This window comes from Malaclemys terrapin, chromosome 10 (genome assembly GCF_027887155.1).
Source record: "Malaclemys terrapin pileata isolate rMalTer1 chromosome 10, rMalTer1.hap1, whole genome shotgun sequence".
Taxonomy (NCBI): Eukaryota; Metazoa; Chordata; order Testudines; family Emydidae; genus Malaclemys; species Malaclemys terrapin.
The window spans coordinates 81,059,489-81,178,789 of record NC_071514.1 but is presented as its reverse complement, the minus strand read 5'-3'; the positions used below and the strand labels follow the sequence as shown (position 1 = coordinate 81,178,789).

At 55.5% G+C, this 119,301-nt stretch overlaps 3 protein-coding genes across 5 annotated transcripts; 1 reads left to right on the top strand and 2 right to left on the bottom strand.

Annotated features, from left to right (window-relative positions):
* Positions 1 to 1,437: 1,437 nt before the first annotated feature.
* On the bottom strand, positions 1,438 to 11,451 carry MIEF2 (mitochondrial elongation factor 2). Of its 3 annotated transcripts, none has more exons than XM_054042066.1 (4): positions 11,259 to 11,451; positions 7,538 to 7,691; positions 5,350 to 5,530; positions 1,438 to 3,888 (listed from the first exon to the last, which is right to left on the bottom strand). In XM_054042066.1, exons 2-4 carry the CDS (start codon positions 7,682 to 7,684, stop codon positions 2,819 to 2,821), a joined length of 1,398 nt encoding a protein of 465 aa, XP_053898041.1. In that variant the 5' UTR covers positions 7,685 to 7,691; positions 11,259 to 11,451; the 3' UTR covers positions 1,438 to 2,818. The 3 variants fall into 3 exon arrangements, with proteins under 3 accessions (XP_053898041.1, XP_053898042.1, XP_053898040.1); XM_054042067.1 differs by lacking the exon at positions 11,259 to 11,451 and adding an exon at positions 10,879 to 11,025; XM_054042065.1 differs by lacking the exon at positions 11,259 to 11,451 and adding an exon at positions 9,465 to 9,632.
* Positions 11,452 to 13,077: 1,626 nt separating this feature from the next.
* On the top strand, positions 13,078 to 40,552 carry FLII (FLII actin remodeling protein). Its single transcript, XM_054041800.1, has 30 exons — positions 13,078 to 13,187; positions 15,817 to 15,927; positions 17,992 to 18,063; positions 19,657 to 19,737; positions 21,598 to 21,683; positions 22,368 to 22,529; positions 23,437 to 23,540; positions 24,321 to 24,496; positions 24,982 to 25,139; positions 26,007 to 26,091; positions 27,126 to 27,273; positions 27,567 to 27,703; positions 28,228 to 28,440; positions 29,008 to 29,187; positions 29,461 to 29,543; positions 30,080 to 30,154; positions 30,846 to 30,929; positions 31,474 to 31,645; positions 31,780 to 31,884; positions 32,510 to 32,701; positions 32,953 to 33,141; positions 33,566 to 33,705; positions 33,924 to 34,170; positions 36,089 to 36,243; positions 36,373 to 36,433; positions 37,386 to 37,514; positions 37,780 to 37,886; positions 38,277 to 38,382; positions 38,709 to 38,774; positions 39,201 to 40,552. The coding sequence occupies exons 1-30, from the start codon at positions 13,125 to 13,127 to the stop codon at positions 39,333 to 39,335; spliced, it is 3,822 nt and encodes a 1,273-aa protein (XP_053897775.1). The 5' UTR covers positions 13,078 to 13,124; the 3' UTR covers positions 39,336 to 40,552.
* Positions 40,553 to 43,289: 2,737 nt separating this feature from the next.
* LLGL1 (LLGL scribble cell polarity complex component 1) lies at positions 43,290 to 107,189 on the bottom strand. The gene is made up of 23 exons (XM_054042032.1): positions 106,979 to 107,189; positions 93,719 to 93,816; positions 72,181 to 72,262; positions 71,531 to 71,661; positions 66,725 to 66,883; positions 65,682 to 65,844; positions 65,004 to 65,139; positions 63,791 to 63,845; positions 61,614 to 61,768; positions 61,301 to 61,518; positions 60,923 to 60,990; positions 58,572 to 58,725; positions 57,840 to 57,944; positions 56,671 to 56,963; positions 55,018 to 55,171; positions 54,239 to 54,392; positions 53,170 to 53,453; positions 52,250 to 52,514; positions 51,778 to 51,892; positions 51,339 to 51,433; positions 50,407 to 50,527; positions 49,193 to 49,272; positions 43,290 to 46,594 (listed from the first exon to the last, which is right to left on the bottom strand). Exons 1-22 carry the CDS (start codon positions 107,057 to 107,059, stop codon positions 49,194 to 49,196), a joined length of 3,165 nt encoding a protein of 1,054 aa, XP_053898007.1. The 5' UTR covers positions 107,060 to 107,189; the 3' UTR covers positions 43,290 to 46,594; position 49,193.
* Positions 107,190 to 119,301: the final 12,112 nt, after the last annotated feature.

Here is a 119,301-nt window from a genome sequence, read left to right as displayed (position 1 = left end):
GTTAAGTTTATTAGTCTGTACATGATCACCTGCAAAACAAGAGTTGACTTGATATTGCTCAGGAAAGAGGAAGAGTTCAGGCTGCCTTTATACATCACAGCAGAAGAGGGCATACAAGCTTAGTTTAAAGTCCTTTGGCATTCAACATGCAGCTTGCCTGTACCTCTGAAAACTCCCCCTCCCCCTGGGTAGCTAGTGGAGCTGTTTCAAAGACAACCTTGACTTCCCTTTCCTTAGCAGGCACTGCAAATAAAGCTCTAGAAATACACAAACAGGAATCCCTTTGTTAGTACAGAGAAGAGGCTGAAGGTTCAGCAGCCAGAGGGAAAGAAGCAAAAATGTGTGCTAGATGGGACTTTAGTCCAAGAAGCTGATCTGATCAGCTATAGGTAGTCCTGGTCACATGTTACTCCCCAGTTCCTGGGGTGAGCACATCTCAGTTCTTCCCCAGAGAGCCAGTCCCATTTTAAAATGCTCAAGGATGAGGGCATGGGAAGTATCCTTCCTCAAACTGAATTACAGCAGCTTCCCCCCCTTCAGATGATGTTGCAGTAATCCTCCTGGGATCAGGACAAAATACAAAGTAAGGTTAACAGAAATACTACGTCACATGTTCCATTTTACTTCTCTGTCCTTCACTCCTACTGGTAGGAGCAGCTGTGACCTAAAAATACATCCTGGCCCTGCTGGCTAAAATCGAAGGATTGAGAGGCTTTGTAGGGCAAGCACTGAGCTGGCTGAATACTGGAGCAGAACTTTAGTCAGCACTATTAGAACTACAGTGGCAGTAAACTGGCTGCAGCCTATTCAACCCACAGAAGCAAGGCCCTCCTGCTTACTGCCACACAGCTAAAACATTAGCAGCATGATCTCCTATCGCTTTCACCGCACAACAAAGAGTGTGGTTTAAAAGTAGCGTCCCTATTTGGCCAGTTGAGTACTTCAATTGTCAAGCACTGTTTTGAAACTCTAGTAGCACGTACAGGAATCTTGTTCTCCAGGAAAACGAAGGCAGCAAGAAATGCCTTTTACGCTATAGCTGATCGTGAAATAGAATTAAAGGCCTGAGCCCCTCAACTCACGAACTGCCATTTCCTGAGTGAAATCTCCCCTCAGTGTGAAAGTTGTGTAGGGGCTGGAGGAAAGTGAGAGACTTGTACTATCTTTAAAGCAACGGGGAGTCATCATCTGGTAGCGAGGGCCATAAGTACCTGGATAGGCAGAGCAAATGCAGTTATCCAAACACAAGAGACCCATTCCGCAGTGAGATTTTATTCTTGTCACTAACATTTGGAACATGGTTTAGTGCCTACAGATCAAGTAGTCTTCAGATTGAGGGAATCACAGTGCACAGAGAAATAGATTATTCTTCCCCCCCCCCACCCACCCAAACACAAAATACCATCTCCGCAAAGAAAACTAAACACCAGTCGCTACTCACATTAAAAGGCTGCAGGTTTATTTTCCACCCATCGTGTGCAAAATAGGCATGGTTCTTAATTCATGAGAACAGTCAGAAAACATATTTCTAGTATCTGAACTAGAGCTGGTACCAAAGTAAATCTCTCAGCAGCACTATAAAACCAACTCATTCTTAACAGGAAGACAAACATAAAATCACTTCAGCTCTTGCTAACAGAAGCCTTCGGATTAAAGCATTGTCCCCATCCTGCCCCTTTCTGGGGGTAAGCAGTCTTATTGATTACCGAGAAGGGGCAGGATATCTAGATAGAAGCAACACATGCATAAAACACTTGAATCTGAAAAGCTGGAGTGGGGACTGTCAACATGATTCATTTTAAAGCAGAGGGGGACGTGGGTACGACAGCAGTAGGTCCAGCACTGTTCTACCTTGCAGCCATGCGACAGTCTTTTGTGTGTCCACAGCTGTAGGACCCATCTCTCTCCCTCAGTCACCACCACCCTTAATCCCGCCGTGGAGCCCCCGCTGAAGTGCATAAGGAGGGAGAGTTAAAACATAAAAAAAGACTCCCAATCGGGTACTGAACCCCTAGTATTAGAGCTCACATTAACAGAACGAGCAACACCGGTTAGATTCAGCTTGTCCTGTTGGGAGCTAAATTAGTAACACTGAAAGTGCGTCAGGAAAAAGCAGATGGGATTTGATTGGCTATGGCAATATCCTGTGGTGCATAATCAGTTTCAACTGATCCTCTCCTCAGCCCTGTCCCTTCATGCTGCCAAAATCCTGGGTTTGCAAATTCATACCAGGTTCCAACACCACCCTCTTATAAGTTTAGAGTCTGACACTTGAAGAGTGGATTTTGTGCTTGTGTAAGGGGCTGGATTGAGAGCCCTGAAGACAAGTCCAGTTTATACACAGCCCAGGTACAGTACAAGCAGCGGCAGTGTAAGGTTCCCCACACTCACCAGTGAGGGTCTGGTCTGGAGGGACTACCTCCAGGAACAAGGGGAAGTTCAGTTTCCAGGCCCATTCAATCCTGGGCTGCCTCATGCTATCGTTCCAACCGTGACGGCAGTTTGGTAGGGACAGGACGGAGACCAAACTCACTTCAACCAGGCCTCACCACTCAATAGATGATACCCGACTTCTCGTGACTACAGCCATGGGCTGGATTGGAAGTGGCGAGACCTGGTGGTGATGGGCTCCAGATCCCATTTCCCATCCCTTTACTCAGGCACCTTGTGTCGAAAAAGTGACTACTTTGTTCACTAAGTGCAAGGATTTCACCTGGTAGCAACTAGGAAGTGAGAAGCTTTGCAATCCACTCAGTTTAGAGAAGTGGATGCAGAGACGCGCAAAAAACCTACAATCAGGAACTCCCAGGCTAGCAATTCATTTATCCGCCTGTTGCAGGAACAAGAGGTCTGGCTGAGACACAGCACTGTAGAGTGCATACCCCATCTCATCTATCTCCTCCTCCAGCAGCTCGCAGAACAAGTTAATCTGACTGTTGAAATAGCAGGGGAGGAAGCCTGTCTCCAGGTAGCCAACCAACGCTTCAAGCACATGCTGGAACCTCGCAGCCAGGGCTTCCTCTGCCCAGTCTGATTCAGTTTCACTCAGGTGGAGGAGGACATGAGTCAGGTGGCTGCCAGTCAGTTTGCTCAAGAAGGGATGATATTTACAGACGCCTTTTAGGATTTTGAGGCAGCATTGCCTGGCTCCAGAGTCTGCAGCATCCAGATCTTTAAGCTTGGAGACCTCGGACCTATAAAAGCTTTGTCGCCAGAGGTTTTCCACTAGTCCTTTTGGAGGCTTGGCAAGAAGAACCTTATCCCCAGCTTCTGTCACTGGGCAGAGGGTTATGTTCAGCTGGGTCTCGTAATGCGTAACCTCCAACTTCAGCTCCTCAGAAGCCATCATGGGTCGGATGAGGCACTCCAACATGCTGCCTATGGCAGGCCAGTTGACAGAGGCCACCAGCATTTTATGGAGCGCCTCATTGATCACGTTGGAGGAGAGGTACCTGCCCACTATGAACCTGTCCCAAGGGCTGCTCCCGCGAGGGAAGTACTCCAGGTCAGTCCGCCTGATCATCCAGAACTGGGGGTCTTTTACAATGGTGTCCTCCCCTGGGATGAGGTTCCAGAGCGTGGTTTCAAATACCAAGGGCAGCATGAAGCAGACATGGTCGGCAGCAACAACCTGGAGGTCATCGCAGAGGGAACCACTGAGGAACATGCTGCCGAAAGGCAGTTCTGGGCACTTGTTTTGCAGGAAGCTCTGCAGTTCAATGCAGATGTCCTTTGCCAGCTGCTTACCAAGGACCACGTCTGATTCCGGGATGGTGACGTGGTTTCTGTAGTAAGAGAGGAGTTTCTCCTGGAATGTGAGACAAAGCAGAGTCCTGGATTCTACTTGGGGAGTCTCCAGGGAGGTGGGATGGCCATGAGTCTCGGCAGCTGGGAAGGAAATAGAGATACATTAGAGTCAGTGCTTCCAGAGGGGGCATTGCAAGTACAAAAAATAACCATCATCATCATCAGAGCTGGAGACCAAATCTGTACTCAGAACAGCAGCAGCACGAGCAGTGGCTGTGCCAGCTTCCCCCATGCAAGCCGCATCGGACCCTGACCTGGAAGGATCCTCAAGACTTCAGCTTGATATCCAGGGTCATCCAATCCTTGGCCTCTCAGCGGAGATGGCCAGCAAAGCATCAGTGAATGTTTTCACTCGAAGATCACAACTAAGCCCTACAATCGTGCTGGGACAGGGATTACCCTCACAGGTCAGACTGAAAAGCCACAGTAGGAAAGACTTCGTGACTTGCCCTGGGTCATCAATTCAGTGCCAAAGCTGGAAATGAGACCCAGGTCTCCTGACCCAATCCAGTCCTTTAGAGACTCAGGGTACGCCTGCCTGCCATAAGAGACGCGCAGCTGGCTTGGCTCGCTGGGCTCAGGCTACGTGCAGCGTAGACGCTTGGGGGACGGGGACGGACGGTCTCTGAGCCCGAACCTCTACTCTGCAATTTGCTAGCCCTGTGAGCCTGGGTCAGCCTGCCTGTTGGTCTTTTATCACAGCACAGACGTCTCCTCACCGTCACAATGAGGGTGCTCTACCCTGGTGGCTTTGATTGAGGCACACCCCATTATAAACTGGACTAAAACCACCACACAAGCTCTTGGGGGCAGTCACTGACTGTTCTGTGTTTGTACAGCACCCAGACAAGGGGCTGTGATGGGGCTCCTCCAGGCTACACTGCTATGAGTAATCGATGGAAGCCAATGCCGACGCGGAAGCAGTGACTTGCAATCACTGCCAGTCGGGCTGGCTTTGAACAGGCACCTAGATGAGAAGAGCTCCGCGTTCCAGGACCTTGATACAGCAGAGTATCTTAATCTCTACCCTGACTACCTGGCTGATGTTCCAAGCAGTCTAGACCAGCCTCCCACAATCCAGCCAGCTTTCCCATTTCTGGATTAAAATACGCCCTACCTGGTCTAGATGGCAAGGAGACTCAGGAGTGAGTGTAACCATCTCTGCCCGCTAAAGTGATGTGGAACCAGCTGTGAACTGTCTCATCAGCTACCCACTAGCCAGCCAGCCGTGTGGAACAGAGTGGGCCAAATTAACACTGGTGTAACACCCTGATGCCAAGCAAGGAGCCCACAGAGACAAGCTATGGCTAGTTGGAAAGGGCAGGCAAGGACTGGTCCCACAACAGGAGACAGAATGAGTTCCCCAGGAGCCAGAAGATGGAGGACTTCTCATATGGTCGTGTAGCATAGCGTTACATAGGGAACAATGAAAACAAGAGGTTGCCCGATGGCAGCAACACGCAGCCAACACCTGGGACAGGCGTTTTAACCCTGTCTAGAACTTGGACACTAGGAGGAAGACGACGCAGCATAGATCCTGACCTTGGGCGGGAAGGGTCGCAGATGGGGACAGCAGAGACTCGCTGAGGTCTGCCCGGCTTTGCTTCTTTGGAGGCTTCGGCACTGCCTTGATCAAGCTCAGATCTTGCCAGCTCTCCTCGATGGACTTCTGCTCTGCCTTAGTGTCGTCCTCGTCAGGCGAGCTGGTGGCTCGGTCTATCAGCTGTGGGAGCAAATGGAAGAACAAAGGTTCACAACTGCATCACTGCTCTTACCAGCTATGATCTCCGACTGACTCACCCCAGCTCTGCTGCCAAAGCATCCACCCACCCACCCAGAAGTGGATTGCTCTGTCACCGTTGTATTTAGTTTTCATGTAAGTTTTTACTGCTCATGAAAGACTCTCAGCTGCCAGCACTACAAAGAATACAGCCGACAAGCAGCACTGCAGTCCCGGCACACTGCCCCACGTCGGATGTGGAGGGAGCACGTCTAGACGTGCAGAGGGTAACATGAGGACAGGTACCATAGATTAATGGGTTCTGCAGACTGATGGGCTTGTTTCAGAGCTGCATCCACAGATCAGCTTTTCTTCCCCCTTGTGACTGTTACAAGGGATTTGCCGGGTCTTAGTCTAACTATAAGAAATTAGAATTTCCACGCCAGACGAACAGAGACTCTAGACAAATCACAGAGCGTTTCTGTCAAGGGTGAACATGGAGATACAGCACCGTCTTTCCTCTCCCTTTGATTCCTTGCTCCTTATCCTCAATCAGGAGGGATTAAAAAAAGGGATTAAAAAAAAAAAGATTTTCCTTATTTTAAATGAAAACGAGGATGATTTTTTAAAAAATAAATCGATTTAAAATTGGCAACCTATGTTAAGGCCTAAACTTCTTGTAAGCATTTAAATTAAATACCATTAATAATATTAAGCAGTACACATTTGCTGCCAAGTTTTAAAAAACGTCAGTTCACTGCACTGATGGAAGTCTCTGGCCTAGAACCTAGAGCCAGAGTTTAATGAAGTGCTTAAGTGCTTTTGACAGCAGTAGCCTCTTCTACAGACTCAGAGAAAATATTTTCTTTATTTCAGTTTATTCAACTAGTTCAGTTCAATGATTAGTTCATTCAAAGATAAAACACCAATTGGAGCTGAAAAACCAGGAGAGCTTCAATCTATGGGCGAAAACTAGCTGTGAGAGGACCTAAAATCTTGAAGGATGCAGTGGCCAGAAATAATCAGTTCAAGTCACTAACTATAGTTAATACTTCTTTTGTTTAATACATCAGTTCATTTTAAACGCAAAATATGTAGCCAGCACATTTAAGGTAGTTTTAGTTAATAAAAAATTTAAATGCTGGTTTTGTGCATTTTAATTGAATTTGAATGTCCAAATGGGATTTGAATTTGATCCAAATAACAAGATGAATGCATCAGTCACCACTTTCTAACATAAAAAAATGTAAGTTATACCATATAATTGCATAAATAAATGTTTAGACACAATGTATCCTCCTGGTTAGCAAAAAAAGAATCACCAACTATACCTAAACTGTAACAGCTATATTTAATTTCAAATCAACGTAAGAACATCCAGTTACCAGTCAATGAAAACCAACCTTTCTTTAGGGAAATAACTAGATAGTACAAATGCAAAACAATTAGAATCAGTCATTTAAATCTCCTTGATTGAAAACAATTCACCTTGTTCTAAATGAGAAAATCTTGCACTCTGTTTTTTTTGGTTGAGGAAACCAAAAGGTTCTTTTCCTTTTAACAGAAAGCCAAATCACCTTCATAGGCAGAGTTCAGGGATATTTCAGTGTCCCAGGCTGGGAAGAATGATGGAGACAAGTCGTTATCTCTCCCTTTCCCCCTATAGTAATGCTCCTCCCTCAAAAAATACACTCAACAAGTTTTGTGATCTTTGATCACATGGGTATCACATGCAGGGCTTCTACTGGCCCAGATCACAGACTCTACTTAGAGGAGGCCAAGGACTGTTTGGAAAGAGACGCGTATGGAAAGTCTGCTGCACTGGTATGGCTAGGGTGGTTTTGGGAAGGATGCATTGCTAGGTCTTATTCCTGTGCAATCTGGAAGTAGCGCTCTTTTGTTAATAAGGGACAGTTACTTCAGTTCCTGAAGTCCCAATGCACAAGTCACAGCTTGACGGTGAAAAGGACATTAGTCACGAGTCATGTTCCAGAGGGAACCCAGGCTTACCCGTTTCACCACCAGAGTTGCGATGGCCAGCACAGCAGCACCCCCCAACCCAAGCACCAGCCTGGCATTGGCCAACAGGAAGTCAACAGCACCGCCCAGCCCGTTGTCATCCTGCCTCTTCCCCCTTTTATGAACCAGGTCAGCCATGTTCAACCTGCAGAAGAGAAAGAAATACGCAAGGTGAGGAGCCCGGGCTGGGGTCCAAAGTGGCTTTGTGGAACCATTTGAGGATACTGAAAATCAGGGAAATTTTTCACACTACTAATTTGTGGAACAGCCTCCCCAGGGAAGGGATGAATTAGGGTTGGAAGAGACCTCGGGACGTCATCTAGTCCAACCCCCTGCTCAAATCAGGACCAACCCCAACTAAATCATCCCAGCCAGGGCTGTGTCAAACCGGGCCTTAAAAACCTCTACGGATGGAGATTCCACCACCTCCCTAGGGAACCTATTCCAGTGCTTCACCACCCTCCTAGTGAAAGTTTTTCCTAATATCCAACCTAAATCTCCCCCACTGCAACTTGAGACCATTACTCCTTGTTCTGTCATCTGCCACCACTGAGAACAGCCGAGCTCCATCCTCTTTGGAACTCCCCGCATCCTTTCAGGTAGTTGAAGGCAGCTATTAAATCCCCCACTCACTCTTCTCTTCTGCAGACTAAATAAGCCCAGTTCCCTCAGCCTCTCATAAGTCGTGTGCCCCAGCCCCCTAATCATTTTCATTGCCTTCTGCTGGACTCTCCAATTTGTCCACATCCTTTCTGTAGCGGGGGAGAGGGAGCAAAACTGGACACAATACTCCAGATGTGGCCTCACCAGTGCCAAATAGAGGGGAATAATCACTTCCCTTGATCTGCTGGCAATGCTCCTACTAATACAACCCAATATGCCGTTAGCCTTCTTGGCAACAAGGGCACACTGTTCACTCCTAGCCAGCTTCTCGTCCACTGTGCAGCCAAATCTAGACTAGACAAAGCAAGGAACAGACCCAATAGATCTCTTTGGTCTTTGATAGCTTCTTCATACTCGCCTTCCTGGGTCTACATAATCGCACCTCCATCTCCCCTCTAAGTTCCTCTTGCCCCCTGTCCTCGTCAACACCTTCTTACCACTGTCAGCTCCATGCCCTCCCCCCGCCAAACCTGGAATTGCCTCCAAGTTGCTAGAACAGCCCCAATAACCAGCACTTGGTGATCAGAGGAGAAGTTCTCCATTTAACACGTTTCTGCTACAGTGAGAACATTGAGTCCTCCATAGGTTACTGAACCCAGTCCTGGAAACGTGACAGGGACGGGAGAGAGATCATTAAACAAAGATGGATGCTAACGGATGCCCTCCCCTGTTTCGCTTACACTGAGAAAGGGAATTATTTGGTGCAACAGGATTTTCAGACTCTTGTAATGGAAAATTAACTGAGACCGAGACGGGCTCAAATTCAGTTTCTAGACCAGATCTTTGTTCTGAGACGGTAATTAGAGCAGGGGGCTAGGACAGGAGTCCAGCCCACTAGTGACTCATTGCAGTACCACGATCCCAGGACCTCTGTAACTCGGTTTACCCAGAGGTATGTTGTCAAGGGCTTTTAGCGCTCCAGCCGAAGGGAAGCAGGCAATTACAGAGTATCATTATAAAGCAGTGGCCAAAGCCTAGACAGGACTCCCTTAAAGATACAGTGCAGGGAGATTGTCTAAGATTGCTCAAGCCGCTCAAAGTCCATTCAAGATAAAGGCACCTCACGCTGCCCTTTACATGGAGATTCTGCTTCCTTCAGCCAGTGAACAAAACAAGGGCGTGAGCTCCTCTGGCAGCACCAGCCATCAAGCAGTTGCCTTGTCCTATTTCCACCAGGCCCTATAGCCATGCCCTTCGTTTCACGTTGCAATCCTCCCCTTGCCAAGCTGCAGGACCACAGGGGCATTCTTCTCACCCCACAGAGGAGACCACCGCACACATCTCTTCACAGGCCAAACACGACTTCTTTCCTACTGCTGCTTTGAAGCAGAAACGGGCCGCGACCGAATGATTAGATCCTGCAACACTGGGAGTGTACAAATCTGCCTAGGCCTCCCCTCCCCTCGAGTCTGAAACCCACACAGCATCTGTGTCCATTCCTCACAGGGCAGGCACAGCTCATGAATAATGATCCCAATATGGCTCAGTTTCACTATGGGAACAGGAGATGCAAATCAACAGTTTATCAGGGGCTAGGATCTCAGGCTATTAAGAGCTCAAAATCTAGTTCCTGTTTCAGAACACAGGCACCACAGGGCAGCCTGCCCATCGCTTGGCGTTCTGGTGCCAAGCCACTCACTTTAGTACGCACCACCCACACGAGCAGGCAGTCACTGAATGCCAAGCGGGGCTGTGCTGGGAGCTGGTCTGTAAGTTCAAGCTCTCAGGTTTTTCCAATGAGTAATGGAATGGTTTTAAAGGGGCCCAACAGGGCAAACTCTAGATCAAGGAATCAACAAGGCTATGGACATGTAGCAGGCTCACCGAGGTAACGGTTAAAGAGTAGAACTGAGTCTATTAGTCCCTCGGACATACGGCATTTATGGAAGCGGGCAGCACGTCCCTGAATATGCTGGAGATTGTTTTCTACAGACAAGAAACAACAACGTTGTCCTATGCCTAAGGCCCAGAATGTCTCCCTCTCTGTTTGGAGATGATCGATCACAAGCTACACATGTCTGCACTGAAGCGTTAACATGCAATTAACTCGCACTCTCCATGCAAAACAAATGTAATATTAAACCCCAGCACCACTCCAGCAGGCAAGTACCTCCCCCCCCCGCTCTCCCAATCTGTCTACAGATTAAACAGGCACAGCTGTGGCTCAAATGGACACAACCACCTTCCTGCTCTAACCACTAGACTACACTTCCGCTGGGAACAGCACAACCCACAGCAAACCCTGGTGGGTGGCTCCCCACAGCGGGACTGACAAGCGCAGAAGGTTTAAGACACCAGAGCAGGGGTCTCCAGGCGGGGCACGCCACCTCTGCTAGCTCGCAGCCCCAGAGACACTTGAGCATGGCCGCTGTCACTCTGCTTGGCTGCCATTTTCAGCCAGACCAGCTCCCCATTCACACCCTGGGGTGCAGAGACCTACACAGGGGAGGGGTGAAAGGGTCACACCGCATTCCCTGGCCCCACTACACAGCAGGAGGCAGAGTCACCCCCACAACACCCACCCTGTAAGGCCCGATTCGGGTTGGCCCCACAGCTGTGGGCTCCTGTCCCCGCAGGGTGGGGGGAGAGCGGGCAGCGTGGCTAGAAGCCAAAGTTGCCCCAGTCGGAGAGCGCTGGCTCAGCGGCAAAGCCAGGCTGGAAATGCTCACCCAGGGGGATCGGCCCGGCCTGAGAGCCAACGGGGCTCAACACCAGGTCCCAGGCGGGCCCGGATGCATGCTACAAAAACACAGCCCGGGCGGACGGGAAGCAGGAAAGCGCCCCCCTCTCCCCTGCGGTAACCGGACGCACCCGGACCCCTACATCGGCCCGACCTACGCAGCTGCAGAGTGGGGACTGTGCTCCCGCCCCCACGTACCCCCCCTTGCTGTGTAAACCAACGGGTAGCGCGCACACAGCGGTCTAGATCACGCCCCCCCCCCCCCGCGTCTCCTCCCCAGGTCCAGATCACGGGGCCCCCGCTCTAGATCCACACACCCCACAGGCCTCCTTGAGCCCGGCCCGGGGGCTGGAACACGACCGCGCTCACCTTGCGCAGCGAGCCCCGCTAGGTCAGGGCATGTCGAGGCGGATCCCGGCAGGGCCCGGGCCCCGGGGGCTGGAACACGCCTCGGCCGGTTCTTCTGCAGCCGCCCCGCAGCGAACGTTGGCGACCGTGAGATTCTGTCGGGCCGCGGCAGCCAATGGGAGCGCCCGCCCGTTGTCTCAGCGTTCCGAAATGGAACGACCGGTTGGGTTGCCAATCGCACCCCGCCCCTGCTGCCGGCTCGTCACACGTGGGCGGAACCTTGGCAGCTCTTCGCCTTAAAGACACAGCGGGGCCAGGGCAGGGGTTGGGGACATGGGGCCGGGGGGGCTCAGTTCTAGCACAAGCAGATGGTCATAGTCCTACATACCGAGCTGACAGAGATTCTGGGGGGAAATGCTGAGAACCCGCCCCGAGAGAGCCCCCCCCACACACACACTAGCATCCCTCATTCCTAAATTAGGGTTGCCACCTATTCAGGTTTTCCCAGGATCGTCCCTTTTTTGAGGTGGCTGTCCAGGGAGTGGGAGATCTGTAAGGGCGTTCAGTACACACTGCTCAGAGGTGGCAACCGTAGCTTGCCCCAGTCATAGCCCAGGGGGAGCCCACTGTGCTGGGCGTGGTACAAACAGAACCAAAAGAGGGTCTCTGCCCCACAGGATCTGCAGATGAGACAAGATGCAGCAAGTGAATACAGACAGAAGGGGTGGAGGGAGCACAATGAGACAATTAGCATTGTTTTATGAATTAATATTTGTTAGTTATGGTTAATAACCTGCCTCCTTTTGCCCACAAAGACAGCCAGTGTGTGGTGCAGACAATGAAATACATTGAAATCAATTAAAACAACGGGGAGTCCGGTGGCACCTTAAAGACGAACAGATTTATTTGGTCATAAGCTTTCATGGGTAAAAAAACCACTTCATGAGCAGAGCCTAAGGCAGACCTTAAAGGCTGAGGCCCTACCTGCTCCATGTTGCTGTTGAAGAGAGGCCTAGAGTGGACTAGGATTCTGCAGACTTAGGTTCTAGTCCCAGCTGGGTGACTTTGGGACAGCATCTTGCCTCAGTTACCCCTTCTGTGAAATGGGGCTAATGCTGCTGACCTTGTTTGTAAAGCACTTTGAGATCTGCTTGGTATTATTTTCCTAGCAGTAGATGTTCGTCCCAGCGTCCTTCACAAATACATCCCCTCTCGTTCACCGATTGCTGCCCTTCACCCCAGAAATGGCTGCATTTCAGTAGTTTGGGGGGCGGTGGGGATCTTTCCCGAGAACGGGAGCTATAATAAAAATGAACAAAGCACCTCTAATGACTGCAAACAACATGTATGAACAATAAGGCTGTAGTGCTAGTAGTGTGTCATTAAAACATTCCACATCACACATGAAAACAGTGAGGTTGCATCACTAGCGTTCTCTTCTCACCATCACTGTTACGGGGGGAGGGGGGGCTCTGCTGGGATACAGGAGGGTATGAGAAGCTATCTAAAAACCGTGCTCGGAGCAGCACGGCTAGAAGACTTCTCAGCTGTAGCCGAGAATGAACCGCAAAGGAGAATGGGGACAGATGTCCCCCCAGGGACCAAATAAAGGGAGATTTGCACCAATGTGTGTGTCTGCACAAGACAGGCAGCTGCAATCACTTCTCCCCCGGGGTCGGGGGGAGGTTAAAAGCAAGCATCCTCTGAGCCTGGGAAATTCGTTAGCACCCCTGTCAATGAAGGGGTTAAAAGAGGGAGAGCCCGGCCTCCATCAAGCTTGGCTGTAGTGTGCGAAGGGCCGGCCCCTGCTTCCTCTAGGGCTGTGTCAATGTAACACACCCTGCCAGCAGGAACAGCCAGCCCCACCGGCTGCAGCTGAGAGGAGTAATGGCTGCTACTGGAGTGCTCCCCTTTATCAGGGGGGTGGATCTGAGTGGGAATGACTTCAAGGTAACTTAGGGCCCCCCTTCAACTGGGCTGGGTGGGGGGAGGGGAGTTTAATTCTGGGGCTGGGCTGTGGGCAAAGCCCAGGGCTGGGAGACAGACAGGGAGGTGGCCGGGCAGCTCCCAGAGTCTAGGCCCTGCCTGTTTCCTGCCTGGCTAATTTTAGACAGTTGCTCACCCCTGTGGCTGCACCAAAGGGCTTTGAGCTACTGCGGTGGACTTTTATCCTCCAGAGGCCCCCCCAGGGATCTGAGCGGTGCCTGCCTCTGTTGAGCTGATATTTGAGAGAGGAGGAGAGATGGTGTTTAGTTGCCAGAGACGCCTGGCAATTTCCGAGCCCCTTTGTGCGGCCGTGGAGGGAGAGCTGAATGGCTCCCACGGTAGGCCTGTGTCATGTTGGTTCTGGTCCATGCTGTTATTAATGGCTACAGCAATGAGATTTGGCGTTTGTCTAGCGTTTTTAATCCAGGGCGCCATGCACTGAAACTAATCATGATCCCTGTAAAGGGGACAAGTGTGTAAAACAGGGGTTCTCAACTGGGGGCCTGAGCAGGTTCCAGGGGGTTTGCCAAGCAGGGCCGGCATTAGACTTGCTGTGGCTCAAGCCAAAGCCCCACCGTATGGAGATGAAGCCCAGGTCCTTGAGCCCCGACTTAGCTTCACGGGGGCCCTCCAGGCAACTGCCCTGCTTGCTACCCCCTAACACCGGCCCTTTATGTGCAGAAAACCAGTTGTTGTGACACAGCTGGGCCGTGGCGTTTTTACAGCCTGTTGTGGGAGTCTGGGGCTCAGAACCTCTGATGCATCGCAGAGAGATGAAATGACTTGCCCACGCTGGCAGAATTGGGACTAGAACCCAGGCGCTGTTGTTCCCAGTCCCCTGCTCTAACCCCGCAGTCGTGTTTCCTCCTTGGTAATGCTGCTCTTCGGAGTTCTGTTTCCCCAACCGAAGCTCCGACCAGGGGTTGAAATGCTGCTGGGGGCTGGTAGTCCTTTGGCCATGCTCGCAGGTCACCCCTGTTTCCCTGGGCCCATTACTTGCCCTGGGTCACAAGTGATTTTGCTTGTGTATGTCAGACATAAGTGACTCGCCCAGCTTTGTCCCGTGGTGTGACATGACTGATATTTTGTGCCTGCATAATCTGACTATACTACTAAGAAGCTTGGCCCCTGGGATGACCCAATGTGCTACATTTATACTGATTCCTACCAGGCATGAAACTGTAACCAGGCCTGGCAGATAATGAGCTCACGCTGGCCCATGCCGGTCGCTGCATTTGAGGAGCAGGATTGCAGCTCTGCCGGCCCTTGATGCGGCCCACAGAGATTTTATCTCCTCTGAGGTTAAAATTCAGGTTTTTCCTTTGCGATTACCCCCCACCCCCACCCAACAACTGAGCCCTCCCATTCCAGTGTTGGCATACCTGACCTGGAAGGTAGTTAAACAAAATAATAGCCACTTAGGCCCTGGTCGTGCCAGCAGTTCCGTGCAGGTGGGCCCCCGTTAGTATGATTGGGGACGGGCGCAGGGGTCTGTCTTGTGAAGTGGCTGGCAGGGTTGTGGCCTCCGCCTGTCGCTGGGACCCTACTGCTAAGCAGGCCCTTAAAACGCAGTTGCACAATCTGGGTTAAGCGGTTTGCACATTAGAAAGGCCTTTTGTTGCGGGCGCATGCATCTGCCCCTCCTCTCCCAGGACGGGGCTCTGGAGGCTGGGTTGGTTTTTAGAAAAGAAATCGGCTTCCTAACAGAGGTGGCAACATGCCTGCTAAGGCCGTGATCCTGCAATGACCGAAACTCGTGCATGACGTCACTCATGGGAGCAGCTCCCTTGAAGCCCGTGAGCAGACGCTTGTGAATGAAGTTACACGTATGCTTGGGCCTCTGCAGAATCAGGGCCAGCTGGTGTCAGTTCGTGTGATGTATGCTGCCTCCAAGCCCCCTAATCTTGCGTAACCTGCCTGACCATTGCTCCATTTATACTCTGCTATGGAGATGTTCTCCTCCCCTATGTCAATTCCCAGGGCCGATCCTAGCTGGGCATGTGTGCACTGGGATAGTTTATCTAAAACCTGTAGACAAGGCACCTGCCGCCACCTGTATTCTAAGCTAAGAGGGCAGCCGTGATCCTTGACCGCATAAGCGGGGAAATAAATCATAAGCAGGGTGGGGGAGGGGAGGGCTCGAAAGCCACACAGGCGGGACAACAGGGGGCTGCTGTTGGGATGGAAGGTCCCAGGGTAAGAATCCCATGTGGGAGCTGCAGGATGTTTGGGGGGTGGGAGTCAGGGGCTGAGAACCGTTGGGGTGGGGGCGGCGGGGTGCTGCTCAGAGTCCTGTCTGGCTGTCTCTGCGCTGATCCGATGCGTCAGCCTCATGGGAACTGCGACATCTGAGTGCATTTCATTGGGAGTTTGTTACAATAAGTCCTACCCTGTCAGAACGGCCTGTCGCCTTGGTATGTTTGGCAGGGATCTTGGGAAAGTGACCTTGGTTGGTTTCACACCTGGGGTGTGGTGGAGGATGTTAAGAGCACAGGATCTGTTTCATCTCAGGTGGATGAGAAACCTGGCAATGCCCATTTCTGTGCCCATCGGATGCCGTAAAATGCCTCTTTCTCTCCCCCTCTCCTCTCAGGGTGGCTATTTTCCTGACCACGTGAAGTCCATGACCAGTTTGCGATGGCTGAAGCTCAACAGGACGGGCCTGTGCTACCTGCCGGAGGAGCTCTCTTCCCTCCAGAAACTGGTAAGAGCTGTGCAGAGACCTGCCAGCCCTCGCTGCCGCATGGACGCTCCTCTTGGGAAGCTGGGCTTTGGGAGGGTGTGTGAGTTGTAATGCAGGTGATCGCATGGAGCCGTGGAGCGCCAGTGAACAGAGCTGGCAGGCTTCAAACAGAAAGCGTCGTGGGCAGGCAGACCCACCTGAAAGCTTCCCCTACAATCATCACCCTCATAATACCTAGTTTTTAACTAGTGCTTTTCATCCATACAGTCTCAAAGAGCTTTGCAAAGGAGGTCAGTGTGATTATCCCCATTTCATAGCTGGGGAAACTGAGGCACGGGGAGGTGCTGTGACTTGCCCAAGCTCACCCAGCAGGCCAGTGGCCAAGCCAGAAATAAAACCCTTGTGGCTTGGTCCGGTGCTCTATCTGCTAGGCCATACTATCTCCCCTGCTGTGCATTCCAGGGTGTGTGTGTACACACCCTCTTTAAGGGTGACCTGCAAAGGATCTTTAAAAACTGGGCTTGGGTCTTTTCTTTAGCCAAAGTGCTCATTAGATGTTGGAATGAAACCAAGAATGGAGTCTCCCCTGTGCGAGGCGCTGCACGGTCTTTCTCTCCCGCCGCTGCTTGGCTTTCACTGTCTTGTGATAAGAGGAATGTGGTGGATTCACCATCACTTGAAGTCTTTTAAGTCCAGACTGGGCGTCTTTGTAAAATATCTCTCGTCGCTCAATCAGAAGTGATGGCTTGATGCGGGAACTGCTCTGTGGTTTTGTGTCGCCTGTGTTCTAACTAGGTAATTCCAAGGCCTTGGAATCTGTGCATCTGTGTCATAACTTCACTAGTTCTCCACAGAGCCTTCCTTCGTAGACAAGATCTGACTATCTAGTGGGGTGGGCAAACGCACCTCCTTTCCGGCCTGCTTTCTACATTATAAAGAAGCAAAAATGGGCTCCAATCCCAATTTTGTTTAGTTTTTCTTTTCAGATTCTCTTTAATGGAATCCCGTCAGGTTAAAACTCTTGCTTATAACCATGCCCCCAGGAACTCCCATGATCTGTGTGACTGATGCTGTCCTAGATGTCAGTCTAGCGGCTGCGTGCCTGCCTGACCTCACTCACGTGAATGGTCTCAGGGATGTCAGTGCGATGATACACAGGGGTCAAGTTAAATTTGCTCATAAGTGTTTGTGAGAGGGAAGCTTTTGCTGATTAGAGTGGAGTGAACGTCTTTAAACCGGATTCACCAGTCGTTTGATTTCTGTTTGTAACCAAACAAAAATAGTTCAGTCAATTTCACTTCTGTTCTTTGCCTATTCGGTTTGTAGTCAGTTTCACTGAGAGGTTCCCCTGTGATCTCTCTATACCTAGTTTTTAAATAGTGCTTTTCATCCATAGATCTCAAAGAGCTTTACAAAGGAGGTTCTTCTCCATTCAAGGCATTTATCTTAGCCCCCACCCCACAGTCTTTTCATGTAGTTATCCTCCCAACACCACTGGTGGTAGGGAATGTGGTAAATTGAGGCACAGAGACTGTGGTGTGCCCAAGACTACTCAGGAAGTCTGTGGAATCGCAGGGAATTGAAAGACCCTGGGTCTCCTGAGTCCTATCGAGGCCACCCTGCCGCTCAACAAAATGCTGCGATGTTTGGGCTGCAGCAGGGCGAATATTTAGAAAATAAATTCCAGTTTCCGTTGGAATGAGAAAAAGCAAACGCTGGGGAACTCTTCTCTAGCATCCACCTGCCGAGGGGTGTCTAGGGCCTATAAAAACAATGTTTGGCAAGACAAGCCGGAGTGTTGGGGACTTGACTGAAGGAGTCTGTCTGTGTTCGGAGCATGGTTTGATGCTCCAGCTCCTGGCGGGATGACGAAACCAGGATGATCCTTTATTTCCCTACACCAAGACGCTAGGTCAGTAGTAGCCAGTCCCTGCCCCAAAGAGCTGGCCAGTCTAAGGAGACAAGGCACCACAAGCTGGGGGAAGGGGCAGAAGGGTCCAGCAGAGTCCAAACGGCCTGGCGGTGCCCCGATTTCTTTTCATTGTGTTTTATAACCAGGCGTTTTGTTCTTCGCTTTCCAAACAGGAGCACCTGTCTGTGAGTCACAACCACCTCACCACGCTCCACGGAGAGCTCTCCGGCCTGCCGTGCCTCCGGGTGAGTAACCCGCGCCGCGTCCCTCTGCGCCAGGAGAGAGCGTTTCTCTGCAGACGCTCAGCAGCCAGCCTCTAACGGCTGGCCTCTCCTCTCCCGCTGGTCGACATGAACCCGCCCCGGACGCATCAATTGGACAGATCCCAGATTGGAAGCCCAGGCTCCCTTGCCAAGGCCCAGCTGGGCCAATGGACGAGCTCGGAGAGCTCCCCGGTGCTGTCAAGTGGCACCCATCTGAACAGGGCCAGCGAGCTCTTCGATGTGGCCTTAGAAACTCGCCCCGCTCTAGAGGTTGACTCCTCTAGCTGCGTGGAAATGCTCCGGGGCTGCCTTGGCGCGGGGGTTGGTCTTGTCTGCAGTTACCGCACGCAGGCATCCTGCGCTGCTTCTCCTTTTGCACTTCCAAGGGCGAGTGCCAGTGCCTCCCCTGGGCCTGTGCGTGGCCGCTGGCGCCGGTCCGTCTCGCGCAGGGGAGGAGGGATTGGCTGCTCTGGAGCCGGATTCTCCCCACGCTCTGCTCGGGGAATGGTTTGGATCTGCTGCAAACCCTGAAGGAGGGCTTAGTCCACAAAGATCCAACCCCCCTTTCCCCCCCACACCGCCCCATGCTTTGGTAACTTCCTGAACCGCTTGCTGTTCTGTAACCCGACCGGCTTCCTGGCTGCCGCTCCTTCAAGGGGCTGGCACCCTGGGTCGCTCTCAGGCAGAGGCCTGGCTGCCGGGCCTGTGTGTCTTTTTTTTAAAGCGTCTCGTTGCCGGGATCAGCAGAGCGATGGTGGGGCTGAATGGTTATCCCCCCACCAGGGGAGAGGGGCTCTGCCTTCTGGGGCTCCCCGCCTGCGGAGGTCCCTCTCGGTGCACCTGTGCCCATGTCGATGCTGTCAGCATATTTAAGGCTTTAACCTCCAGACAGGGGTGTCACGATGCACTTGGAAACCCCTGTTGGAAAGTGGCGATGGGATGGCTCACTTGATGGTTACCTGCTCTGTTCATTCCCTCTGGGGCACCTGGCACTGGCCACTGTCAGAAAACCGGAGACTGGGCTAGATAGACCTTTGGTCTGACCCAATATGGCCGTTCTTATGTGGCCCAGCATGGAGCAACTGTGGAGATGCAGCCTGGGGCTCTTCCCTGGTGGGGGTGGGTGCTGGTGCCTTTCTCTGGGGGGTGGGGGAGGCTGGATGCCCTTAACAGCCATTGGCACTGCTGGGAGCTGAGAGGATTGGGCCCTTGGTCTGGCTGAAGTTATGTTTGGTGGTGGGTCGGAGGAGATCCCTGAATGTAGCACTGTGGCTGAGAGGCTGAACGGGTCGGTATCCACCCCCTCCCCCAACCCAGGGCTTCCCTTCCGTATGGCAGGAGCTTTTCTGTTCTCTCCTCTGATCCCACCCAGCTTCTCCTCTGTCCCCGTTAGCCCTCCCTTCCACATGCTGCCTCCCTCTGCTAATCCTCCTCCTCTGGGCCCAGCGGGACCTGCTCACGTCTGGTCAGTCTTTGTCCCTGCTCTGATGTAGGTGCTGAGTCAGGGGCTTGCGAAGGCCTGGGCCGTGCCTGGCTCCAGAGCTGTGACTATAAATCTCTCTTTCCCCTTTTAAGGCAATTGTGGCTCGAGCGAACAGCCTGAAGAATTCAGGAGTTCCTGATGACATTTTCCAGCTCGATGACCTCTCGGTGCTGGTATGTGCTGCCTGTTCGCTCCGGGTCCCTCCTTGCTCTCCTAACCCAATCAGTGTAGTGAAACTAAAGAAGCAGAGAGATTCCAACAGCATCAGTGGGGAGGGGAAGGGAATCCTAAACCAACATGTTCAATCAACCCAAAAGAGAGGCAGCATTGTCTAGTAATTAGAGCAAAGGGTGCGAGCCCAGACTCCAGGGTTCAATTCCTGCCTCTGCCACTGACTTGCTGTGTGACCTCTGCCAAGTCTCTTTGCCTGTCTGTGACACTTTTTAAAATGGGGATCGTACCCATCTTTCTGAATTGCTTTGAGTCAGGGCACGTTCATGAATGGTTTAATGCTATACAGGCTCAGTAAATCCGGGTTTTAATAAATGGCTCCTCGGTTGTTGAAGTCTAATAGCACCAAAGGTTGCTTATAAACTAGAGCTTAGAACGATCTCTAACCCCACCTACTGCTGTGCTTATCCCCACCTATAGCTAGGCGAAGCAGCATGTCATTTATTTATTTTTAATTTGACAATTTCAGTGAAAAATAATCAACGTTTATTTTAGGCATTTTTTAGATTTGTATCAATTTAAATTGTCTCAATTGTGTGAAATTATGGGAGGGGGTCAGACAGAAATTAGTCAATGACGGTAGATGTTGAGATTCAAAAGGTTAAAGCTTTATAACTGTGAAAACACAAATTGTCAACATCCCAGGTCAATATTTATACAAAGTAAATTTCCTTCGATCAAACTCCTAAGTTCTCAAGCAGCATTTTTCTGACATTGCCTATCTGTACATTTTGACGGTTGGAAATATTTTTCTGGTGGTTAGAGTGTGGGTGTGGTGAAATCCACGTTTCCAGTAAAATTGAATCCTTCCAAGCCTACCCAATACCACATTCTACCTGATTGTTTGCAACATGCTTATCACATCTATTAATCCTTGATTGACCCTTTACAAATGTACGCGTGCCGCAAGGTGTGACTGTCCTGTTTACCGAGGGTGAGCCTGTTAAAAAGCGCCTAACGCCCATTGGCTTTCCATGGGAATTGGGAGTGTAACTTTCTTCGGCAGGTTTGACCGTCCCGGCTCTTATTAATAAAACCTGGCTGTTGTCAATAAGGCTCACCAAAGAACCCAGCTACGGACAGTATAATGGCTTAATTCTTGGATTCCCTTTTTAAAGAGACAGGCTGTTAACTCTGGGCAGGGTTCTTCTTATGTGTCTGTACAACAATGGAGCCCAGATCCTGATTGGGACCTGAGGTTATCATTGTGTGTATTATGGTAACGCCCAGTTTGACCTCTGCTCAGGACCTTAGGGCATCATGGTAATACACTTTACCATAATACACGTCATAACCTGCTTGCCCTCTAAATTAGTCTCCATTTTAGTCTGCTCAGGAATAACCTTGGGGATTTCTAATCTTTCTTTCATAAACACGATGATCTAGCTGAGAAATAAGTAAAGGTCCAATAAGCAGCCACCGTTTTGGTGTGAGACACCAAAACCCCAATGTGCTTGAGCTCCCCACGGGTAGCTGGCAGTGGCTGACTCCATGAGTGGCGCCAATGCCCCTCTGAAGGGAATCGACGAAGGACAGCTGTATTGGAAATGGCACAATACGTGGCGTCCTTGTGACCTGCTGGGCAGGTAGCACAAACCACGGCTAAGGCCAAATGACTGGAGGCCGAGTCCTGGCTTTGGATATATGCACCGATCTATCAGCAGTGTGGCCCTGAAGATCCTTGCGGTGGCAGGAGGGGGCTGATTTCAGCCATGGGAGGGGGGCTGTTGCTGGGCGGGCCACTCCGTGCCAGCTGGGATGGAGGGGTTCTCCTGACAGCTCTCTTGCTTCCCCTCCCCCAGGACCTGAGCTACAACCAGCTCACAGAGTGTCCCCGGGAGCTGGAGAATGCCAAGAACATGCTGGTGCTCAACCTCGGCCACAACAGGTGGGTCTGGTTGCTCCGGGGTTCCAGCCAAGGCTGCATGCAGGGGGTTCCTGGCTGGGCAGGCAGGCGTGGATTTCCCTGTCAAACAAACCCCCTCTCCGGATCTAGGGGAGGCCTGCGCCTCTGGGGGCTGGTGACGGGTGAGAGAAGGGAGGCAGAACTGACGCAAGGGGCACTTGAGAGCCGCTGGTGAAGATCACTGGGTGCTTGTCCCGTGCTGCCCGGTTCCTCTATGTAAATGCCTTCCCTCCCTGGGCCGGGGAAGCCCGTGTCCCTGTCGGAACCCGGGAGAGCCCCAGTCTTTGCCTCGCTGCCAGGATCGTGCCCCTGGCTGTGCAGGGTAGCTAAGCTGGGTCACCTCCCTGCTGCCCTGTTGGGGCTGCCCGAGAGCCTGGGCGTGTGTCTGCACCCAGTTGGGGGGCAGGGGGACTGCTGCACGTGGAGACCTGAGTTAGCGCCAATAACCACGGCAGTGAAGCTGCAGTGGCCCAGGTTGTATGACCCTGGCCCGTGCGGCTTCACTGGCCAAAGATCAAAGCCAGCCCGGGGACGTCTCCTCATGCTGCGGACACGTCGGATTGCCGTGTAGACTCTTGGCACGTGCAGCGCGGCCCTGGGAAGCGCCCTCCGTCCCTCCCCCTCTCCCGGCTGGTAAACCGAGCGTGGCTCGTCTTTCTCCTCCAGCATTGATAACATCCCCAACCAGCTGTTCATCAACCTGACGGACCTGCTGTACCTGGACCTGAGCGAGAACAAGCTGGAGAGCCTGCCGCCGCAGATGAGGCGCCTGGTGCACCTGCAGACCCTGATCCTGAACAACAACCCGCTGCTGCACGCCCAGCTCAGGTAGAGGGGTATCCTGCTGCTCCGCCGGGGTGGTGCGGGCTGCCGGCGCTCAGGAGAGGTGCCCTCGGGCTGGGCTCTCTTCTAGCCGCTCTCCTGGGAAGAGACGTGTCCGGCCAGGGATCCGGTTTCTTGATGGGTTTCTGGTTGCATGGGGCCGCTGACAGACAACCAGACAGGCCTTCTCCCCAATAAACGCCCGAGAACCCAGCCTGGGGGGCCCCTTCGCTCCTCTCCAACGAGCCCTTTTGGAAGGGACATGGCCAGCCTCTTGGGGCCTGATCCAGAGCCCCCCGTGACATCAATGGAACCCCCCCCCCCTTTTCCCCCTACTGACCTTCTGAAGCTTGGGATCCGGCCCTTAAGTCTTTAAATAAGACCAGTTTCTTGGACCTCATGGTGCCGGCCAAGCCCTAAAGACTGGTCGTCTCTCTCTGCCTAGCTCTGGCAGGCACAGGTCCTTTCCCCAGGCCCCCACCAGCAGCACGACCTCTAGGAAGGAAGGGCTGATCCGGCTCCCACGGCCCAGTCCACCCTTGGCCTCCAGCCGGGTGCAGGGATGGCTCTTGTGGAATGGGCTCATGTCCCTGGGGAGCTGGGCGGAAACCCAGCAAAGCTGAGACCAGGTTTAAACCAGTCCTGGCGTGGACGTGCTGCATCCCGCCTCCTCTTATAGATTCATAGACTCTAGGACTGGAAGGGACCTCGAGAGGTCATCAAGTCCAGTCCCCTGCCCGCATGGCAGGACCAAATACTGTCTAGACCATCCCTGATAGACCTTTATCTAACCTATTATTGAACCAGAGCTTGGGATCCTGCTCTCCTCTGGTCCGGGATCTCCCCGCCAGTCCCTAGCTCGGCCCAGCGGTGGAGCTCCCCTCACTGCTTCTCTCTCTCTTTCCACATAAAGGCAGCTCCCTGCAATGACCGCTCTGCAGACCCTGCACCTGAGGAACACGCAGCGCACTCAGAGCAATCTGCCCACCAGCCTGGAGGGCCTGAGCAACCTCGCAGGTGAGCCGCCCATGGAGTCGGGGGCTGAGGGGGCACATGTGGGGAAACGGCACCTCTCCGGGCCTCCTTCCGACTGCTGCCGGGCAACAGGGCCGGTCCAGCGAGGAGGCCCGGCACTAGGAGAAAGGTGTCCCGCTCCCGGCGAGCCATTGGCTGAGCTCACGCCACCCGCATGGCAGCTCGTGTCCACACACCGTGACTGTCCCCAGCGCTGAGGACAAAGCTGGCTGGGTGCATCTCCCAGGACCAGACCTGGCTCATCCTGTCATCCACAGCGGCATCTTCCCTGGTCCAGCCGCTCCTCCTCCCTCCATCCCACAATGCAGTACCTTGTGTCTGAGGAAATTACCCAGAAGCCCCTGCTCCCAGTACCAGCGTGGGCAGCCCATGGCATAGCTACTCCTGCAGTCCCAGAGCGCACTGGGACAGCCACCTGGTTGAGCCGCATGGCTGGGTGGGGCAAGCTGTTGCAAGGATGATGCCCCTGAAATGATCCTGTTGCTTCTGGCCCCGTCCTGAGCCCGCTGGCCAAGCTCCTATTGGTGGAGCTGGTCCAGGCTCTGACGCTGGGAAGAGTGCGGCTGTTAGATGGGCTGCCTGCCCCGTCCCTGTGAAAGTGGATGCGTTCAGGCCAGGACCTGCTAGATTATCCTGGCATCACGTCTGCGCACTCACAATTGCTGTGTAACTCAGCCAGAGACCTGGGTTCTCCGTGCCTCTCTGCTGACCTGGGCCCAGTCCGGTTGGTGGCTTCACATCCCTTCTGCTCTTCTTCCCCAGACGTGGACCTGGCCTGCAACGAGCTGAGCCGGGTCCCCGAGTGCCTCTACACCCTCTCCAGCCTGCGCCGTCTCAACCTGAGCAGCAACCAGATCTCCGAGCTCTCCCTCTGCATCGACCAGTGGACCCAACTGGAGACCCTCAATCTGTCACGGAACCAGCTCACCTCACTGCCCGTACGTAGCGATCTCCCCTGAGATGACATCCGGGAGCTGGCTGGCTTCCCACGGCCAAGCTTAGGGCAAGGTCTCATTGGGACAGGCCTGGTGGCTTTCTCTGGAGCTTGGCCCTTGGCTTGTGAAGCTGTGAATGCCACAGCGGCATCACAGACCCGAGGGGCTGGTCCCCTCCCCCCCCCCAATCCCGCTGGCTCCCCATCCTCTGACTCAACAGGCCTGGGCTTTCCTCGCTGATTCAGGCTGAGCTAAGAGCTCCTGGGCCCCCCTTACCATAGCATCAGCGCCCCTCACGGTTTGTAATGGGTTTAGCCTCACCGAACCCCTGGGAGGCAGACGGTGCCGTTATCCCCATGGTACAGTTGGGGAAACTGAGGCACAGAGCGGCTAAGTGACTTGTCCAAGCAGCTGGCAGGATGCAGAGCCCAGTGGCCCAGGCTATCGGCTCTCCCTGATCTGTGGCACGTGTCTCGTTCTCTCCCCAGTCTGCCATCTGCAAGCTGACCAAGCTGAAGAAGCTCTACTTGAACTCTAACAAGCTGGATTTCGACGGCATTCCCTCTGGCATTGGCAAACTCGCCAGCCTGGAGGAGTTCATGGCAGCCAACAACAACCTGGAGCTGATCCCCGAGAGCCTGTGCAGGTGAGCGACCCGCCGGCCGCCCTGGCCTGTCCGAGTTGGGTTGGGTCCGGGAGGACAGAAGTGGGATCCTCCCCGCAGCCTGGGGCAGAGTCTCCCCCAGGTGGCTGCTGTGTGGGGATAGGGAAGGAAGCCGTTCGCTCGCTTTGGATTTGAGCGGCAAGGCCGACTGGTCCTCTCCATCCCTGTGCGCCTTCTGGCTGCCGGTTATCCACCCCGAACACCTGCAAAGGGCGGGACTGGCACCCGCCGCCGTCGCTGGCCTGGGTGGGGACTCGGCACCTCCGATATCAGCCCTGCTATGTGTTGAGCTCAGGTACCGCTGACGACGTCCGCAGCCTGGCGGCGAAAGCCCCCGCCCCACCCCCTGTGAGCTCACAGCCCCCTCTGAAACCCAGCGGGGGTGGATGACGACTCAGTCTGACTTCTCCAGGGCAGATCCGCTTGGTGCAGATCTCTGAGCTGCCAGGGAGGGGGGCGGCATGTCTGGGGCGGAGGGGAGGGAGGAGCAGGTGGGTGCGTTCTGCAGAGGGGAAGGAAGGGCTTTGCGTTTCTTGCAGGCGAAGCTGGGCCTGAGCGTAGAGCAGCGTCCGGGTGGGACGGGGCAGATGGACGACGTACGGAGCAGGGAAAATCTAAGGACTCGGCCCAGGCCGAGCCGGCTTCCCAGCCCCCTTCCATGAAGAGCTGAGCTGGCTTGTGATGGCTCCCCCAGCTCCTTCCTCTGGGTGGCGCTGTCCCCTCTGCCCCCTGTGTCCCTCCTTCCTCCCCTTCTGGGATCCCCCTGCCCTGCCCTGCGGCTCCGCATCAGCCCAGCGCGTTTCGGGAGCGGGGGCCAGGCTTCTCCTAGCGTGTCTTCTGCCCCTCCAGGTGCACGAAGCTGAAGAAGCTGGTGCTGAACAAGAACCGCCTGGTCACCCTGCCGGAGGCTGTTCATTTCCTGACGGACGTCGAGGTGAGGGACCCTCCGTGCTTCTCCGGCGCCTGCCGGGCAGACATCCCAGGCCCCGGGCTGCCATGGAAGCCGGGCCCTGGGGAGGATCCAGGCATCCCGGGGGAGTGCGGGCTGGTGTGTGAGCATAGGGCACGGCTCCGCTCTTGACCCCTCTGCGGAGGGTAACCCCACCTGCAGCGCCAGCCTGTGCTCCCCACTCCCAATGGGCTGGGCAGGGGGGAGGCTCTCTGCACCCCTTGCCAGCCATGGGGTGGCCTGAGTTCATGTACTGGGTCGGGATAATCCCATTGCACAGCGGTAGGAAACTGGGAGCCTAACGCCATCCCGGATGTGGGCCTGAGGCTCTAAGGGTTAAGACCTGCGGCCAGGCAGCAAGGCACTGGGAGTACAACGAAGGGACTGGGGGGCTCTAGCCCCAGGCCCAGTCCTACTGATCATGCTGCCCACGCCCCTGGGCAGGAGCTGCTCCGATGGAGCCGTCTGAGAGCCCTTTGCGCCCTCTGCCGCCCAGCCAGGCCTAGCGAGCTGGTGCCATGCTGAAGTGGGTTATGCCATGCAGCACGAGTGAGTGGGGAGACCCTGGATCACCCCTGCTGGGCCTTGCCTGGTGTAGGATCCCTGCCCGCCGGGCCTGCACTGGAGGGGGTGGAGAGGCCCCCTGCCGACGACCAGTGTTTTTCGGCGAGGGGCCTGTTTCCGGGGTCATCTGATCTGTTCTAAATGGCGTTTGCCTGGCTGTGGGCCCTCCTGCCTTGGTGAAGCCCGGGCCCCTGTGCGCCCGGTGCTGGACGTGGGTCTCGTGTTGGCAGGGGAGGGCGTGGCATCCCAGCGCCTGGGAAACGAGTCTCGTTCGCCCTGCCCGACTGTAGCCTTGCACCGTCAGACACTGACCCTAAACCCTGATGGGGCACAGGAGGATCCCCTCCCCCGGCCAATGCCCCTGGGGCTCTCTGGGGCAGAGCGAGAACCAGCTGGTGCCCAGGTCTCTCTTGTGGCTGCCGTTTGGGTCACCTCTCTGTCCCGTGCCTCTGCAGATCCTGGACGTCCGGGAGAACCCCAACCTGGTGATGCCCCCCAAGCCGGTGGACAAAACCTCTGAGTGGTACAACATCGACTTCTCCCTGCAGAACCAGCTGCGCCTGGCTGGTGCCTCGCCCGCCACCGTCGCAGCGGCTGCAGCAGGTGAACCACGGGGCAACGGGGGGGACGTCACCTCCAGCTGAAGCTTGGCTCCTGAGGAGTCAGGAGGACTGGGAATCCCCGAAGCTGGGAGCAGGGTACAGAACCAGAGGGCTCCTGGCCATGCTGTGGCATGTCTCTCCTGTCGTGGCACCAGCAGTGCCAAACGATTCCCGCCTTGGCCTGAGAGCGCCCCACGGTGCAGGGTCCCTCACCCAGCCTGGGGTCTTGAGTAGGTGTCGGTGATTTCTGGGCTGTGATCTGCCAGAGCTCACCCATATTGCCCGTGTTCCCAGGGAGCGGCACGAAGGACCCCACGGCCCGCAAGATGCGGCTTCGCCGGCGCAAGGACTCGGCAGCGCAGGACGATCAGGCCAAGCAGGTGCTGAAGGGGATGTCGGACGTGGCTCAAGAGAAGAACAAGAAACTGGAGGTAGGAAGGGGTGGGGCGGGGCGATGAGTGCTGTTTGTCTGTCAGTCTCTCTCTCTCCACCTCGGCTACCTCCCTTCCACAGCCCACATGCGTCCACCCTCGTCCTGAGGCCAATGCAACCTGCAGGTGCTCTGTGCCTCTGTCTGCTCGGCCCTAGCTCTCTCCCATTGGACACCCAGGCCCTCCGGGCAGCTGGGCTCAGGACTGTCCCGACACAGCTGCTCCCTGGGTGTCTGAGTCACAGCTGCTGGCGTCACTCCCGTGAGCCCTGGTGGAACCGACGCAGCTCGTGGCCGGCCAAGCTCCAGGGAGGAGCCTCGATTGCTGGGGTCAGCTCCAGAGGCCTGGCATGAAAGTCTGGTCCCAGCTCCAGTTTGCCCCTAGGAAGATGCTCAGCATCTGGGGCACTGTGGGGTCAAACACGGCCCAAGGTCTAGGCCTAGGGCTGTGAGTGGAGAGAAGCCAGGTGGCACCTCACCACCCTCTTTTCCTCCTCCTCCTCCCCCCCGCCCCCAATCCGACAGGAGAACGGGGACATGAAATACACAGACCCAAAGACGCGCCGCTGGGACCAGAGCCTGGAGAAGCCCCAGCTCAACTATTCGGAGTTCTTCACGGAGGACGTGGGGCAGATCCCTGGTGTCTCCGTCTGGCAGATCGAGAACTTCGTGCCCACCCTGGTGGACGAGGCCTTCAACGGGAAGTTCTACGAAGCTGACTGCTACATTGTGCTGAAGGTACCGGCGCTGCTGTGCCCTGCGGGGTGCCTGGAGCGTGGCCCAGGGCCCTGAGCCCCCAATCCCCTGGGGAAAGTGAGCATGGAGCAGCGCAGTGACTCGTCTGAGGCCAGGCAGGGCCGAACTGGGAATGGAGTCCAGGGGTCCCGGCTCACAGCCCCCCTGCTCTAGCCACTAGGCTACGCTCCTTCCCAGCTGCAGATAGAACCCAGGGGTCCTGGCTCCCTCCCTAGGTTCAAAGGGTTTAATCCTCTGGGCGGGAGATAAGACACAAAATAAAATCCGAGGTCCCACCCTCCCCGGGCTCCCCCGAGGCGAGTGACAGTCTGCAGGGAATGGCTCCCTCATCCCAGTCGCCCCTACGTCAGCTCCAGCTTCTCCCATGCAGTGGGCCCCATGCTGTGCCAGGCTGCAGGGAGCGTCCCAGGGCCGTGTGGGTATTCGGGGCTTCTGTGGGTGGCCTAGAGAGCAGGGAAACGCCGTCCGCCCCCCACCCTTCCCCCGCAGCGACCCACTCAGCTTCCTCCAGCCCCACCGACTGCTCTGTCCGTTGGCCTCTCCCCGCAGACGTTCCTGGACGACAGTGGCTCCTTGACCTGGGAGATCTACTACTGGATCGGGCACGAAGCCACGCTGGACAAGAAGGCCAGCGCGGCCATCCACGCCGTCAACCTGCGCAACTACCTGGGGGCCCAGTGCCGCACCATCCGGGAGGAGATGGGGGATGAGAGCGAGGAGTTCATCCAGGTACCTCCCCCCTCGACCGCCCCGACCACCCTCCCTCCCTGCCTTCCTCCTCTGCCCACACCCCCACCCTCTCTACAGCTGCCAGTTCCTCCACACAACCCCATACAGACCAATCCACCCCTGTACAGACCCCCGCTTCCTTCCCCAGCTGTCCCAGGGCTGGAGAACTGGGCAGTCCCCTGCAGCCAGTCCTCACCCTGCCAGGAGGGAAGCAGAGAAGCCTTTTGCTGCGAGCCGGCCGGCTCCTAGCTGATCCCTTGTCCCCACCCCTAGGTGTTCGACCACGAGATCTCCTACATTGAGGGGGGCTCGGCCAGCGGCTTCTACACCGTCGAGGACGCACAGTACATCACCAGGTAGGGCGCCGTGGAGGGACCGGGGGGGTGCACTACTGGCCACAGCCACCCTCTGCGGTGCCGCGATTACATAGCATGCAGGCACAGGGAAGCCGCCTGACCAGAGCAGGGCCACAGCCCATCAGGGCTCTGGGCCCAGTCCGTCTCCGCACCCATCCACGGGAGCCCGTCCATTGTCCTCAGTGGGAGCTGGTTTGGGCACTCCGGTCCTGGACACATGTCCACAGGACGAGCTTCTCCAGGCCCTCTCTGTTCCTCTAGAGCAGGAGGCCTCGTGAATAAAGCGGCTGTCACCACGGGTGCCCGTGACCCACGGAATGTAAACCCGGCTGGAATCCGACAGAGCGCTTGGGGTGTTCTGTTATCCTGTGGCAGTGAGTTCCAGAGGCCAGGCCACCCCTCGATCCATTCTGAGACTGTTCCTGCCCAGTCCTGTGGGGCGCAGTGTCCCCCTCATGCCCCTGTGGGGGCAGGTTCTCCTCAGACGGTGGGCTCTCTCGTGACCCTCTCCCCCCACATACTACGTGTCCTTGCAGGCTGTATCGCATCTATGGGAAGAAGAATATTAAGCTGGAGCCCGTGACACTTAAGGCTGCTTCGCTGGACCCCCGGTGAGTGCGGAGGGGGATTGGGACGCTCTGCAGACACACGGCACCCAAGTCTGTGCCTCTCGTGCGGTGGGGCAGGGGGACTGGCCTGCCGGGATAGGCGTGGGGACCTGCAGACCCCCGTCCGGCAGCGGAAGCTTCAGGGATCGTAGTGATTCAGCTTGTCTGGACCGGTGCCTGCAGTGTTAACGCCGGGGCGGCAGGTGGGAACGCCACGTCGGGCCCCGCGCGTGTCGGCAGAGGCTCTCGTCACCGCCCCGGGTTGGGACTCTGGATATTCGGCTCCGTTCCCTGCTCTGAACAGGCTCCCCGGGCAACTGGGGTGAGGAACGGGGCCTGTCCCGTCTGAGCAGTGGGGCTGCGAGCCCTGCCCTGTCTCCCGCGGGCTCAGGGTTAAACGCCTTCATTGCCACGAGGGGCTCAGGTGCCGCGATGATGGCGCAGACCCCTCCAGAGCTCGAATTGCCCGCCCCTGCCGGCAAACCAAGCCATTGCTGTGCGTGTTGGCAGCCACCGGGCCAGTAGCTCTCTCCTGGTCCCGCTCCCCCAAGCAGCTACCAGCTGTGTGTGTGTGTGGGGGGGGGAGTGTCTCTGCCACTGAGTTCCCATCACAGCTCTTGGATTCAGCCGTGCTTGGGCTCCCACGGTTCACCACGCTGACCCCTCTTCTCTGCCCACCCCACCCCGGCTTCAGGTTTGTCTTCCTCCTGGACAACGGCCTTGAGATCTCCGTGTGGAGGGGGAGCCAGGCCACGTTGAGCAGCACCACCAAAGCCAGGTAGCGTCCGCAGAGGGGCAGCCGGGAGGGGGCATGGCAGGGCCGGAGCCAGCGGGCACCAACACTAGGGGGCGCCGAGTGCGCTCTGCCCCCTTCCGCTGGTCGCGCTCCAGCAGCACCCGTTGGGGAGCAGGGTGATTGCCGCGCTCGCCAGGCCCGCCGGGTAAAGCCTGCTCCAGAACCCGGGAGGACGTGTGAGAGGCATCCGCTGCCGCTCTGCCATCACAGGGCCTGGCGACCCCTGGCCACCTGCCCTCCCTTTTGCCCTCATGGGCCGGGCGACCCCCATGCCACTTCCTGCAGGGCAGGGCATCCCTCCCCCCCCCGGCCTCCCACCTGCCATCACAGGGCACGGCGACCCCCTGCCACCTTCCCTTCCTCCTACCATTGTGGGTCGGGTGGCCCTTCCCCCACACACTCACCTGCTGACGCAGGCCCGGCCTGGTGCCTCCTACTGTTCTGCCGGCCCCAGCAGCGCCCCAGGCCTGGGATCTAACTGGAGTCTCTCTCGGGCCCCCTCCCATCCCCCAATCGTCCCGCGCAGGCTATTCGCTGAGAAGATCAACAAGAACGAGCGGAAGGGGAAGGCGGAGATCACGCTCCTGAACCAGGGCCAGGAGCCGCCCGAGTTCTGGGAGGTGCTGGGGGGCCAGCCCGAGGAGATCAAGGCCAACGTCCCGGACGACTTCCAGCCAGCCAAGCCCAAGCTCTATAAGGTAGAGACCCCTTCCCGCTCCGTGTGCCCCCAGGGGCAGCCTCTCTGTGGCAGAGGGGTGCCCGTGCCCTGTGACTGGGCTCTGCCTCGTCTCTGGCCGCCCCCCCTCATCCCTCTCCTCTCTCCTCGTCTCAGGTCGGCCTGGGGCTGGGCTACCTGGAGCTGCCCCAGATCAACTACAAGCTCTCGGTGGAGCACCAGAAGCGACCCAAGGTGGACCTGCTGCCGGAGATGCGACTGGTATGGCGGGGTGGGGCAGGCCGGAGACTGAGGGGTCCATTCCACCAGGCTGTGTGCCACAGGCCGTGCCCGGCCAGGGTGGAGCTGTGCCCGCTGAGGCAATGGGGGCTGGGTATGTGGATGGATGATCTGAGATTTGCCGGCCCTCTACCGCCTCCTCCCCCTGCCCCTGTTCCCGCCAGGCACTGGAGCAGGAAATGGCCTGGAGTTCAGGCCCTGCTCGCAAACGTCTCCCTATCGCTTCAGGAGTGGATGGTGCCCCCGAGCGGGAGAGCCGGTCCCTGGGGTGGGGCCCCCGTCTCCATCTCCAGCCCAGTGGGAGGTGGGGACTGTCAGGAAACTCCCTTCTTTTCGGAGCGGGGCGGGGGGCATCAGGGTGGGGATCTGAGCTCGGGCCCTGCTCCCAGCTGAGGATGCTGCCAGGGCCTGGCCCTGAGGCAGGGCGAGGGGCCGGGCGCCTCTTGCTGTGCAGGAGAGTTATCTGAGGTGCTGGGCTGGCAGCCTGTACGGCTCCCTCCCCCTCCTGCTTAGCCCCCAGGTCCTGCTCTGGGAGTGGGGGGGGGGGATCCCTGCATGGGGCAGCCCCCCCGCCCGCTCCATTCCTCCTCTCCCGGTTGCTCCGCAGCTCCAGAGCCTGCTCAACACCAAGGCCGTGTACATCCTCGACTGCTGGTCCGACGTCTTCATCTGGGTGGGCAGGAAGTCCCCGCGCCTGGTGCGGGCGGCGGCCCTCAAGCTGGGGCAGGAGCTGTGCAGCATGCTGCACCGGCCCAAGCACGCCATGGTCATCCGCAACCTGGAGGGCACCGAGTGCCAGGTACGGGGGCGCTGGGGCCCGGGCTCGCCTTGCCCCTCGGGAGCGGCCAGTGACGCTGTGCTGGGCCTGGCTGGGGAATCCGGGTCTGGCCAGCTGCCGCCCTGGGGTGGCCCGACCGGTCTGCGGGGTGGGAGACGGTGTCCGTCACGCTTCCCTTCTAGCCATGCCGGGAGCTGCCCTGCGGGGAGGGAGCCCCCCGGGAGAGGCTGAAGCGCCCCGTGCCGGCGTGTCTCTCCTCCCCCCCGCTGCAGGTGTTCAAGTCCAAGTTCAAGAACTGGGACGACGTGCTGAAGGTGGACTACACCCGCAACGCAGAGAGTGTGCTGCAGGCCAAGGGGCTGGCCGGCAAGGTGAAGAAAGACGCCGAGAAGAAGGATCAGATGAAGGCTGACCTGACGGCGCTGTTCCTGCCCCGCCAGCCCCCCATGGCCCTGACGGAGGTACGACGCGGGGGTGGGGGGGTAAACGAAAGACCCTCGGGGGAGTCATCTGGGCCCTTCCTGGTAGGGATGGGCTGGGACCTTCTCTGCCAACGCCGCTGCCCTAGGCTCCCACTCCTGAGTCCTTGGGCACCAGCATTGTGGCCCTCCAGCTGGCCATGGGGCAGCCAAGGCTGGGGTGGGAGAGAGAGAGGGGGTGGGCTGGGGCTCTGGCTATGCCCTGGATCTCTCCTTATTTGGGAGAGGGTGTGGGGAAAAGGCCATTGCAAGCCCCCCTCTTTCCCCCCCCCCGCCCCGTTCTCAGGACCAGGACTGGCCCGAGGGTCCCCTAGGCTGCCATGCAGAGCGCTAACTGCTAGGCCAGCTTGCCGCCCATTGCAACGTCCTCCTCCTAAGTGTGCGCGTCTCTCCGCGTGCGGCACAGGCGGAGCAGCTGATGGAGGAGTGGAACGAGGACCTGGACGGCATGGAGGGCTTTGTCCTGGAGGGCAAGAAATTTGCTCGCCTGCCTGAAGAGGAGTTCGGACACTTCCACACACAGGATTGCTACGTCTTCCTGTGCAGGTAACACCCGCCCCTACCTTCTCTGGGCAGTTCTCGCCCCCTCCTCCCGCCGCCCCCGTCCCTCAGGCTGATCCTCTGCCAGCGCCCCCCCCCCAGCCCCCGAGTGAGCGTGGCATGGGGCTGCTGGGTTGGGGAGGCCAGGAGAGCTCTGGGATATGGTGGGACTGGGGCTGCCCTCCCCCCCACGTCACTGGGATCCCCGCCCCCTATGCTGACAGGTACTGGGTGCCAGTGGAGTACGAGGACGAGGCGGAGAAGAAGAAGAAGAAGAGCGGTGACAAAGGGGATGGAGAGAGAGGGGAGGAGGACGAGGAGGAAGAGGAGGAGGAGGAGAAGCAGCCGGAGGAAGACTTCCAGTGCATCGTGTACTTCTGGCAGGGGCGTGAGGCCTCCAACATGGGCTGGCTCACCTTCACCTTCAGCCTGCAGAAGAAGTTCGAGAGTCTCTTCCCTGGCAAGCTGGAGGTGAGCTGGGAGCCTGATTTTCCCCCCGCCCCCAAGGGCCACACCATGAGCTGGGAGCCTGAGCACCTCCCCCTCCCCCCCCACCTCAGCTCTCAGGACCCAGACTAGGAGTCCCACGGCCCCTGCCCTATATATGCCCTCCCCTGGGCTGGGAGCACCCCTTCCATACAGCCCCATGGGCCATACCACGAGCTGGGCTGTAGAAGGTGAAATCCCATTCCCCAAGGCCATCTAATCTCTGCTGTCTGGGGCGGGACAGGACATTACCCGCCCGTCTCCCAGCTGCAGGGCTCAGCCTTGGTGCCAGCTCCCAGAACCCTCTGGGGGCTGCTGCCCACCCCGGGGGGGGGAGGGGGGAGAGCTTCGAGCTGCCCTGAGGTAGGTGTGACACTCAGGTGCTCCCGTTGGGTGGGGCAGGCGCTGCCGACCTGCCCTGGCTAACAGCCGAGGATCCAGGAGCCCGTGAGGGTGACGCAGGCCCAGCCCCATCCGGCTGGTGGCTCAGCCAGGTGGCTGGAGCATACGGCTGAGTCTTCCTGAGGTCAGGCGTGTTCCTGCGCTCGCCTGCAGGGGGCAGCCTGCTCCTCGGGTGGCTGCATCCCAGAAGGCAGCTGGGGCAGGGTCTCATTTGCATGTAGGTACAGTAGCTCCTCGCTTAACGCTGTCGTTCTGTTCCTGAAAAATGCGACTTTAAGTGAAATGATGTTAAGCGAATCCAATTTCCCCATAAGAATTAATGTAAATGGGGAGGGGGGGGGGTAGGTTCCAGGGAAATTTTTTTTTTTTTTTTCACCCGACAAAAAACTATACACACACCGTCTAAGTTTTAAACAAACAATTGAATACTGTACACAGCAATGATGATTGTGAAGCGTGGTTGAGGTGGAGGAGTCAGAGGGTGGGATATTTCCCAGGGAATCCCTTGCTGCTCAGTGATGAACTAGCACTCGCTGAGTCCTCCAGAGTTAACCCATTGTTGTTAATGTAGCCTCACCCGCTACAAGGCAGCAGGAATGGAGGGAGGGGAGACAGCATGGCAGAGAGAGACAGACACACACCCTGTGTGTGTGTGTGAGAGAGAGAGATGCGCATTGCCCCTTTAAGTACGCTGACACCACACTCTAAATACATTGCCTTTAAAAAGATCAGGAAGTTGAGACAGCAACTGTGGCCAGCTCTCTCCGTCCTGAGCCCTGTTGTCTCCCCCCTGCTCTATATGGAGAAGGGGTAAGTGGCGGGGGGGAGGGGGACACCCTGACATTAGCCCCCCTCTGGCCCCCCCTGCACAGCAAGCAGGAGGCTCCCGGGAGCAGCTCCAAGGCAGAGGACAGGAGCAGCACATGGCAGTGGGGGGAGGGACAGCTGAACTGCCAGCAATTGGTAGCCTGCTGGGCGGCTGCCGCACAGGGAACTTAGGGGAGTGGGGACCTGATGGGGGGGCTGCCGGCCCACGCTGGTTCCATGCCCCCCCCCAGCCAACTCCAACGGGCTGCTCTTCCCAGGGCTGCCCAGAGGGGGGGGGCAAGTGGGGCAATTTGCCCCGTGCCCCACAGGGGCCCCCACGAGAATATAGTATTGCAACTTTTCTTTATGGAAGGGGCCCCCGAAATCGCTTTGCCCCGGGCCCCCTGAATCCTCTGGGCAGCCCTGGCTCTTCCTGCAAGCCGTGGACAAGGCAGGCGACTGACAAACAAGGTTATAAGGGAGCATTGCGCAACTTGAAACGAGCATGTTCCCTAATTGATCAGCAACGTAACAACGTTAACCAGGACGACTTTAAGTGAGGCGTTACTGTACCCAGCATGCTTTGCTAGCCGATGGCTCTGTCACTTGACGGGTCGGCACACGTCCCAGGGTCCCCTCCGAGTGTGAGTGTCCCCGGCCCTGGACACCTCTAACGCCATCCCCTGGCACCCAGGTTGTGCGCATGACCCAGCAGCAGGAGAACCCCAAGTTCCTGTCTCACTTCAAGAGGAAGTTCATTATCCACAAGGGCAAGAGGAAGTCCAAGGACAACAGCCTGCAGCCCAGCCTGTACCACGTCCGCACCAACGGCAGCGCCCTCTGCACCCGGTGAGAGCCAGGGGAGCTGCTCTGCTAACTGGAGCCTCCTCCCTGGAGGGGTTGAATGGGCCGGCCGGGCTGGGGTAGGTGGGGATCCAGGCTGGGGCTGAGAACTCCTCCTCCTCTCGTCCCTTGCAGGTGCATCCAGATCAACACCGACTCCTGCCTGCTGAACTCCGAGTTCTGCTTCATCCTGAAGGTGAGCAGGCCTGGGGCTAGTGTGCTGGCCCTGGCGCTCTGCTGTGGGCTCCGAGGGCTAGCACACTCTCCGACTGGACCCGCTGCAGCGACAGCTCACGCCGCGGCCCCGGGTCCACACGGAGCGAGGACAAGGCGCCAGAACCTTTGTAGAAGTTGGGTGGCCAAGGCCTAAGTGCTCTCTTCCCTCCCCTGCAGCTGGCTGCTCCAGTCGTGAACCCGCTACCCTTTCTTCGGGAACCACAGCAGCCCCTGGTGGGCAAAAAGTGTAATTGCGGTGCCTCCCCAGCAGAATGGATTGTTCGGCGAGGGGTGGGGGTGAAATCTGTGGGGGACATGAATTCTGTGCTTTGTTTCTTTGGTTTAAAAAGTGGGGGCGGGCATGACCCCCCCGCCCCGGCCTCCCCCCAGTTCCAGCGCCGGTGAGCAAAGAGGATGAGGTGGAGTCCTTTGAAGCTTCCTGCTGCCACCCTCCTCGTCTTGACCTTGCTCCAGCACATGCCGCTCGTGGGCATCCTTCTCGTGGCTGGTCCTAGGAGGTGCCATGCATCTATGGCTGCCCTTGAAGGTGCTGGTTGCCTGCCATGTCCTCCCCACAGATTATGGGCAAGGAGCATCTAAGGGAGAAGAGGAATGGAAGCCTCGAGCTTGGGGGAGGAGGGTGTGGGGCAGGATCAGGACCCTGCATAGACTGGCCGGCAGAAGAACCTGGTCCGTGTCCGTGAAGCCACGTTGGGGGGTGACCGTGGGAGCATCAAGCTGCTCTAAACTCCTGGTTTAAGCCAAAGCACCACATCCCTCCACCTGTAGCCTCCTTCTGCCCTTCTCTCAGCGTGATTCCCCTGTGGACGGGGACTTCATCTGGTCCCATGTCTCCTCTCCTTATGCCCGGGCTTCCCATCCAGCCCAAGGGCTCTGCTCCTGTCCCCCTGACCCATGCTCCACTCCCCTAGGTACCGTTCGAGAGCACCGATAACCAAGGCATCGTCTACACCTGGGTGGGCCGGGCCGCCGATCCCGAGGAGGCCAAGCTAGCCGAGGAAATCATGAACCACATGTTCGACGACTCGTACAGCAAGCAGGTGAGGCAGGACGGAGCCTCTGTGGTCGTGGTCTGGTGGCTGGTTCTCAGTGGCGCTCTATGCCAGATGGGCAAGGCTGTTCTAGCTACGCTGGTCTAGCCAGCTTCGGCCAGCCACTGCTCCCTCTGGGGTGCAGCCATGGAGAGCGGAGCCAGGGAGAGCTCGGTCCTCTCCCTGCCTCTGCTCCCAGAACTCTAGAGCAGGAAGTGACTCGGGATTCGACTGAACCCCTCCAGCCCCCTGACCCCTCCGCTCTGTGTGCCAGGTGATAAACGAAGGGGAGGAGCCGGAGAACTTCTTCTGGGTTGGCATCGGGGGCCAGAAGGCCTACGACGAAGACGCCGACTACATGAAGTACTCACGGCTGTTCAGGTGCGTGCCAGCAGCTGCTGTCCCCGGAGCCCACGGGCAGAGCAGCCGCTGGGTAGACAGGTCCTTGGCTGGTCAGGGCTCCTGACATCCGTTCGCTGGGTGCCTGTTCGAAACACGGGCTCGCACATCTCCTCCCCAGCCCTGCTCAGCCTGCTCCTTAAGCCACCAGGGTAGTCTCTGCCTATTTGGGCTGGCCCTGGGGGGAGGAGACCCTAGGCACTGTGACCTGCTGGCCACTGGACTGGTAGAGCTCAGGAAAATGTTCCCCAGGGCTCAGCTGAGATCTGACAAACTCATGGCCACTGGTGCCCAGGATTTGCCCTGGACAGCCAGGCTGGCCCAAGGCAGGGCACGCCCCCTCGCTAACGGTGGCTTGGCTCTCCGCTGCAGGTGCTCCAACGAGAAGGGCTATTTCTCCGTGTCGGAGAAGTGCTCCGATTTCTGCCAGGATGACCTGGCGGACGACGACATCATGCTGCTGGACAACGGCCGGGAGGTGAGTTCCCAGGGCCTGGCGCCCCCGGTGCAGAGTGAGCTGTAGCCACGTCATTGTCCTCGGTAACTCTTCTGCATCCTGCAGCCGGGTCTAGGCTCCCTTGTAGGGAACCTCTCGCTGCAACCCCAGAGAACCCAGTCTCTCCCCCAGGACCTTCCTGGGCCCAGATCCTCCCACTTCTAGTGGGGGTTCGATGCCGCGTGAGGCCCTGCCTATGTGCGGCAGGGGATGAGCCAGGCCTGGGTGGGCTGCAGCAGATCTGCTCTTCCCGTCTCGCGCTCTGACCAGCGCCGCCTTAACCCTGCTGTCTCTGCTGTTCCCTGCAGGTTTACATGTGGGTGGGAACCCAGACAAGCCAGGTGGAAATCAAGCTGAGCTTGAAAGCTTGCCAGGTAAGGGCATCTCGAGAAGCTTCCCTGGTTCTGACTGACTGAAAGCTGCTGTGGAGGGAGACACTCCTCCAGCCTCTGACAGGCCCCTGGGGGTGGAGGGAGTCTACTGCCCTGGCACATGGTTCCTGGGGGGTGGGTCCAGCAGCTTGGCCCCTTCCCCTTGAGATGCTGCAGCATCTGGCACTAGCTCAGCCCTGACACCCGCTGGGGCCTGCGGCACGGGGCTGCGCCTCCACCAGCCCCTGGGGACAGAGCTCAGCCCCTGCGGGCGCAGCGGAAGGCCTGTTTTGAGGTTCCAAAGCCCCTGGCTGGGAGCACAGCAGCCCTGGCTCCCTGGGGCCTCCTCCTGGTTTGTGCAATAGGAACGGAGCAGGATCTGGCCTTGGGGGGGCCAGTGCCTGAGGCCACCCCTTCCCCTCCTTTCAGGTGTACATCCAGCACATGCGCTCGAAGGCGGCCGAGCACCCCCGGAAGCTGCGCCTGGTGCGGAAAGGCAATGAGCCCCATCCCTTCACCCGCTGCTTCCACGCCTGGGGCGTCTTCCGCAAGCCGCCCGCCTAAGGAGCCGCGGGGGAGCACCTGCCCTGCCGGAGCGGCTGGAGCCGGCAGCCAGCCTGTAGGTCCTCTGCAGCGTGACGCTTCCCCAAGGGGAGGCACAGAACCTGCCTCTGCCCTCTAGGGCCGTCTGCCCCCCTCACCTCCCCCCGCTGCTTTGCTGCTGTTGCTGTCTCTCGCGCAGGGGCTGGTTCCTAGCAGAGGGCTTGGCCCGGAGCTGCCCTTCTCCCGGAGAGACACCCCAAGGGGCGTGGGGAGCAGCCCCCGGTGCTGAAGCTATGTGACTAAAACTTCCCAGCCTGGCCTGTTACATGCTGCACCTCACCTGCCCTAAGGGGACAAGGCCCAGCCCCTCTGCTCTGGTACCAGCTCCTGGCGCTGAAGAGGGGCTCAGGGCTGGATCAGGCTGGGGCCCATGGCTGTATTGGGCTGATAAGGTTATTTCTTCCCCTGCCAATGTGCTTCTGGTCTGACCCCAGCAGGTAGGGGTGAGAGCAGGGTGCAGGGCCTGTAGGGACAGGAGCCAAGCCGGGGTAGAGGAGGGACCTCGGCTCCAGGCAGGAGAGGCTGGGTGCGGCTATCTGGCTCAGTGGTGCTGGAGAATGGCTGCAGCTTCCTGCTGAGGGAATGCAGGTCAGCGGTGGGCCAGAGCCAGCTCAGACAGCGGGGAGGGGAGCACTACGGCCAGGCAGGGGGAGCAGTGGGTGTGAAACTGGGGGGGTGGTATCAGCCACCAGGCTACACAAGCGCCAGGAACCTCCTGCTCTCCAGGGGGAGGCTGTGGCTGTGTTTAAAATCCCTGAAGCAGCAGCCCGGTGCCAGCCTGCACCTCACGCTTTGTCAGTCCCCACCCAGCCGGGTGCTGCCAGCAGCAGCCTGGCTCTTTACCCTCATGCGAGCAGGCTCTGGGCTCTGCCTGGCAAAGGCACAATCCACCGTTTCCTATCAGCTTCCAGGGGCAGTAGGTGCCTTTCCTCTCCCTTCCCTTGCCCCTGTGCTCTACGACCTACGTGCCCATGGCTATGCTGCTGGGCCCAGCCCCTGTGAGACTGCGGATCAGGGGGGAGCCCCTTCTCCTACCAGCCTGGGGAGGGTTAGAGACAGGCGGGGGCTTTGCTGCGGTCTGTTATACAGCAAGAAGTCACACAGCCAGAGCGGGGAGTGTAACCAGCAAGGATGTGCAGACATGATCCACCCAGGCCAGCACCAGCTGTGCCAGGCAGCCATGCCCTTGAAGCCTGCTATGGTGGTGAGCCATGGTGTGGCCAGTGTCGGCCACTAGGGGGCACTATAACACCACCCTGGGCACTGGGGTTTTAGCCCAGACTTTCTCCTGCACGCTGCAGCTAGGGGAATCAGCTGGCTGGACCCCCCCGGCCCTGTGCTAGGACAGCGCTGCTTGCAGAGCCGCAGGAGAGGGGTTAAATTCCCGCCCCCCCCCTCCCCGTTGGCGCACAAGGTCGAGAAGCACTTTTTGCACTCCGAGCCCCCCTCGCCGTGACTGTAAGTGCCAGCTCCGTGCCTGGCTGGTGCGTTCTGTATCATATCAATAAAGATTGCACTTCCCCGAGCCCGGCCCCACACGCTCCGGTTTAACGGGTGGCTTCTCTGTAACTTGAAGTCTTTACACGATGTGCTGAGCGGTCAGTAACTCAGCCAGAGGTTAGGGGACTGTTACAGGAATGGGATCACGGTGCAGCAGGTCACACGCGAGCAGGGGTGGGGAGTGGGGTCTGGGGCTTGCCCCACGCCAGGCTGGGAGCAATGTTGGGGGCTGCTCTGTGTGGCTCCCAGAAGCAGTGGCATATCCCCCTCCAGCTCCTATGCATAGGGGCAGCCAGGGGGCTCTGTTCTGCTCACAGCCCCCCACCCCATGCACCACCCCCAGTGGCCAGGAACCAATGGGAGCTGCAGGGGCAGACGGGTGAGCACGGAGCAGAGTTGCCTGGCTGTGCCTCCACGTAGGAGCCGGAGAGGGGAACGTGCCACTGCTTCCAGGAGCTGCTTGACGTAAGTGCCACCTGCAGCCCTGATTGTCCTCTGCACTACTCAGTCCCAGCCCAGAGCACCTCCTGCACCCCCCAGCCAGAGCCCTCATCCTCCATGTCCCAACTCCAATCCTTCTCCCACCCCCAGCTCAGCACACCCTCCTACACCCCAAATCCCTCACCCCCAGAGCCCACGCCCCCAGCCAGAGCCCTCACCCAGCCCTGCACCCCTTCCCAGCCCAGAGCCCCCTCATCTCCTAATTTCTGGTCTCACCCTAGAGCCTGCACACCAACCCAACTCCCTGAGCATTCATAGCCCACCATACCATTTCTATACGCAGATGTGGCCCTCAGGCCAAAAAGTTTGCTCCCCCCCAACACTAGACAGTCCCGGCTGCTCTCAGAGGCTGTGCACGCGGGTAGTTGCAGCCCAGGGAGCTAGGCTGGCGCATGAAGCTTTGAATGGAAACAGTCGGTTTTGAAGTGCATTGGAGCTAGTTTCCAGACTCCCCCTTAGCCCCAGGCCACCTTGCCCGTGTGTGTGTGTGTGTGTGTGTGTGGGGGGGTCGTCATATAGCACTGGCCCAGTTCAAAAGACGGGGGAGGAGAGGGGTGCTATGGGCATGGGAACAAACCAAACAGGAACCTGCTCCTCTGGTCTGTCCCCTGGAACCCAACGCCCGAGGAAGAACAAGGCTCTCTGCACAGACGGGTCCTGCTGGAGTCTCCCTCCCTGACCGTGGAGGTTTTTCTACCCCAGCTGCTCTCAGGCTTGGTTCTGGGCCATGCTCTGACCAGTTACACACAGCCCATGAGGTGAGCACAAGGGTCCCACCCAGCTTTGGTCTCGGGGACCATTGGCATTGCAATAAAATGCCCTGTGGCAGCCAGGCTGTGAGGCTAGATCACGTGCCTCTGGTTCCCAGGGCTCTGGCCACAGGGCTACGGCTTGCAGCGCAGGCTATGGGCCTTGGGCTGGAGCCCTCAGAGTGGGGGAGCATGGAGGGGCTCAGAGCCCAGGCTCCAGCCCAAAGGTCTGCACTGCAGTTAGTTGAAGGCTAGATTTAGCCAGGCCCAGCTGGTCTTCCTAACCCGTGAGGAGCTGAAGTGGGGGTGGGGGCGGCTTGCTCTTCGACCACTTCCCTTTCTCTGCAGCACAGGGGGGCGGGAGGGTTTGGCCACAAACAAAGGCTGCTGCTTACCTGGGAATGTGGTTTTCCTTTTCAAGCTGGGGGGTGTGCAGCACTGGGGGCTGCACAGGGCCCTGCCTCCTCTTCCGCCGAGTGCGAACAGCAGCCGCGTGCTGGGCGGTGGAAAGGGCCACGAATGCAGGCTTGGGTTGGGAGCCACCCCAGCCCCACGAGCTGCATCTCCCAGGTGTTCTAGCTTTAGCCAAGCCAGACTAACCCCTTCTCTTCCCCGCCCCCATGAAAGCAGCTGGTTTCCCCACTAGCCCGCACGGCACCCAGCATGGAGGGGGCGGTGTATTAACTTCGCCCCAGGGCTGCCACAATGGCCAGGCCTCTGGCACACAGGTTAGGGACTGTTCAGAGCAGGAAGGTGGAGCCCAGTGCACAGCCAGGACCAGGCTGGTGTGAGCAGGGACCAACACCCAGGTGCTAGGGCTGGTAGGGACAGAGGGGAAGGGGAGGAAGCAGCTCCCTGCCCCAGTGACTCAGACACTGCTGTGTGCAAGACAGTGCCAGCTCCCTCCTACCCGCGTGAATTTTGCCTCGGAGACCAGGCACAGTTTAACTCTCTGCTCCCCTCACTCCAGCAGTGGGTACCTTGTGCTCCCAGGCACGGCTGCTGCTGGCGCCCTGCTCCCTGGGCGGATCCCAGCCACCTGGCCGGAGTGCGGCCACCCTTGAACACAGGGCTTCGGATGCCCGACCCCCCCACCGCCAGCCCCCACTTGCAGAGGGAGAGAAATGCTCCGATGGGTGGGAGCAGGGACAGGCACCGCCACAGCTAAGATATTAAATGCTTTATTTTCAATATTAAAAACCAGTATTTCATAACTAGACAATGCTAAATTCATCTTACCAAAAAGACACGGGGGGGATGGGACATTCTACCGGGGCCACTAGAACCCCACAGGGCTGGGTTAGACTGTAGGGGACCCCATGGCAACTACATTTCTCCCCTCCCCCCACAGATCTAGTACCAAAATAGCCACACACAGTATTGGTTCCGGCGGCAAAGGTCGGGTGTAGAAAAATACTATCAGCAAACAGAACCGGGAGGGGTCCAGAGAGTTTGTGCAGTTCAAATTCCTCCTCTGCCCCAGCCCCGGCTCAGCCAGTTCCTTCAAAGACTCAAAGTATCGGCCACTGACTAACCGAGCCCCGCACCTTACCCCCGACACGCTTCCGATCTCCGGTACCAGGCTCAGATTCGGGGACATGCTCTGCCATGCACCTCCCGATCAAAGAGCCGCAGAGAGAACCGGCGTCGGCCCACAGCTGGTTTGGCACAAGGGGCCATGTGACAAGGCAGCCAGGGGCCATGTCCGGGCCAGCCGAGAGGAGATGGGCGTTTGCTTGTGCTAGTAAGAGGTGGGGCTGATGCCCCATAAAGGCATGGTGAGGGGGCTGCAGGCAAATGCCCCCATTCCAGCCCTTGTAACTCCTACAACAGCTCAGGTACTGGGGCTTTCAGGGCCCAGCATGCCCTTTGGCACTTTGGCAAGAGGAAAGCAGCCTGGATCAGGCACTGAGGGGGTACGGCGTTCACTTGATCCCAGGCCTGCCCTCCAGCTCCAGGCCCCCAGCCCTTGCAACGGGGGGGAAAAACACTGCCTGCCCGGCAGCACTGGGAGCGGGTGCGCACCCTGTGAAGGGGCCTCCCGGAGACGAGGGAGAACACCGCGGGGGCTAAAGCTTGGGATGAAGGAACAAGAGCTGACCCGGCTGCGAGATTCCCCCCTCCCCGTGGGAAGAACAGAGCGGAGCAGGGGCCGTTTCCCAGCCCCAGCGCTGATCAGGCAAGAATGGAGAGCTCAAAGCAGAGGGATGGCAGAGATCGCTGTGGAAGCCGGGCCAGGCTTGATCCATTCAGCTTTCTCCTTCCCAACCCCGAGGGGAGAGGCTCTGCCATAACGCTCCTCGGGCCCAGGAGAGCCCAAGCCAGCTGGCGCCTTCGGGCCCAGAAGTCACCTTCCAATCCAGTTTAGAGACAGGAATCCCCAGCGGCCACCGGGCCTGGCTCTACGCGCCAGCTCAGAGCAACTAAGGAAACTGATCCTGCTAGAAACGGGGCCTACCGCTCGACAGCGGCTCAGGCTACGTTCTTCAGTGCTGCCAGCGGGGCCCCCCCAGCTGAATTTTAAAGTGTGACCAAGTCAAAACAAACCATCTTCAACATTCACCGAGCGCGCCCCCCACCCCCCATCCAAAAGCCTCATCCCACCTGTGCAAAGAGCTCAAGCGGCACTGAAGGAAAACCAGGATCCTAAGGAAATGGATTAAAATATCCCCGCTGAAACTGACCGGTCTGCCAGCAACAAGCCTTTCGATCAACAGGCCTCTGCATTGCCGCTGCCTGGGAATGAACTTCCCTGACCAGCAGCCACCTGTCAGCCCAGTGGCCGGGGAAGTTTCAAATGCCACAGGGGGTTAAAAGTGTAACTCGGGCCAGGGGCTGGCGGGTGGCCCATGCTAAAAGCAGGCTGCGCGGAAAGCCAGTTCAGCGGCTGCTTTGCCCTGAAGCAGCAGGAGTTGGCTGGGCCCCCGTCTGATTGCAAAGCCCGGCCGAAACGCGAGGAAGGGCACCTCCTCCAGCAGAACTCGGGCCCCGTCTCACACCTGGCTGAGGCTGCGAGCAGCCCGTGAAGTCACAACTGCACGTAAACGGTCTTGGTGCAGGCAGGCAAACATCTGGGGCCGTTTTCATACAGAGGCATTGGCACCCAGTGAGTAATCGCCAGGGACTGGTTTCCAGGGAAGCCGGGCATTTGCAACAACTGGTGAGACCAAGAGGCATCTGCTCAGCATCTTGGAGGGGGAGGGGGAAGAGGAGAAGAGTCTACAGCCCCTTGTTTTGGCATTAACGCTTAGGCACGCCTGTTTGAAGGCACTGGCCTTGGGTCACCCACGCCTGGATCAGCATGGCAGGGTCCCATCTTGGGCGAGCGGTGCCTGGTGCTGACTGACTCTGCCCTGGTCTCCTTCATCCAAAGGTGTTCCAAGAGGTGTGTGTGTGTGGGGGGGGAACCCAGCTGTGAAGATGGAAGATGAAGGCCCCTAGAGGCAACCAGCCCCCAAACAAAAGGCTGCTAAACCAGAGCAGGAACTTGGCTCTCCTGCCCCCCAGGAGGAGGGAAAGGTGCTGAGAAAGGAGCTGGACCCTAGCGTGGCTATTTCACCTCCAGTGCCAGTGAGACGCTCTGGAGTTGTGCTATGGGTCACAGCGATCACCCGCCCGCTACACGACGGAGCGGCTGGCACCAGCCCTCCGCCCCCGCCAGCTTCCCCGGTCCTCCTAGCACTTTACAGCGAGAGCCAATGGGTCCCCAGAGGGTGAACCCTGCTCCTTGAGACAAGTGGAGATCATTCCCCACAGGCCTTGAAGGGGGCCGGGGGGGAATGCCGTCAACACCACTGAGAAATCAATCCAGTATTGAGCGAGAGGGCCCCCTAGTGGCAGACGGGTGTTAAGGCGAGTCCAGCCAGCCCTCCCGGACTTACCATCTGCGGCAGGCAGGCAGTTCCGTGGAAAGTAGAAGTATTCAAAGAGCTGCTCGAGTGAGGAGTAAACATGTAAACACTCCCCCCCCAGGCAAAGCAATGTCCCTATGCCCCCTGGCCCAGATCAGAGTCCTTCTGGGAGCTCAGCAGAGGGGGAGGGGAGAAAAACCCAAACCAGAGACTAACTGTATAAAACCCTCCCCCCCAGATGTCCGTGTGATGCTGTGCCCCGGCAATGGGGTCCAGGGAGATGGATGCAGTCCCTCCCGGTCTAGGCCGGGCGGAAGCAGTGATTCCACCCCGCTGCCCCGGGTCCGGATTTTGCTTTGAGGGGGGGCAGAGCTGTAGTGTTGCAGTGCACTAGGCCCGCTGGCGGAAGGCGGCTCGGCTCGGCGGAGAGAGAGAACCTTCGAACCGGGGCAGAGCTGGGGGGGGCAGCGTCACGCTCCAGCTTCCCGGCCGGATGTTAAAGAGAAGAGGCGAGTCTAAGTTACGCGGAGGGTCTCTGGGGAGAAGCGGAGCCGACAGCCTGGCTCAGTCAAGTCTTGTGTCCAGGGAATCCAGGCACGGAGACAGGTCGGCACGGTCCCTGCAGAGAGCACAGGCAGTCCTGTCAATTACATTACTAGCCCAGGTGCAGCTGGGGGGGTGGGCAGGGGATAAGAGATGCCCCCCCCCCCACAGGGTTATAGACAGCTTTCAAGCAGTCACACCCACCCTCCGTTTATGATTGGGGGCGGGGGGATCCCAGAGCGTGTTGTACTATGGGGTGGCAGCGTGGAAAGATAGAAACTGCCTAGCCTTGAGCAGAGAGTTTAAAATCAGGCAGCGTCAAACCGCAAAACAATTGCGCGAAACCCAGGCTCCTCTCCAGGGTTGTTGTTTAGCGGTGGTCTGCCAGCTCTTGCTCTTTGTTCTTCATTTAGAAGGGGAACGGGGAAAGCTTTTATTGATTTATTTTTTAAACTGGCAGAAAGTCGGGGAAGTTATCCAAAAGGGCCACTTCGAACCTTGTGAAGGGAAAGGCAAATTAAAACACCCCAAAGTTTCCCCAGCTCTACTCATGAAGCGGCTAATGCAGGACGCTGCCCTCTGCTGGCTACCATCAGAATTGGGTCATAAGCCCCGTACTGTGGCAGCTAATGGAGATTCTTTTGCCCCATGGCAGCAGCTCTGCTCTCAGTTTGGTTAGGTAGCAAGCAGCAGAGAGTCGTGTAACCCCCCCCAGCTTAGCACTCTGCCCCTCTCTAATAGTGGCTGGGCCACGGAGGCGATGAGCCTCCTCTAGGCATGGCTGATAGAGCTGGGGATTTTTAAACTCAGGCTTTAAGATTCACGGTTCAATCCCCACTGCAGACAACCCTCCCCTGGGCACAGGAACAGAAAAAGGACCGTGCTGTCTTGTACTGCACTAGTACAGTACAAGACTCTCCAGCTGAGCCCCGCCTTGCAGAGGTGCACAGAACCCCCCCAGAGCGCACCATCCCCCTCCCTGCAGGACCACGTGCTGCCAGTTATTAAACCTAGAAGGTCCCCCGGGGGCCAGCCATTAAATGAACACGCTGCCCAGCGGCCTTTATGAAACGAGGGAATGATGCAAGACAACTGCAGCAGCTTCCGGAACGACATTAAGGCCTTAAGTGGAGCATTTCAAACCATTTCACAGCGGGGGAAACAGGGCCGAAGCTCGGCCAGGGCCAGGACCCAGGAATCCGGATTCCAAGCCACTAGCCTGGAGCAGCCTGGAGGGTTTAAACACGCAGGAGGGCTTCAGCCAGGGAAGCTCACACCAGGGCGACATCAGCCAGCACACACCGATCCACACGGGATCTGGCTGGGTGGTGCCGGAGTGGCAGCTGGCCAGGGCCCCGGAATGCAGGGCAGCTGCAGGTACCTGTCTGTAGGAGGCGCTCCCCCCGAGAGGAGCCATTCCCCACTCTTGCGTGGTGGGGAGTTGGGGAAGGCTGGGGGCCCCCCGCCCCATGGCAAGGACCTCTGCATCGGAATAGCGCTCCCCATGTGCTGAACAGAGCAGGATGTCAGCTCGGAGCGGCGACTGGGTGATCTGGAGCACAGGACTACCAGAGTGGAGCAGAGGCACCGGCCCTCTGGCCCCGGGGCCCTGTCTGACAGCAGCGTCAGGCAGATGAGGGGTAACCTGCCCCCAACCCTCCATAGGCTGCACCAGAAGTCAGCCCTCACCCGACTAACAAGACTGCAGGGGGAACAAACCCACGGCCCTTACACGGACATTAGCCGACCCCTCACCTCTCCCTCGCTGAGGGCCGTAACCATGATCCCCATTTTAGAGGGGGGAAACCGAGGCAGGGCAGTTTAACAATTGGCTCCAGGGTACAGAAGGAGTCTGAGTGTGGACTGGGAAGCAGGAGTTGCAGCCCAGCCTTGTGCTCAGGCCACACCTCTAAGTATTGTGGTGTGTGTGGGGGGATGCTGCCCTCTGCTGGATGGAATCAGGAGTGCTCAGCTAGTGGTCACAGTCCCTATACTGACAGATTCTCCCTTAGCCGAGGTGGCTGGAGCCTCCAGTTCCTTGCCACTGCCTTGCTGCTCCCTCCAGCAGTTTGGGGCCTGCAGGTTTTAAGGGCGGCCTCCAGCCCATCCAGAGCCCAGTGCAGCCCAGTTCCATCATTCAGCTGCTGGGATCCGGCGCAGCCTTGCTCTGCCGGGGGGGGGGGGGGGGGGGAGGGGAAGGAGTCTCCCAGCCACCACCGCCTGGCACAGATTGGCAGGCAGCTCTCCCGCTGGCAGGCCACGCCGGGCACACAACAGAGCCATCCACCGCGCTCGCAGGGCACCAGGCTGGCGACACGGTCTCTGCTCCCGTGTCAGTCGTCTGGGTAGGAGCTTCCCTCGCTGCAGCGCAGACGCTGGGACCATGCTTCCTACAGGGGGTTCCCGCGCTGGGCAGCACCATGTGCCCAGCTAACAGGGCCCCGCACCTCAAGGCAGATCCAGCATGGCTGATTCCCAGGGGCATCCGCACAGCCTCACCCAAAGGCAGCCAGGTGCCACAGCGAGCAGAACAAGCCAGGCGCTGGGCTCCAGCGGCCCGGTGAACAGGCACCACCAGCAGAGTGGCACCAGGGCACGGGACAGCGTGGCACCAGGGACCACTGCACCAAGCTCTGCCTCACCCGCAGGGCAAGAAACCCCCTGCCCCGCACACCTCATTTAATCAGGATCCCCGGAGAGCGGGCCTCCTCCTCGCTCACATTCCTCAGGTTCCTCTCCGCTTCCTCCGAGGAGCTGGAAGACAGACACGCCGACACTGAGACGGCAGCCGGGAACTGGGCCAGAGACGCCCTCCCACAGCCGCTGGGCCGGCACGGCCGAGCTAGGAGCTCCTGGGCTCCGGACACCCCCCAGCCTCCCGGATGTTAAGGGCAAGCCAAGACAGTTGGCAGGGGATGCGTGTGCCCCACCAGAGCAGGACAACGCAGGCCCGCGTCCGAGGCCAGACGCGGGACGCGCCAAGCGGCTTCCCCACTAATGGAGACACCTGGTCTGGGGACAGAGTCCAGCTCCTAGGGAAGGTGCCCGCCCCACAGAACCATCCCCGCCCCCCAGTCGCTCCCGTGGACGCCCGCTGGAGAGGCCGACTGGGCAGGATCGCTGACCTGCCTGCAGAGACGAGCTCTCCGGGGCTTGGCTGCGCACTGAAGCCTCATCTTAAGGAGCGAGGCATGGCCTGAAGACAGCGAACTAGCTCAGGAGCAGGCCCACGTCCGGGGCTGATTCCAGGCCGTGCTACACACGGAGCGACCCCGGCTGGGGCAGGAGGCCGTCCAGCACGGCACAAGCCCAGCCCCATGGGGGGATGTGCACAGACGTGCAGGGAGCCCCTGGACCGGCCTTATCTCAGTCTCTCCGTGCGCCCGGCCAAGGGGCTCCCAGCAGAGAGGCTGCATTGTCCGTACAGCAAGGTCCTTCTAGCTAGGGACGGGCCCTGAGGGAAGAGACCAGGGTGAAAATCCTCTGCCCCCCTCAAGGCGCAGTATGGCTAGTGGGGTTTCACCACCTCTCCCCTCTAACACTGCAGAGAGCTCTGGCCTCAGGTGGGCAGCTCTGTGCATGCACAGCGCCCCCCGGAGGAGCGCAGGTGACACCTCACCGGATTCCAGTCACAAGACGTTTGCAGTAATCAAGTGCGCGCGTCGATCCCTAGGCACGGCCGGGCAAGGCTGCGTGCGGGGAGGGTGAACAAAGCCCCTGGAGCCTGGGAGACGGGGAACTCCTCGGTCTTGTAAACATCCCCCAGGCCACATGCTGACTATGCCCAGGGAGCAACGGCGCAGCTGATGCTGCTAGGCCCCAGAGCGGAGCCCCCCAGCCGAGAACGCTCACTTGTTGCACCAGTGACTCCCCAGAGCCCGAACTTACGCCAGGAAATCTTTCACTTCCTCCACGGTGATGTCCCCGGTGGTGTCCAGGGGGCTCTCCGGGCTGCTCGGCGAGTCGGTGGGCGCCGGGGAGAAGGCAGCCTGGGGTTCCTCAGGCGTCCCTGGAGGAGAACACAGGCAGCACTGGGCTTGGTTCCAGGTCACACCTCAGGGTGCTAGTCCTGCTAGAGGGCAGGCCGGGCGCCAGCAGAGCAAGGAGCTGGCGGCTCCCCCGGACAACACCCCCTGCCCTCAAAGACAGCACATCCGGAGCTGTGCCAATGACTCCTGTGCCTCTTCCTATGCCAGGAGCGTCCTGACTGCCGCACCCATGGGACGAGCCTTCCCGTGAGACCCAAACTGTCCCAGCAGCTGTTCGGGCCAGGGGCAGAGAGGTCCCCAAGCCACAAGACTGGGTGTGCTTTGGGAACCGCCTGGGGCGCTGCGGGGGCCGCACAGGACAGTCACTCTGCCAGGCTGCACTCCAGCCTGCTGGCTCTCAGTAGGGTGCCCAGGTGCCAGCCGGTCGGCGGGGCCCGCTTTGGCATAGGGCCTTTCGGCTGGAGATGCTGCGTGCACCGGAGAGGGAGAGAGATTCGCCACCCAGCAGCACTTCATCCCACCACAGGCCCGCGACAGACCCCCGTCCCCTTAGGCAGCACACATCAAGGATTGCCAGTGCAGCTAGAGTCCACCGTCTTCCCATGGGCTTTGCCGAGGGAGGAGACCAGCAGCCTTGCAGCAAAAAGCACAAGGACCCTCCTCTGCCATGATCCCCACAGATCTTAGCCGAGTCCCAGCCCCCCCCCGTGCCTCGGTTTCCCATCTGTATCACTGGGCAGCTGTGAAGCCCAGCTCGGTCAGCGCCCGCAGCACACCGAGCCCCTCGGCGGAAGGGCAGAGCGGTTCAGAGAGTCAGAGCCGTTTCCTTACGGGTGCTGTCGCTGGGGGAGCCGTTCGCCTCCGAGCCCTGCAGCACGTGAGTCCCGTTGGCCTGGGTCAGTTTCGGTGTCCCGGTGAAATTGGGGCTGATGAGCAAGAAGAGAGAGTTATTTCCGTTCCCGCCAGCTCCCAGCCTGCGCAGAGGGAAGGGCAGCGAAGGGGGGATAGGGGCACTTTGCTGCAGGGGACCGAACTGCTAGCGGGCCCATGGTCACCCCCAGCTTCTGCGTCACCGCACTGGACAGAGGGCAGGGCTTTGGGATCTAGGGGCAGTTACCCGGCCCCGTCAGGGCAGAGGGACTCAGGGGCCATGACGCAGGGCAGCAGCCAGTTTGCTTCGGCCCAACAGCGTAGGGAGGCTGCTCACGCCCTACAGCCCCAGCATTCCCCACCAGGGACACAGTTCCTGCAGCCCGGGCGGCCAGCCTACCTGTGACAGGCGGTACCGCGAAGCCGGACGAGCTCCAGCGAGCACAGCGGCTCTGTGATGTTCCGGGCGCTCAGGGAGAATCGCTCGAACTCGGAAGGCGAGATCAGGTAGAAGCCTGGGGAGAGGGAGGCCAGAGAGACTCAACAGCGGGCACCCACTCGGCCAGATTAACCAGGGTGGCTTACGCTCCCCTGGAGTCTCAATGCACCAGCAGGATCTCAGTGCACCAGCTCCCCCAAGAACTGCTCCCCAAAGCTGCCCCCTTGGTGGCCCAGCTCAGCAGGGAGGAGATCAAGGCCCCACTGCACAGATGGAGAGGGGAGGTCCTAGGTCCCAGCCCAGCGCTCTACCCACCGTGCAGCACCGTCTCCCACACCGTGGTAGCCTGGAGCCAAGCGAATGGCGCTGAAGGAGCCCAAGCCAGGAATCCATGTCCCGGCCCCCGCCAGTCCCACCGGCGCGGTGCGCTCACCTTGCCCGTGCTTGGTGAAGACGCAGGAGGCGATGCCGCTGATGTCCTCCTTGCGGATGCAGTCGTAGTGCACCTGCGGCCGCAGGCCGGGCACCGTGAAGATGTGGATGTCCCCCAGGTTGGTGAGGCACGCCAGGCAATTCTCCGTGTAGTCCTCGCACGCCAGGCTGGTGAAGCTCACCAGCGCCACCTTCCGCACCCGGCAACCCTCGTGGGCCGTCAGCTTGAACTTGGTCTTGGCACTGACTTTTGGCAGCGTGAACACCTGGGTCAAGGCGGGGAGCAAGCCGGCTGGAGAGCGGAGACCTGGTCCTGCCTCCCCACCCCACTGCTATGGGGCAAGGGACCCATGTTGTCCATGGCTACAAGCTCCATAGAGGCTCCATCTGCTGGCCAGCTGAGTCTTACCGGCAAGGATCGAGGCCTTCTGGTGTAACAGGGCTCTAGCCAGCAGCGGCAGCAGACTCGTGCAGCCATGTCCACGCCCTTCACTAGCCCACGGCCACCAGCCTAGAAAGCCCACGGCTGGCTTAAAGGGATGATTCTCCCAGGGTGGGAGCCGCTGCCCTGCTGGGTTAGGGAGCGTGTTCCCGAGAGCCAGGCCCAGCTCCAAGGGAGGTGTGGCCTGTGGAAAGGCACAGGGCCTGGACACCCACTTTTTAAGAGCGGAAATGCCCTGCACCCAAGCCGGGGCATTTCATTTCTAAAGAAATCACAGCAGAGACCCTGGCTCCTGCCACAACGTGGTTCCACCCAAGCCAGAGTTTGCCGTGTCCGCCCCCCTGCCAGATGCCCCTATCCCTTGGGAATGGGAACGTCCCCCCCCGGCATGAGAAAGCGTCTCCCACCACCTACGTCGTCAGGGTAACGGCGGCAAAAGGCAGCAAGAGACACAGCCATCGGCCCCTCCCCTCTCTTACCTTGAACTGCTCCTCCGAGGCGATGAGCACAGAATGGCTGCCCTGCATGTCAGGGGCTTTGGCCAGGTCCCGGGACACCTCGTAGGGCTCCGGGAGAGGGTTCCCTCGCCCGTCCAGGACCGCGATCGACACCACCGGCGCCCTGTGCATCAGCTGGATCTCCTTGCCCAGCACCGCTTCCACCGAGCGCTCCGAGAACTTCTCCTGGGACGGGACCTCCAGGGCGTAGGCGAACACGGAGCCCGAGTTGGTCCCAGCCCACATGGTGGGCCCGTGGTGTGCGGCTGAGGAGCCGGGGGAAAGCAGCAGCATTAGCAGGGCTGCGCAGAGGTTCTGGGGGGGCCTGCCCCCCCCCCCACAAAAGGCAGACCACGGAGGGGTGGCCCCAAGGCGAGGAAGTATTGGAGTCACCTCACCCCACAGCAGTGTTTTCTATCCCACAGGGCTGGGCCCAGATCCCCATTCTGGACATTGCAATCAGGCGAACGGGGTCACAGCGCCACTCGGGTTTGTGCCAGGCCACTCTGTTTGGGGGCCCTCGCAAATGGGGGCCTCTGGGGCCAACTGCCTCCCCCCAGGCAGCCCTGAGTATTAGCACAGCATCAACCCACACCAGAGCCCCAGAGGCAACCCAAGTCAAGCGGCACTTTCTGAGCTTGGGGTCTTTAGCACTGGATAGTCTACCGCCCAAGGCAGTGCTAGCCTGGGGAACTCCCTGCCACATGGTTTTACTGAAGTAAGCAGGGTTTAAAGATTAGACCTTTCTATGGAGTAGAAACTCTCTCGGCAGCGCTACTAGACAGCATAGCTAGAAACTATATTAATCCTCATGCCTCAGGGCATCAGGTGAGCACCAGACGAGGTCAGGAAGAAACTGCCCCTGCTTCTCAGTACGGGGCTGTACCAGCTGGGGATCAGGGGTGAACAACGCCTGTCTCTTGGGCAGCTTGTATTCAGGGCAGGTGCAGACATGGGGTCCGGCCAGGGGAGCTGTGGGTCCGGCCCAGCGCGGGATCCCCTCCTTGCCTGCACAGTCGTATTCCCTCTCAGAGCTGCGGCCAGGCCTTACCGTCTCGGAGGAAGGTATCGGCGAAGTACAGGCAGCGCACCACCCCTGAGAGCGAGTCGTCGGCTGACCGGGGCTCGATCCGCCGCTGCACGGGGGTCATCTCCACGTCAGTGGGGCCGGCCTGCTCGGCCAGCTGGGCATTGGCTTCCTGCACCTGGGGGACGAGACAACAGTCCTGTGAACAGCCTGGATTCCAGGGGTCAACTTCTTCCCTCCCTCAGCTAGGGAGCAGCCCCCCAGGACAGCCCCTCCTGGGGTCCCTGAGAGAGAGCAGGGACCTTTCAGGTGTTGGGAGTTAGAGCTCAGCTATGAGGGAGGGCAGGATGGTCAGGGCACTAGTCAGAAATATGGGAGGTTCAATTCTCTCCTCTGCCAAACTTCCTGTGGGAACTTGGGCAAGTCACTTAGCCACTCCCGGCCTCAGTTTCCCTTTGCCCAGAAGACGTGTGTCAAAGAAAAGCAGGAGCAGGGATTCTGCTTGATTTAGACATCAGAAACTCAGGCCCCACCGGCCCTGGGGGACTCTACTGAGTGGAGGCGGCTCGGAAGCAGCTGCAAGGGACGGGGAAGGGGCAGTTTTGTTTTTAAACGGTCTGACAAACCCCCTGCTCCGGTCACATTTCACTCCAGTGCGTCGAACGCACGCGGGACAAAGGATGTCCGTGTTAAAGAGCCAACACGCCGCCCCGGCAGTCTAGGTGCGAGAGGTCACAACCCCCCACCCCAGGGGGCAGGCTCAGGATGGGACGGTCCCCCACTGTGCCCCGCCCCGCGGTTACCTTGCTGGAGGAGCTGTTGGCACCAACTCTCTTCTTGCCGGAGACTCGGCTTTTGCGGATCCTGCGGAAGGACTGGCGCAGGGACTTCTTCAGCGACTTCACTCGGGAGAGGGGCCCCTCCATGGCCAGGGAGTCGTTGGGGTGGAGCGTGCACCTGGGACGGCACAAACAGCTGCTCAGTGCCAGCCTGGGGGGCAGGAGCGGGGACCCTCCAGGATTCGCCGTGTTCACAGAGGGGAGACTCGTCCCCAGCCTTCTCCCTAACCATGCCTATGCCTAGCTCCGCCCTGGCAGCTCGGCAGGGCCTGGCATGTAGACGCCCCCCCATGCCACTTGGAACAGGCGGTTATCAGGTGACCCACAAACACGGGGGACTGGGACTAGACCCCTCCCACCTCAGCAAGGCCCCTCTGCGGGCTGCAGCCACCAGAGGGCGCCCCTCAGCCACCCCACGACAGTAGGATCAGGCGTCCCAGGGGAGCCCCTTTCATCCCAGAGCACTCGCTGTAGGGGGGCTGAGCGCCAAGCAGTCTGGGTTCAGCTAGGACACGGTGTCTGGAACATGCTCCGCAAGCGTTCGAGCGGCCAAGCCCGTCAGGACGCCCAGGTCGGCACCTGCTGCCCCCCAATCAAGGAACTGCTCCATCGAGGGACCCTCTTCCTGGCCACGCTCCCACAACACGTCCCACTGCCCCATGCGGCGCTCTGCCCCCTGGCTGCAGCGGGAGAAGGAACAGCCCTCCCAGTGCCGTCTGGAGAGGTTCCCAACGCAAGGATGGAGCAGCTGCTGCCGGGCCGGGGGAGATGGACAACTCTTCCCTGGGCAGGGACAACGGGGGGCGTGGGCCCTTCTGCAGAGTCACCCATTCCCCCCCTAAGCAAGCCCAGGCAGCCCCACCGGCTCCGTGGGAGGCCGGAGATCGGCAGCAGAGGGGGTGAAACCCCCGGGGCGTCTGCTGCTCTGTTCCAAGCCTCCTCAGCACTGTCACGGGGTCGGGAGATTCCTCAGCCACAGCCTCGCGTCAGGATACCGGGGCTCCCTATTGGCAAGCAGGGACACCGCTCGCCTACCCAACCCCCCTTCATTCCGCAGCCGCTGTAAGGAGCCCGGAACGGCTCCGAAGGCAGGAGATCGGCACGTGCCGAGCACTGGGCTACTGCTGGGGATCATCGGCGGCACATGGACTGCAGCATTGCATGGGACCGTCTACTGGCAAGCTACGGCACCCACTTCTCCGAGCCGACCCCCTAGGACTTAGCCGCACATGGGAAAGGGATCAGCCACACAACATTTAAACCTCCCTCTGCCCCACTCATGGGTCACCGGGCCCCCCGCCAGCTCATTATCTCAGCTTCTCCCAGCACAGCACCAGGCTGTGGCCACCACCCACAGAATCCTTGGCACTGCTCCTTCCAGCAGGGGGGTAGAGGGCTGCTGTGGGACAGGACAGTGCCCCTTCCCGAGCACAGGGGCGAGAGGAGCCGAACCTCCCTAGAGCCCGGCCCTGCCCGTCTGCCAGGGGAAGGATCAATAGCAACAGGGTTTGTTGTGCTCGTTCACCGCTCAGCTCCGCATCCCAGTGCCAGCGCCGAGCTGGCCGTGATGTGCTCCGTGGCTGGAGCCGGTCCCCAGGGAGGAGAGAGGACAGCTACCTGGCCAGCACTGCGTTGCGTCGGTAATAGTCAAAGAGCCCGAAGCCGTGGCTGGTGCCGAAGGCCACCAGGTTCCACTCGGAGTGCAGCGTGACGGCGGTGACGGCGGCCGGCGGCATGCACTGCACCAGCACACTGGGTTGGAAGCCTGGGCTGAAGGTGATGGAGCCATTCTTGGGGGTGAGCCGGTCGTGCCCCTTCCAAGTGAAGCCCTCCCGGTCCTGCAGCAGGTCCACCATGGCCACACTGATCATGTGATGCGACTTCTCGTCACTCAGCTCCATGACGAGCACCTGGCGAGAGGGAGACAGGGCACTGAGGGCCAGTCCCACCGAGGCATCTGTACACTATTGGTGCATGCAGCTCAGGGGAGAGCTCCTGGACTCCAGCTGGGAGCCTGGTGCCCATGATGGCCAGGCACCCACAGCACTGGGACTGGTAGATAAGTGCAGGCTTCAGGTGCTAACAAAGCGCCCCTCAGTCGCAGCACCCGCCGTTATCCCAGGGCCGACACCCGCCCCAGCGCCAATGCTCAGTGCCCCCGCCCTCCCTACCCAGTCCTGCCAAAGCCAGATGGGGGTTGCAATGAGGGCAGAGGTTCAAGCCATGGAGTCTCATGTGACAGCTGGGCCGGGGGAACCTCTCCTCTAGGAAGCCACTGGTACATTCCTGCTGCCATCAGCACTGGCGGGCCAGTGGGGCAGCGTGACGGCCCAGGGGCAGCTGGTCACGAACAAAGGGGTTTATCCCTGCTCGGACTGACGCCTTGCAGCTGGACGGCTCCCCAGAAGCAGGAGACAGAGCAGACGTTGCACAGCTGATTGGAAACGTACGAAGCTTCCCCAGCCAAGTCAAACCCACCCCCAGCAAGGCTGCCAAGCCCTGGGGTAGATCCCACCAGCCAAAGGGTGCTGCCCTTCACCCTACAGGCCAGGTCACTAGGACGGCTGGGAAACACGCCCTGGCATCAGCTCTCCAGCCCCTTTTAAGAGGCAGAGCGAGAGCATGGTCTGAGAATCCCACCCTCCGCACCAAATACTTGGGCTCTGCCCCTGGCCCCCACACTACCTTTCCCTTCCCCAACTTTGCCTGTAAGGAAAACCCGGCAACAGAACGAGGCTGGCTGGCCGTTCCCTTGGAGCGTCACCCCCCCCCCCCCGCCACCCTACCTGCCCAGCAGTCCCAGCCACCACCATCCGGGCCGTGTATTTACACAGCGCAATCTTCTGGATGCCCAGCCGGGGGTCGTCGCTGTACGGATCAAAGCAGCCAACCTGGACAATGGAGACAGGGGGTCAGGGGCGCAAGAGAGCAGGACACAGCTGGTGTTCGGGGCTCCGGCAAGCCATTGCACACACTGACTCCCCCCAGTGCAGGCACCCCCCTCTGCCCCCTCCCTTTAATGGTCTCAGATCCTACCTTAACCCCCTGCCAGGACCGGCCCTCGCCAGGGGCCCCTGATCTGGGACACTGGGCTGCATTATTAGACAGCTCCCTTCTATTTGCATTAGAGATGGGCCTGGACAGACACCCTAGGACCAATGCTCCCCACACAGCCTGCCCTGGCCCTGCTCAAAAGGACAAAGCAGTTTATGGCCCACAGCCTGGCCTCTCTCCAGAGGCAGCCAAAGGGTCCCCTGGGGTGGGTGATGTGCAGAGCGAGTCTGGCTCTCTGGGCACCCCATCAGCTGGCAGCATCTTGTCACCCACTACGGCCCCGGGCTGGCAGCGAGCCACCCTGCATGGGGGAGCTTATCTGATCCACGGGCATCCCGGGAACCTTCAGCCAGCTGGGGCCGGCCTGTGACACGGCAGCACAGGGACACGCCTGGAGAGGCCCAATGGCTCCTGTGAAGGCCCCACACGGAGTTGCCAGGATAAGGACGGGCCGAGGGCGGTACCTTGCGGAAGGGAGGCCACTCCTCCTCGCTGGCCGGGTTGAGGCAGTCGCTGTGCTCGCAGTCCGTCTGGAAGATGTTGGCCGTGCCCAGTTTGTACAGCGGCCGCAGCGACACCCCTGAGGCGTCCCAGAAGCGGACAGTGCCGTCCTCGTGCCTGGGGAAGGGAGAGAGAGACATGGCGCTCGGTGAGGAGAAGCTGTGTCTGTCCCTTGCCCGGGGCCCTGACTCCCCACGTACGGCCAGCGAAGCTGCTCCATCCAGGCCACCCCGTAGCCTTACAGCCCGCTGCAATGCCCTGGCCTGCCCACTTCTGCAAGGGAGAGGCAGAAGAAGGGAACAGACTCTCCATTGCCTCTGGTAGCGTGGAACTAGTTTTGACTCCTGTCCAGTGGCTCTGCCGCTCCAGTGCCATGGCATGCCACCTCCCCACCCCACAGCCATCAGGGCCGATCTCCGCGTGCTCGGACTGCGGTCCCTCCTCCCTCCCCCAGCCCAGAAGCTTAGGGAGCCGGTGGGAATGAGCTCAGGGGACCAGCATTCACGCCCAGCTGGCTCAGGAGGGTGGCGAGGCGAGGCAGAGATCTCCTTGGTGCACAGCAGGTCTGGATTCTGGACTAGTCACTGGGCCACGGACCAGGCGATCTGCCGCAGTGGTGATGCCCTCAGGGCGGCGCCGTCACAGAGCTGGACGGCTCCATCAGGCAGGGGTCAGGAGGGAGGGATGTGGTTGCACAGCTGGCCCCTACTTGGCTTAAGCCAGCAGCGCCTCGGTGGCAGTAGACCGTCCCACGGTGGCGAAGGGAAGCAGTTCCTCGGCAACAACGGGCCAAGCTGACGTTTCCCTGCCGACGTCGGGGCTAGAAGCCACCCAGCAACGCCGTACTTCACAACGGCTCGAGGTGAGCAAGCACAAGCCATAAACACAGGTTGCTACGCCCTGGGAAGAGCGAGGGGCGTTCTGCGGTCAGCTGCCCATGTCAGCCCCTGGCCGCTTCTGGTTCTGCGCTCCGGGCACAGCGCAGCGATCGGAGCCAGCTCCCCGAGCACACCAGCCGCCACTACCCAGGCGTGGCTCCTCTGTAACATATCGGCCCCCCCCGGCAGCAGGCAGAGCAGCTTGAGTGCTGTCAGCCGCACCGGATCAGGTCTCTGGCCAGGGCTGCCCCAGGAAACGAGCCACCCAGGAGCCCCCAGGCAGGCGTGCGTCTCAGCGGGACAGCAGGCTCCGCCCAGCATGACGACGTTCGTTTCGAATTTTCCTTCGCCCCCACCTCCCCCGCTCCAGCCTGAGCGTCTGCGGCCGCTAACAAGCCCTGCCTGCGTGTTCGGAGGAGCCGGTGCAGCGCTCAGCCAGCGACGCCTCTGGCAACACGGCGCCAACTCGGAGCCAAGATAAAACCACCACCAAGAGCGAGGAGAAGGGAAAATAAACAGAGTGACACATCCTTACCAGGCTCAACAGGGAGGACAGTTAGCAGCCCACCCAACGACTGAGGAGGGGCTTCCCCCACCTCTCCCCTGGCATCCGTCCACCCCCACACCTCTCGCCTGGCCTCCTGGCGTTACACTCCTCTTCCCTTCCCCACTCTGGAGAAGCAACATCCCCCACCCTGCAATTCAGCAGCATCGAACCCAGGTCTCCCAGCCCCCTGCTCTAGTCACGACACACTGCTACCCTCCTGCAGTGGCAGAGAACGCCCTTCAGGACAGTCTTTGGCCCTGACTTACGGTCAGCCAGGACGAGGCCCCCTCGCCCCCCGGCCCTCCAAGATGCGGCTTTCTCCGCTGGAGGAGGGCTGGCAGAATCACTCGCTGGCTGCCTCTAGGGCATGACGCAAGCCCCAGCCATTCCAGCACGTTTTAGCCTCGCCCATTGTACGTCCCTGCCCTAGTCCCTACGCTGCCCCTACTGGGCCCTCTATTGGAGGGGTGGCTGCCAGACGGCCATGGGGCCAGCACCTGCCAGAGAGTTGGATTCAGATTGGGTGGTTCTGGGTTTCCCCACTTTGTGTCAGTGCTTTTATACCTCACGTACATCCACGCTGCGATTAAAACCCCATGTCTGGCCCATGCCAGCTGACTCGGGCGAAGGGGCAGGTTCATTGCCATGTAGACGTTCAGGCTAGGGCCAGAGCCCAGGCTCTAGGACCCTGCAAGGGGGGGGAGGTCGTTAAACCGCCCCTTGGCCCGAGCCCGCTGGCATGGGTCAGCCGTGAGATTTTAACCACAGTGTAGACGTACCCTTCGATACCCCACACACTGCTCCCTGGGACACCCGATGAAAACCCCAGCACTGGCCAGCTAGGGAAAAGATTAGCCAGTCGAACGGGTGGTGGCCGACCCGTACTTACCCCGTGAGAAGAAGGCCTCTCTGGGTGGGTTCTTGGGCTAAGTTTTTCCCTCCGCTGATCGGCCAGTTCTAGAAGACAGATCCCACCCACGCAGGGTGGGGGGAAACATTAAGCAACAGCTCATTCCACAGGCCCATTGGGGCCTCATCCACGTGCACCCCTCCCGCCCTGCTGTTGGCATCCGAGCAAATCGAGATGGGTTTGTGCAGCCCAATTGGACGCTGCTCGCTGAGCCAGGAGGTCAGCGTGACAACTCCCCACAGGGGCTCCACGTGTCATCAGGCTCACTGTGCCAGGCGCTGTATGGACCCCACCCACCTCCTGGCAAGACCCAGTGGCAGCTCAGTGGCTTTTCTCCAGCAGGGGGCGTTCCCTTACCACAGACGAATGCCGGGGGCTCTGCTGCTCTCCAGCGCTGATGATCCGCTCCCACAGCTTCAGGGGGACGTTGGAGATGTGATAGGAGCAGGTGATGGCGGAGGAATGGAGGGGCGCCAGGTAGGGGGCAGGAACCGTAGGCCAGCCGGGCGTCTTCAGGTCGAGGACCACCAGCTCCTCTTCCACCAGGACCACCAGGGCACTTGGGTTATCGAACTCTAGAAGGCAGAGCAGTGAGACGTCAGTCGCCAGACATCAGGCTGGGGGGGAGGGAGACCGAGACGTGCTCGGTTCTGAAGAACGGGCCGCCTACCCTCCTCCGGCTCTGTGTGGTGCACGGTGAAGAAGTCGATCACGCGCGACGTGAAGTCCAGGGTGACCAGGCTCTGGCCCTGCAGGATGCTGACGCAGTGCCGGTCCCCGTAGCTGGCGCGGGGCATGCCCCCGCTGAAGATGATGAAGTGATTTCTGCAGGCAGGGGAGAAGTAACTGGCTATCGGCAAGTTTGCTGCTAGAATTTCCCTCCACCTCACAGGCCCCACTGAAATGTGATGGGAGTGGGGTGCCCAATCCCCTCAGGAAATCCCCAGCCAGACCCACTTCTGAGGACAATAACCCAAGGCTCTATGGGCCTGGCAGGACACCACTGGCAGGGTAGCAGGGCGCCTCGGCCAGCCCTGGGACACCAACGCACTCCGTTCTCCCGACAGCTCGTGTGACGCCCAAACATTAGCTGCCTGCGTGGTACAAAGGGCGTCGCCCCCCCAGGGAGAGTTTTGCTTGAAAGTGTTTGCTGGTAGCATTTTGAATGGGGAGCTGCGCCCGGGAGGGCATGGGTTAGGCATCCTGTGTCCCTAGAAGGGGCCATTCAGAGAAAGGACGACTGCTGGGGTTGGGGCACTAACCTTGGCATGGGGAGAGCCGGGTTTAATTCCCTGCTCTACCCCAGGCTTCCTGTGCCATCTTGGGCAAGTCACTTGGTCTCTGGGACTCAGTCGACTAGCTGTACAATGGGGACATCAGCCCTGCCCTGCCTCCCAGGAATGAGGGGGACCCCACATGAAAGAGCGTGAGGCCCTCAGACGTTATGGTGATGGGGCCACAAGCAGAGAGGTTGCATAAAGCTAACACGCCCCCGCTTCCCCCAGATGAAGTCATTTACCCCAAGCCCAGAGCCATTCCTCACACAAGCTTCCTACTGGTGAAGGCACCACTCATGCGCTACTCCCCCCCACTCTGTAGAGCGGCTTGGCCAGTTCTGCAGAGACCCCCTACATGCCCCCCGCCCTCCACACAGGCTGGGAGGAGCTATATGAATGCAGCAAATGCAGGACACGGGCCATGCTGCCCCGAGGAAGAGGCAAAACAGAGAGGCTGGTCGAATGGACGTTTCTCCAGAGAGAGAGAGAACGCCTGGATTAATGGAGACATTACGAATGGAACAACGATGCTCGCTCTAAGTCTGCGGTCCCTACCCATATCCCTCCCCCACCCACTCAGCAAGGCTGAGATACCGGCATTGTACATGCCATGGCTACCTGGGCTGGATGTACAGTTTATGTGGATTTGGGTTCAAGACAGTCGGAGGGCAGGGGGATAGCTCAGTGGTTTGGCCTGCTAAACCCAGGGTTGTGAGTTCAATCCTTGAGGGGGCCACTTAGGGATCTGGGGCAAAATCAGTCCTTGGTCCTGCTAGTGAAGGCAGGGGGCTGGACTCAATGACCTTTCAAGGTCCCTTCCAGTTCTAGGAGATGGGATATCTCCATTCATTTATTTATTTTTATTTATAATTTATTTAGGAGCTGGACTTCCCTGCGTTGGAGTCCAGGGTTTTTAATCCCCTCGGCAAAACTTCAGACCCAGGTTTGGATCCCATGAGCTCCGGCTTGCTTAGATCTGGGCTTTGGTTTAGGGCCCCCCAGCTCCACCTTTCAAAACCTTCCCCCTATTTTGGTCCTAACCCTTGAGGCCTCATCACAGCCAAGCAGCCTGTCCCTGACCAGAGTGACGGCAGCTGAACTACACCAGTAGCTTCCCCAGGGCCATGTGCTCTACGTACTGGCCATTAACTTCCGCTCCTGGGCAGCGCTCCCATTACAGGGGACTTGGGTGGACTGAGCACCCCCTTCCTACTTTTAGGGGCTACCCCTCTTGGTCTTATTCAAGGGCGCCAGGGGGCCACATTTTAGCTAGTTCACAAGTTTACTTGCCAGCGCTGAAAATGTGATTTGCCAGGTACTGTCAGTTGTATTAAAAAGTGTTTAAAACCGGAACTTGGGCGCCTGTCCTGAAAATAAAGTCTCCAGCTTCCATTAAAGGGGCCCTCTAGTCCCCCCCACATTAATTCGAGCACACCTCCGCAGCCCGGTGGGACAGCCCCCCACGGACACAGCCCTTTGCTGCAGGAGCCGTGGCAGAGACGAGCACCGCGATCAGAACCAAGGGCCACCTCCCCAGCGGTCTGACAACATTCGCCTGCAGGGGACATACCCAGAGTCACAGGTTCTCCGCAGGATTTTGTTGATGGCTTTACAGGGAAATGGACCTGGAATGAAGAAGGAGCCGCCACATTAAAGCCAGCCTCTCTGCTCAACACCAGCTCCTAGGAGGGGGCTCTGTCTTAGCCCCCGGAAATCAACCCACTCCCATTTCTTGGTATCACAGCAGCTCCCCCAGCAGGCTTAAGAGTACATTTTCTCTCCTATCCACCTCAGCTGGAGCCCGGTTTAAGCTCCCAGATATTCCCTTCTGTATCAAGATAGATGCTCAGCACAGCACTCTGTGCGGACATACACAGCATCTGTCCGTCCGTCTCCCCCCCCCCCCCCCAATAGAGCAGCCTTCCTGGCCCGACTTGGACAAAGGACACAACTGTTATGAGCCGCCCCGGGGTAGTCTTTAACGTAGCATTAAATCGAAAGTTCCCAGTGATTCCTGAACAGCACTTCCAGCAGCCTCTACATCACCCTTCCCTAGCCTGCTAGGGTCCGCAAGGGATCCAAACTTGGGCCTCCCTCCCCACCTGCATGCCACGCAGACGTGACAGGGTTCTGCCCACAGAAGGAGCTTCTGGGGAAACACCCCACTAGCAGCAAGTCGCTGGTCCGGGCTTGGTCATGCAGGCTTGCTCCATCCATCCACATAACGGGACAATGGTCACCTCCAGAAGGAAGCTAGAGAGCAGAGTCATCCTAAGTGACTCCATCTTGCACCACATATGAAGCAATAGGTTTAGCCTCACGTTCCCATCTCCAAGGGCCCAGAGGGGAGACTCCATTGCCCTCTGTAGGTGGGCTCTTTTGGGGAACTCAACGCTTCTGGGGTCCTCAAGGTGTAGAAGATGTAGCTATAGGATCCACTGAGGTCAGAGCCCTAGCAGCTAAGACAACATTTGCTGGCAAGCCAGGTCTGCAGCAGTTGTACGACACTTCCAGTGTCCCTCTCCCAAGCCCTAGGCCATCAGTGGTCAGTTTCCCAGAGCACCCTGTCGAGAACAGCACAACTGACCACATGAGTTAATGGCTCAGTCCAGAGGCTCCTTGTGGCCCCATATCTCCCTCCCGCTCCAATAAGGCGTTGGGGGCAAGCGTGAAGTCAGAAGTGGTGTAATGACAACCCCTCTTAGAAGGTAAAACGGCGCTTGGGGCCGTTGCGAGAAGGCAGAGGAACAAGGCGGGTGGGTCATGAGGCAAAGCAAACTCACCATAGGGGATAGTTGACATGAGTGGCTGCAGCGTCTTATGGCAGCTACTGTTGATGGACCACACCATGTAACCTCCATCGCTGTGCGAACTCACCACCGTCCTGCCGCTCCGTTCCCAGGCAAGGCTCTCCAGCTGCTGCAAGGAACAGAGGTGGCCAATAAACCCAAGATGGAGAGAGACAGGGGGCTACAGGAGGCAGCGGTGCCGTCTCGTCCCCTCTATGCATACGCAGCCTGGGCAGAATCTGGTTTTGCCACAGGGACATGGGGAGCAAGGCCCAGCACTTCAGAGTGGAGATGGAAGAGGAGGTCAGCAATGGAGGTTTGGGGACCACTGCAATATCACGGGTGCAGCTGTAAGTTAGAAGAGTTAAGTCAAATGCATCAAGTTCAGTTTGGCCACAGATCATTGCCTGCGAACCCTCCTGTCTCCCTGACCCCGAAAGGAGGGAGCCTGGTTAAGCGTAGCCTCGTTGACGAGGCCTGCAGCATTCTTCGAACTCCAGGCCATCAGCTTCCAGCAGGCGAGCCACCAGGTATGGCAAAGCAAGGGAAGCCACAGAAACTCATCTGGCGCAGATGGCTTGGCCAAAGCTCCCGTGTTCCGTGCTAAATGGGACACCCCCCGGCCAGAGCGCGCGGTGTTCTCGGCTCTCCATGAAACCCCATTCAAGGTACCTGATTGCCCAGGAAGAGGTGGTGGACGTTTCTGGTGCTCTGGTCCCACACGATCACCAGCCCCCTGCTATAGCCAATCAGGATCTTGGAGAAGTCTTGAGGGTGTTCCTGCAACGACTCCACTGGCCCAAGAGCCTTCCCACAGCGGTAGTCGTCTGGCACGCTAGCATGGAAGCAGAGAGGTTGGGAACACCAGGCTGGTTAACAGCCATGCAGCCTAGTCCCTCGCTTTCTCCTCGCTAATCCCTCCCCGGCGCTGCGGGCGAGACAGCGCAGCCCAGCTGTTCCGTAACGGGCAGGAGGAAGATGCTCCTCTCTCAGCCCTGGATCAGGCTATTTACGTCCCCGACAGCCAGCGAGGACACAGACGGACCAGCCAGGGCAGCCTCGTCACACAGGGCACAGACTCCGTAGCTCATCCCTCTGATGGGCCAGGAGGAACGCAAGCACAGACAAGTGTGTTAGGGAGCCCCTTGAATCAAGGGACTGACTTGAAACTGAATTTGAACTTCATTGATCATCTGCGCTGCACAAGGATACGCCCAGCACTGCCAGTCCCGAGTCCTGCCCCAGCGGGACTAGGCTCCACATAAGACCTGGGATGGATTCTCTGGTGGCAGTACCCGCTTTGGTCTTTCCCAAGTCCTGCTCGGGAATCTGGGAGAGGATAGGGTATTGTAAAGGTGGAGAGGTACTAGATCACCACTAGGTGACCTACGTAGATGCTACCCATCAGTCATGGGGCTGGGTCATCTCCAGAAACATCTCAGAGGGAGCAGCTTCCAGGCATCCCAGATCCACCTTAAGAAGCTGCTCAACACAGCCCCCTGAAGAGTTGCAGACTCTCTACACTTGCCCGCCAGCATCCCAACTTTACAGCAAACATTTCACAGGTGCAGCTGCAGCCAGTGCAACCCTGGGTCGGATGGCTCTTTCCGCAGACCCTGCCAGCAACCCACCCCGTCTGCCGTGTACCTTGGTGCCCACAACCATGAGCTGATCTCCACTGGCACCAGTTCACGGAGCTCCCCAGGCCAGCTCACCTCTGCATGATCTCCTCTTGATACAGGGTTTTATCCTCCAGCAGCGTTAAGCCAGAGAGCTCCAGGAAGTACACGCCACCCCCTTCTGTGCCCAGGCAGGCCACATCGCAGGCAGATTTCAGCAGGATCACCGTCACCCGGGTAATGCTGGGAGGAGAGCTACCAGGAAGACAAGATTCAGACAATGAGAGCCAAGCCGGTTTACAGGCTGGATGTTTACACGCAAAGTTGCAATGGCTCATTTTGAGAGGACTTCCCGTGGCCTCCAGGAGATGCACAGGTTGCACCCTGGGTCAAAGAGGAGCATGGGCTGGTTTCCTTCGGCCAATATTGGGTCGGCAAAAGTCCCTCCCTTTTATGGACCCCCAGGGTACGAGACACCAGAGGGGCCTGAAGGAGGAGCAGACTGGTTAGAAGGAGAAGCTTGTCCACAAGAATCTACCAAGCAGAGCCACGTCCGTGGGCCCAAGCCTAGAAATGCTGAGCTCCCTCAACTCCTACTGACTTTGGCTTCCGTTCCTGCCATCAGCACATCCTCCAATGATTCAGACCTGCCCCAGCAAGAAGGTAACAGACCCTAGACTGTGCGTAGACATTCCACTGCAGTGGAGATGGACGGTGATGCACAGGAGTCGGAGGAAACGAAGCCAGGGAGACCTCGTACCCATGGGTTTATAACCGGCTTTAGACCCAATGTGGACTACTGTAGGCCAAAGAGAAGCAAGCAGCTCTGTCTATACACGATTATTAAGCGGTTTAGGACAGGTAAGAGACACACCCGGGAGAGGATCGCTACAGCCCCTGACACCAATCGCTTGTCACTTAGATTCTAGCTTGCACGCTCTTTAAGCTCCTGTGCATGATGAAAGGAGAAGCAGACGAAGCTTCCCCGCTGTGCCAGGCTGAGAACCGCCTGTCAAGCCGGCACAGGCAACAAGGAGGGGAAGGAGTCACGAAACCCAGCAAAAGCAGCCACCACAGGGAGGCATTGGAGGGTCAAACAGAATCTCAGCGTTGGGGCAATTCTCGCCGGGTGCCTGCCATGCCCGGCCCCCAGCAGCCTCTGGAGTAAGTCAGAAGGTGCAGTTCTCCCCAGCCCACCCTCCATCATTGACGCTTTGCCAAGCAGCCTCTTGCTCTCTATTAACACAAGCCCTGCATGGGCACGAGGGTATTTTAAAAGGGGGGTTTGGTCTTTGGCTTCTAGCACTGGGCCTGATTTTAAGAGGGGAATTCAATGCACAGCAGCTGCGGCAGTGGCATGCAGAGAGAGATTCCAGCAATAAAATGACACGCTCCAACGGAGGGCATGGGTCTGCATATCAGTTAGTCCCAAAGACCCCTCCGCTGCCATCAACAGGATTGCTCTGGGCCCTCGTGAGAGCTGCTGGACGCAAGGGCAGCAGGGGGCAGCGTTGCCTAGCATGGAAGGAAGCCAATAGGCGAGTCTAGCCAAGCCCCATCAGTATCTGGGCTGACACAGTTTATTGGGGATTTGGCATGCCATGTGGTGTGGAATCCCCGCCTCCCTCCACAGCAGCACATGGCCGTCAGGGATGTCTCCTACCCCTGGCCTAGAGCTCAAGCGGGGCTTGGGACTTCCTTAACCTCGTTCAGTCTCACGTTGCCTTTTGCTGTCATCTTCCATAGCGGGCGAGCAGCATCTCTGACCTGGGATTTGTAACCCTACAGATCCCACCTCATGGTCCTCTTCAACCGGCCACCGCAGCAGCTGGTTCTCTGACTGCAACGCTTCACCCCCTCCTCACCCCCAAACCGGCTTCCCTGTGGGCTTTGGAACCAGGAATTCAGTTACCTCCAAGGAGCCCACGCAGCTCACTGGAAACGGGAATGAGACAGGTCTACTGCCAAGATCAGTCATTCCACGTTGCGGATTAGCTTCCTGAATTGCTATACAAGCATTATCAATAGCTGGGCCAATGTCTATTCCCTGCTACTAAGCAGGGCCGGCTCTAGGGTTTTGGCCGCCCCAAGCAGCCAAAAAAAAGCCGCAATCGCGATCTGCAGCGGCAATTTGGCGGGAAGTCCTTCGCTCCGAGGCGGAGAGAGGGACCATCCGCCAAATTGCTGCCGAATACCTGGACGTGCCGCCCCTCTCCGGAGCGACCACCCCCAGCACCTGCTTGACAAGCTGGTGCCTGGAGCCGGCCCTGCTACTAAGTCTGTGGGGTCACTTGTACCGCTCTCCTTAGGAGATCTCATTGTCTAGGTAAGTGATCAGATAACCTGTGCGCCGAGTTTGTCTTGTTCTCGAAAGTCTGAGATCCAAATAAAGATGGCCCCAGGCAATGATCCAGGCAGTCTCTCTTTGTAAACCCAGATGCTGCACTGGCAGGTTATGGAAGTACTGAGAGGTAAATAGGAACAAGCAGGTATTTGTAGGTACACTAGAATCTTGGAAGAGCTACGGCTGTAAAGCGACTCACGCTCCTTTCGCGTGCTGCACGTTTCCACAGCCCCTTCACAGGGCTTTCCACCAGAGAATGAAGAATGCCACTGCCTACGCTCCATGGTGCAAACGGCCCAAGAACAAAGCCTTCATTTAAAGAGACTGCTACACAGGAAGAGGATCTTGCATCTTCCAGAGCTAGCCAGCGTCAAAGGGACACAGAGTTTACCCCTTGATTTTTAATACTGCGATCCCCTCAGATGAGTGGCTGTAGATGCAAAACGCATCATTTGAGCATGCAATTGTGGCAACCGAATGCTCAAACGAGTAACTCTGGGCCCTGAGCATCTGCGCAAGCGGCACACAAAGGGATTACTTTCAGAGAGGCTAAGCATCTACGTCCTCTGCTATCAGTTTCAACTGGAATTCTGGGTATCCAGCACTTCTGAAAATCAGGCCGAAAGGCGTCGGGAGTCCTGGCACCAGGTGGTTTTAAGAAAACATCTTTCTTTGCTGGCGTTCTAATTTTAGAAATTAAAAAAATGTCAACATTGTTTGAAATTTTACCCTTCAATTTTTGCTCTTCTTCATTTAGTGCCCAGAAACAAATGGGCTAACGAATTCGACTCGGGTTATCACAGGCTGTGCAGCAACTCGAGGCTTGCTGAAGTTTGGGAAAATGGCTTCCATTATCTTTCCAAAAAGATCGCAGAAGCATATCCATCAACAGTAGGCGCTGCAAAGTTTAACTCCCGACAGCGTCCATTTAATGAGTGCTACCTCCCTAGAAGAGTTAGTACCAAGTTTAACAGAGTTTATTTGGGCTACATTCAGAACCGAAGAGCAAGATCTGCAGGCGGAAGAGTCCTTAAAATGAACTCAAACCATGTTTGGTTTATACGGATGATTGGCCAAAGAGATCCATCCCATCTCTTGAGAATTAGGCTCGTTTGGTCATTCCCCACCCTTGTAAGTAAAAAGAGGCCAAGCAGATTTAGATCATTTTTAAAAAGAATAAACGTTTGCATCTGGCAACACTGGAGCCAAATTTCCCCCCAGCACAGAGACTTGAGGATAAACTCTGGCAGACCTTTCGCAAGAGCTCTGCTCAATCCTTGCTGCTCGTTCGGGAGGGTTTTTGTTTAAATGTAAAGACAAGAACGTGCAGAGTCCAGCAAGAGCTGAAACTCAGACATCAATTCATTGCCCTGTCAGTTACTCATCCATGCTTCCTTTCCCCATTTATAAGCCGAGGTGTCTGCAAAGCCTACGCTAATCTCAGCCTAGCAGGCTGTCTATTTTCTCCACCAGTGCAACCATTCCCATGGTAACTGATTGATAGGCAAACTGTACAGCTGGGTACAAAAGGGACAGCTTTGGAAACCACAGAGCCAGGATAGAGATTCCCAGAGGGGAGTAGGAATGAAACTGCATCTTGGGCAAAGTGATTGAACCAGATGGATAAAATTAAACTGGGGGGGGAGGGGGTCGGCCTTTTAAATACCCTTTGGCTGTTTCCACGGAGTGGCACGTACAGGGCACAGACTGGAATTTCAATTCAGTTCAAATAGCCCAAGACCTTTTACGCTGAAATCTGGGCTGCTTGGACAGCCTCCCAAGGCAGAGCCATTAAAGATTTCACGGCTGGCGTTCCAAGCCCCGTAACGAGCGCTTTAAAGCAGGGCTCCGTGGTGAACAGTGGCTCTAACACCTGCCTCATGTCCCAAAATGAGCAAGGCCCAGTCAGTGGCTACTGCCTCACGTTACTCCTGGGTAAGTTGGCTCAGTCTGCCCTGCAGCGGGTGAGTTACTGGCTCTGCAAACGCAACCTAGGATCTGCGAGGCCCATGCCGAGCTCTTTCTGATTTGCACATCACCACCAGCAAGACTGGCAGGCCCGTGGTCTCCCCAATGCATGTGAGGTTAAAAGGGGGCGCTGGTGCTGGTACTCCCTAGGAGGGGTTTTTTTTGGGGGGGGAGAAGAGGGCGTTTGGATGATGCACAAAGCAGAACACAGCCCAGCTCCCTCAGAACTGCGCTGACTCCGCAGCACAGCCAGCGGCAAGGGGCCGTAATTGTCCCTGTGAACAGGACCCAGGTCTGGCAACGCTGGGGGCGGAGCTGCACAAAGCAGCCTGGGTCCTGCGCCGGCTCTAAGCACCACCTCCGGACAGGCCCTATCTGAGCCATGGCCGGGCCCGGATGGATTGCCGGGTCAGCGAATCAGGGGAAGAGCCATGGCAGGGCCCGGATGGATTGCCGGGTCAGCGAATCAGGGCAATGCACAATTAAATCCTAGGAGCTCTCGGTACCCAGCAGAGCCCAGGAGCAGCCCCTGCTACAGTTAAGCCTGAACTCCCCAGACCAGCGGGAAAGAGGAAGGCAGACGTGAGTACTTCGTGCTGTCGAATCCTGGTCGGCCCGGGAGGATGAAGCTGCGGGTCTCCTCCAAGCGCGAATAGCCATCCTTCTGGTCGATGTCCCACAGGTGCAGGGTGTTGTCATCCAGCAAGGACAGCAGCCGACCCTGGGAGAGAGACCGACGCGGAAGGAAACAAAGGATGTCACAGGATTACGATTAAAGTCTCCCCCCTCCGAAACAAGGCCCCTGCTGCGGCAGTGAGCAGGCTGGACTTGGCCACACCAGCCCATGCATCTCAATCAGGACATTGGATGCCATTGGGATGGTGTGTAAAGGTACCTGCACCCCACTTCCTGGCCTGTTGGCCGTACCCACCCACCCACCCCTAAGCAGTTGCTAAAAAGTCTTCCCAGGCCCTGCCCAGCAGAGCTATCAGAAAGGGGCAGAGGTTTTTATAAGACAGGAGGCCCCAGTAAAGGGATCAGCAGGCCAGGAGTCGTCCACGGGGGTTGGAGACATTAGCCTGCCGCCTTCCTTGCCAGAGAATGACCAGGAGTCTGGCTAGGTCAGAGGATGGGCTGCTACACCCTGGTGACAGCGGGACATGGGTTACTCTCCCCCAGAGGCACCGGCACCTGCCTGAAGGGAGACGCGAGGTGACGAGAACTGGAAGCAGCAACGTACCTGTCCAGGCAAAAAGTGTATCTGCGTGACGGCAGCAGTCTCCTTGTGCAAGCCAGTGAACTCTACTCCTGGAGCGCCGTATCTGGCATGGGCGGAGTGTCAAGGAGGCAACGAGGGGACAGAGACAGCCCTGAACGGACCCCCCTGCCCTCCACTCCAAAACCAACTCTGCCAGCACCTGGGGAACTCTGCCTTTTAGCACACCAGCAAGTAAGACCAAGGCTAAGAACTGGGGACTAAACACTTAAGACCCAGCTATGTCCATTTTGGTGGCATCTTGCTTGCCACCCAGGTATCCACGCTGGTACCTCGCCAAGAGATTTTAAAAGCCTGGCATTGCCATTCTGCAGCCAGGCATTCCGCCGGACTGCTCAGCAAGAAGCCAACCTCCCCCAAAGCACCTGAATGAGGCATCAAGGTTTATGTGGTCCTCAGACACCTCCAGAGAGTTTCACACCATCGTCTGCCTGCCCGGTCTAGGCACACCTACTCCTGCCTCAGCCCAGCGCAGCTGGACTGCACAACACACACCAGGGGTGGCACCCACTGGAAGACAGGTCCCAGCAACTCTTGTGTTTGGGAGCTCAACGGGCAGCAGGAGAGGGACTGGTTATTCCACTATACCCAGCAGCGGATGTACTTGGGTGGGGGGAGAGGGGTTTAGGAACTACCTGCGCTTTCCACACCTGGGTTGTGTAGAGCAATACAGGACAGGGTTAGACTTGTGAAAGCAACACACCAGCTCCCACAGCTGATCCACTCCAGTGCCTCGGTCCAGGACGCTCAGAAAGAACTCTAGGGTCTGTCTACACTGCAATTAGACATCTGCGGCTGGCCCGTGCCGACTGGCTCAGGCTCGCAGGGGCTGTTTAACAGTGGTGGTGATGTTTGGGGTCAGGCTGGAGCCCAGGCTCTGGGACCCCACAAGATGGGAGGGTCCCAGAGCTCAGATTGTAGCCCGAGCCCAAACATCTACATAGAGGTGTCTAACTGCATGTCGGGGGGTGGGGTGGGGAGAGCACAGAGTGGCTGCAGTAAGAGCATGTGGGTGGGATGCGAGGCCCCCCCGCACCCTGCCTGTTTAGCCGCGACACAGCAATGAAGCCAAAGGTGGTCATTCTTTCGGCAGCATTAGAATGCAGCAATTCTTGAGCCCTACGCACAAAGCCCCCTGGTTAGACCGGCTCAAGCAAAGTCCCATACCGCAGCTGACGGCCTATGGCGTCCATATTGGCCCTGTGAGCACACAGCAGACCCAGCCTTCTGCAGGGAGTCAGGCTGGCAGGAGCGGGTTCTTGGGGCAACAGATCAAGGTCTGCAGACAACAGCTGATGCAGTCTGGCAAGGTGGCAGTTCCACCCCACTGTCCTGGTCATGGCTAGGCGGGGCAGGGGCTGCCCACCCCCCCCCCCACCCCACCAGGGAGCATGTTTGCCTGCTGCAGACAGGCAGAATAGGGCTGCCCAAGGACAGGGGTTCATGCTCCGAGTTGGTCTGGGCAGGGTGAGTCTAGACAGCACTGTCATGCCCCAGACACCCCGCACTTTGGCACAGCCAGCAGCTGTTCTGGCAGCTTGCCAGGCACCCCAGGGCTGTTCGTCATTTGCATAAGGCAGAGCTGGTTTCCCCAGCCCTGATCTATAGAGAGGCTGCTCACGTCAAGGCCTGCAGCCTTCCCAGGGGCCCCTCTCCAGAGCAGGAGGGCCGCCAAGGTCTGCACTGGAGAGCTCTGCTTTCCACAGACAGCCATCTGCAGAGGTTGAGTTCACACACGAGTCTGACTGTAGAGGTGCACGACTGTTTGCATCCTGCACCCTCAGCCCCACTGCTTCAGAGCAGCCAGCACAAGCGCTCTACCTTTCTCCTCCGGGATCTGCACCTGCTAGAACAGTACCTTAATTTGTCTCACTGCAGCCAAGGGAGGAAGCTCCTTTAACATCCCTGGGGACGACAGGCATCTGGAACTCAACGAGCGCTCCTTAGAGGGCTCACTAGCTCAAAAGCCAGCGTGCTGGGGAACTGTACATATCCAGGTGGGATGGGGTTGGGGCAGATGCCTCCGCAGACACAGGTTTGTCATCAGTCTGCCAGGGAGGACCCACCCGGCTCGGTCTCTGCACCTTGCGAGAGGTTAATAGGGTGGAGATCAGCTCATGGGCCCACAGCGCTGCATTCTCCATCCTCAAGTGTTTATTCTTGCAACATCCAACTTGCTAGTAAAATCCACCCAGCTGGCAACTCGGGAGACCAGAGTTGGCCAGCCCCAGAGCAGGCACCAGGACTGGAAGCAATGCCAGATAGGCCATGCTGCCCTGGTATGCCTCTAGACGGACCAGCTCTCTGGACAAGTGAGTATTTCAGCCTTTAGGTCCATTCAGTCCTTACCCGCACTGCCAACAAAGTGCCAGCTGCCAGACAGTCACAGACCCGCCCGCTCACTGGGGTGAGTTTGGATAAGTCGACCCCTGCCTCAGGTAGGCTAAGACGGAGTCTCTCGGGGAGACTGTCCCATTGCTCACAATGGATCTCCCAGGAGCACTGCAAGTGGCTTAGGGATAGAGAAAGTTGCATTGAGAATGTGCTCCCCCCTCCCCCTTCTAACGAAGGCTAAGTGCACTGGCAGAGCCCCAGGACACCTGGGTTCTGCTGGTCTCCATCACATTCTTCTGGAGCCCCCCGTCACAGCTGGCTGAGTGCCACAATCCCACCAAGACGTTTCCTGGGTCTCGCCAGTACCTCAGCTCCTGGAAAGGAACAGGCTGCCCCCTCGCTACCCAGCAAGAAGCAGGACCGGGAGCCATCGCTGTGCTTTGTCTTCATGACAAGACACCAGGCTGCGAGGACAAACGTCCACCCTCCCGGCGGGCAGGGAGGAGCGTAGGGGTTAGCAAGAATTCTGCACTGCAGCCGGGGGCAGGACTGGGAATGGAACCCAGACGGCTCAGCCCCACGCGGCCAAACCTTTCTCCTCGTCTGCAAAATCGGCTTCCAGCCTCATTGCCGGGGGGCTACTGGCAGGGTTATTTCATAGTTAAGCTGGGGCCCTGTTGAACCATGGCCTGCTGCAGGAGGCAGTGGCCTCCAGGCTGTTTTCCTGGACGGATAGTTCGTGTGAAAGCACCTCCCAGGCGGTGCAGTCAGTCCTTCAGGGGAGACCTTCCACTGAGTCCTCTCCTGCGCCATTGGGGATTGGCGGGAGGAGGCAGCAGCGGGAAAGCCGCGCAGGTGAGTTAGCGCACACAAGCAAACCTGGAGAATCCATGCGACTGGGATGCCCGATTCACAAGCCCTGCTCCCCCCGTCGCTGCCGCTCTTCCTAGCAGGCAGGCATCGCGCCGAGCCTCTGTTTTTCAAGTAAATAATTCACAGATCCCAGAAAGACATCCACCCTTGATTTAAAAGTTGCCTGTGATGGAGAATCCATCCTGACCGCTGGAAAATTCATTCCAATGGTTAATTACCCGTCGTTAAAAATTTACATCTTATTTCCAGGCTGAATTTGTCTAGCTTCAACTTCCCTCCATTGGAGCACGTTATACCTTTCTCAGCTAGACTGACAAGCCTATTGGCAAATATTTTCCTCCCCTATCAAGTCACCCCTTAACCTTCTCTTTGTTAAGCTAACCAGACCGAACTCCTTGAGGCTATCACCGTAAGACATGCTTTCTAACCCATTAATCATGCCCACAGCTCTTCTCTGAACAACGCATCAGCATCAGTCTTGAATTGCAGGCACCAGAACTGGACACAGGATTCCAGCCGCAGCTGCGCCAGTGCCCAATACAGAGGTAAAATAACCTCTTCTCCGACTCGAGATTCCCGTTTACACATCCAAGAATCGCACTGGCCCCTTTTTGCCCCAGCGTCGCACTGGGAGCTCCCGTTCAGCTGATTATCCACCACGACCCCCAAATCTTTCAGTCACTGCTTCCCAGAACAGAGCCCCCCGTCCACATCCTGTAAGCACGACCTACATTCTTTGTTCCTAGATGTACACATTTAGCCCTATTTAAATGCATAGTTTGTTTGTGCCCATCTTAACAAGTCATCTGGATTGCTATCAGCAGTCTGGCCTCTTCCTTCTTTACCATTCCACCAATTTTGGTGTCATCCGAAAATCATCACTGATAAAGTTTGATGTTTTCTTTCAGATCACGGATAAGTGTTAAATAGCGTAGGGTCAAGTGCCAATGCCCGCAGGACCCCACTAGAAACAACCTCTCAATGATGAGTCCCCATTTAGAGTTAGATTTTGAGACCTATCAGCCAGCTTTTAACCCATTTAAAATGTGCCATGGTAATTTTACATCATTTTCGTTTTTAATCAAAATATCATGCAGTACCAGGTCAAATGCCTTACAGAAGTAGATTACAGTGTTACCTTTATCAACCAAACTTGTAATCGAAAAAAATAATTATAATTATAAATATATATATATATATATATATATATATATATATATATATAAAAATCTATATCTATCTATCATCAAGCTAATGTAACAATTTATTTTCTGTAAACTCATGTTAATTGTTATATTTTCCTCTAATTCTTTATTGAGTTCCATATCAGCCACTCCATTATCTTGCCCAGGTTTGATGTCAGACTGTCACACCTATAATTACCTGGATCATACCATTTACCCTTTTTAAATACTGACAACTTGAGCTTTCTTCTAGTTTTCCCCAAGTTCCAACACTTACTGAAAGTCATTAATGGTCCTGCAAGCTCCTCGGCCCGCTCTTTTAAATCTCATGGATGCAAGTTATTTAGACCTGATGATTTAAAAATATCTAATTTTCATAGCTGCTGTTTAACATCCTCAAGATGATACTAGTGGAAAGGAAAGTGTTATATTATAGGACTACATCATCTGTGTTTGGGGAAAAACAGAACAGAAATATTTATTAAAACACTTCTGCCTTTTCTACATAATTGCTAATTCTACCATTTTCATCTAGTAATTGACAAATACCATAGTTAGGATTCTTTTTTGTTCCCAATATACTTTAAAAACTCCTCCTTATTGTCCTTAACTCTGCTGGCCATAGATTACTCCTTGTGTCCCTTTGCTTCCCTTATCAATTTTCTACAATTCCTTGCTTCTGATTTATATTCATTGCTATCAACTCTCCCTTTCTTCCCCTCTAAACCAGGTCAGGTTTTTATTTATTTTATCCTTGAAGAGGAGATATACACACACACACACACACACACACACACACACACACACCCCAGTACAGTCTTCTTCCTCAATTGTGAGATTAAAGAAGCTATTGACTAAGTAGCCAGAAGAAAGACTGCTATTCCATTCACTGCAATGAGCCTGTAGAAGTCGGTCTTGGGTATTTAGACTGCGAGCTCTTTGGGGCAGGCACTCACTATGTATGTGCAGCGCCCAACACAACGAGGTCCCGTTTTCAATTGGGCCAGAGATACAAACAGATCAGTACCTACGGGAGCCATTACAAGGAGTACTATGCTAATAGAGCGAGCCTACAGTTTGCAGCAGGGACACTCCAGGGTTTATTACCAAATGTTGCCGTCTCTCTAAAGGGCTAAAGGGAACAGCAGCCCTTAACATGGTTCCCAGAGGATCACCAAGACACGAGCAATCGCTCTGTCCTGGGAGAGAGCTATCGAGTAGCCAAACTGCCAGCAGAGACTTAAAGTTTAATCCCAGAGAATTTGCTGCCCTCTCAATCTGAATTAAGGTGTCCCTTTGAAAGACCCCGTGACTGTCTGTCACTTGTTTCCAGGGGCATTTCTTGCAGGCTTTAGCTGAGAGCAGCTTGAATGTCTCTCCCTGGCAATTCCCCTCTCTCCATAGGAGCAAAGCGCCCTGTAAGGAGTCCCTTGCTTCTCCTGGTGCCTCCCTTCCTTTCTTTTTGGTTTACCGTGGCCTCCCAGAGCTGTATTCTCTGGAATCCCTCACTAGAGGGTCACCAGGCAACCAGCTGCCTGCTTGCCCGTTGCTCGGAGCAACCACCTCTTCTAACTCCAGACTCCACGCTATGCTTATTCAGCAACTCTCCAGCGCTCGTTTCCTGTCCCAGAAAAACAAAAAGAACTTCTGAAAACACAAGGAAACGGAACGTGAGCAGAAAAATCCAGCGCATCCGAAATGGGGACGCAGCGGCTGGAGGATCTGGGCTCCTTCCTCGCTCAAGGGCCAGGAGTGCCTCCTTTGCCATGAGGTTCCCCTAGAAGTTTGGGGGTGGGTACAGATTAACTCTTGACTGAACACCAGGACACAGAACCTGGGGTACAGCTGACATGGGAAAGCCGCTCCCCTTGAAGAGGGGCATGCTATGCCTAAGATATTGCAGAGGCTTAGTACAACACAGAATTTCAAGTGTAAATATCCCCAATGCTTGGAGGCAGATTCGGTCAGATCTTCACCAGAGACACTTTCCCCAGACGAGATTCGACTCAGTCTGATGTGGGTTTATACAAGGATGGAGGGGACTTGACCCTCCCGCTTTGAAGTCGACCAAAGGGAAGGGGCAGGCTGGAGTCAGAGGCCGCGTTTGGCTTCGTTCCCTGGACCATCTGCACTCGCATGCTATTGTCCTGACTTTGTAAAGCGACAGCCGCCGCGTCCGCAATGCAGCAGGAGCATGGGGAGGAAAGAGGGTGACATGATGAATTTAAGTCACTTTCATAAACTCGTTTCATTGCCCAATTAAAATCCCAAACTGCTGGCGCTCCCGAGATGGGGAATCCGATAGGCTGGGTATGTCTGCAATTAGCTTTGCTCCTTTGGGCGCACACAATGGCATTAGCGCTCATGCTCTCTAGGACCCCGAACTTTCCCATGGGTTCATTCTTCCAGCTTTCCTGCTGCAGAGACCAAGCCGCAGTCTACCTGCCGGAGCCATACTACTGCAGTCGCAGGAAGGCAGATTAAGAGAGATTAGTGGCACAGGACCAGCCTGGGCTGGCAGGTCTGGGTTCAAATCCTACCACTAGGGAGCTAGGATCAGCTATGGTCCTGGGAGACATTAGCCCACGTGATAGCAGGACCACACAACTCAGCCCCATCAGTGCTGCCTCTGCCCACTGCGGGACAGGACTGAAATACACCAGCACAGTCCTGCCTTCTACAAGGCCAGGCTGCAGCAAAACACCCGAGATCAGGAGTGGGCAAACTGCAGCCCGTGGGCTGCGTCCAGCCCATGAGATGTTTTAATCCGGCCCTTGAGCTCCTGCCAGGAACCCCACTCCCGCTCTACTCCGCTCAGCTCCCGGAACCAGCGGCATGTCCCCCTCCGGCTCCCACAAGGCTCAAAAACCGACACTAGAGAATGGCAGGAGCGCACGCTCTTGGCCGTGCCATACGTACTGGTTAGGTGCTTGTATGCAGAACCCCGGGTCACTGTGATAGTAACCTGCTGAGTCCCAAGGATTAAGAGACTCCAGCCGTGTCTACACTACAGGTGAACCAGCAGCACGGCTACTGTGCACCAGTGCCGTGGTGCAGACGCACACTACAGCGAGGGAAGGGGCTGTAGTAACTCCACCTCCCCATGCCAGAGAAGACAGAGGCTTTAATGAGGCTGGCCGCAGCTGGAAAGTCAGGGTAACTGTTTTTCAATAAGCTGCCAATACCTAGTAATTAACCACTCCGTGAGAGGAAACAGCCCTGCAATTCCCACTGCTTCACTGAAGGGCGAGGGGAAGGAAAGTAGCCCCAAGACATGGGCTAGAGGGAAGGGGGGGGCGGCGTTCAGATTCCCCCACTCAACTCAGTTGTGTGTGGGTTTCAAAGCGGATTAGCAGCCCAGAGAGCAAGGAGGAGCAACTTGGATTCTTAAAAGTAAATGTTTAGTGGCACAGAGCTCGAACACTTCCCATTCCCTTAACCTGTCACACCGAACCCTTCCGACTCATCCAAGCAGCTGTCACGGATGGAATACAGACGCCCAGAATCAGGAAGTTCCCTGGCTGGATGCCTAAGCCTGCTGCAAGGCAAAGTGCTCTAGGTAAGTTAGTGGGCTCAGCCCACATTCCTCCTCCCTGCCACCCTCTTCTCGCTCATGAACTGCTGGAGAGCCAGACCCCCCTGAGTATGCACTGCAAACGACCCCAGAATGCTAAGTGCCTGGTTCCCCAACAAGGACCTCTGCCTCCTGCCCACAGGAGAGTCCTGCACAAGGAGCTAGTCCGAGCACTGCAGGCTTAGGTTGATTTGCAATAGTATAAACATGCTCCATCTGGGATCAGCTCTACAAAGCTCCCAGCGACAAGTAGCCAGAGCCAGACCGGAACCCCGAGTACCCGGCCAGGCCAGTACAGCCCAAGTACGGTAAACATCCCATTCCTGGGGGGATTACAGCCCTGGCCCGTTGTCGCAGCGTCCTACACTCAAGCATGGACAAAATCAAGAAAGTTGATCGGTTTCGTCCCCTAGCTCCGTGGGAGTTTGATACAAGGTGCGTTGGCTCGGTGATGCAACAGAACCATGGGCAGCACAGCTGTAGGCACGTGGATTTTGGGAACAGCGACTGCGGCCTAGCCATTTCGTTCCCGTAAATACCCAGAACAGTGTCGCAAGATCCCACGCTCATTCCACCCAGGCCTGGAGATCACAGCCTTGCACTGGAATTGGAAGGAGTCCACTCCCCTGGCAGAGATGCCTCAGACTGGCAGGCGGCTGGTCACGAGAGGGCATAACACTTGTCACTGCATCGCTGCTCCTGACATCTCAGCGCGGCCTCATTCACACCTTGTGCCCACGGGGGAGGCCAGGGTCACCTTGCACTGGAAGAGCCAGAGTCAAGCAAAGCGTATAATGCCTACCTGACAGCCAGGCTCTAACCCACACCAGCCATCACTCCCAAGAGTCAGTCGTGCATTAGTGGGTGCCCCACATGGCAGACGGACTCCTAGAACAGCTACCAGCTCTGTCAGCAGCTTGGTACAATTTAGGAGGTTGCACGTAGCATCAGATTCACAGATTATAATGCCAGAAAGGATCAGCATGGTTATCTAGTCCCACCTCCAGCAGGACACAGGTCACAGAACTTCCCCAAAATAATTCCTAGAGCAGATCTCAGAAAAGACATCCTATCTTGATTTTAAAATGGTCAATGGAGAATCCACCACAACCCTTGGTGAGTTGCTCCAAAGATTAAATTACCCACTGTTAAAATTTTACACCTTATTTCCAGTCTGAATTTGTCTAGCTTCAACTTCCAACCATTGGGGTAGGTTAGATCTTTCTCTGCTAGATGGAAGAGCCCACTATTAAATATTTGTTCCCCATGTAGATATAGACTAACCAATTCACCCTTTAACCTTCTCTTTGTTAAGCTAAATAGATTGAACTCCTTGAGTCTGTCACTATAAGGCAGGTTTTTCTAGTCCTTGAATCATTTTTCATGGCTCTTCTCTGAATCCGCTCCAATTTATCAACATCAGTCATTGTGGACCCTAGATCTGGACACAGTCTTCCCGCAGGGGTCGCACCAGTGCCAAAAAGAGATAAAATAACCGCTCTAGCCCTACTCACAATTCCTCAGTTTATGGATCCAAGGACTGCATTAGCCCTTTCTGCCAGCGTCACAGAGTTCATGTTCATTTGATTATCCACCATGACCCCAAGTCTTTTGCAAAGTCACTGCTTCCCAGAAGAGAGTCCCCCCCCCACCATCCTGTAAGCACGGCCTGCCTTCTTTGTCCTTTGATGTACAACTTTGGCCATATTAAAATACGTATTGTTTGCTTGCACTCAGCTTACCAAGCCATCCAGATCGCTCTGTTTCAGTTTCTTGTCCTCATCATTTATCACTCCCCCAATTTTGGGGTCATTTGGGAACTTTGGTGATGATTTATGTTGCTTTCTTCCAGGTCATTGATAAAGGTGTTAAACAGTAGGATCCAGCAAGCACCAACGCCTGCAGGACCCGACTAGAAACACAACCACCTGATTACTCCCCATTTACAGTGACATTGACACCTAGCCGTTAGCTAGTTTTAAATCCAGTTAACGTGTGCCATGTTAATTTTATATCATTCTTTCATCAAAATGTCATGTGACGCCAAGTCAAATGCCTTACAGAAGTCTAAGTATATTACAGCAACACTACTGCCTTTATCAACCAAACGTGATTCCTTTTTCACAAGCTTGGTTGACGGGAGCTATTCCCCATCAATCCACATTGATTGGAATTCGTTACCTGCCTTAAATTAATAGAGTCCCATATCAGCCATTCCATTATCTTGCCCAGGATCTATGTCAAACTGTCAGGCCTAGAATTATCCGGATCATCCTGTTTACACTTTTTAAATATTGGCACAAAATTAGCTTTCTTCCAGTCTCCTGGAACTTCCCGTTTTCCAAAAACTTATTAAACAAAACCCAAAATTCACAGTCCAATGACTCCTCAGCCAGCTCTTTTAAAACTCTTGGATGAAAGTTATCTGGACCTGGTGATTTAAATAGGTCTAACTTTAGTAGCTGCTGTTTAACATCCTCCGGAGGTACTAGCAGCACCAAAAGGAAAGAGTGTTATATGGTATGACTACGTTGTCCCCCAACCCCACCCTAGTACAGAATAGAAATATTTATTCAACACTTCTGCCTTTTCCTACAATATTGATGATTCTACCATTTCCATCTAGTAATTGACCAATACCTTTGTTAGGATTCTTTTTGTTGCTAGTATACTTTAAAAACTCCTCCTTATTGTCCTTCTCTCTGCTGGCCATAGATGTCTTCGTGTGTCCCTTTGCTTTCCTTATCAATTTTCTACAATTTCTAGCTTCTGATTTCTAGTCGTTACTATCAGCTTCCCCTTTCAGCTATGATCTGTGATCAATTCCACTTATCTGTCAAGACAAGGTCTAATATACAACTCTCCTGTGCTGGATACAACATTGTAATTTAGGAAATTGTCATTTCTAATATTTAGAAATATTAAGTAACCCTCACCTTCACACTAAGCTTTACGGTCAGGAAGGTGTGGAAAAGCCAGACCTGAAAAGCAGGCTGCAGAGTTGCAAAAACAAACAGCTCTTCTCAAAGGGAACCAACCAGCCACTAGCCTGAATAGATGCAGCTCTTTGCAGCATTTTGCAAGCATCTCCGCAAGGAGGAGAGACCAGGCCCCATGAAAAGCCAGGCTGTGGGCTCCAAGAACAGCAGGCACCACAATTAAACTTCTCTTTCCTCCTCTCAGTCTCTCCCCTCCATCAGGAAGGCAGCAATAAATTAGCACAACCCCTGCAATGCCATCTACATAAATCACCAGCAGTCACCCATTGGTGCCACAACACAGGGCCAGACTTAGCCCCGGTGGATGGGTTTCTGGACTGGCTGCAATTGACACAGGCCGCAAGCAGAAGGGTGTTTGAGATGCCGTTAGGAAAAGGCTTACGTTGCTCGTTTTACGGTGTCTGAGCCAGGCAAATTCACAAGAGACCTGCCAAGGCTTTAAAAGTCTTGTTCTTTGAGGAACATTTTAAACGCAAGGCTACCTGGCAACTGGATTTGCCACGCGGGTGCATGCTCTCCAGGATGGTGAGTATGGAGAGGTTTTAACCAGCTAGTGCAGAAACCCAAAGATAAAAGCCAAAACACCCAGGCTTCATTAGGGATTTTGCAGCCCAAGTGTAGGCTCGTCAGAGGGAGCTGCAAATAAATCTAAGCCCTGGACCGTTTCTATTTAAATTCCAATGAGAGTTCTGGACACAAGTATTCCCTCCACCCAATCTGCTACTGCACGTAGGATGACCAGACAGCAAATGTGAAAAATCGGGATGGGGGGTGTGTGTGTGGGGGGGGGGGAAATTGTCCCTATAAAATCAAGACATCTGATCACCCTAACTGCACGAGGCGGGTGCAAGAGAACTCAAAAGTGAAACCCACAGGTCTGTTGTTGGCATTCAAGCCAAGCAAGGTGTCAAAAGACATTCTGCGTAAGTCACTCTCTTTCAGTGCCGCTTTAAAAGGTGTTTTAGTACCAGATAAGGCAGCATGGGAAAGACCAGCTCAGTTTGAGAGTTCTCTAAAAGCATTTCCTCACTCCTTTTTTATCTGACCTCATTTCCGAGGCTCACTTCACAGCATCCAAATGCCTAACCACACAGGAAAATACAATTGGCAAACAATTTAGAGGAGTCTAATACAAGCAGTGGATTTTATTTATTTTTTTTAAAAGACCCAACAGTTTGCATAATCTACTATCTGGCATTTTATCACCTATCAAGAAATCCTCTGCTGTGATAAACTCAGAGTCAGCGAGTGGTGAATTTGCTATACTGCAAGTGTGTCAAACGCTTCAGCGTTCTGCATTTGACATCATCTGTATCTTTTACGGAGAGAAGCCTGTAAAGCTGGTAATTTATCCAGGCTTAGGAAATGTACTTGTGTTATGTGCTAATACGATATACACCATCTCACCGTAAGTGTCTCCAACAGGACGGTGCCGGACGCAAGGTGACTGTCCCTCTGCTCAAACTCGTTATCGTCAGCCTCATTCTAAAAATCTGCCTATGCACTCGTTAAGATCCTGACGACTCCTACATGAATCTTGGCTGGAGCAGCCAGCAGTGCACCAGCGTTAACCAAAAGCTACGTTTCAGTTGGAAGCTTACAACAAATTCCCCCCAGTAAAGACAGTGCGTGTTAGCAGGAGACATGATCTCTTCAAGGGAGACTGCTCACTCCACAAAGGGGATGCTTGCAGTGGATGATTCCAGACTACCACAGTTGGAAGTCCTACAGACGCCACAACAGCAATTAGAGGTTGCCGATGGGAGGAGTTTAATGAGTCCCACGCTGGCAGTTAGCCTATCTGCATTCAGGATCACCAAAGAGCCTTCTGTAGCAGGAATTGGTGAGCTCCCTGCACAGACGGGAAACTGCTAATGCCCTAGTTGAGAAGGGGACATTACAGGGAAAAGGGCTGCTAGGGTTCCAGGACCAGAACTGAAGCCATGTGAGACAGGCAGGAATAAAAATCCAGAAGGAATTTGATCCTCAAAAGGCAGCAATCCCATGGCAGCATCTCAAGGAGCATTTGCGGTCTGCTCCCGCTCGACAGCATAATGTCCAGCCACCAGGAGGAAGTTGGGGAACCTTTGTCACCTACTTTGCAATTCAACCAGGGACAACCTAGTGCTGCAAGGAATTCGTTCAACAGCACAGGAGAGCGTGCCCTCCAGCCACAGAGCTGGTACAGAAGCAGTGCACGCCCCCCACAGGAGTAACACCACACTAGCTTTAACAGGAACCCCAATGGCAAGAGAGATGCATACTTGTGCCGGAGTGCAGGCGAAGCGCTCATTAGAAGTGACACTATCAGGGAGATTTCCTTATGCTCTCATTATAAACAAGGTGGACTGCTTTGCTTTTCAGACCCCACGCTGGTTACTATTTGCACTTCCCTCAGGGTGGGCAACGGCAGAAAGCCATTAACTGTTGCTTCCAGATTCTCCTGCACACCCCTGCTTTGTTTAGAACTTTGGTTCCATCGTTCTAGTGTTTTAAGTCTTAGGTTTGTTTAGTAAAGTTTGGTCAAAATTACCTTTACGTAATCAAGGTCCCTCAGACACACAGAACAATGGAGCAGGGACTACAATGAGCAAGAGTTATTCGAGGCCAGTTAAGAGCAAATCTGGTATCTAATAGCGTCTCCACTGGAGATGCAAAGACTGCAGTTTCTTTCTGCAGACATCTAGAGCAGCGATCCAACGGTTAGGTGTCACTTGACCATCTGTACAGCTCTATTCTACAGGACCATGGACGCTGGCAACAACGGTACTGGAGCAGGAGGGTTGCAGACGCCCTCCAAAGCCGGGCCGAGCAGATCAGAGAGAGGACTGTTGCATAATGAAAGCTTTCCATTGGCTACTGCAGCACGACAACCACACACACACCCCCCCCAGACTTAACACCTTAAAACCAAAATACATTGAGACTCATTTACTTTAAACACTTCACTCAGCTTAAGTGGGTAAAACAGATGGGTCACTTTCACTTTTACGACTACGCAGTTCCAGCTGCTCATCTAACAGCCCAGGACACAAAGAAACACAAAACCCTTTTCATGGTAATTGTGTCTGGGGAAAGTTTCCACGTTCAGTGTTCTCTTTTGTCAAGCCCGGGCACACACGCATCCTGCCAGTACTTTAATGTCTGGGGGAGAGTGAAGAGTTAATAGCAATGCCTAAAAGCACTCTAGCTAAGCAGTAATATAGGGAATGTAAAGTTTTTAATAGTCCTGGGGTAGATCCCTTGAATTCACCACACACAAGTGCCCCACAGATCCATGTACCCGAAGAGGAGAGCTCTGAGCTCTCCTCCCTTCCCCCCAGTGTCAACATTATCCACAGCGGTGCTCGTTTGCATCACGCTGTGGTTTGCGCAGCTACTGTTCTACATTTCACAGCAACGCTGGAGCCAGTTGTAGGAGTTTAAAGCCTGAGCTCAAAACAGTGTCAGAGCCGCCTGCCACGCTGCTAATGCTCCAGGGCTGCGTGAAGTGCTGAAACCACACCCCCAGAGCGGCCTTTTTTACTGCCGGTGTTTGCACTAGCTTTCCCCCCCTGGCATTCCCCCACCATTTCATTATTCCTTGTACAGCTTCACCGGCAGCAGTTCAAGAGCGAGCCTCCCTATGCCCTGGGTAAGCTGAGCCACAGTGGGTAAGACCACCAGCGCCCTTTCCACCCCAGCACTGCCAGTGGAGAAGTTAAGTTACATGCTATCGGAGGGGAAACCTGCCCTCAAATACAGGGGGTTCCGACGGATAACCAGGCTGCCTAGGGACCACCTCGGGTCAGAATTATTCAGAAAGTGACCAGTATTCTTGCAGGACCAAGTCATTGACATCTGCTTTCAACAATAAGCCTTATCCGCTGAAGGTGAATTAGCAGTAAGTTGCCAGCCAATGAGCTGAGTCTCCCAGACACCAGTCCAGGTGTGATCTCTTGTAACAGGGTGCAATAGGTGCACGACACCCAGAAGAGGTCATTCCTCCTCCCTCCCCCACCAGTCAGGGTTTTAAGGGGTTAACACCAGACGTGTGACAGGGGCCAGCGGTCACCATTCCACTAGTTACTGCTAGTGAATCATTTGGAGCACCTGACGTAGGTTTAGCCTCATCTACAGGACAGCCGTGGTGTGTCACCAGATAGGGAGGCAGCAAGACAGGAGGGCATCCAACAAAGGTCTGTTTCTGTCCTCACAAGCAGGCTTGCACGGGTCACTAACAGGTACCGCTAACCAAGGTAACTAGAGGCAACTGAAGTCTAGTCTCCCTGTGCCAATGGACACAGCTGCATTGTTCTCTTGGCTACACAAGGCTAAGAAGGCTTCCAGTAGCTCCCTCTACCCCACTGCAGTCCCAGAAGGAGAGCAGTCCTCTGTGAACAGCCCCTGGAGAAGGGAAAGGCCGTTGTGAACTGGAATGACAGGCTTCCTTAATAGCACACGGCAGCTCTACACAAAGCCCAGGTATGTATCCAGATTCATTGGAATTTAGCAGCTTCCTGACAATACCTCAAGCCACTGGGGGTAGAAACCAGCCTTGCCCAAGCCCCAATAGGAAGAGACTGATTTAAGCTATTTCTGCCTCCACGTCAGGCTAGGAGAGTCACCCATAGCCCCCACATCGAGGGGTGCTGAAGTCACTGCTGCACGGCCTTGGCCCCAGTGCCTTCAATCGTTGGATGGCCAGCGATGAAGGGTTGATCCAGCCACCCATTCCCCAACCTCAACGAAGTCTCCCCCGGGCACCTCTCTCTGCAGAAAGAGCTTAACAGTCATCCAGGGATCACAGGCCAAAGGTTGCCGACCCCAATGTAGAACAAGCCCCCCCCACCCTTGGAGGAGTCTGCTGGGAGGGGGCTGCAGCTTTCTAAAGCGGAGTTGCTGTGGGAGGAGGGGAAGCTGGAACCCAGTTCTCCAATGGAGCCAGTCCGAGTGAAAACCAGGCCCCTGCATTTCAGCATACACAGCTTGTTTCTTTGGCCAACTCAGGAGGAACGGATTGTTTTGGAACAAAATCGGACAATTAAACAGCAATAAGTCACCAGGACCAGATGGGATTCACCCGAGAATTCTGAAGGAACTCAAATATGAAATTGAAGAACTGTGGTATGTAACCTATTGCTTAAATCAGCCTCTGTACCAGATAACTGGAGGACAAACGAAATGCCGATTAAAAAAAAAAAAAAAAAAAGGCAATTACAAGCCAGTAAACCTATCAGTACCAAGAAATTGGCTGAAACTATAATAAAAGGACAGAATTATCAGACATAAGACTACCACAATTTGTTGGACAAGAGTCAACAGGGTTTTTGTAAAAGGAAATCATGCCTCACCAATCTATTAGAATTCTTTGATGGGGTCAAACATGTGGACAAGGGTGATCCAGTGGATACAGTGTACTTGGACTTTCAGAAAGCCTTTGACAAGGTCCTTCACCAAAGGCTCTGAAACAAGAAGTAAGCAGTCATGGGATATGTGTGAAGGTCCTCTTATGGATCAGTAATTGGTTAAAAGATAGGAAAAAAGGGTAGGAATAAATGGGCAGTTTTCACAGTGGAGAGGTAAATAGCGGCATCCCCCAAGGATCTGTACTGGGACCAGTGCTGGTCAACATTCATAAATGATCTGGAAAGGGGGGCAGACCGTGAGTGGTAAAGTTAGCAGAGGAGAACGATCTTGAGTAATTTTATAAAGTCCAAAGCTGACCGTGAGGAGTTACAAAAGAGATCTCTCAAAACTGGGTGACTGGGCAACAAAACGGCAGATGAAATTGACTGTTGCTAATGGCAAAGCAATGCACGTGGGATTTTTTTTTTCCCCCCAAAACGATACATACAAAATGGAGTCTAAATCAGCTGTTAGCACAGGAGAAAGAACTTTGAGTCATTGTGAATAGTTCTCTGAAAACATCTGGTAATTGTACAGTGGCAGTCAAAAAAAAAAAAAAAAGCTAACCATGTTAGGAACCATGAGGAAAGGGATCGTAGATAAGACAGTAAATAAAATGCCACTATATAAATCCATGGGACACTGATGCTTTGAATACTGCATGCAGACTTGGTCACTCCATCTCAAGAAAGATCTCACAATTGGCAAAGGTACAGAGAAGGGCAACAAAAAGGATCAGGGGGATGGAACAGCTTCCATAGGAGAGACTGAAGAGCCTCAGCTTGGAACAGACACAGCTGGGGGGGTGGGGAGAGGAGGGAGGGAAGAGGATAGACGTCTATAAAATCATGACTGGTGTGGAGAAAGCAAACAGGGAAGCGTTCTCTACCCCTTCACATAACACAAGAACCAGGGGTCCCAATTCAATTGATAAGCAGCAGGTTTAAAACAAAAAGGGAACGAAACAGTCGGTGCAGCCGGCGGTTAGTTAGGACGTTGCTTCCACCCGTTGCTCTGAGCTAGCAGGCGCTGACCCTCCTGGACTGAGCTCTTGAAGTGGGCTTGGAGATTGGGAGCAAGGGGAATGGGAAGCCGCTCACTTTGTCTAAGTTATCCACTGCCACCGGCAGACGTTCAGTCTTACCCAACTGAGGCGATTCCTTGCTGGGTACAATCCACCCAGCCGATGCTAAAGCGGCTCTAGCCAGCCCTGTCAAAAGCAATAGCTTCAGATACAGGCTACGTGACCTGGCAACGGTGGCTTTGCTGTGGCGGTGAAGAGAGGACCTTTTATGCTGCTAACCCTAACCAGGATGGAGCGAGAGGAAAAGGCACTGAGGCCGCCCCTGCCTAGTTATTCGTACTGTTACTGCACGTCACCCCGTAGGGATGCACAACATAGAATAGAGACGGTCCCTGCCCCAAGGAGCATCTGTGCTCCTAGATCAGTTTTGTACAACTGGGACCTGGGAGGGGGTCGAGTTGCCAGGGCAACGTATTGGTGCCAACACACACACACACACACACACACACACACACACACACACACAGAGTCTGTTGTGCCTGTCAACTAAGCTCTCCACTCCGGGGACAAACAGAGCCATCTTCTGGCTGCGTGGCCAGCGACATCGCAGCTGGGCCGGCATTCAGGCCTGGTGCACAATGGAAAGAAATGCCAGCTTTGTGCTAGGACGCTGAATAAAGGGAGCTCCTCTCGGGTGCGCACACAGCGACTGGGTCTTCGATTTCCTCCCCCCTCCCGTGCAGAGAGGCTGCAGTGGTGCCGGGAGGAGATTCTACGGCTAGGACAGGCCAGGGAAGGGCCAGCTCTGCACCTTGTCCTGTCCGGCACGTCCGACTGATTTCCGACTAACACCCCCTCGCATTCCTGTGGAGCGGGGCCTGGAGAACAGGGCCTCAAAACCCCTGGGACAAATTGATTCCTGGCCTGCAGCCAGAAAGCCCTCTGAAGTCCCTCCACACAGCAAGCAACAAAGGACGCTCTCTGCCAGGCCTCGCAGAACTTGCCAGCTCCCCTCTCCTCCGAGGGGCTTTGGCTATGTGCAGCAGACTGGTCAAGGATGCCCTGGATACAATGGGTCAGCTCCCCGCCCCCACGCCCACAACGGCTCAAAACAGACGCTTGATTCAGGGGCAGCCAGTTAGCCTCGGAGCTGGGAAAGGCCCTTCCCCAAAGGGTCCCTGTAAGACGGCATCCTGATTCCCTGAAAACACCAGCCTAAGTCACTAGGCTGCTGTCCAGGGCGTTCCTCCTCTGCATAGCGGCATCCCTGCGAGAGATGTGCTGGTAGACCACATGCAGATACCCCATTTCTAAGGCTGTGGTTTGGGCCCATGTCTTGCCTCTAGAGAGGAGTCTTTCCTCTGCACTGGAGGAAAAAAACCAAAACAAAACAGGGTATTTGCTAAGAAGTGTTGTCCGAGCCCTGCGTGATGCACAAGAATCGGGTGGGCCTCAGCATTTAACTGATTGCAGTTTAAGCTGGATGTACGTGTATTTTTTTTTCAGAGAGAAATCCAGCTCCTAATTGGACACAGACTTGTGCACTCCATGCATGGACACATTTATTATTTGTATCAACGTAGCACTTATGAGCCCGCCATGGGTCAGCACCCCACTGTGCTAGGCCCTGTACAAACAGAACACACACACACAAAAAACACCCACAGTTCCTGCCCCCAAAGTCCTGCCAATCTATGTAGAACCCAGATCTCCAGCTCAGATCCACCAGACCTCGCTGTCTAATAACTCTGCCCTATTTGTTTGGGGGAGAGGGCCCACTTGGCGGGCTAGTGGTCCCCATTTCAGGTTCGCCTTCCCCACCGATTGTTTGCAGAGGTGGAAGAACAAAAAGACAAACACTGGGCAAGGAGCTTTAAACACCAAGTACCTGACACCCCAGCTGGCAGCTGGCCCAGTGTGTCCCCACCAGCCTTGCTCTCCCCAACCACCTCTGCAGTTTGCCATCCTCAGCCTGCAATTTGTGCTCCTTAAATAACCCCCTGGACTGAAGGTTTGTTGGAGGAGGAAGAAACAGACACATCTGCTCCTTCTCCAGCGGGATCCGGGAATGTCAGTTTTTAGTGTCTGATCTGCCGTTTCCCCTGGGCACCGTTCCACGGCGAGCGATGACACCACGTCTACTTAGAGCGGAGGTGGACTCCATTCATAAGTCAGATGCCGTATTTTTGGAAGATTGAGCAAGTTCAGCTGTTTCCTTCCCCACCCCTTGGGAATGAGGAGTTTGGAGAACACACACACACACACACCCCGGATTCAGTTCTCCATGGAGAGATCCCTGATGCCCAGGGAAAGCTATAACCAGGTTATGCTAACAGGGCAGGCTTGTGCTTGAAGTGAGGGGTCGCAGAGAGGCGTTTGGTTTGCCACACTTGAAGGAAATCCAAGAGCTTCAATGAGGTTGCCCCTTTGGCTCACATGGGCACAGTTTTACCCTGTCCATTAAGGGCAGAAAGTAGCACCATGGCAGGAAAGCCACTGCCACCACGGTTGGAGGCAGGAGGAGAGCACAGGATGGCAAGGCTCGCTGGCATCAGACGCGAGGCTGCCGTTTGGTCACTGTCTCCACGTCTGCCCCTACTCACAAGCTGGTTTCTATGACCACTTTGCCAAGCCAAGGCCCATACACGGCCATTCAGCTATTTACCAGAGGGCCGGTTGCTAAGCACGGAGTAGGAAACATGCTAGAAGAGGAAAAAGCCATGCTCCTACTGAGAGCTGGAGGATCAACTCTGAGTCACTGCTCTGCACAGACAGCTGAGTGCAGAGGCTGGAATCTTGGCAAGACCTATTTGCAGCAACACCCATGCAGGGAGAGGGCGGGCGCTCCCACCCGCCCACCCTATCTGGATCACAAGCAGCCTTCCCCTCCCCCACCCCACCCTCAAACTTGGCCCATGCAGCCGTGACTTCACTTCCCATCCCCAAGGCGTGGTGACTAACCCTTACGGAACAACACCCCTGGGAAGCAGGTAAACACCATCATCCTTGCTTAACAGATGGGGAAAACTAGAGGCACAAGCGAGGACCCATGAACAGAAGGGATCAGTGTCAGAACTAAGAGGTCCTGGGCTCCAGTTCTGTGCTCCAACCACTACCTCCAATGTGGGCACCTGGAGAGGTAATAGGTTAAGCTCTACATACACCCCCTCCACACACACACCTTTCCCAGATGCTGGCTGTCCTCCCACCCACCTCGAGCCACTCTGCTCCACCTCCGTCCCCTCCACTCTCGCCTGCCAAAAAAGGTGGGAACAGAACGGCACCCTTGTTTTCCAAGTTTTAGATGCGTATAAACAACCCACACCCACAAGAAGCCGGGTACTAGCAAACTCGCGTGCACAGCAAGAACACACCCATTCGCAGTGGGTTACAATGCTCATGACACAGCCTAGCCTTGCTTCCAAGAGGGCTATGCAGCCTTCGGCCCTGGGTGGGCACCAAAGTGAAGCAGTTAATCCAGGTCTTAAGCTTGGTTGCAATCATTGCTGTGAGATTTTGCAGAGACAAGTAACCCAAAGTTCCATGCTGTAAGCCTGAATTTTCACTCTCATCTGGACAATGCAGTCAGCCAGGGTCTGACACCCAGGACATCCGCTGGGAAGCTCACAATACTCGAGGCTATTTCATGGGAGAAGAAACCCCACTTTCCTGACCAACACTACAGGCTCTCAGCCAGAGGTTCCAGTTTTCAAAGCCGCAGATGAGCTACTGAATCGAGATCAGCTGCCATATTAATCCCGGAACCGCAGTGGGCTGAGCTGAAATACAGCCCTCGCGTAGAGTGGTCCCAACACCTTCCCGAGCCAGTAAGGAATGCTTCTACCTAAAGTCAAGGCTGGATCACCCCCCGCAGGTCCCAGCTGTTTGGCCTGCAAGGTATCTTGAGACACCATACAAAATGCTTAGCTAGCACCTACCAAGGTGAACAGAGAAGACCAAGCCAGTGTCTACAGTTAGCCAAAGAGTTCGAATGAGACCAACACAACACCGGAGCCATGTGCAGCGGCCACATCAGGCCCATTTGTAGCTACAGCGAGTTTGCCCCCCAGCTGGCAGGAGGTGACCCTACCTTCCGCCCTTCTCCAGAGAGTCCTGGAAAGGATACACTTTCACAGCTCCCGATTTGGTGCCAACGGCCATAATTCGCAGCTTGGGGTCGTAGGCCAGAGAGCTCGGCTGGTTGGGAAACCCATGTTCCACGGTCTAGGAGGAAGACAAGAGAAACGAGACAGTGTCACATGCCACGGAGTTCAGCGGTGCGAGGCGGACTCGCTTGTAGCCCCCAGAGATGGTTACACGGGGCCCATCCCAAAGCTTTTGGCCGGTGCTGCCTCCATAGGCTTGGACAGCGCATGCAAAAAATAAGTTCAGTTGCATCCCTATTTACAGGGCCCAAGAAGATCTCACAATTTACATGCCACCCTTCCCTGCAATGCTGGGGAGAAGGGGGAGGGACTCTCGCTCACTTGCTGCTCAGAGACTGACTCCCCCTTGAGCACCTGCCTGAAAGCCTTTTTCACGGGATGTGCCGGCGGTGCCAGGCAGTTCTGTTGCCCCATTGCCCAGGGGGGCTAAGCAAGGACCACACCCACTATAACCTCATCTAACATTTCTAGCCCTTGGCCAAGCCTGAGCCTTGGCATTGTCTGAAAACAGGCAGACCTCGCCTTCCCTGCTCCTCAGAGAAGGACTTGTGACTCAGAGCTCAGCCAAGGATCAGGGCCCACTGGGCTTGGCATGGTCCAGAACATGGGAAGCCGGGCCCTGCCACAAACTGGCAGGAGCATTACAGGGAGACAGTAGGTCCAAGCTCCACACAGCTTGTAAACTGCAGCCAAATTTAAGAGCCGCAGCTCAAGACCCCTTGCAGCTACCAAGCCTGGAATAACCAGGTGAGCGGGGGCTGGCCAATCACTGTGCGTCCCACTGACTTCATCAAAGCCTTTCAAACAGCCTGCGTGAGCCTTAACCGAGAGGGCAGCGCCGGATTTGCCGTGGCTCCGGCCCAAGCCTGGTCTTCGCAGCTAAGATTCCCTATAAAAGCAGCCCTGGATAGACAGCCCCACTCCTTAGACTGCTGGCGGTCTTCTATTACTGGCCACAGCTTCCTTTCAGGAAGGTTAATAAGAGTCGACGCAGCCCACGCAGTGCAGGTGCAGCCTCCCTTAGCGCTGCTCCCACCCCAGTGGCCTCCTGGAAGGCCACGTTTTAGGAGAAGTGGAAGGGAGGAAGAAGAGAAAAGATTAATCAGGCTTGGCTGGAAGAGCCGCCTGGAGCAACCGCTCCCTCCCACCTCCCCTAAGCAGTCCCAGCAGCGCTCCATCCCAGGACTGGGGTTTTTGTTTTGTTTTTTTTCCCCAGGACCAACGTGCAAGTATCCGAATTCCAGCTACGTCTCAAGTGTCAGGGTCAATCTGAGCTCAGTACAGGAAGAGAATGAATCTTCGCTCTCGCTCAGCAAACACTCCCCGCTTCCCCTTGGCGATCAGCGTGCAGCTCTGAACGCGACCACCCAGAGAATATATTCCTCACGCCTGCAGCCGAGCAGAGGTGGGCAGTGGGATATGGGCATTCTACTAGGTACCCGCAACCAGAGCTAGGGGACAGCCCAGCATAAAGGCGGGCTAGAGGGAGGACCCCTCTTAGCAACTGGATCTAGATTAGTGGATGAACTTCAATCCACTTGCCAACTCAGAGAAACAGAGGCTGTTTTTGCATCGAAAGTGTTCCTAACGGACAAGTTCTCCAGGAAGGGATGTCAGCAAGAGACCCTATTACAGGCTCAGCGTACAGACCAGTTAATTCCTCCTACCCAGAGTGAAGGAAGCTCATTCCAGCTCCGGCACCCCTTTCCCTAATGCTCACAAACAGGACCCATCTCCCCAAGCAGGGGCATTGAATACTGGGCATTTCCAAGGCCCCTCACACAGAAGGCTCTCCCCAGTGCTTCACAACTGGCTCTAGGAATAAGGCCATGTCTATACGCACATGCCGCTGCATGAAGCGGCAGAAGCTCTCCCGCCGATATGGCGGCATGCACACGAACGCTTATGTCGGTGAAACTTACATCGCTCGTGGGGGGAGGGGTGTGCGGGCCACAGTCACACCCCTGAGTGATATAAGTTTTGCTGACGCAGGTTGTGGTGTAAACATAGCCATAGTGTCACCATATGGTCCGTAGGATCTTCCCAACTGCACCTTCCACACACAGACTCTTAACCCTTGCATCCACTTAGTGGATCTTAACCTCCTGCTTCCTCTTGGCTGCTGTGGGCGACAGATGTTCCAAGTGCCCCTTTTAATGCCAAAGTATTTTCTCCAACAGTACGTAGCAGGGAGTTAGAGGAGGACCTGACTACGGATGCTCTTGTACAAAAAAAAGGCCAGAAAAAAAAAATGTTTTTTTTTGTAAACTTACAGTCCAAGGACAACTAAATGTTTAAATACATGATCAGATTGTAACAAGGCAGCTTGAGAGGTAGTGGGAGAAGTTTGCCAGAAGCCGGTCAGAGGATGGCTGGGCAAAAACCCTTGAGAAATCAGTCATCAGCCCCATCTGAAACATACGACTTGTTCTGAAGACAATGCACTGCACAGACACCAACTGCAGCACCCCCAAATAGGGGCCCCCTGAAATCGTGGCCCACACGGTTACTCTGCAAAGTAGCAACACAGAACAGACTCAGGATCTGGTCATGGTAAGTACGAATCGTAAAGCGCTGATTTGCTAGTGTTATTCTGGCATTTAGAGACCAACAGCTCTCTTTACTTGCGAGATATTCTGAAACAGCACCACACAAGGTTAGTGGAAAGACTCTGAAATGCCATGGGAACAACGCAACGCTCTAGCTTGACGAAGACCAGGTTTGGGGACTGGGTCTATATGACAGCAGGGGCTTCACACCCTGGACAGAGGGACACCTTGTCACCTTGCACTTGAGGATGCACTGGACATGATACCACTACAATTCTCTTGGGAACAGGGCTGGGACCAGCACTAAAGTTTGCCACATTTTCAAGTGGAGAGTTCCAGTGAATAGCAGTCAGGCAAAGGCGATCCAGGGAGCAGGGCATGGGTATCCTCTCTCCCACCCTGAAAGACAGCAATCGGATAGCTTCGAAAGACTTGGGTGCCAAGTATCAGAGGGGTAGCGGTGTTAGTCTGGATCTGTAAAAAGCAACAGAGAGTCCTGTGGCACCTTTAAGACTAACCGACGTATTGGCGCATAAGCTTTCGCAGGTGAATACCCACTTCGTCAGACGCATGGGTGCCAATGTTACTCCTCCTGCGGGGGACTCCATCACCAAGTCAGACAGCTCTAGGCTCCCTGTCGTCATGCCACCCTGGCCGATCAGATTTCTTAAGCTAAGCAGGGCAGGGCCTGGTGACTGCATGGATGAGACCAAGGAAAACAGATTCTGCAGCCGATAGCATTGGCTGTTAACGTGGTTGCCACTGCTCAGAGTCAGTACTGCACCCACTGGCCTAGGCTGAAGACACAGTCCATGGGAGGAAGAAGGGGACAGGAGAGGAGTCACTGAGTATGAAGCAAGGGTTTGGAATGCAGGCTCCTTGGAGCTAGACGAGAGCCAGCCGACCCGCCATTCAGCCCCAGGGCTCTGTACTAACCACATTCCCTCTGCACCTTCCAGCCAAGGGCCTCTAGTGCTTTGCAGCCATCCGTTTGCCCCCAGCCCCTCTGGGATGTAGGTCTCCATTCTGTAAGTGGGGATACACCAAAGAGAGGCTAAGTGACTTGCCAAAGGTCTCAAAGTGAGTAAGTGGCTAAGCCAGGAGAGTCTTTGCTTTAACTACTAGGCTGTTTTGCCAGCAGAGGAGCACCAACACATGGGCTGGAGATAGCCAGCGTAGGACACCAACGAGCTACTCACAGGTAGCGAGTGACATTTACAGTCTTCAACACCCGCTCTCACAGGGGAAGCGTCACCCACAGTCTAGGTTGGAAACAGCGCCCAAGGTCATAGGTCAGCATGAGTGCTAGGAATTCAGCCCAGCTCTCCCAAGTCCCTTGCACAAGGAAATTCTTTGTTCCTGACAAGACACTGCACAGTCATAAGGGGTGACTGGAGGGGAAACATTCACAAATCTCCTACATCAAGGGCTACGGGATCCCCTGAGTCCACACAGGACAGAAAGGATTTGATATCACTGCTGAAATAAAACGGGTATGCAGCTCCCTCTGTAACTGAAGGCTTCATCTCCGACTCACCGAGAGGGGAATGGCACACAGTGGTTAGGCCCCAGAAGACCCAGGTTCAATTCCTTGCTCTGCTACAGACTTCCTGTGCAACCTTGGGCAAGTCACTTAGTCTGTGCACCACCTATATAATGGTCATTAATATTTCCCTATCTGCAAGGACAGATGCACGAAAGACTGCAAGGCGCTCAGATATTATGGGACTGGGGATCATATAAGCCCCTAAGACACATCACTGCATAGAGCAGGGGTGGGAAAACTTTTTGGCTCAATGGCCACATCTGGGTATAGAAGTTGTATAGCAGGCCATGAATGCACACGAAATTGGGATTGGGGTGCGGGGGGAGGGCTCTGGCCAGGGGTGCAGGCTCTGGGGTGGGGCTGAGGGGTTTGGGGTGCAGGAGGGTACTCTGGACTGGGATTGAGGGGTTTGGAGTGGGATCAGGGCTGGGGCAGGGGGTTGGGGTGTGGGGGGAGGCTCAGGGGTTCAGGCTGTAGGCGGTGCTTACCTCAAGCGGCTCCCAGAAGTAGCAACATGTTCCCGCCTATGGCTCCTATGCGGAGGCGCGGCCAGGCAGCGCTGTGAGCTGTCCTGTCCGCAGGCACCGCCCCTGCAGCTCCCAGTGGCCGCAGTTCCTGGCCAATGGGAGCTGCAGGGGTGGTGCTTGGGGTGGGGGCAGCGTGCAGAACGGAGCCCCCTCGCTGCCCCTACGTGTAGGAACCGGAACGGGGCCATGCCGCTGCGTCCGGGAGCTGCGCAGAGTGGCCCCCGACCCTGCTCCCCAGAAGCGCCAGAGCAGGGCAAGCCCCAGACCCCGCTCCCCAGCAGGAGCTCAAGGGCCAGATTAAAACGGCTGGTGGCCCGGATCCAGCCCACCCGCCGTAGTTTGCCCACACCTGCCATAGAGTATTCCCAGATGATCAACCTGCCAGGTCAGGAGACAACCTGTCCCTTTCAACCTAAAGCAGGACATACCGCAGATGCATACAGTACGTCCTTACATTTCTCTTGAGCTACAACGAGCGGCAGATTAGGATCTTGCCCCCTACCACACACACATTGACATTAGCCATCTGCCATTTTATGTTTCCCCCAGCTCCCAAAAGCCAGTGCTCCCACCTCTCAAACCGCCTCCCCCGGTTTTCCCACTGGGAGCTGCAGATTTGGTTTATTACGAGCCGTCAGCAGCAAACACTATTTTTATCTCACGCTCCAGCTGCGCAGAGCGCTTCCCTTGCACTGGTGGTCTCTTTTTGGACGGGTTTCCACACACCAATGAAGTGAGCCAGGTATTGCTGGTGCACGACGGTTTAACAGCCACCCAGCTGCATTTCTCACCCTGGTTTAATTACTCGAATATCAGCTCCATCACTGGCCTGGGATAACTAGGAATCCAGGAAGCAGTCAGTGGGTGGGGCCTGCTGCTTCATTGCGAGCTGCAGGATTCCTTACAGAAGCTAATTAACTAGCTCTTTCCCCATTTTCCTGCAAACACCCGATTCCTAGCCCGGCCTATTTGGAAGGGGAGTTCAGGTGCAGTGACTCAGATGGCTGCTCCCCCTCTCCAGCCAGAGGAACAATAATGATAGGGAGGGAACAGCAGCTGTATCTGGTATTGAATTCAGACATCAAGGCAGGAGACAGGGTTGCCAGATTAAATTCCTGGCCCTGCCACAGATCCGTACATGACCTGAGGAGGGCAGGTGGATCTGAGTGGCGATGGTGTTTCCTCACCTGGGGGAGGCTAGAATGCCTTGAAGCCTTCCAACGGGAGGAACTATGAACATTCAAATTAATAAAGAATGTGTCGAGGCCAAGCACGCGGTTGGGATTGTCCCCGCCCGGCTGGCCAGGGAGTCGTCATTTTCAGAGGGCCAGTGGGTCAGATTTTCCATGCTGTCAGCCAGCTTGCAAACAGCCCTCTCGTTCCGTTTTTCTCAACCTTTTTGATACCAGGGACCGGTTTGCTGCCTTCCTAAACTGTGTCAGGGAGATCTCAGGGACCAGTGCCTGTCCACGGACCCGTCCTTGAGAAAACACTGCTCTAATTGGTCATCGAGCCACTAAGGGGAAGCAACACTGAACCAAGGGTACAATACTTTATGCATCTTTCTAGGGAGCTTAGGAAGAACCACCCAGAGGGCTGAATATTTGAGCACTTTACACATCTGGAGAATACGGCAGCACCAGGACAATCCATGATGAGTCTGGAGGCAGCTTACCAAAGCTCATGGGCCCATCCTGCTCAAAGCAGATCCGGTTCACACTGTACTTGTCACCATGACATCCAAGGAGAGCCTGATTAGAACTACTCCAAATATCAGCGGAGGCATCACGGCTGTCATAAGCATGGCCTCCCCCACTCCCCTTGTCTGGTTTCATACAAAGCCTTTCAGGGAAAGAACCATTTCCTCTTGTCTGGTTGCATTCCACAGTTTGCGTTCCTCTTCCTAGATCTGTTCTCGAATCGTTCTTTGTGGTCACTTTTACAGCCAACGACTGACAAAGTAGAATCTTGGCACAGAGCTACTGCCACCACCAGGCCCCACTTGGACAAGACGCAGTGCATTCTTCTGGTCAGGAGTTACCCATCTTCTTGAAAATGAGGCGCTTCATTTCTAGCTGCGTTGGAGCTGGGTTATTTTGAGAAAGGACCTTCAGAAATCCATAACTGGCCTGAACAGTTATATCTCTCCTTGGAAAAGAGACAGCTAAGGGGAGATATGATTGAGGTCTATAAAATCATGAGTGGTATAGAGAAAGTAAATAAGGAAGTGTTGTTTACTACTTTTCCTAACACAAGAACTAGGGGACACCAAATGAAATTCATAGGCAGCAGGTTTAAAACAAATAAAAGGAAGTATTTCTTCACACAACACAGAGTCAACCTGTGGAACTCCTTGCCAGAGGATGTTGTGAAGGCCAAAACCATAACAGGGTTCAAAAAAGAACTAGATAAGTTCATGGAGGATAGGTCCATCAATGGCTATTAGCCAGGATGGGCAGGAATGGTGTCCCTAGCCTCTGTTTGCCAGAAGCTGGGAATGTGCGACAGGGGATGGATCACTTGATGATTCCCTGTTCTGTTCATTCCCTCTGGGGCACCTGGCACTGGCCAGTGTCGGAAGACAGGATACTGGGCTCGATGAACCCTTGGTCTGACCCAGTAGGGCCATTCTTATGTTCTTACGTTTTTTTAACACTCTTTCAGAACCAGAACGGAGAGGAAGAGACAAGGAGTTCTGATCCACAACAGATCCCTTTAAAGCACCTGTTTACAAGTGGCCATCACTCCATCCTCAAGACATTCCTTCTTCCAGAACCCACGCACCATTCTCTAGACTAGCGAGTGCCCCAGGATGAGAGGCCACCTCAGAGTCAGGCCAACCCTTTTCATTCTGTTGCCATTGAATGGGGAAAAGGGCCCGGGAGCTAGTTCCCCATAGTCAGCCCTCCTTTAGAGGAGCACCATTGCTGCTTGAGCCATCCAGAATATAGCTTCAATATAGCAGAAAATAGCTATAGGGCTCAAGTCACTTGCTCCTCATCCCCGTGTGATGGAACAACACTGGGGAGTCAGATTACGTCATTCATGACCATGAGTATGACCCGGGGCAACAAGAAGGACCAAAGCAAATCAATAGGTGTGACGGGAGGGAGATGAGCTCCTTCTCATCAATGACAAGCTAGAGGATCTACAAACTCCCCCCAGATACTACACACAGAGAGAGACACCCAGTGCCACCAACCCCCTTCCCCAGGTTTCAGCATCTATAGATTTACTGAGCCAAAGCTCTGGTGAGTTACAGATTTCAGGGAGCTGTCAAGCACCCCGAGGGGACTGAGTAAATCTTGTGTTTTGACAAGGCTAAAAGAGTTTAGCCACTGGGCCGTGCAGAAACACAGCTTATTTGGGAAGAGCACTGGGTCCTACTGCTGGAATCAGGATCTGTCACTGCCCGCGAGATGCTCTTCTCCCCACTGATCAGGGGCCCACCCCCCAACCTCCATCTGATGTTGGAAGAGGCCTGTAGTCAGACAACTCTGCACTTCTCGGAGACAGTGAGCGAGAGGAAGAGGAGAGCCATAGACACAGTGCATGAGAGTGCCAGCAAGGAGCCGTTGGCGCCAATGGAACCTGGCACTGGAGTGGCAGGTCTCGTGCATGGGCTGCCTGAGTTATGCGGTGAGTGAGAGAGTCGGTGACCTCTAGGGATCAGATTCAGAGGCAACGCATTTTACTTGTTAACTGACAAGTCTCCAGGGTGAAAGGTTAGCGCATTAATCCCGCTACAAGCCTCCACTATTACCCCTCCCCAACATCTTCCTTCTGCCACTAAATCCACAGAGAGCTTTAAAATTCCTCGTCAGAGCGACAGCTTAACGAGCTATTCCGTATGACCCAAGCCCGTAGTACAACACATCCCCTCCCTCCCTGCCACGCTAGACGACATCCCCAAGAGCTGTATCTGGCACGCAGAGGCCGCCTTCTCGAACTCAAGCTCCGGGCCTGGTTACAGCAGATACAAATCAGATTTCAGGCAAGCTGGGAGGGGCGGGGGGGGGGGGGGGGGAGGAAGAGTCTTAATAGAAGTCAGGTGGACGATCCTACCCCGAAGTGCTCAGCGGAGCAGAATGCAGTTCAGAGCCGCTCCTCATTAAGTTCCTGCTGCAGTGCAGAGACCCCAACCACATGCAAATCCTGCATCCACAGAAAGCCCCTCAGAGCAATCTTGCTTTCCCCAGGCCCCCCAGCACTGGCCAAAACTGCCTAGGGACTCAGAGCAAGAACTGCACCATGCTCCCCCACCCCCGCAGCTTGTAACAGCCTTGAACGTATCTGGTTTAACACGAAGATAAAAATCATACACCCAATCCTGCAAACGCTCCTCGTGAGACTAGCCAGGCAGTGAGCGTTAGGACCGGAATCGTCGGCAGGATCAGGTCCTGTGTCACCGATTACAGAGGCCTGCCTATAGCACGGGCAAGGCACATGGCCACACTACACAGGGCCGCTGCGCTACAGTACTTTGAGCCAACTGAGCCAACTGGCATTTGCCTCCATTCCAAGTGAGAGTAAACCTCACGTAGCTCTTCCAGTGCAGCCCCGTTCCCGTCCTTGCCTGCACTGGCGCAGCTGCTCCAGGGGCAGAGTTGGAATTATTCCCATCTGCAGCCTTACTGTGAATACAAAGGTTCTGTAAACACAAACTGATGTCAGGGCTGTGGGAGGGGACGATATAAGCTCACTGATTGTCCAAACGGTTTAGGATGGGTGCCCGAGCTCGGCCTCAGAGCCATCTGGATTCCTTTGCAGATGTCTGCAAGCATTGATCAGTCCAGGCCTTTATCTCTAATGCTCTGGGCCCCGCAAGGAACAGAGCCATTGCCTACGCTTCAGTTGGGATGGAGAGAACATCCTACCTCATGGGATCAGGCCCTGGACGAGAAGGCAGTTAGAGACCAACTGCACTGGCCACAGAGCTTCTTGTACACAGCTCTGCCCTGCATTTGACCCACAGCATTTCCTGGCTTCTGTAGCAGAGGCTACCCTTTAGGGAGGTCGCTGTGCAATTGGGACAGGTATCCAGGCCAGACTGGTTTTCAGCTGCAGCCAAAACCGTCCCCAGGTCTGCAGAGGCAGAGAGGCTGGGCTGACCCATTTCGGACATGGACAATGCAGCGTCTAAAGCAATCAGTTGGCATTCCAGCCTTGATCACGATGATCTGGCAGAGACCCCGGCAGATCTAACCCAATCCCTTGCGAATACAAGAGCTACCACAGCCAGTGCACGAGAGATGGCCACTGTGCATCTGTTTATGAAAGCTGAATCTATACCGTTAGCTTCCTGCTGGCATCGGAATTCCATAGCTAGCTCCAGGCATACAGACCATTAAGCCTGCCTATGCTAACAGGAATGGATAAAACCAATATTTGCTCACAACTGTCAGCATGAAGCACCACAACAGGAGTCACTATCGGTTCAGATCGCGCTCAGCTTCATGGTCACGCTCCCCATATTGAACACAGAGCACAATGGGCCTGCCAGTTATAACGCTGGCCACGCCCACCCCAGATCAGCTAAGCTTGTCTCATTGATAGCCACGCTCCTGGCCATTTAGAGACGTCCCCACATGCCGGAGCATTATGCAGAGTGGAGCTTTACCTCTTTCCTGAGCTGCTGTTTACCGCCACTCCCTCCGGATCCTTCATTCAAGGCAGATGGAAAACCCAATTGCAAGTCAATGGGCGTCCAGCATTTCACTCCTCTGGGGGCAGGCTAGTCATCGTAAAGCACAGCTGCTTGCGGAGGTGAAGGCAGCAAAGGAAACTGCTTCTGGCAGGCTGCAGAAGAGACCGGGAGGTTCCGAGCCTGGCACCCCACCAGTTGCCAGAGATATCCAGGCTATGTCCCAGAACCGAGCTGCGTGCCAATCCTATCCAATGTAGTTAGCTGCTAGGGGAGTGGTCCATTCTTTCTGCTCAGGAGATTAATGGAAGACTGTCTAATTCCCTAGCACAACTAGAGGAGGAGATTATGCGATCACAGTCCCTGTACATTTCAAATGCAGACTTAAAAGCCTCCACACACAGCTCATTTTTCCGATTTGACATCAATGGGAAATCCACTGCAGATCAAAGGTAGCGCAAGACCCAGAATCCTTCAGGGCTTTGTCCCCAGCCCCACTGGGGAGACCCACATATTAAGGAGGGAGCCATTTAGGAACCTCATGGTTTGTGGGTCCCCACAGCTTGCTTTCTCACATCCCCTATTTCGTTAGGCAAGTTCCAGCTTCGCTTTGGGAACAGATTCACACCACGAGAGAAGGTGGGCAAAACCTCCACAACCCTACAGGACGAGCCTCAAGACAGGGGGGTTTTATCCCCATTTCAGACCCACTAGGAGCTTTTCAAGGAAAAATCACCACCACCAAGGTCCAGCTCTACCTCCCTTATGGGGCAACTGGGAGTCCTGTGAAACATACAGACAACACGCAAGAGCTCCGAGGCCCATGGGAGGTGGACAGAGCTCCGGACCGGGACTCAGGTCCTGGGTTCTATTCCCCAACTCAGCCACTGACCTGCTGCGTGCCAGTGGACAAGTCATCACCTTTCCACTGGTTTCCCCTTTCCACTCGCCCTGCAAGCTCTCTGGGGCCGGGACTGCACAGTGGGGCCCTGCTCTCTACTTCAGTATTACTGCAATCCATGAGACACCGAAGGACAACACTAGGGAACAGAGCAAGGCTGGGAAGAGACGGCCAGACAAAGGCATTGGGTCAGAACTGCCAGTTGTGACCTACAACTTCACGACCGTATAGCAACAGGCATTCTTCCTGTAAGTATCACACAGCCTGTCAAGCCACGAGCACGGACGTTTGCACAAAGCAAGTAAGGGTCCCACAGCAGGATCATGCCGCATTCGCTTCCAAGCTAAAGAAGCAATAAGGTGGAACTGACCTCCCTTCATAGAATCATAGAATATCAGGGTTGGAAGGGACCTCAGGAGGTCATCTAGTCCCACCCCCTGCTCAAAGCAGGGCCAATCCCCAGCTAAATCCCCAAATGACCCCCTCAAGGATTGAACTCACAACCCTGGGTTTAGCAGGCCAATGCTCAAACCACTGAGCTATCCCTCTCCTTTAGCGTGCAAGTGGCAGAACTGAGAAAGCATCAACCTTTGATGCGCTCATTCGGGATGGACTCCAAATGAGCGAAGAGATTTTATTTATCTTCATAAAAAAAACCCAGAGCACACAGCTGTGCCTAAGGGGTGCCGATCAGAAGTGCAGGTGTGTGCAGCACAAGGGACGGGGATCCCTCCGCCTCCCAGATCGGAGAGCTTGGGGAGCCCCTAAAGCGACCCAGTGAGAGATGCAAAAGCAAAAGTGCAGCCACATTTACAGCATTTCTACCGAGGCGGCTTCTGGCTGCCTCATAAAATGTGTTTGTGTCCAGGAGGCCAAGGACCGCGGAGTCCCGTTTGGCCATAAAGGAAGGAACAGAATGTCAGTATTTTCAGGGAGAGAGCGCACGCATTTGTCCACAGAGCGCCGCCTCCCTCCTAGGATCCCTGGTCTTCTTCTGGATCACTCCCCCCACCAGTCACTTACCAGGTTCATGTAAAGATCCCAGCAGGCTTATTAAGCCTGCACAATAAAGAGACAAAAGTCCAGGATGAAAAGGGCTATAAATCAAAGGGACACAGCTCTGCCCCTTCAAAGGGGAAGGGAGCACACAGCTCAGAAGGGAATTCGGCATTTTAAAGCCCCCTTTGCGGAGATGCATCAGAACTGGCTGCAGAGTTTCACCGCCAAAAGCCAGGCCACTTATCAGCCTCTGCACCAGAATAAAACTCAGGTGCTGATCTACCCTTCAGCTCCATTTCCTCACATACAAACAGCCCCCGAGCCTGTTTCCAGACCACGTCTGAGGACAGGAGTAAATGAAAACTAACTGTTTCAAGCCGGAGCCCTACCCGCACCAGGCTGGCCTGTTTTCCTGCAAGTCTGCTCGCTGGAGATGGAGTATTCCTCGAGCTATTGTTTCGCTTGAGCGTGCAAGACACATGCAGAGACTGACTCCTGCAAGGGGGATGGATGGATGGATGGCCCGGGGAAGAGATGCACAACTGGGGGGGCAGTTCAACTTTTGGAACCGACGTGGGATTTCCCTGCACCCGAAATTCAGCGGTGCACACCGGAAAAACAAGGCAAGTTGCGTCCCCTGCCCAGTCTCAAGCAGCCAAGCGCAACCCCGCAACGCTGCAAGAAAAACGCTCTTGCAACAAACTCCAGCCCGGCCCCCCGGCCTGCGGGGAAAGTGAAGCGAGGACAAACGCCCCGAGAGAGGCGCAAACGCAACCAATAGCATCACAACAGAGCCCGGCTCTGCCCTTCCAGCCCGAGCCGGGGGAGAGGGCGCGGGGCAAGCGGCCACCAGCCCCGGCCCTGGCTTTGCAATGCGCTCGGACCCCTCTGCAGCCCCCCGAGCGCCCCCCAACAGCAGGGGATGGGGGGGCTGCTGGCTGAGGCGCTGCACGGGCTCCCTGCACCCCCACGCCCCGGAGTACAGCTCCGAGCACCCAGGAACCGCTGGGGGGGGGGGGATCTGCCCGACTCCCGGAGCCGCCGCCGCGCCCACCTTGTTGAAGGCGAAGAGATCCAGCTTGAGCTTCTCCCGCTGGGGGTCGTGCCCCTGCCTCCGGAACCGAAACTTCATCATCGTGCCGGGCTGGGCGCTCGCCGCCGGGCTCCCTGCAACGCCAGCCAGGCAGCGGGCTCGCCTGCCCCATGCACCCGGCCGGCCCCGCGCCGCCAGCCCGCAGCCTGGATGCGGCGGGGGGAGGGGAAGGGGCCGTTCAGGAGGCGGAGGGGGGGGGTGAACGACGTCCGGCCGAGCCAATCAGCGACGGCGGGGGAAAGCGAGCCAGACAATGGGGGAGAGAAGAAGGCCAGCGTTCCGCGGCTCCCGAGTCCGGCCTCTGCTGGGAGCATGCGCCGGGGCGCGGGGGTGCCTGGGAGATGTAGTTTTTCCCCTCCCCACCCCCCGGGTCTGCCAAGTCTTTGGCGTCCCACCAGGGGGGCCCGATCCTGAGTGGGGCTGCTGGGCACTCCTGCCATATAAAGTCCTCATTGAATTCTCCGCCCTGTCTGAGCCAGTGTCTTCTCTGCCCAGAGAAGAGGTTTGGCAGCCGGACAGTAAAGAAGGTGGATTCTGATCCCCGCCCTACACACACACACACACACACACACACACACACACACACACACACTCTGCCCAAAGAGTGCGAAGAAAATAAAAGCACTTGGGCCAGATCCTTTCACGACTGCCCTAGGCACAGCTGCCTTAGGAGGGGAGATGCAAAAGACGGGGACTGTTCGGCTTAGAAAAGAGACGACTGGGGGTGGGGAGGGTTGGAAAATCCCGAGTGGTGTGGTGGAGAAAACGAGCAGGGAAGTGTTATTTATTCCTTCACATAACACAACAACCAGCGGTCTCCCACTGAAATTAACAGGCAGCGGGTTTAAAACAAACGTAAGGAAGCCCTTCTTCCCACAACGTACCGTCAACCTGTGGAACTCATTGCCAGGGGATGTTGTGAAGGCCAAAAGTGTAACTGGGTTCAGAAAAGAATTAGATGAGTTCCTGGAAGATCAGTCCATCCGTGGCCATTAGCCAAGATGGTCAGGGACCCATGCTCTGAGTGCTCCTAAACCTCCGATTGCCGAAAGCTGGGACTGGCCGACAGCGACGGGGGATGGATCGTTTGATAATTGCCCAGTTCTGGTCATTCCCTCTGAAGCACGGCTTCCTCTTCTGTCACTTACGCTGAGCATGCTAAGCAGAAGACTGTGATGGTCTAGGCCTGATTTTCTCAACCTTTTTCTTTCTGAGACCCCTTAACAGGCTATAAAAACTCTGTGGCCCACCTGTGCCACAGCAACTGTTTTTCTGCCTATCCAGTAGATTAAAAGCCAGAGGCGGAGTTAAGGGGTTGCGAGCAGAGCAATTGCTTGGGGCCCCACACCACAGGGGGCCCCACGAAGCTAAGGTGCTTGGGCTTCAGCTTTCTGTCCTGGACTGCGGTGAGTCTAATGCTGGCCTTGCTTTCTGGTTTATTTGGAGGACCCCCTGAAAGCTGCTCGCGGATCCCTGTTGAGAACCTCTGGTCTATGCTCTGAAATGCCAGGGTTGCACTCATATGGTGGCTAAGTTATCATCATCATCATCATCATCATCATACTAAGCAGCACTCGCCTACATTCGGCCGAGTATTACTTGCCGCTTTTTGCAGCACTCAGGAACTCCCAATCTTCTTGTACAGCGATGAAACAATAAGGGACGTGCCTTGTAATAAGGGACTGTTGGTGACCCTACTTGAGGGCTAGAAAACTGAGTTTCTTGTGCAGTCACCTCCAGGAGCTGGGGCTTTCAGAAAAACACCAGCTATCCGGAGTTGCACCAGAGGTGCCGGCACTGGTTCTGTCCGGAGCAGTTTGTGCTTTTTATGTCGTGGGTGGTGGCAGCAATTTTACTGAGCTTGTAAACGCTGCGGAAGAAGGGAGAACTAAGGAAGGATTGTAGCTTAATCTTCATAGAGGCTCAAGCCCAGCAAAGCATTTAAGCACATGCTTAAACCTCTGCTCCTTAAGTAAGTGTTTGCTGACTCAAGGCCATAGGGTTCCGGTACGTATGTACAGACCAATGCATATAGCACTGGATGTCTGGTGTTTCTTTCTGTGTTTCAAGCACATGAACAGCGCTCCAAAACAACCTTTGGTTTTCCCAACTTCTCTAGGCTTCTCCCTGTACAAATTAGAAATGGGGGCCATGGTGGCAGCTTTTAAAGTATCTCATTGCGATTGGAAGCATTCATCAGAGACACGCTGATAAAGAAGCCCGTCGCAGGGCATTCGTGATGCTGCAGAGGCAGTGTTGCCAACTCTCAGGCTTTTGTCGTGAGTCTCATGATAATTATTGTTTTCCCTAAAGCCCCAGCTCCTGGAGTCAAGTGAAAATGTGGTGATTTCCGCCTTCATTCTAGCCCTCGTGGCTGCGGAGAAAGCATCCGAATGTAACCCCAGTGCACCATAAAGGCTCAAAAAGCTGCAGGCGAATAAAAAGAACACCAAAGCTAGTCTTATTACACAATCTCATGACTTCAAAGCCAATCTCAGGATTTTTTGGTGAGCCTGACTCGCAATTGCTGATCATTTGGGGTTGGCGATACCACTGCTGACAAACCAGTGCAGAGCTGAGCTCTTGCGAGGGGTGGGACTGAAGACGAGCAGTGCTATTTGTACCAGCCAGCAGAGTACAGGTCATACACCCGAAGGCACGCCGAAGCGAGTCACCATGGTGCTGCGGGTGGGTGGTGTTGCTTGCACCGTTGGGGCTATTACACCAGTGCTGGCTGGCACAGCGTGGGTAGAGACTGGTATGGTGGTTCCGGATTCATTCCAAGGCAGCTTTTACAACACCCGCCTCGTGCCGCGCAGGGTTTTGCTCTGTGTGTTGCAAAGGGAGATGCGGCAGCTCACTTGTGTAGGTTTGCTTTGATTTGATTTTCCAAACCTCTCTGAAATTGGCACAGCTTGACAGACCTATTTCTCCAGGAAGTGTGTGGGAAAAGCGGAGGGGGAAAACACGGAATAAAGCCCTGATCCAAAGCCCTTTGAAACTAACTCATTGACCCTTTGGATCAGGCCCTAAATGCGTGAAAGTGCAGGCTTCTGGATGGGTCCTGCAAGATGCTGCCTGCTTTCACGGGCGGCAGTGGGGGCTGGGGGTGTTAACACTTTGCAGGATTGCACCCCATATCTAGGGAACTGGGTTATTTTCAACTGGAAATAAGAGGGGCTATGATAGCGGTCTATACAATCATGAATTATGTGGACAAAGTGAACAGAGAAGTGTTATTTACCCTTTCCCACACTACAAAAAACAGGGGTCACCTGATGAAATTAATAGGCAGCAGGTTTATTACAAACGAGGAAGTAATTCATCACACAAAACACAGTTAACCTGTGGAACTCATTGCTATGGGATATTGTGATGACCAAACGTATAACTGGGTTCCAAAAAGAACTGGATAAATTCCAGGAGGATAGGTCCATCAATGGCTATTATCCAAGAGATGGTCAGGGATATAACCTCATGCTCAGGGTGACCCTAAATGTCTGACTGCCAGAAGCCAGGAGGGGAAGACGGGGTAGATCTCCCCAAATTACTCTGTTTTGTACATTCCCCCTGACGCTCTGGTACTGGCCTATGTCAGAGACAGGATAGTGGGCTAGATGGATTGTTGCTCTGACCTACTATGGCATTCTTATGAAATGGATAATAAGAAACATTTGCATCTGGAGCTGTCTCAGGCATCTGGAGCGCCACATAATTCCAATTCCTGTCCCTGATGTTGTTCCTTTAGAGCCAGTGTCACAACGTGGATCATTAACTTTAATTAGCAAATGACTGCACCGCGCTTTGAAACGTAAACTCCCCTATAGCCGCTAAATATGATCACAAGTGAGTCACATTCACCCCTGGGGTAAAAGCAGTGATTTGAATTAGCCCAGAGATGATTTTTGGCCCACAGTAGGTGAGGAAGAGAGAGTCAGTTGAATGCTGGAAAGAAAGGGAAATTGTAAGGCGAGAATAAAGTCAGCATTTTCCAAAGTGCCTAGTGGTTCTGGGTCCCTCAGGTTTGGGGGAACCCAGCCAGACCCCAACAACCTGTTCAGAGGCGCTGAGCACCTGAAGCTCCACCGCAGAGGGCTATGGGGTTATGATTGACTGGTTTGGGGAGGTATTAGAGCCGGAAGCAGGATTGTACTGGATAGTTTGGGGGTGATTTGCTGGGTGCGGGTAGGAGCATCCCCCTCTGGTACACTCATTGGCCTTTGCTTTCTTTATGATTTCGCGTTAGTTTCACTTGGAGGAGGTGCCACCAAAAGTCATTTAAAAGATTATGATTTGTATCGCAGTAGCCTTCAAACCCAGCTCAGACACCTACTGTGCTTGGAAGTGTACAGCCCCAGAGTGAGGAACCCGAAGTGCCTGCAGATTAATTGACAAGACAAATAAAGGTTGGGAGGGGAAACTGAGGCACAGAGAGTCAAAGTGATTCGCCCAACGTCATCCAACAGGCCAATGGCAGGGCCGAGAATAGAATCCGGCTCTCCTGATTCTTAACCCAGCGCCCTACCCACTTGACCACGCCACCTAATTAGTGATTATTGTTCATATGAGGATGCCAGAGATATGAAACAACGTATCACAAGCACATAGACCAGAAGGACAAGAAGATCTATTGCCTCATGATTGCTCCCCACTCTACTCTGGCTAGAGGCCAGCTCGCCATACTTTTTAAATTTACATCAGCCACAAATTCAAACATCCCCGGAGTTCGGCTCCAGGGTTTTGATTAATTCCATTGTAGAGATGACAGGAGCTAACTGAAAAACCTGGATTTGGATTTTGCTCCAGATCCCAACTTCCTCAAAGTTCTGCAGTGATTCAGACCTTGGGGTTGGGTTTGGTTCCAGCTAGAAAACAGATACCAGGAAGGTCGGTGATGGCTTGAAGGAAAGATCTTGAGAGGAGATTTTCACAGTTTCCTTGGGCAGTTGGCTGTCCAATTCCCATTCAAACTAACCAGAATTGGGTCTCCAAATCTCAGTCTGGGATTTACGTCCAGTGTTACCCCTTTTAACGAGAGTCAGAATTCATGATCTTTCAAGTTGTTTCCATTAGGAGGAAAAAATGGCAATGGAGTCGGGTATTTCTCTGATGCAACCCTGTTAATTTACAAAGAATGTACATAAAGGCCTGTTTCCCTGAACACAGCAGGAATCAAAGAGCAGGAGACAGTTTCCTTGCTCACAGTTCCAAGCCTCTTTCCAGCCAGCACTCTCCCCACAAGCTCTTCCTTTAAGCTTTTTCTCAGGGTCATACTACAAATGCTTACGGGGCTGCTTGGGGCTTCCTTGCTGCCTTCGCTGTGTGCCTCTGTGGCGTTTGTGCAGCTTCTCTCTGTCTCTCCCACTTTCATTCACTCACGCACGTGCACAGAGCTGCAATCAAATCAATCCTCTGTCCCTGCATGTGTCATCAGACCCCTGGGAAATCCCTCAGACCACATGACCCAGCCACTGCCCCCACATGGTCTAGTCCTTGGGCAGTGATTTTCCATGGTTTCAGCTATCACTAAATGAAAGGGCATTTAATTGTTCCCTCATTGAGCCTGCATAGAAGGCAGCTGTCACACTCAACTGCTTGAAAGAGGACCGTGACCGCCCAGCCCCCGACATTGCACCCGTAATTGAAGGCATGATAGAATGAAGCACTTCGTGGCTGAGGAAAGAAAGATTTTTTATTATTACCACCCTGTCCCTTCAGCCCCGAGCACAATTTGTTGCCCTAACAAGGTCTCATCGTCAGGTGCCTCCGTCAGGGGTTTGCATCCTCCAGCTGCAGATCCCTGGTGAAGCTGCTCCTCCGTGGCTTGATCTTTGCAAACCGTAGCATGTTCTGCAATCCCTCCCTGCCCCGAGAGAGACGGGACCCGCGGGAGCTGGCTCCCAGGCCTAGAAACACACTCGCCCCCCCTCGCCGATCACGCTGCGGAGCCTGCCGGGAACCCGCTTTTCGGATGAGAGATACAGCCAGTTCCTCAAACGGATAGCCCCACTGTGCGCAGAGGTAAAGCTCCACACAAGGGAGAAGAGAGTCTGCCTAGGGGCTGCTACCTGCCCTCCACCGGGGAACACCCAGCTTGCCAGCACAGCCCTCAAAGCGGACAGCACTGGACGGGGCGGGAGCATGCATAGGCTAGGTGGGAGATGCACTGACTCAAGATACCCCACGGGCAGCCTCTGCTGGCAGGGTGCCTTAGCAGGCCTGGCTGTCACCCAATGCCTTCCCCTGTCAAAAAAAACCCCAGGGAGGGCATGTGGCTAGGTCTCCCCATGGGGCACAGAGTGCTGGCAGGGGACAAATTCTGGCCCATGTGCTTGTGTTGCTGGGAACCGTGGCCATTTGCCCCGGTTGCTGCTCCCTGCCTGGCCAGGGAAGATCACTGTGCACACCAAAATAATAATGCTATGGGATAGTAATGAGTCTTTGCATCCATCTTATCAGACTGACTACCCCCACCCCCACATCCAGCTTCACCCTCCTTCTGACCAAGGAGGACTACACAGAATTCCACTTGGGATCTGCATGGACCACCTGCTAACAGGCTGCAGGGATCACCATGCATAGAGCATGGCCCAGGCCTGTTTCCATCCCCGGGTGCTAAGTGCAAACCTCCTGCATTCCCAAGGCCGGGACCACGCCCGGCCGCACTGAGAAGTACCGAAAACTAGGGTACCAGGCTGGCGGAGCTGCTGGCTGTTAACAAAGTGAATAATCAGATAGGAGAGAGAGCGCTGAGGTGATTACACAGGAAGTGGATGATTCACCGGGCAGGTTTATGGGGCGACTGGTTGAACATGTCTGTGCCTCTGCCTCAGACGCCGACATCTCATCTCCTCACGAGGGCCAGCTGGATCCTGGGTGTAACTGGAGAAATCGGGCCTGGGTGGTTACCAAAAACATGTTCCATTTAAAAGAGAAAAAAAAGAATCCCCCAGCCCCGGTCTTTGAAACTATCCCAGGAAGGAAAATTTCAGCGTGTTACAAAGGCACAGTTTGGGTCCAGCTTCCCTTCTATGAATCCCGCCCCCTCCCTGTCCTGAAGAGTCCCCAGTCCCCTCAGTCGCTAACACCCGACGGCTGTAATAAACCACTTTCAGAGCCCTGCCGCCGGAGGGGTCAGACTGGCCCAACGCAGCATCCACCAGCAGACAGAATCGTAGGCCCCAGGCATTCCAAATCTCTAGCTAGCCCCTGCCCCCCAGATGAGATTGGCTTCAGAACAAAGAGATTTAAAACAAATAAAATTGGGGGGGTCATTGTCTTTGCCTTCTGGTGCCTTAGCCTTTTGGGGTCCCCTTCTCAAGCTGTCTCCACCCCCAGAGGGCTGAAAACTTTGGGTTTTTTCCCCCCCCAGTTCAAGCTGACATTCTAGCATAATCACCAGAGTCCAGGAGCTGGGGCTTCAAGAAATTCACCAAGTCATCTGGCATGGAAGCTTTCATTGGAAAAAAAAGGCTTCTAGCCGTTCTGGCTGCAAAGCCCACCCAGCCAGCAGGACCAGCAGCAGTGCTGGCTCCGAATCTGCAGGCAGACAGTGCCAAACCCCCATCCACATCCTGATCTTGCCGTGTGAATGTGAAGAAACTCCCTGCCCCTTGTAGACTAGCCTTCACTGGGTGGGGGAACATCAGTGCTAACAGGAAAAGGGGTGGTGAGTACAGTGCCCTCTTCTGGCGGCAGCTAGTGGCCACGCACTGGAGCAGACAGCCAATTAGCCTGTCGTGTTTGTTACTGCAGCCAGCTGAGTCCCCCCGGTGTGATGCTCGGGGGACCAGGGTTATGAGGCACCCGCTAGTGGCTTGACATGGGTCTTGTCTGTGCATGCTGTAGATCAGCTCCCTGACTCCACCAGCACAAGTCCTGCTGTCCTGGCCTCCGCAGACCTGGCTCCCTCTGTCCAGGGAGTGACAGGCACACGCCGAGTCCCCGAAGCGTGCCCTGCAGCGTCCAGCCCCTTAGCCACTCGACATCATTCAGAGTTACCCAGCCTGCTGGGCCCAAAGGAACGGGACACACCAGCTTGTCAGGGTCCACTCCAGCTCATCACTTTGCTTTGCACCGCAGCACGGAGACCTAGCAGCAGTGAACACAAGAATGTTTATTATCAAGGAACCGAGATTCCAGCGATAGGGAGCAAGGCTATTGGAAGCCAACGGTTACACATAAAACAAAATCAGAACATGCTTCCTGGAGACCGAATGTCGCTGATAAGTTACCCTCCTGTCTAAAGCTTAGCTCACCCCGAGTTCTCCCCAGCATCTTCAACCATGCCTGGCTGAGACCCTTTTTCATGAATCAAACTCACTGGTCCTTTACTTCCTCGGTGAAGGATGCCAGGGTGTCTGCTTTGACCCTCAACTATACATGAGCGCACCTTTGATGTGCACCTCAAGCTAGGCTCCCTCCCCCCAACCCTACTTGCGTTTCCTGTTACTTTCCTCTTTTGGAAGTTTTCACAAGCCTTCGTTCGCATTCAGTTCAGACTGGTGAGAGGAGACGCACTGTGAACTATACAATCCTTACCTCAGCGAGAGAAACATTTTTGTCGGCCAGAAAACCTGGTTTTCACCTTTGCTGGTGCCCAGTCCCTAGACACAGGCCTTAGGGATATAATGTTCAGTGTACAGACATCACCCACGGGCCTGCGTTTTGCGAAGGCCAGTGCGACACTGGTTTTTAGTAGAGACCTCTCTTTGGTGAATGACCTGTACATACCAGACCCAGGAGATCCCTGCAACCCCTCTGTACCCCGAGAGGTTCTGGGGTCTCACTGGACAGCCGCTCCCTCCGCCAAGTAAGCCAAAACCCGAGTGGGCAGCAGGAGCTGTACCAAGCCAGTGTCTGTGGAAAATTGCCCTTTGTGGCCCTCACACAGGCTTGTCACTGTGAGCAAGGCCCAGAGCCTCAAAGGTATTTAGGCTCCTAGCTTCCATTTCCAAGCCTAAATACCTTTTGAGGATCTGGGCCCAGACAGCTACTGCATGGGAGGCAGGTTTCGGTGAAAGCTCCTTCGGGCGGGGGGGGGGAAGTGTAGTCTGTGGCTGCGTGCATTTGTGCCCCAAGAGATCCCCGGGGCCAGTCAAATGCTGGCAGTGTGCTGCCTTTACTTTGATTGTGGGCTCATTGGGGGCAGAGACCCACTTCTTCTGGTTCTGGATTTGTACAGCACCTGGCACCCTGGGGGCCGGCTCCATGCTGGGGGCACCCATCGGCGCTACCACCGCACAAATTAATAATAATAATAATATTGGTTTCCTGGTGGCACAAAACCACCCCTTCCTACTTCCTTCGGTGGTAAGTTCTTATGGGGCCAGGAGTGGTGTTTCATCATATACCTGTACAGCGCCGAGCTCCACAGAGCCCTCACCCCGAGCAGGTCCTCTCCACCCCACCAGAAGATGAATAATAAAAGCAGCACTTGGGCTAATACTGATCCTGAAACAGTAGCCCTGGTGCTAAGGTAGCAGGGGTGCAGAATCACAGCACCAGGGCTGCACGGGCACCGCGATTAGCTCCAAACTCGAACATCAGCAAGCTGCGGTCAGGCAGCACCTCCATCCTGTTGCTACCACGTTGTCCCTGGCCCCTCACTGTGCGTCTTTATGTTGTGTGCTGCCTGGGGCAGGAACGAAGCCCCGTTTTCCATTTGGAAAGCGCCTGGCGCTGTGCTAGTGGACACAACTAATGACGATAATCCGTGTAATGGGTCATGCACAGTAAATCTGTTTTGCTGCAGGCGTCCTCGACGGCAGCTTCTGTGATGTGGTGAATCAGGGCAGTTATTTGAAGTGCTTACGTTCCGCTATGGTGAGGCCATACCAGCTAACTGCCACGTACCTGGTGGTGCTGTACAGCACAATTCTCATGGTGGAAGGGAATGATCCAGATGCATTCGTCACAGCCCTTTGGGATGGGCTGCGCGTCCCTAGCTGTTTGCACTCACCTAGCATGGTCTGTATTATTGAACAGTGGCAGGTGAAAAGGGGATGGGTAAGGTAGTGGCAGAAACCTGAAACTGTCATAAGTAGCCCTGGACTGATGGGTGAATGTCTCTGCATGAGGGGGCGCCTTTCGGGAGCAGGATGTAACAGAAAACAAGCCTCACATTTAATAATGCACTTGTGGGGAGGCAGCATTACCTAGGGGTTAGAGCAGGAGCACAGGCCACAGGACTCCAGAGGACTATTCCCAGTTCTGACACTAACTCCTTGATCAAGTCAGCTCACATCCCGTGCCTCAGTTTCCCCATCCATAAAATACCAATGCCCCTCTGCAAACTGTTTTGACTCATTCAAAGGAAGGTTGTTATAGCAGGGCAAGGCCTTATTACTAACTGCGTTTCCATTGGTGCCCAGAAGCACGTTCTGAGGTTTCCAAAGCCTGCTCTACACCCGAAGACTAAAGGTGGGATTTGGAACCGATTAAGTGCCACTGGTGCCACTGTGTGTGTATACACTGCCCAGTGGATTTAATCCTGCTTTATAGTGGTTTAGATTGCACACGCCATTTTTGTGCTAGTATAACTATCTATGTCAGCGAATGGGATATTTACCATTATATTAAATAATATACCACACCTTAGCATAGACAGTGAAACCAGTATAAAGTCCCCTTCTTGTACCACAATAAGCGACACCAGTATAAAGCATCTTCATATGATACCACTGCATTCGCACTGGGAAAGAATATACTGCTTTAACTCTATCAGTACGTTCACAATGGTACAACTTTCTAGCGTAGACAAGGCCTGAGAAATGAACCAGTATAGCCAGTTTGAAACCAACAGAAGCATGGCCACACACTAAGTTGTCCCAGTTAAACAAACCGGGTCGTTTAAACCAGTGGTTCTCAGCCAGGGGTACACGTACCCCTGGGAGTACCCAGAGGTCTTCCTGGGGGTAATCAACTCATCTAGATAATTGCCTAGTTTTACTACAGGCTAGCCAAGTCAGTACAAACTACAATTTCATACAGACAATAACTTGTTTATACTGCTCGACATACTATACCCTGACATTTTAGGAACACTATTTATATGCCAATCGCTTCATTTTACAATATGGTAAGTCAGCAATTGTTCAGTGCTAACGGGCTGTGACACTTTTGTATTTTGAGGCCTGATTTTGTAAGCAAGGAGGTTTTAGGTGAGATGAAACTTGGGGGTACGCAAGACAAATCAGACTCCTGAAAGGGGCAAGTGGTCTGGAAAGGTTGAGAGCCACAGGTTTAAACCAATCAGCATTAATTTTGGGGGAGAGGGATAGCTCAGTGGTTTGAGCATTGGCCTGCTAAACCCAGAGTTGTGAGTTTAATCCTTGAGGGATCTGGGGCACAAATCAGTATTTGGTCCTGCTAGTGAAGGCAGGGGCTGGACTCAATGACTTTTCAAGGTCCCTTCCAGTTCTAGGAGATAAGATATCTCCATTCATTTATTTTTTTTTTATTTTAATTTTAATTTGGGGCCACTTGTTCAAAGGTTGCCTAGATGTCCTAGCAACAGAGGCAGAGATAGTTTGGATCCCCCCTCCCAATCGAAGCCCGCTGCTCTCTGGGGGTGGGGAGGGGTACGCACTCTTGCAGCTGTAATAGATATTCGCGGGTAACTGCACCTCAGTGGAGGTCACGCACCTGTCAAGCCACACAAAAGGTTAGAAGCGGCTATTAAAAAAACCCCGCCACGCCAAGAAGACATGCCTTGTGTTGCTTGACAGGTTCACAGGCCAGCTGCCTGTGTGAGTGCATGAGGGTGGGATTGAAGGGGGAGTCGCTCACAGTCAGACGGGACACAGCTGGCCCCTACCCTTACATTGCAATGGCTCAAGCTTCAGCAGCGTTAGTATTTAAATAGTCACCCCTGGGCTTTGAAGTTAACACCCCATTAAAAAGAAATGAGGGAGGTTTACATTTGCACTGCTGCTGGCGCTATTGTTCCACTCCATCAGGATGCAGGCCACTGATTTCCACAGGCTTTTCCTGAGGCTGGGGAGTGTTTTAAATGCAGCTTCGGGCCTGGTATGTTTTCTCTGTCTACAAACAATAAACACATCCTCTCCGCCAAATCATGGCTGACAGCAAACCAAGAAAGAACCAACGCCAAGTGTCCGTGGGTGAGAGCACAGGGTGCGCGTCTCTCCTCTCTCCCCTCTGCACTGACCGGAACCCAGGAATAACCCCCCGTTTCTGCATCTAGCAGAGTCTCAGAGATTTCAACGCATGGCACAAAGAAAAGAAAAGGCATAACAGTTATATGCACATCTGATTCCACA

What these genes read in the sequence shown, in the direction of transcription:
- MIEF2 (XM_054042065.1), bottom strand. Translation starts at nt 9,490, where the DNA reads ATGTGTGCGGTGGTCTCCTCTGTGGG. An exon ending in GCGGTGGTCTCCTCTGTGGG is followed by an intron (nt 7,692 to 9,464) that starts GTGAGAAGAATG and finishes TCTCTTCTGCAG; the next exon opens with GTTGAACATGGCTGACCTGG. An exon ending in CAACTCTGGTGGTGAAACGG is followed by an intron (nt 5,531 to 7,537) that starts GTAAGCCTGGGT and finishes TTGCTCCCACAG; the next exon opens with CTGATAGACCGAGCCACCAG.
- FLII (XM_054041800.1), top strand. Translation starts at nt 13,125, where the DNA reads ATGGCTGCTACTGGAGTGCTCCCCTTTATCAGGGGGGTGGATCTGAGT. An exon ending in TCGATGACCTCTCGGTGCTG is followed by an intron (nt 19,738 to 21,597) that starts GTATGTGCTGCC and finishes CCCCTCCCCCAG; the next exon opens with GACCTGAGCTACAACCAGCT. An exon ending in CCAAGCCCAAGCTCTATAAG is followed by an intron (nt 31,646 to 31,779) that starts GTAGAGACCCCT and finishes TCCTCGTCTCAG; the next exon opens with GTCGGCCTGGGGCTGGGCTA.
- LLGL1 (XM_054042032.1), bottom strand. Translation starts at nt 107,059, where the DNA reads ATGATGAAGTTTCGGTTCCGGAGGCAGGGGCACGACCCCCAGCGGGAG. An exon ending in AGTGGCCTCCCTTCCGCAAG is followed by an intron (nt 57,945 to 58,571) that starts GTACCGCCCTCG and finishes TCCATTGTCCAG; the next exon opens with GTTGGCTGCTTTGATCCGTA. An exon ending in CGCAACGCAGTGCTGGCCAG is followed by an intron (nt 55,172 to 56,670) that starts GTAGCTGTCCTC and finishes GTGCCGTCCCAG; the next exon opens with GTGCACGCTCCACCCCAACG.